Below are 144,179 nucleotides of genomic sequence, written 5' to 3' on the forward strand. Positions count from 1 at the left end.
CTCATGTGACAGTGATGAGACCCAAACTGTCACCGTTCCTTCAATTTATTTATCTATTATTATATCTGTTATATATCAGGGTATCAATTACAATACTTATGCATTGTATATGATATATTCTAATAATGCGCATTTATATAGATTACTTATAATCAATTCCATGGACAAACAATCAGCTTTCACATCAACTGTTAGCTGAATCTCAACCCCCACACGCAGCTTCGGAGGACACAATAAGCACGAGCATCCCGTGGACTTCTAACTTTTCTTCGTGGTCTTCATCACTTTTCTACTTGGCCAGGCTTTTCATACTCTTTTCTACTCTTTTCTACTCTTTGAGACTGAACCACGCAGAACAACGACTAATGCCTCGCAAGTCCGATAGTATAAGCTAAACGCCCTGCCTGTTACATATCATCAGCGGCTGGTCACCAGTTCTATCACTTCCGCCACAGCAGTTTCTCTTCTTATCTTCTTTTATTCCTTATTTTCTTCTTTACTTCTCTATTTAAGACAACTTTAGCACGTAGGAAATAATGACCAATCTCACCCATGTCTTAGGACAATATAAGCTTAGCGTCATACTTTCTACTGCCGGCACCGTATTTCTAATTAATTCATAAATCTCTGCCGCATAAGTTTCTCCTTTTTCTCTTAATTTGGAAAATTTAGACAGAACCGTGTCATCAAACTACACACCTATTGCCCGTTTTCTCCCCAATTTGGTACTTTTCAGCTTGACAGACATTGGAAAACACACACACAGTCCCGTTCAGGGCCTGAGTTTGACCCCAAGAGCAAAAATGCTCACCTTGTTTGCCGGCTGGGGTGAAAGTCAGTCTCTGGACCCCTGTCGTGTGTCCAAGTTGTCAAAAGCGATCCTGCCAACAACGCCACCTGTGGTTTCTGGGCTTCTTTTCTCTAAGGTGTCGGCGTGTAGTTTGATCATAAAAGGAATCTGCGGAGGCAAGGCTGGGTGGAGTGAAGAAGCAATCTTTATTAAAACAGAATCTAGCGCCTTGAGTCCGGGTCAGAAGCGGCCGTGTTCTGATATTATCAAATCTGTGGACAAACCAATGCCAAAAGCTTCTGCCCTCTGCTCCCTCAAAACCTCAGCCTTTGCTCTTAGGAGGTTTTCCAAGTGCCACCCCACTTCTCCTTCTCTGCACCGGCCTTTAGATCCCCTTTTCCAGTAAACACCCACTTCTTCTAATTGGTTATTTTGGCATATTATCCAATAGCCTAAAAGAGGAGTTGACCTGTTTCCCTACTCTTCTCCCCTAACTAGGGCTGGGTGATAAATCGGCAAAATCAATTAATTCGAGTTTTTGGTTTTGGACGATTGTAAAAAATGAAAATCGAGTTTTTATTTAACTTGCTCCGCCGCTGCTCCTCATGGGCTCCCGTAGTTCATAGTGGCTCCGCCCCCTGCATTGACTTTCCACTGAGAAACAAACACAACAACATGCAGTGAGCTCGTTCCTAACACGGCATGGTCTCGTTAGTAGTTTGGTTTTGTAGCGTCAGACCTCGAACAAACCACCGTCCGCTGCAAAGTTTGTTCAAAGGCTGTTGTTACTAAAGGCAGCGGACCGACATTTATTTCAGCCTCTCAAACAGACGCATGTATCACAGTGGGACACTTGTTACAACGAGAAGACCGCGGCAGCCCACAAATACCTGCTATAAAGCAACCAACATTAGCAGAATCATTTAATCATTGTGTCCCGTATAAGAGGAAAGGGTCCTGGTGGACAGTTGTTACGGATGCAGTAAAGTTGCATATCGCTAAAGATATGGTGCCCGTATTTACAGTGGAAACGCCAGAGTTTCATCCACATGCAGAAAATGTTCGACCCCCCAGGATTGTGCTACAAAGCCACAACGGGGCATGATGTCTCAAGCCAGAGGAAGTAGACAGGCTGCAGTGTTTACTATGCAATGCATGCAGATGTTTGATTTAGTTTACATATCTTCAGGGATATAAAATACTATTTGGAAACAAAAAGCACCTTTTGCAAAATAAAGTATTTAATAAAAGTTATGTTAACACTTTATCAATACCAATATGGAGACTGATCTGTTTTTAAAATAGCAAGCAATCTGACATGTTAAATATGTTTACAAAAGCATTTTTTATCAAAAAGGGACACATTCTTTTCAAAAGGATGCACTTTTATTTATTTTTTCAAATGAGTTTGAAGCTGCACTCTTTACAACAGCATGGCAAATTAAAATAAATGCAATGCTTTTAATAATTTCTTTGTAATTTGAAATTTGTTCTTGAGAAGGATAAAAAAAATCGCTTAAAATCGTAAATTGAGTTTGGTGTGAAAAAATCGGAGATTCAATTTTTAGGCCATATCGCCCAGCCCTACCCCTAACTCATCTGACCTGGCTGCGGTCAACTGTAGGTCTTGTCCCCAAAATGGGTTCACCATCCCTCTATGGGAACATAAACGTTTGGGCATCTCCCACCATTTGGCGGGGGCCAAATGGTTTTAGTACTTTATGATGGCCTGCCGTCTGCTAACCTTTAGCCTTCACCAGTTGAAAAACTACTTAAGGACCCTGGAGCTGTGAGCATCACTCTGTCTGCACTCCTTAACTCACATGAGGATAAACAATTAGTCATCATTCAATCTACACTAAGTAAATTCAAAAATCAGAATGTGTTGCCATCCAGATACCTCAGCTTCCAAAATCCACATTCCATTTTCTGACATTTGCCCTCTGTCACACTTGCTCGCCCTCTTGCATCCCTCTGCAGAAAGTAGTCCTGTGTATCTTCCACTTCTACTTTGTAAGGGATCTCACACTCTCTTGCAGCATCATATTTTTCACAATGTAACTTAAAGATGTTTTTACAACTTTTCTCTAGACCAGAATAACTAAGCAAACAATGTAGGCAAGACAGGATTGCATTTAGGATTCCTGCCTGACTTTGTTGCTTCTATGTTGCATTAAAAGCATCTATAGACTGTTTCTAATGATGCGCAATATATTGACCACACAGTGCAGCATGTTCTCTTTTTAAAAGTGGGCTGGCATGTTAAGCAACAGGGGTTGGACACAAATGCAGAAGAAAGGTGAGACAGCAATATGGCTTTATTTATTTATTAAAGAAACCTGAGGTGGCAGGAAGGCAGGGAAATATACTGCTAAGTTGGCGATGGGCAGGTTCACAAGAAAATATCTGGATAACAGAAACACAAGTACAATAAAGCTACAAGGAATTTACTGGCAGAACGCTACTTAGAATGAGCTGGTAAAGTACAACCTCTGGCAAAAAATTATGGAATCACCACTCTTCGAGGATTCTCATTCAATTGTTTAATTTTGTAGAAAAAAGCAAATCACAGACATGCCACTCAACTATTTTAGTCGGTCAAAATTGCTTTTGTTAGATCAAGCAGAGGAAAAAAATATGGAATCACTCAATTCTGAGAAAAATGTTATGGAATCATCCTGTAATCTGCAGTTCTAAAACAAACATGCATAATATTTAATCTACTAATTAGTCTAATTAGGAGAGCTGTTGCACTAAGCAGATTGACATGAATCATGGCTCCAACACAAGAGATGTTAGTTGAAACAAAGGAGAGGATTATAAAACTTCTTCAAGAAGGTAAATCATCACGGAATGTTCAAGAGATGTTGGCTGTCCTAGTCAGCTGTGTCTAAAATCTGGACCAAGTACAAAAAAATGGGAAGGTTGTAAAAGGGAAGCATAGTGGTAGACCAAGGAAGACATTAAAATGTCAAGATAGGAAAATGAAAGCAAAATGTCTTGAAAACTGAAAATGCACAACAAAACAAAGAGGAACAAGTGGGCTTAAACTGGAACAAATGTCTGTGACCGAACTGTAAGAAAATGCTTAATGGATATGGGATTGACATACAGAAAAGCCAAACGAAAGTCATCATAACACCTTAACAGAAAAAAACAGGTTACAGTGGACCAAAGAACAGCAATCATGGACTGTGGATGACTGGATGAAAGTGATATTCAGTAATGAATAAGGCACAGGGAGATGGTAGTCATTACATCTTCAATAAATGAAGAACTTTACATTGACATTTTGGACACTTTTCTTATTCCATCAATTGAAAGGATGTTTGTTGATGATGACATCATCTTTCAAGATGACAATGCATCTTGCAATAGAATCAGAATCAGAATTTCCTTTATTTGTCCTGCAAACAGGGAAATTTCTTCATCACAGCAGCCATAGGACAGGGTATTGTAATAAACAATAATAATAAGAATACACAATACAATAAAAAGTAAGAATTAAGAAATACAAAATAGAACTCTCATATACATTCTATATAGATAATCTTTTACACTGTTAAGAGTTTAATTGTAGCAGATATGGGTATGTGAAATCGACCAGTTAGTGCAAAAAACAGAAAAAATGTTCTTTTATGACACAACACACATGCTAGGTCTATTGGGAGCAGTGCTGGTTGTACAGTCTGACAGCAGCAGGAAGGAAGGACCTGCGATACCTCTCCTTCACACACGTGTATTAACCTAACGCTTGAATCCAATTGAAAATCTATGGTGGAATTTTAAGAAAATGGTCCATGACAAGGCTCCAAACCGCAAAGCTGATCTGGTAACGGCAAAAAGAGAAAGTTGGAGCCGGATTGATGACAATACTGTTTGTCAATAGTTAAGTCCATGCCTCAGAGAATTCAAGCTGTTATAACAGCCATAGGTGGTGCAACAAAGTACTACTGGTGTAGTGTTTTTTCATGATTCCATAATATTTTCCTCAGAATTAAGTGATTCCATATTGTTTCATCTGTTTAATCTAAAGGAAGCAGTTGTGACTGACTACAACAATTTCCACTCTTTCTTTCTTTATGTTTCTTAAAGCCAGATTGTTTGCATTGTCAATACATCTAGTTTTGTAGCATGTCTTTGATTTGGTTTTTTTTCTACAAAATTAAACAACTGAATGAATATCCTTTGTTGATGTTTCCAGAATTTTCGCCAGGACTGAAGAGAGAGTGTGGAGGCAGGTGAGAGTGGGCAGGGTGGACCAGTTAACTTCAGATTAGATGAAAAGTTTCAACAGTTGTGTGGATTGGTGGGGTAGTCAAGTGTTATAGATAGGAAGGACAGTCTGATAGCATCTGGTGCATACGGGGGGAGTTGTAGTGAAGGGCCATGAAGAAATATGTGGCTGGAGAAGAGTTACAGGGAGATTGACTGTGACAAAAAGTAAATCTAGTTTACCTAGCAGTTGATCTCCGTATCCCCCTGCACACAACTTAAATGATCACCAAGTCAGAGATCCTATAAAAACTGCTATAAAACAAAACAAAAGATAGAAAAAAGATGTTTCATTTTCAAATGATGAGAGCATTTTGCCTACAAAATGTTCAAAAGCATGGTTCACAGTTGCTTACAGATGCACATATTTTCCCATTAAGTTCCTTTTTATAGATAACAGATTTTGCATGGGAAGTAGTGTATGCCTTTTTAGGGCCACATTTTGTGTGTACAAAATGTTTATAAATGAGACACATGGACATTCAATAAGCTTGTTTTGTATATCCAATATTTATTTACTGCTAATTAAATAAGAGGGACTGCTTTCACCCAAAAGAGAAGGGGGCTTGACACAAGGGCAAAGTATCTCATCTATACACATAAACAGAAATGTGCCACAGATGTTACCTAGTCTCTGAAGTGCTTGTTTGTTGTTGGCACCTGACTCAATGTGGGTCAGACAACGTCACCACCAAAGCCTTGAATAAAGAGATGATATGAGTTTTGCAGACGGGAAACATGACAGGAAAGGGGAAAGTAAGATAGCATATTAGACTAGTAAGCTTTTATTTTTCTTATTCTTATCTTATCATCTTAAAATCTTTTAACTGTTACTGCAGTGCTACCACACATTCCATTAGATGATACAACTAGGCACTTTTACAAAAAAACTGAAAAACTGCTAAAGTTATTCTGATTAATTGTGTCAGATTAAGTCAGATGTTTCGTTTGATTTATTCCGTTCTTTGTGTTTCCTTGTAAATTACTTTCTATTTGAAATGTTAGCAAATATACTTTTTTTTGCCTAAAAAGGACATCATGAGCCTGTCCCACAGAGCCATTTTAAATGAGTTATTGAATCAATTAATATGACCTTTTTAATAGATTCAAGTATGTGTTCTTGGGCACAATCAATAATTATTCCCATGCTACTATACCCAAAATCACTGAAAAGATTTCAAGGGGACAACCCCCACCTACATTTTAAATGCCTTCTGTGCTCATGGATTAATGTGTCGGTATTTCTCCAAACTGGCAGGTGAAATGTGATATATTTCAATGCATTTAATCTTTTCATGTTAAATAATAATAAACTATATAGTCTGTGTACTGCTCACAAAAACCTTCCAGGACATCATAATGGGAGTGCATCTGTACATTGATGTAAAACAAAACATTGTGCTTACTGCTGTAAAGCTGCTGGTTTGTGTCCTATCCATGTTCATCAATTTTATCTTTTATCTTGTGCAAATGAGAGCATTTCATCATCCAAGACCTTGACTAAAAGAATCCACATGCTGTTTTCTCAGTTCAAATCCAGTACTGACAATCCCAGAGAAAAATGTTCCTAATCTGAATGTTGACTTCAAATAGTCAGAGAAATTCTGTAACTTTTCAAGTTTTGAACCAGTTGTGAACGTGGTGATGATAGAGGTTTTTTAAATGTCTTTTCAAAGAAAAATGCTCAGTGGGTTATGAAATCAAAAATAGGAAAATGTGTTATATTAGATGCCTCAGCTGGCAGATACAAATTCATTGTTCATATATTTTTATCACCTGTTGCACAGAACTGTCACTGGGATAATGAAATGGTCCCTTTACATTCATATCTTTCTGTGGACAGCTTAAGTCAAATAAAAAAAGTCATATTTTGATTCTAGACAGTTGCTGTGGAGATGCCGGTGCCACAGCACACTGAAACTAAAAACAAAACTATCCCATTTGCATTAATAAAAAATATTTGAACACAACTTGAATGCATATCTGTTGTTCTGTCTAAACTTCCAATCAGTAATCTAACTAAACCCTATGAAAGAAAGGAAACAACAACAACATATTGAAAAAATTGGACGATTAAGTGGGCTTTAATTTTGAAATTCCACATCAGAAGCACCTGACATTGTGTTCGTTGGATCAATTATTCACAGATTAATTCACATTAATTAAATTTAATTAAAAATTAATTACGTTGTAAAATGAATTAAGTAAATAATAAATGAATTAATTCTTTAAAGGGACAGTGTGTAACGATTTAAGTAATTTATTAACTCAAATCAACGTCTTCGTTCATAAGTAAGTCCTCATTGGTGTACAATTACCTCTGCCAACAATCTGACTTATCCTCCTGAGCGAAGAATTGCCTATCTGAATATACATAGCACGGGCAAGCTCTATGGAGGCCACCATGTCTTTCCGGTTTTAAAAAAACTACAGATTGCCGAGAGGGACACAAAGCACTAAGTGGTACTACGTAGTAAGGCTAAACGCGTTTTCGCTCAGAGCTAGCTTGACTGCGGAACTGAGAGGGAGCTCAGTAAGTTTTATATTTTTTATAGCCCTTATAACTAACTACATCTTTACCTCATTACTTGAATCAGTAGAAATACTCGACGCTGTTGGGAAAGAGTCAATATTTTGTAAATGAGTTTCTTGTCCGTCAGGGCCACCGTAGCTTCTGGAACGTCTCCAACGTCTTCAGAACGGGAGGGGTGAGCAAAGGAGTGTTGCAATGTAGAACCTCACAGCTAGATGGCACTAAAAACTTCATTAATCGATCAATTAATTAATCAATTAATTAAAAGACTGACTGACTAAATAAATGTGAAATTGCATTCATAGGTCAGTGCTTTTATTTTGAGTTGTGTTCTTGCTCCACATTACTGTAATATTTACTATACACAGGCACCACAAAATAACTGGGGGCAAGTTTGACCAGGGTTTTCAGAGCAGAGGCGGTATTGCAGTTTTACTGACACCATGTTAATACTTATATTTTGAGCAATAATAATAATCTTACAGTGGACTCAGACTTCTGGACTCCACTGTATATAGAGTTTGGGGAAGGCCCTTATCTTCCTGGCCCTCACAGCACAGCAGTTCCCTTGACCACCCAGTCTCCTCCTTGGGTATTGAAGTTCTTGGTATTTTTGCAGTACCCTCATTGATGCCCAGATTCTACGAGCACCCATAAAGAGCTGTTAACCACATACAACTATATGACTTTAATTTCCTTGAGTTTCGCTGACTGGAGTGCTCTTGGGTCTGAATGGGATAAATTCCTTGATGCCAGGTTTGAAATCCTAAAACGAGTAGAGTAGAGGGTGTTATAGGAGCAAATTAATCCCCAATGGTGTTGGAATGCAATGTTCTTGACTATAAAGTTATCATAACCAAGTAAAGCATCATTACCAGCCACAGCTTCATGTGTCCTATTAGGCCTCAGCTGGTGTTTTCTGATGCAGAGCACGATCAGAGCTACTGTTACAGGATGTGTGTGTGTGTGTGTGTGTGTATATGTGTGTGTGGGTGTGTGTGTGTGTGTGTTGGGGGGGGTAGTGTAGCTGAATTGATCAGAAACTGGCATCATACAAGCCATTAGCAGATGCAAATGAGGGCAGAGCTGGCAGACTGGTTTGTCTCACTCAGTCTTTAACACACACTCTCTCACACACACACGCACTAATACAGAGTCCAACATCTGGGCTGAGAACTGTTAGTGCCAAGTATCTGACAGAACAAACAGCATACTGAGGATTAAGATATTCTCTGAGTCTTACCAGGAGTGGAGCTGAAAACCAAGTTTGTTCTGAAAGTGGCACAAAAGGAAAGATCAGGGGCTAATTAAAATCTAAACATTTCATCCTCTGGGGAGCATTTAGCCAAATGTGACTGTTCAATGTGTCATTTCAAAACAAGTGTTTTGTCAAAAGAGGAAAAGAGAAAGGGAGAGACAGACAAGAAAGAGAAAACAACTTATTAAAACAATGACAAGAATACACTTAAAAAAGCAGAAGAATATTGTCTTACAATGTGTTTCAACATTCGGACAGCACTAAAAAATAGTGTTACAACTTTGAAAAAAAAAAAAAGCACAGACAAACGATTGTGAATATAATCATTTATTGACTCCAGTCCAAGAAATGTAAACGCAGGGTCTATCAAGGTATAAAATTCTTCTTAAATAAGCAATTGTTCTATTTCATATTCATGTAAATTCTTATCATTTCATGAAAATCCATAAAGACTTTTTTAAAAGTGACGACAATCCATCACCACAAACAACCAAACTCATCAAAGAGCTCAATAAGAGTTAGTAGAGTTATCAAAAGCTGTCCAGCAGTTTGCAACCTGACTTTGGCTTCGATGAGGGTGTTGCTCTTCAGTTGTTGTTTATTTTAAATTATTATTTCATCTCCTTTAAATTAAAAAAGAGAAGTGAAACAAGATAAGCGCTTGTTGTAAAGTTTGTACAGATGAAAAATCAGAGAAAGGTTTAAAGGCTTCGGCTGTTGTTTAAGCTGGTATAGTTGAAGTATTGCTGCTATTGCTCCCAATGTTCTGTTCCTGTTGCCGTTTCTGTCGCTGTTTGTTGTCATACGTCAGTTGTTTCTGTTTTGTTGTTGTTAATATTGCTGTGGTCACTCCTCATGTTGTTGCTGCCATTGCTTTGGAAAATTAGTTTAGTTTCCAAATGCTGATAGTTGTGTCCAGTATGATGTCATCCTGAAAATGGTTTCCTCAACAGAAAGGTTGAAGCACCCACTGAGTCTTCAGTCTCCTGGTGGTCTGTTTTTGGTTTGTTTGGATTAAGATGAAGATGATTATAAACCTGAGGCTGGTGAACACAGGGACTCTGGAGAGAGACAAACATGGAGATGTCATTGTGGTTGATTACAGTGTAGTTTAGCGAACACAGAACACATATTCACTCCATTTTTCACTCAGCTAACTGCCTGAGCATTTCTGTTGTAGTTTCAAAAAGTACATGAGCTGTCATCAAATAACAATAACTCTAGTTAATTGTCATGTTTCATCTTTATTTGAATAGCTCACTCTTGTACTTCCATCATCAGCTTCAGAAAAATGTGTTTAATTCCTTTTTACCACTTGCCACAGGGCAAGAGTTGCTCGATTTACAAGCCTGATGTGGCCTTTTACTTTCCCATGGACAATCAGTCAACCAACTTACTACCTTTTTCTTTCAATCATATCCCCTGGAGCTTGCTATGATGTCATTTAGATGGCTTTGTGAACATGTAAATTCAGTAACTATTATGATTTCATCCAAAGCACTTTTAGAAGTTCTTTTCCACGCAGGCACATCAGTCATCCAAAGGGAAATTCTGGTATTTCTTAGACCACTCAATCATTTGGCCTTCTTTCTATCCTGAGAAGTGGTTCAGTAACTGCAACTAGTCCTCATGGTTTAGAATAAGAATTAAAGCGATAATCAGGCCCTCACCAATTTGGTGTAGCTGCGAAGGTGTATGTTGGAGTTACAAGGACTTCCTGCTTCATGGCGAAGCATCGACTGCTACGCCCACCAGGCATAATAGCGGCAAAAGATTTTGATAAGTTTTGATAAGGGTATGGGTCCAGTGTGTTTTTTGTGCGTCTGGTCATGATACATATGCATACCAAATGTTGTGCATGTATGTGCATGTAGGAGGCAGGGCTTCAAGCTTGAAAACTTGTAACTTTCTGACTCAAATCCCTCTTAGTGAAAATGTCACAGTCAACAGAACAAACAGGCAAGGTTTCCTCCAGCATGCCAAGAAATCCTCTTTTTTTTGTGGTCCATGGAGATGTTTCCATTTTCATTGTGCCATTGTTAATCCCTTCTTTTCATTTTTGAACAGTTAATTATGCCATTCTTAATCCATTCTTGTTTCTGAATTCCTCCTTTCAATTTCTGTCCTCAATGTGATTTTTCATTTTTGTTAGAATGTAAATCCTACATAACGGCATTTTAAATTGTTCAGTTTATTTACATTTTGAATCCATTGTTCTTTTCATAAGTAATTTTGAGTCTTGGTTCTTTTTTAATCCTACCATGTGCCATTTTAACAACAATTTACAGTTAGAATTCCTCCAGTTGTGCAAATTGTAATCTATTAGATTTATCATTTATTGTATATATACATTGAGTATCACTTCTACGAATTTAAAAATGCCAGGCTTCTCCAAGTGAGACAGTGATCTGTCCAGAAGTTTTTTATCTGCAATTTGGCTCTCCTCTATCGTAATACTTAGGATCCCTCCTTCTCCCTATTTGGATTTATTCCATCTGTACTGAACCTATGCACCAATCTTCCCATTTTCATATTCAACCACTAGTTGTGCAATGGTGAACTCCTCAGTCTGCCATTTTCAACCCCATCCTGTTTCCAGTGTTGAGGAGACTTAAACTACATGTAGTTGAACTACATAGCTTAATAACAATTTGCTGTAACCTGAGGCTGAATGTTGACAAGACCAGAGAGATGGTGATCGACTTCAGGAGAAAGAAGATGCCTTCACAGCCACTAAAGATCAGGGGGGAGGTGGTGGAAGAGGTGGAGGACTAAAAATACCTGGGAGTTGTAATCGGCAACAGACTGGACTGGAAATCTAATACCGAAGCTGTATACAAGAAGGGGATGAGCAGACTCTATTTCCTGAGGAAGCTGAGATCCTTCAACATGTGCAGCAAGATGTTGGAAATCTTTCACCAGTCTGTTGTTGCAAGTGCCATTTTCTTTGCTGCTGTGTGTTGGGGCAGCAGCATCAGAGCCAGCGACACCAACAGACTTGATAAAATCATCAAGAAGGCTGGCTCTGTACTTGGTCTCTTGTTGGAGTCTTTTGAGACCGTGGTGGAGAGGAGAACACTGAACAAACTGTTATCCATCATGGACAATGATCAGCACCCTCTCCATCACACAGTAGACAGGCAGCTGAGCACCTTCTCTCACAGACTGCTGCAGCTCCGCTGTCAAAGGGACAGATATAGGAAATCTTTCCTGCCACACGCCATCACACTGTACAACAACAGCTAAAACTCTGGTCATAACACAAAGTCTCTACGCACTTTGGTTTGTACACTCTGTTCACCGCACCTTATATTTTATCTTGCACTACAGTTACTCTGCTTATTTATACACTTTTTATACATTTTGTACATTTTGGTATATTACTTTTTTCTATTGCTATTTAATATGTCTAGGTTGTTCCTCTTATTTCATTGTGTTGTTGTTGTCTCTGTGTGTAATGCTGCTGCTGCACCATAATTTCCCAGCTTGGGATCAATAAAGTCTATCTATCCATCTATCCATCTATCCATCTATCTATCTATCTATCTATCTATCTATCTATCTATCTATCTTGCTGGTAGTTAAACTACATTCATATTTCGTGCTGCGTCAAGTAATTCAACTACTTTTTGGGTCATTTTTTGTAGTTTAACTACTCAATTTACAAACTACAATTTTGGCAAATAACATGAAATATTTGTATATAAAAAATAACTATATGATATAAATTTCATTTTATTTTTCTTTGAAAAAAGGCATGATACCCCAAGCCAACACTGTGTTAGGCCTTGTGCCCTCAGGCACATGTCTCAAACAAAAAGACCAAGAGAGGCCTGTAGTTGAAGCCAGAAGCCAAACTACCAGGACCTCAGCCATGAGGAGCCGCAGGACAAAGAACAGGGCAAAAGGGCCCACAAGGTGTGAAAGCCGCGTCACAAGTTGACCTACCCCCAAGACGTTCACCCGGTTCCTATTGGCTGTGAGCCCGGAAGCTCTGCCAGGATCACAATGACGTCACTCCCACGTTAAAAGTTCACAGATCATTCCTGCCCTTCGTATTTCCCCAGGAGTTTATGTTGTGAAGAGATTTCCGTTTCACGCAACCGCTGCCATAAGGGTACAACTTTGAGAAACGTTTTTCACTTTGCTTCAGCTAACTTCGGTTCCCTCCTCACTGGACGAGACAGAGACTGTTTTTGTTTTACGTTCATTTTTGTTCGGACATTTGTCATTATTGTTTGGATCCAGGAAAGCTGCACAACCCAGCCATTTCCTCACCGCCTGCAGAAGGGAGAAATAATCTTCAGAAGGAGATGAAACCATCCCTTCCATCGAGTCCACACAACGCTGTGAACAGCCTGCTGTCAGTTTTTAGGACGCTAAAGCTGACCCTGCTCTCGCGGTCCCGAACGAGTTGGAGCTTCGAGTCAGACGGGCACCCACGCTACAGCAACAAGCAGGAACCAAGTAAGAGTCTTTTGTTTTGGCAGAAACAGATCGTTTATAGCGTGGTTTTCTTTGTTGTGCTTTTATTTTGCTGTGAAAAGACCACCAGGTCCGATTTATGGTTGCCTGTGCTGTGTGCTAACTGTGTTTGCTACGCTCGCTAGGAGCTCATTCAGGCTAATCCAGCCTGTACAGTCTTGCCGCCGTGTGTGACCACAATATGTCGTATTCCGGTTCGATCAGCGGATGATAAACAAACCTCAATTCTGCCACTCGAGGGAGAGACATGGTGCACCACATGGTCATTGTGTTTGTTTCTTTGTTGTCTGCTAAGCCCCCGCTTAGCTTCTTCCCTCTTTTACTAACACACACACACACACACACACTAGAGCTGTCCCAAATGATTATTTTTCAAACGATTAATCTAGTGATTATTTTTTCGATTAGTCGACTAATCTAACGATTAATTTAACGTTACATGACCAAACAAAAGTAACGTTGTAACTGTAACTGTCGTTGGTAACTTATATGAGGAAAAAAATACCGCAGTTGTAGGCGGAGCAGCATCTGTCCTCCCGCCTGTCCTACCAACTCTTCGTCTCATTTCTGCCCGAAAAACAGCGTTCATCACAGGCAAAAACCTTTAACTCACTCAAACGTAACTCTTTCACCTTCTAGGATGTTTAGGGGGCCGGGTTCTCAATCACTACACATTATAAACACCTGGGAAACACCCCGACGTCATCATCACGATGTGTACCGTCACGTCTCTTTAGGAGCCGCAGCGCAGCTTTCTGTGTGAATTACATGACGGTTCATCTTTATTCCAGCGGTGCTTTGCACTGTGTGAATGACCAACGGCGGAGAATTGACGAACCGCCGCTGCAGCGTTAATGCAGCGTCTCTGTGTAAGAGGGGCTATTCTCAGCCTCCGCAGGTACTACCACTTCCTGTTTGGGACGACGCGTCGACGCAAATTATTCATGTTGACGAATTTATGTCGTTGATTACGCCGACTATGTCGACGAATTTATGTCGTTGATTACGTCGACTATGTCAACGCGTTGTCCCAGCCCTAACACACACACTAACCGAGATACACGTAATCTTATGGGCGATCTGTTGTAAACTTATGGTTAATAACCCCGCTATAACATAAGAAGTGTGTCCAGCATATCCCCTTTATTGACTTTAAAGACAGACTCTTTTCGGTAGCATGGCTACCTTTTGGGGACTGTGGGTATTATCCCTTTAAAATCACGGCTCGTGTGACCAAACCGCACACGAGACCAAAGACGGCGCAACCGCTGCCTTTCTCAAACCTTGCACGCATGTGTAGTGATCACCTTTGGTCGATACAGTCACTGCCGCCACTTTTGAATTCCAGGTATATGAATCAGTGAATCTAAATTCATCACCTCAGAATCTACGTTCTCACGTGACACAAAGTCACGTCCAGTGTTTTCTGTAGTCTCTCCGACAAGACTTCCTAAGTCATGCCCACTACTTTGTAGTCCACCGAAGTGACTTCCCAAGCCACGCTCGTCCATCTTTGTAGTCTTTATTGGGGACTTCCTGCCACACACACACACACACACACACACACACGCCTCAACCCAGTTACATGTTTGGCTTGCTTATGTTTTGATGTTGCTAGCTGTTGAAGGAAACTGATGTTATTTAAAGAGGGGGTTTGTTTTGTGGAGAAAAGCTTTAATAAACACTGTTGACTAGGGCTGCACAAAAAATCGTAAAAAAAATCGCGATCTCGATTCACACATACACGTGATCTCATATCTACACATAGCGATTCTGAAGCATTTTATATCTCGAGCTGAATCACAAATGCTCCTATTTTCCTCCCGGATTTTTTGAAGCGTCCCCAAACGCAGCACTGCCGCTGCCTCCGCCCTCAACCTGTGGTAAAGCATCTTTACAAAACGTGATTCAGTGGCGGAAGCCCGCCTGCAGTTAAGTGTATGGAAGGAGTGAGTGAGAAGCCGTTTTTAGACGGGGCAGCAAGCCGCCAATCTGCCCGTCCTTTTGGCGGCTAGGTCCGCGGTTTTAGACAGAGGGCGGCAAATTGGGGGTCTGTTTTGGTCCGCCGATTTCCCGCCTCGGAGGGTAACCTTATTTCCGCCTCGCCTGCTAGATGAGCAACTGGACAGCCGCTGAGATCAGGAGATGCTAGCGTCTCCTGGATCTCTAGCTGTATGGTTGTGTTAGCTTGTTGTTGTAGCCACAATCTAGGAACGGTCGCTACTTTGAAATTAAAAGCCCCCCGCTAAGAACCCAGCTCTAAACTCCAATGGGGTGTAATGTAAAGCTCTTATTTTGAAGACAAATTCGTTGTCAACTGCTCACAGCCCAACGTCGGGCTTCACGTCACATGTTTACCTCAACCTCTGAGGCGGCTTTTGGAAAAGGAAGAAAATTATGCCTCCGTTTTAGAAAGCCGATCACAGCAGCTATAACATATCACCTAGCTTAAGATACGGCCCCAATAAACACTGTACAACATGAGGTATAAAAGGATGCCCTCTCATCTTGGGAGACTAATTTTTGTATTTTTTTATTTGTGTAAAAATAATTTCTCATCCAATGATAGAACTTGAAATGAACAAAAAAACATTGCTTTGGCAGAGGCATAGTAGTATCTGCCATACTATCATGTTTTTTTTTTGTTTTGTTCAAGTTCATCAGTGCAATAAACATAAATAAACATCGTGATTCACATTTTTTCCAGAATCGTGCAGCCCTACTGTTGACTTTAACTGAGCAGCATCTGTGATTATTTTGCACAATCCCATATTGTAATAGATGCTGGTTGAGATGGTCAGTGCCCGGATTCACGCCTTTCCTCTTATCTAATTATTGATATTTTCATAATATTTACAATTTGATTAATTTTCAGGCTTTGAGACTTAAAAGGTAAATCATTTGATTATTTATCCCTGATTTTAGGGTGGTTCCCCGTGTTCATTAATGATTCATAGTAACCTAGGTTTCATTTATCAACTATAATGATTTTAATTAATTAATAATATATTAATTACTAATCAATAATCAATATCGATTCCCAACAACTGCCTCTGATTGGCTTGCCCTGGCAGCACTCAAATGCTTCACAGAGTGGGCAGGTCTTTGTGCCAAAGAAGGCAGTGCTCATATGGCACAGGCACGTCATGGACGACCCTCCACTACCCCTGATGCGCCCCGAACGCACCAACCCAACCACGGCCATATTTGAGCATGTACATGTTGGATATAGATGCATCTACCGACATGACCTACGTGTTCACATGTGAGCCCTATAAGCTGAAAACAACAATAATTTTGACTTTTTTCGACTTTTTATTTCTTCAGGCATTTCTTCAGGCATGTGAATATTTTGTAGGCTTTTATATTTTGTTTCATATAACTACATTTCTCCAGGGGTAGAAATGTAGTTTGTTTAAACTACTGCCAGGCTGAACTTCATGTAGTTTTACAAGTTACGCTTGCAAAGTAGTTTCCCCAACACTGCCTGTTTCCATTTAATGCTTACATTGCACCATCTCAACAGCTTCTCTGTTTACAGTAACTAGTGCAGTGCCCGTAGGAAATATGTATTGCTATAGAAAAGTGGGAGGTAAAGTAGCTTTTTCATGGATGGCCAAATGACGCTGTGTTTGAAGGTGAGACGTCAGGGATATTTAGGTTTGTTGTAAAATCCGATATTCCAGGGTATAATTGGCCGTTTTTTATTATTTCTGATTTTGCCATAATATTTAACCTTAAAAACCATTTACCTTGCCTTGCTTGGTGTCATTATTTTCAGCACAACCTTACATGTGTGACTGTACAGTTATTTTTTCATTTTGACAAACTGTTATAACACACTGGACCTTAAATCACAAAAAAAACATAAAATCCAAGTAGATACAATTTAGATTTTTTACTGTGAAAACCACAAATATGTTTAACGAACTATTTGTATTACTTAAAATGCAAATATATAGATTGCTGTTTGCTAAAAAAAAATTGAAATTTACAAAGTTATACGTAGTGATATGTTTCCCCCAGCTCCTTCCTGCCTGCTGAACATTCAGCAGTCTCCTCTTTGTTTTGCCTCATTAAACAAAAAAAAAACCAACTCCACTACACACTAAACTAAACACTACATAACACACTAACAATACACTCCAAACACGCTTAATGTCACAAATCTCTCCACTCTCAAAACTCGCTATCTCTGACGCTGTCACCGTCATTGTCCCTCCGACAACTTTCCCCCGTTCCTAGACAACCAAATCAAGTAGTTTGCCATTTAACTTTGTCATTGGTTGGTGGGGTCATGAAGCAAACATTTCCTTGCTTTGTGAGAGAAGCCCGTTTTGACCGTTTCTTCCTGCACCAAACGCGCAGCAAACGTGACCGCAATGTTCGCGAAAAAGCATGGCAGACATTATTTATCATAAGTCCGGTTTTACTTGGCCTATCAACACGATTTAAAAACTGGTATATAGTTTGAAGGCAGCTCCAACACATACGTCAGAACCGAGACTCACGGAGGCTGCGGCTTGCTGCTACGTCAGAAGGCCAGCTCCACCCTGGGATGCCCTCTTGACTCAGTGCAGGTGGTGGGAGAGAGCAAGATGATGGACAAGCTACCATCACTGCTGATGCAGCAGTCCAACCCCTGCAGGTCACTCTCATAGCACTGGGCAGCTCCTTCAGCAACAGAATGATACACCCTAAGTGTGTGAAGGAGAGGTATCGCAGGTCCTTCCCTCCTGCTGCTGTCAGACTGTACAACCAGCACTGCTCCATGTAGACCTCACCCCGTACTCTACACTGTGCAATAAATCTGTACAAACTCATTTCATCACCCATATTTATTACCTATATTTAAAATCTGTATATAAATATTTGTTGCTCATTTTTGCACTATCCATGTAAATATGTACATTTGTCGATTCTATTCTATTTTTCTTTACTTTTTAATACTTTTTTGTCTATTTTTCTATTTCTCTGGAGGAGAATTCTGATTCTGATCTTAAATTGGTCACGTGACGCACTGGCACGTCTGTCGGCTCAGGAGGAGGTGGAGGAGGTGGTGGTGGTGGTGGTGGGGGGGGTGGGCAAGCAGCTAGCTACACAGAAACATCCACAGTTTGTTGTCCTTGCGTGTCCGGATCTCCTCAGACCCGAACAGACTCGGCCAGGACTCGTTCAGTCTCATGAATCCACAACAGTCAGTTTAAATGCACAGAACAGAACAGGACCGAAACGCCAGCAAAATCCCGGCCTACCTTGCGCCCTGCAGCTATAAATCTGCTTGTTTCTTAAGGTGGGGGGTGACGGTGGGCTCTGCAGTGATTGGCTCTGGTGCGCACGTTGCTACGGTATGCAGTGATTGGCCCTGGTGCGCACGTGACTATGGTGGCTATGGTTAGCAATGCTAGCGGAATTCGTAAAGCATTTCTGAAATTATTTATTCACGGTATCATTGTAGTCCAAACAAATGCGAAGTTATCACCTTTGAACCACGCAGCAGCCACGTTGAAACTCATACCAGTCAGTCTGATCCTGATCCGCAGAGATATTTTAGGAACACACACATACACACAGACAGACAGACAGACAGAGATTCCTTGCTTTTATAGAGAGATAACCCCTTCCTTTAAATTTCAATACTTCATTGAGTAATTTAAATCCCTTGTCCCTTGATAACTGTCTGATTAAATAGTTTGAATCTCCACTCTGGCCATCCTTTATGCTGCTTTCAGTCCCTCCTTCTTCCCATCTTGATTCACTCCATCTGTGCTGAATCCACCAGATTTTTCCTTATTCAGTCCCTCATGGTGCCATTTTGAGTCCCTCCCTCTTGCACTAGCAGAATGCAGGTGTTGTTAAATCCACCTGTTGGAGCCTTTTCATTCTTTGCATTAATTATTTGGAAAATGGTATATGGTAATGGTATAAAGTAATGCTACTGATGATGAATATGTATACTGAACATGAACTATTATTTATCATGATTGTTTTTTGTTACTCAGGTCCCTCCTCCGAGCCAGGCCATCCTCCTCCTCTGATAAGGGAGAGAGTACAGCTGGTTTGGATTTTTGTCTGCCCATTGTGTTGAAGGAGTGAGGAGTGAAACAGTTTATCAACCGCTAAATTACGTTTTTTATTTGCTCATTGTTTGAAGTCAACCCAGAGGATATTACTGTTTGTAAATAAATTCAAAACCTTTTTGTTGAAACTAGAAACATCTCCGCAAGTGCTTATTATTTAGTGAGTCGTAGACCTCCTCAGAAACTACTCTGACGATTTTTGAACTTTTTTGTGTGCAAGAGTAGCAATATCACCACCAAAAAGACTTTATGATAAATTCTTTGTTTCACTTTTTCACGGTTTAATTGTTTCACTGTTTGTGTCACAGGCATATTAATGTGTCTGTATCTCAATATCTCAAAACTTCCTTCAGTCTTTGAGCATTTCTGTGTTTCAGCCTGATAATCCTAGGCTCTGTCTTAATCACTCCCTAATAATTAGAAAATCCTGATAATCTGCTGCTTAATCAGGGCAATTCAGCTGACTGACAGCGTATGCACACGCGCACACACACAGACACACAGACACACACTCTCTCAGCAGTTATCAGCCTTGTGAATGACTTTGAAGCAGATAATTCTCTGTGTCTTAACATCCACTAATTACCAGCAGCTGAAAAATGCTGCAGGAGTCGGATTCAGCTCCTCTGGAAATAACACGATACACAGCTAATAAACACACACACACACACACACACACACACACACACACAAGGTGGCATATTTGTGTGTCTGTATCATCAACGGTCACAGGCTTTTCTCAGTCAGCAATGTGGATCCTTAGTCTCGATCAGATAAGAAGAACATCAGTCTACATTTATATAAAGACTGAGTCTGTGGCTCAGGGGTAGAGCTGGCATCATCTATCGTTATCGGAAGGTTGCTGGTTCGATTTCCCTGGTCTGCATTTTGTGGGGCAAGATGAATGCCAAACTGCTGCTGATGTGCTGGTCGGCACCTTGAATGGCAGCCAATGCCATCAGTGTAGAAATGTATGTATGAATTATTGTAAGTCGCTTTGGACAAAAGTGTCTGCTGAATGCCCTAAATGTAAATGTAAAAGAAGTGTACAACATTTACTAAAATCCTTGTCTTACTCAGAGTCAGATCACAACACTAATATCAGTTTAATCTCTGGACACAGAATAATTTAAGACCTACATTGAAGAGCTATAGAATAAAATGTAGGTCATAAGACTGAACATTTTTCATTTCTTATTCATTTTTAGCCACAAAATGTAGGGGGGACCACCATCCAGCAAACCCAGTGCTGATAACTGATGTTTTCACAAAACAGTATTCATGACTAAGTTTTGATTGCTGGTACTGGAGTGTTGTTTTGACAAATACCACTTCATATTAAAAAACACATTTTATTGATTATACGATTTTATGGTCAGGTTTCGATTTGACATTCCACACTGGGCAGAAATCAACACCCCCCATGGGCCTTCGCGATTCCCTTGGTCCGCACCAGTTCTAAGTCAGCTGCTAGGCACCATATGTATGTACATATATATATGTGTGTATGTATATACATACATACATACATATATACGTATATACATATACATGCACTTATGTATACATATACATATACATATATATGTATACATATATATATCAGGGTTTCCTGCAGGATAAAACTTTGGCCAGGGGGGTTGGTGGCCGAGAACCGGAAGGATAAAAGGCTGGTAACGCTGTTACTGTGATGATAAATGACACTTAAATATTGAATCTGTGTCTATAATAACTACACCCTGACATGTAAATGTGACATCTGTCTTGGTTTATTTAATTTAACTTAAAATTTGGACTGCATAATATATGAATCAGAAACAGAAATGCTTTACAGCAGCTCCCATTCAAAGTCAAGAATATGCAGAAAAATAATAGTCGTAATAAAAATGATAATAATAATAACAATAATAATAAATAATAATAATAATAATAATATTTATAATAGAAGTCTACTGCAACTGTACTTTTTTTTACCATTAAATTTTATTTTATACATTATCATATTTTAAAATGTTCTGTCATGGAGTACATCACTTCACTGCTAACAGAAAAGAAAGCAGCTCACTGCCAGTTGCAGCTTCTTATCGTGATCTGCAGTCTTTGTAAATTTTTTGTCATGATTGGTATTATTAGTACTTGGATTATCAAAAATCCCAGTGACATGTCAGGATGTGGTTATTATAGACAGATTCAATATTTAACTGTCATGTGTCATCACAGTAACAGCATTACATACATTAGCAGCTGTAAACACAAACACATTATAAAATACATCATGTGGTCCTCTTTAAACACTGGGTGGAGGTGTATATTTTGGTAAATAACCGCCGGTTCCAAATTAATGCTGAGTCTAATTTATTTAAAAAAAAAAAAAAAAAAACCATCAAGGAAGAAGACGTACGGAGCCCTACGGAGCCCTGGAGGTGACATGGATAGTTTGGAGGTGACATGGAAATTTTTTTTTTTTATCTCGCGAGTGCGACTTACTATCTCGCACGCGCCAGTTACTATCACGCACGTGCGACTTGCTGTCTCTCGAGAGAATGTGGTCTGTGTGAGAATGTCGTGGAAAATTGAAGGTATTTTAGTAAATGTAGGTTTTCTGTCACAACTTTCACATGAATATGATATGCACCTGCATCCATTGTTAATCGTTTGTCCTGATTGCCAGTTGTGACTGCTGCAACGTTATTTCATGAATTAATTATAACCAAACTACTATTACCTTGACAACTCCTCCATCATGGCTAGCCTAATAGCCATTAAAACAGCTATTAAAATGGCTATTAAAACACCTGGACACTCATCGTGGATCATCAAAATACCTGTTACATGTACCTCTTACCATTACACAATAACAATAAGCCACTTTATTAACTTTAATTAATTAATTAATTAATTAATTAATTAATCAATTAAAATTCTGAGATGGTCTCGATCCATGATAATAAGCCTGCATTTAACCGACTGCACTGTTTAATTACGTCAAAATGCACTTGAATTAATATCTCGCACGTGCGAGATACTAAGTCGCGCGCGCGAGATACAGTAAGACGCGCGCGCAAGATAGTAACTGGCGCGCGCGAGATAGTAAGTCGCACTCACGAGATAAAAAAAAAACATCCATGTCACCTCCAGGGCTCCGTAAAGACGGGACGACCACTGACACTGCACAACTTTTTTCTTCGCCTTTTTCGCGTATCGTGCTGCTTTCTGTCAGTCATCACACTGATGATCGCCATGGCTCCGGTGCAGCACACTTTCTGTCTTAAAATATGCAGAGGAAAACTCGGGAGAAGCAGCCGCTAGGTGTTTCTCTGCTGACCCCAAGAGAGTGAGAGATTGGCGAAAAAATAAAACAGAGCTTCAGCGTTTGTCCGAGGAGGACAGCAACAGGACCAGGCTGCCTGCTGGAGGGAGGAAGAAGGCTAGCGAGGAGCCTGAGATAAACATGCGGGGATGAGTTATCAGCAAACTGGCATGCCACAATTGAGTGTCCCGCAAAATGATCAGGGCGATGGAGAAACAAATGTACTCCACCGTGAGTGACAGCAGAGATGAGGAGTTTGCAGCGAGTGCTGGTTGGATAAATCGTTTCCTCCGCCACACCAACTTCACTAGCAGAAGACAAATATTGCCCAGAAGGATGCCAGGGAATTCACCGAGATGCTGGCGAAATTTGTGAAATTTTCATCCCGGATTTTTGTGCGGAGGGAATTAAATGCCTATCCCAAATAAACACCTGGTCTGTTAAAACCTATTGGTGGTTAATGGCGCCCCCCCCCCCAAAAAAAGCGGATTTGCATGATTCACGAGGGTCGCATTTTCATGTCGCAAAATCTGGATTTCCGGAAAAATCCGGAAAAATCACATGCCTGATTAGTTCTCAAGCGCTGCCGTGTCACTTGCATGCATTGCATCTTTTTTTTTTCCCCGACATTCTAGCCCGGGCGCTACAGATTTCAGGCCGGGCGGGGCGCCTGGCCAAATAAGGTCTGCAGGAAACCCTGTATATATATATGTGTGTATGTATATACATACATACATATATATATATACTAGGGCTGTCAAAGTTAACGCGTTAATTGCGCGTTAACGCAACTTCCTTTTAACGCCGTTAATTTTTTTAACGCGCGATTAACGTTCGGTATTAAAAAAAAAAGGAACGCGCATTGTTTGATTTATGGCTGTCAGTGGCACCTGTAGTCTTGATCTAGAGGGCGGCAGAAAAATAAGAAAGGGAATCAGAAGAAGAAGGAGCAGGGTTGGCATTCGGGGAAAACACGGTGGACTGAAAAGCGAAAGTGAAAGTTAATGGAGAAAGGACTTATGAACGGCAAATTCACTTTCAAAACACTGCCAGATGGTTCGGTCGATAGGACAAAAGTTATCTGCACGTACTGTCAACATGAAATGAGTTACCACTGAAGTACGTTGAGTCTCAGATATCATTTGCAAGCCAAACAAATGGCAGATGCAGAGAGTCCCCCTATATGTATGTATATGTATATATATATGTATGTATATGTATATATATATATATATATATATATATAATATGATAATATATATAATATATATATATATATTTAAAGGTATATTATATATATATATATATATATTTATATATATATATATCTATATATAATATTATAATATATATCTATTATATATATATATATCTATATATAATATATACACAGACAACATACATATAGATACATATATATACATACAATATATACACAATTTATATACATACATATATATATAGAACATATATAATACATACATACATATATATAGATACATACATATATTACATCATTATATATATATACATACATTATTATATACATATATAGATAACATACACATATATATATACATCATATATACAACAACATACATATATATACATCATATCACTACATATAGATATACATACATATATACAACACAGATAATAATACTTAGATATATATATTATATATATATATATAATACACACATATAATACACACATATAAATATATATAATTATATATATATATATTATATATATATATTTATATCTATATATATCTATATATATTATATATTATAATACACACCATATAATATATATTCTATCTTCTATTATATATATTATCTTCTATCTCTTATCTCTATATCTCCTCTCTCCACACCTATAATATACACACTATACTATATATATATATTAACTATATAATATCTCTATATTATATATAGATTAAATATATATATATATATATCTTATCTTTATTCTCTCCCCCACACACCACACATACACCTATATACTATATATATATATATATATGTGTATGTGTGTGTGTGTGTATATATATATATATATAATCTATATATATATATATATCTATCTATATATATATATCTTCTCTGTGTGTATCTCTTTCTCTCTATCTGTGTGTATTCTCTCTTCTCTCTTCTCTCTATATATCTATCTCTCTATTCTTCTGTGTTTGTCTCTCTCTATCTCCTATCTCTTATCTCTCTATCTCTGTTCTCTCTTCTCTCTTCTCTATCTCTATTCTCTGTCGTCTTCTCTCTCTCTCTCTCTCTCTTTTCTCTGTCTGTCTCTCTCTCTCTCTCTCTCTCTTCTTTCTCTCTGTCTGTCTGTCTCTCTCTCTAGTCTGTCCTCTTCTCCTCTCTCTCTCTCTCTCTCTCTCTCGCTACTTCTCTTCTTCTCTCTCTATCTCTCTGTATAATCTTCTCTATATCCTCTCTCTATACTATATTATATACACATTGTATATATACACACACATTATGCCAAATTCGCCATTATAATAGCAGTCCGCCATGGAACAAGCGCGCCTGCTTTTAAAGGGAATGTGACATGACGCTCTGATTGGTTTATTGCACATCAGCCCAGACCACATCTATGAGTAATGTAGCTACTACAGACCAACCCATTTTAGATTTGCGTCGGGCAAAAGAGTCATTTATCCCGCCGGCATAATAACAACAGCGCCTGAGATCCACCCACAAAGCTACTTGCGTTTTGCGCTTGATACCTGCGTTTCAGATCGTTAAGATAGAGCCCTTTATCTTCTGACATACTATATATATTAGTATTAGCCTATATGTTGCGCAGCAGCTGGGCAAAAATATCTGTTTGCAAATATATGTACGTTTAGAAACAGTGTCTTAATTACACAATGTCAGGTGTTTATGAAAAAGTACTAATATCAAAGGATACACTGAGAGCAGACCTTTGTTCCATAAATATTGACATTGGTACTCGTGTGAGTGGCCTACCTACTTTTGAAACTTTCAGTTGTTACGGCCCTTAGCCCATGGCTGTGTCCTGTGTGTTGCAGGTTGCAGGGGATGGCTGAATGGGAGCACCTGGGCCTGGCTCTGCAGCTGATTTAAGCCGGCTGGTTTAAGTCCTCTCTCTCTCTTTCCTCAGGATCGACACCCTGCTGCTGCTGCTCTTTTGTTTGTTCTGTTCTTTTCTGCACCGGACAACATGCACCCAACATTTGACACCACATACAAGCACCCTCTTACACCACTGATATACACTTCCACACTTCATGGTACATTTAATTTGTGTTTATAATCAATAAACATAACTCTTTTGTTTTCATCCCGCGTCAATTATCCATGTTTTGTTGCGGCCTCGGAGCCAGTCGTAACACAGTAAAACTGTTTCTTCAGTAAAGGCTCTCATCACTTCCACTACTAATTAAAACTGACAGAAACAGATTTAAACAACAAATTGATGGTGTTGGAGCCGTTTCCTTATATTGTTTTTATTTCTGCAGTGTAGAAGCAATGTGTTACTACCACCTTCTGTACCATGTCTCCAAGAAAGGGCAAAGAAAGAGAATAGAAGAAACCAAGTCAGCCATACAACCAAGATTAATAAAATATCAGTAAGCATCAACACCAGTTATGGCAGCAGGAAACAAACTGAGCAATCTGAGGCTTCTGCAAAGATTTGAGACACACGCACACACAGATACAGAGAGAGAGACTGGCTGGTCGCTACCCCCTCTCTCTGGTCCAGCTTTAAAAACCTATTAGTAATCACTCCTCGACTCTCAGCGGCTCTTTTCGCCCAAACGACTTTCATCCAGTCAATCTGCATAAATCTGCATTAATGACCGATTTTCCCTCCACAGAAAACACATGTGCTTTAAAAAGTGTCTCCTTATCTGTCAGCTTTTAGAGGAAACATTAGAGGGCAGAGACACACATACAATCAATCTGACAACAAACACATACAAATGCACAATTGCTGCCTCTCTTAACATCAGATATTTCATGGCAAATACACTACTACAGCAACACTTACAAAGGAAATATGAGTGTTGGACTCACTAAAAAAATGCTGATGCCGCAGTATAGGCTGTGTGCATCCTTACAATGTTGACCATTTTCAAATTCATGCAAATGAATCTAGTATCTAATGAATGTAATTTTTCCAACCTTCCATGGGGCTTTTGGTTTCTAAATCAATTTGCAAAGACCTGACATGTGCTTAACACAGCTAACGCATCATAGTGAAAATTATTTTGCTGACTTCAATGCAGAAGGCAGTTTGAGCATCACAACAGCATAGAAGGTGTACGCTTTTATGAGATGATCAGGGCTAGAACACCCAACACCAAATGATAATGGGTACATCCCATTACCTTTACTTGTTGTTTCCTGGCTCCTCGATCCTTGCTTGAACCAGAAGTTGTTCTTGTCTACCATCCTGCAGACCGTCTCACAGCTCTTATTTGTGCTCCAAGGAGCAATCTTTGAGGAGTGTTTAACAAGGAGACATGAGAGCAGCATTCACAAAAGTCTTTTTACTGAATGACATGCCCGGTTTGACATGTAATATAATTTCAAGTTTCCATTAAAGATTTGGCTTAATTTCTTTCCAGATTTCAAAAGACACTATAATCACATTTTGGGTTAGCAAATAATTATCTTCACAACCAGAATATCCATGAATACACAGGCAAAAAATTAAAAATACCAATTTGAATTAGATTTGCATTTTGTCCATAGTTAACTTGCGATTAATCGCAAATGGAGAAAGGACTTATGAACGGCAAACTCACTTTCAAAACACTGCCAGATGGTTCGGTCGATAGGACAAAAGTTATCTGCACGTACTGTCGACATGAAATGAGTACCATTTAAGTATGTTGAGTCTCAAATATCATTTGCAAGCCAAACACAGAGAGCCCAGCATGCGTGCATTAATGTAATCAAATGTCTCTTCAGTTGTCGACCATCATCAGAAATGGATGTTGCTTCAAGTGACGTTTCAGGGGAAAGGACATCTCAATTTTTTTTAAAACATATTTCTTCATTTCCTCTTTCCATTGTTTTCCTTGTACCTCTACACAAATCCTCATCGGGAGGGACTAAGACGTGTTGAAAAGACGCAAGTGAGATAAAAGATATTTACACTCTTTTCAAGCCAAAATCTTCACTGTAGCTATTAAGATTAAAGCATTAGCACACCCCATCTAAAGTGGGTGCAGGAGCTACACTGCTGTAAATAAACTTAAAAGGGTGTAAATAACTTCTTTTCAAAACCGTTTATGACCTCAGGGTTTCTGGAGACATGGATTATGTGGGAAAAACTGTATGGAGCCATGTTTGTTGGGCAAAGGGTTACCCTAACCCTTCGGTTGTTTTGTTTTGTTTTTTACATTTCAAAACATTCCCATCTGGGGCCAAAAGGTACTCAAGCAGTAAAAGGTACATGTTCAGTTTTTCTATATGTAAAGGTAAAATATTAGGGAACAGTGTATGTTTCATGTAGAACCAGCTAAGACTGAGTGTTGAACTTTGAATCTCTCAAAACCACTTGTCTGGTAACTCAGAGAGCACTTGTCCTTCGGCCTGCAGGTGCAAATCATCTCCGTAGTGCTTCAACTGAGGGAACTACCTTAAAACTCAGTATTTCCTCCAGATTGCCGTGGTTTTGCAGGATTTAGCAGCACACAGTTCAGCGAGCTCCGTGACAATCTTGGCACATATGCCCCGAGTGCACATGGCTTTTATTTATATGATAATAATAATGGATTGGATTCGTATGGATCTGACAGGGTTCCAGGTTCCATTCATTCACACACAGCCATACTGGTGGTGGCAAACTACGATAGTAGCCACAGCTGCCCTGGGGCAGACTGACGGAAGCGTGGCTGCCATTCAGTGCCTACAGGCCCTCCGACCACCACCTCAAACATATAGCAGTCATACACAATTGCTCGAGGTGGGTGAAGTGTCGAACGACCATGATGCAGTTGGCCGGGGGGGATCGGACCACCGACCCTCCAAACATAGGCCGACCCACTCTACCACCTGAGCCACAGTCGCTTTCCAATAATTTGTGTACTTAATCTCATCTATGTGCATGATAGGGGATATTCTGCCTTGTTTGACTATTTGGCAGTTGTTATGAGAAGTTTTCTTCTGGAAACTGCGGTAGAAAAATCTATAGCTGAAACTCTCTTAACAATACAGTGTGCATACAGTTGCACTGTCATGTTGTTGTTCCGTGGCCATGTTAAATAAACTACTTCGACATAAGTCATTGGTGGCTCTTCTTCATCTCTCCTGAATGGTCAAGCGAGCAGGAAATCAACAACAGAAATCTGTTGGAAAGACGCTTTAATATAAAAATGCTCAAGTAATTAAATATCAGAAAAAAGAGCTGGTCGATCAATCTCTGTGAGGGGGCCCAGAGTTTGTTTTTTCAGACCGAGTTTGGCTAGATTTAGGTAATAAAACTAAAGCTAAAGTTGTATATAGTTCAAAGGCAAACAGTTAACTGAGGTCAACTGGATTAAAGTTAGGCCACAGCGATTTCAGCGGCCACAAAACATTATCATTAGCACACGCTAAGATACATATGCGCGGGCTAGCTAACATTAGCGACCGCTCGCTAGCACATAATTGTAATTATGCACACACACACACACACACACACACACACACACACACACACACACACGCGTGCGCGCGTGTTGTTGGGCAAGTTACTTTCATAATGCAATATATTAAATTTTATTATGTGGCTCAAGGGAAATCTCCACTAACCCAACGCTACTGGGAGGCAAGAGAGGAGATTCTTGCTGAAAATCTACCAGGTACTGATAAAATAATTTGCCTATACCATAAGCATGTTTCTTGTCCTTAAAGTCTTAAAATACATTTTAGAAATAATATTATTAAAACTCATTAAATACTTGAATTGACAAGGTGTTTATTTCAGCAAAATCATTGTAGCAGAAATGTTCAAAGTTTAGGTCCAGATAATGTACCAACATTTCTGCCCATTGAACCCAATGAGGGCCTCCAGGTTCCTGCAAACGCCATGGCAAACAGCTTTAACATTATTTAACCTAAATGGCAAGTGCCTGACCAAGTGTCTGTGTTCCCTAATTTGGCCTGTTTATATTTTGAAAAATTGCAATTAACAATCCATCTAATATCAACACCATACATACATCTTGAGGTACGTTTAAGACATTTCTGTTTTTAACATACATCTCTGCAATTTTCATGTATGAACCATTGCCCTGTGCGGGTTGCCTTATATCTGTGGTGAATTCTTGTAATCGCAGAATCCTGGAGGGTCTGATGAAGGCAACTAGGCAGACCCACCTAAAGGTCAACAATTCTGAAATTGTGGAATTTACCACGGAAAGAGAAATAGAAATAATAAATGATAAAATAGATTTTTCAAGTTACATCTGGATGTCACAAGGATACACAAGAAAGCAGGTCCCACTGACTGAAAGATGGAACAATTTCTTCTCTCGAGAGCAGTCCAAATAAGCAAACATCTCTGTGGCTAATTAATGTTTAATGGGAAGTGAACTGCATATTATTCAAACCAAACATAACCCAAATGAAAAAGCATACTTTTGACACTGATGATCTGAATACTGGCTAGGTGGTCACTAACTTAGTGGGTAAATGTCAGCCAATGTGAAAACCTCATTCAGATATCTCATAAGCACAATCTGTGCACGAAAAGATTCATATATCTATTGTAAGATCTGAACATCCAAACCAAAAGAATAATTTCGTATTTATAAGCGAGCATAATAAAAAGATTATAAAATAATAAAAAAAAACATTTGAGCAATATAAAGTGTAAAAAAAGATGATTAAATAAAAGTTGAGGAATGTTTATAATAAATGTGCTTCGTATTGAAGTGTATATTTCATCAGGTTATTAGTGACACTTACAGTTCAACCTTGTCTTACTGGATTTAGCTGGTCATGTTAACCGGAGGCTAATCATTAGAACTGTAGCAACCCCATCAACGTCCATCACAGCAGGAAGAGTAAACAACATCACAACAGGCTCACATACCTCCTTTATATTGGGAGGAGTTTTATGCCAGACTTAGTCAGGGTTCAGTGTGTGTCTGTAGGAGAAAAATGTTTTAAACAATATGGTGAGGTTTTCATCTTAATTTGAGGTATATATTTCTATATATCTTTTTTTTTTCTTCTTCTTTTTTTTCTGAATGGTTTAATCCTGACAACCTGTACCAAACTATTATTTGGACTGATCAAGACTGGCGAATGGCTTTCAGCAGTAGAGCAACAGACATCATGAAAGATTGGCATTGTCGCAGCTGTTAATAGTTGGCCAAATAAAATCATGTTAATATGGTTTAGTTAACTCACGTTTAAGATTGGGGCCGGCAAACAGGTTTCAAGCATGTTCGAGCATACATGGATGATCTTACAACACTTACTACTACCAAGGCCTGAACCGTACGGTTGTTGAGAAAGCTTCAAGAGAATATCGAGCTGGCCCCGGATGAAAATCAATACAAGTAAGTCAGGAAGCATTTCCATCTTCAAGGGAAGCTGAGAGACCAACGTTTCTACATTGGGAATGAGGCTATTCCAACTGTCTCTGAAAAACCTGTGAAGAGCCTGGGTCAGTGGTTGGATGCCACCCTTAAAGACTCAGAGCAAGTAGATCAGATCAGGAAGGATGTAGTTAGTGGACTGAAGATCATTGACAGATCTGCACTTTCTGACAAGTTGAAGCTGTGGTGCATGCAGTTTGGACTACTTCCACGTCTCATGTTGCCACTTACCATTTATTAAGCGCAACTCTCTAAGATGGAAAAAGAGCCTAATCAGCTCATATGCAAGGAAGTGGCTTGGTCTTCCCAGGTGCCTCAGCAGTATAGGGCTCTATGGAAAATGAGTTTTAGAGCTACCCATCTCCAGTATCTCAGAGGAGCACAAGTGTGCCAAAGTCAGACTGGAGATGATGCTAATGGATTCCAGAGATCCATTTGTAGTCCAAGCTGCCCCCAGACCGACCCCCATCTTTAGCATCTAAGCAGGCAACGGCAGCCCTCAAGCACAGAGATATTGTGGGCCAAGCGCAGCAAGGAAGGAGCGGTCTTACACTCGGGGCACGTACACCTGCTCTTTACCAGAGACGCAAGCTTGTGGCGGAGGAGATATGCCGGCAAGAGGAGGCAACAAAGTGTGCCAAAGCGGTCGCTCAGGCCAAGCAAGGCCAATGGATGAATTGGGAGGGAGTGGAGAAGGGGAAGATGTCCTGGAAGATGTCCTGGAAAGAACTGTGGGAGATGGAGACATTCAGAGAAAGCTTTACCATTAAGGCTGCCTATGATGTCCTTTCATCCCCCAAAAATTTCAACCAGTGGTACGGAGAAGATCCCACATGCCCCCTATGCCAGACCCCAGCAACACTCAAGCACATCTTGGTGGGCTGAAAGACCAGTCTCACTCAAGGTCGTTACACCTGGAGGCACAACCAGGTGTTGCGGTGTCTTGCTATAGTGCTGGAAGGTCGACGGGAGAGCGTGAACGCACTCCCTCCTTCCTCATCCCATCGGCCGACAATGACATTCGTCCAGGAAGGGCCAAGCCAGACTCTCCACTTCAAGACCAGACGTTGGACGGCAAGGCGGGGCACGTGACTGGAAGTTGTTTGCAGACTTAGACCAGAGGCTTTGCGTTTCAGCTGAGATCGCATCAACCAATCTCAGACCAGACCACGTACTATGGTCGGCCTTACTCCAGTTTGTCTACATCATCGAAGTCACAGTGCCCTGGAAGTATGCAGTGGAGGAGGCCCTCGAGCGAAAAAAACTGAGATATGCCGAGCTGGCAGCCAATGCACAAGATCGAGGCTGGACAGCAAAGGTCCGACCGGTGGAAGTAGGCTGCAGAGGGTTGTGGCCTCATCTACAGCGAAGCTCCAACGGGAGATGGGAGTGCGAGGAAAGGCCCATAGGCCGGCAGTCCAAGGCCTCCCCGGGGCTGCGGAAAAGGGGAGTCAGTGGTTGATAAACCGGAGGATGCCATCTCTCACTCGACCATCCCACAGAATCTCTTAGCAGCTTGGCTTCAGTATGCAACTAGGGATATCAACATCTAGTCCTACGAAACAGAAATGTACTGATCACATTCATGCTCCCTAGTGAATGAGCACATTTAATTTACTGGCCCTATGACCTCTACGTAGCACTACAATCAGAACACACTGATTTCTACTGTTACATTAACTGACAAGAGCTGGACTTAATAAGAACTGGGCTCAGACTTAAACCAACACAACAACAAGAAATGTAGTTGATTATGGAGTCTTATCCTCAGGTCATCAAGTAATGATGCTTTGGGTTGATGTTGGACCCAAGAGACCAGCACCAGTATTTGATGTCCTAGACTCATCAATTAACTACCTTTCTCTAACATCACGTTTAAAGTTACGTAGCGTTGGTAAAGTTGAAATAAAATAATCCATCAGATGAGACTCTTCTACTGTCTCAAGCCTCCTTTGTGGAAAAAAAAGCCCAACAGATTCTGCAGCAAAAGCTTTTTACACTGAAAGCCATCTCTGGTCTCTTGTGCTGCCATGTTGCCACAGCGACCGTGACCTGGATAAGCTGCTCGGAAATAGGGGAATGATGGATGAATATGTTAACTTCTGAAAGTAAATGTTTTTTAATTTGTTTTTCTTTACAGGCTCTGCAGAGTGAAATATAACCAATAGCCAAACAAACTGTAATATAACACACACACACACTGAATTAACTATTAACACACGCTCTAACAACAAGCTCATAGCCCATCAATCACACACACAAACACACACACACACACAGTCTGCTGCATGGCTGACTTTCAATCAGACGCTGAGAATCCCATCAGCATTCACAACAGGTGTCAATACACACACACACACACACACACACACACACACTGACTGTTTCTGCTCCTGCATTTAAGACATTTAAAGCTGTGATCTGAGACGCTCCTCATGTTCAAACTGAAGGCCAGATATTGAGTCGTTTATATCAAGTCAGTTGTACTGTGGTAGTTCACAGGCCTGACTTCAGTAATGTGCACTTTTACTAATTTAGTAGTTCTCTACCTTCATACATCTGCAGTCTAGTAGTTTACTTGTTCATCAAGTCAGTACTTCTGTAGTAGGGATGGGAGGATATCAAATAATTAGTCAAAACACTGAGGATAACTTGATTGCAGTGAATTTCTATTGAATTGAAATATTCATGGATATCCTCACATGAGTCAGTACGTTTACATGACACTCAAGACAACCGAATTACAGGGTTAAAGCCGTTTCACACCAAGTGCGAATTTCCATGCGGATTATTCGCACGGAAATGTATAAATAATGATTTCATGGGTTATAATGGGAGCTTGCACACCGGGGCGGAACTTTCGTGTGGCAAAAAAAAAATCCGGAGCCACTTTGTCGTCTGCGGAATTCCGTCTGCGAAACTGTACGGTTGACCAATGAAATCGCTTGCTTTGTAGACGGGAAGTGACATCATACAACGCAAACGATTTATCTGATAAAATGAGCGAAAGTTTAATCATTCTGGTGTCCCAGCTAGAGCTTAGATCTGGCCCAAAAAATCAAGCCCGACCCGAGCCTGTGCACGTTGTGTCCGAGCCCGGCCCGGCTCATTAACTGTAATTATGAGCCCGATTTATTTTTTAATACGTGGGCTGTTATAATGACGTTCTCAACTACAATTCCATGTTGTTTGAACCACATAAATATGTTTAGAATTATCTTAATGAATAATGCAACACGTGCCGCACTTAATGCACTCGACAAAGCCGACATGTTATTATCACTGCCCATTATTTGTTTAAAATGGTTCCACAGCTCCGACTTACCTCTAAACTTGCTCAAGTTAATTCTCCTGTTTTTATTTTTTTCTTTACATCTTCAAGCTCCATGTTGCACTTAAGTTACACAATCAGTGATGCCGGTAACGCGTTACTCTAATCTTACCACTTTTTGCAGAAACTAATAATCTAACGCGTTAATATTTCCAAACCAGTAATCAGATTAAAGTTACTTATTCAAGTCCCTGTGCGTAACTATCATTTTTGTCAGTTTCCATAGTAAAAATATATATTTTCGCTTTCTTCTTGCGTCTCGGGGAGTGATGTCACGTGTGCGACAAGTCATGTTTTCAGCATGAGGATAACTCACGTGTAACACCACGCAGCGACACAAACACACACAACAATGGAGGGAGGAGAGAGATGCGCGTTTTCTAGCTGGAAATAAAGTCATTATTTTGAGTTTTAAAAAAAAACAACAACACACAAATGCTTGATCAAGGACCCAGCCAATTACTATTGTTATTAGCCGGCTCTGTAGGTGCTGAAGAGCTTGAGCACTCCTGTCAGATAATGAACCACGACTTTTTTTCGTTTGGTGCGAAATTAGAACACAAGAATGCGAACATTTCGCACCCGACTCAATGTGCATGCTTAACATGCAGAACATTGCTGCACAGATATCCCGCAAATCCGTGCCGCATTTTCGTATCGCACCGGTGTGAAACAGCTTTTAGTCTGACTATGAACGGACTTTTAAGATGCATGTATACACCTTAGTCTGACTAAAATCGGACCGGAACGGAGTTCTCATAGTCGAATTAAAGCACCCAGATTATTCAATTGATAGTCACATTACTCCTGCATGTATATGTTCCATCAGATCGGATCGGATTTTTCGTTCTGCGCAGGCGCAAGATTTTTTCCTAGGGGCCGTGAGCCGGAAGTAGACGGACGGCGGCGGCGGCGTCTTTCCTCTGAAATCTCCGCAAATAAGAGTGCCATTGTGCATCTAGTTTGAGTAATTATCATGTACACCATATACGAAATGTACAAAGATGTAGCTTCGTGTCGCTCTTCGAACGCCATCTTTCTGGAATGCAGAGGCAGTTTGTTGTTGCTGGTGACATAAAGAGGTCAGCCGGAGGTGGCTCTGTTACCACTAGTTGAAATGGGTACAGCGCCACCTATCGTACCGGGGTATGACATGCTCCGGTCAATAATCCGATTTTCTTACGTTCAGAAAATGTGATTATTTGGATGTGATGATGAAATGTTATTAAACTCAACATAGTTGAAAGTGCAAATCTGGTGGAACTGGTCAGCAAAATAATAAACTGCATATTGATCACACAGTTGACATGCCTCACCTTTACATGTTCAGGCCGCCTTCCCCTCCAGCAGCTCTCGAGTGTTTTCGGCGGCCCGCGCCAAACCATCAGCCATCAGAGCCTCCTCCAGACTCCTCCTGGCCTGGTATACTTTCAGCTCCTGTTCTCTGCACACAAACACAAAGATGGGAGAGAATCAATTAGTCCAAAGTCCACGATTTACTATTTACCCAAATATTTTGGATATAATACTGTAAATCAAAATATTATTGACAGAAACATCACACACAACTGTTTTCAATGGAAATGCACCTGAAATATTAGATCATCCTGAATGTAACAAATTGATCAGAAAATATAAATCCCACAAGCATCACAGACTTCAATAAACAGCCAGTAGCACCTGTATTGAAAAGTGGTAGTGAGTCATTGTGTGTCATTTATGTGTAAAAGTACAAGACAACAACCCTCAGACCCCAGATGAAAAAAAAATATTAAACCCTAACAATGACTCAGTTCTTTCAGGGTGTTTTCACACTTGGTCCCTTTCAGCCCTTCAAACGAACTCAGACCGATGACTCAGCATTTTTTGCGCATATGTGAACACAACAACCGTACCCAGACCCCTTTGAAACGAACCGTACTGTCTCGGTACGGTTCGCTAAAAGTCAGCGGTACAGTTCGCCTAATCTGCTTATTGTGAACACTAGGCGCATTGGGTTCTCTTCGCCTTTTTCACTGTATTGTACTGGGACTGAGGCCCCATCAAAGCTGAACTGGACCAGAAAGAGAACCCGGTCTGTGAGAAAATTACATAAGCCTTCTTTTGTTATCTTAAGTGTTTTAAGGACAGGAGGGGGAGAGAGACTGTCACACTGCCTGAGGTGTCAATGAGCCACAGGTGGGGGCACATCCCCACATTGGAATGTACACAAAGTTTAGATAAGATGACATTTACTGTCCCATCTGTTACATCAAAGGGTCACTGTCCTGGGAAGACAGGACACACCAAAATATCAAAGAGTCATTTATCTGTAAAGAAGATGTTTTATGACTGTTGTAAATGAAGGTAACCTCCTCTCTGTTCTGTACTTAAGGGATAACAATTTAGAGTTTGTCAGAGAACGCGTTTACGCCTTCTACTCCACGCTGCGTGTTATTAAATGACATCTGATTCATACGCTGAAGTCTGAAGTTCTTCGGAGACTTAGCAACTCTCTACCTCACAAAGGAGAATTTCCACAACAGGTCCTCTTTGTAATAAACTCACAATGTGAACACAAAAAGAACTGAGTTCTTTTTCTGTTGGTCCACTTTTTGATCCACTTACAGAGGACTGAGTTTGGTTCGCTTAAAGGGGACTATATGTGAAAACACCCTCAATCTTATTACTTTGAATGTAGTTCTTTCAAAATAACTCCATACAGTCTGTAAAACGTACCATTTAATTCAGGTCACTTAAATCTAAAATAAAATAAAATAATTTAAAAATCCTCTTGAAGGAAATAATTGGAAACGGGAAATTTTGTGGTGATCCACCCTGTAGTTTTTCAGATACATGTAGTTCCAATAAAATTAAATCCTACTGCTATATGATACTATGATCCTTTATCATAGTATGAAACTGAGTGTTAACAGGCAGTTTTCGCTAAAGTCAGCTTTGACCAATGGGTTTGATTGCAGGGCGGAACCAAGTCAGCATTAAAATAGCTGCCAGTGCTCATCTGTTCAGATACATTTTGTCCAGGAAAGAGAAGCTGTGAAATTACTGCTGGTGAGTACACTCTAAAAAATAATTCAAGGACCCAGTAAATTTGACAATAATATATAGGTATGCATGCTTGATAAAACTGCTGAATATTATTATGATGTGTATTTGATTTGGCTACATCCAAATTCATTAGTAGAACTCCAACAGGAACCTTTGTGTGAAATATACACATGTTAATTAAGTTTATTTCTTTGAAATAAATTACTAATTGACTGACATATTACATGGTTTAATTATATGTAATAATCACTGTATGTTTCAACAACATTTTTGAGAATACACTACAAACAGCAGTTAGTTTTAATAAGTGCAATTATTATAGAATTCAACTCAATTTTATTTGAGACACAACTTAACAACTTAAATAATCAAGTAATCAGAGGAACTGACTAAGTGACGTCATTCTTTAAGGGTTCTGGGACAGATCTGAAAAGGGTGATGGCTTGGCGGGCACAGCAGGGGATTGAATTTCAACCTGACTTGACGGTAAGTACTTTTGAACAAATGTATAATTTCTCATAAGTCTCCTTAGTTACAGAAGCCAGACATGAGCATGAAATATTAGTTGACATCATTTATATTACTATATAAGTACTTAGCTAGTAAATTTGCCTTGTTAGCATCTGAACAACTCAAGGTGTTAAAGTTAGTCATAGGCTTTTTTGAAACATCGTGTAGCCCGAACATACCGCCTACTTAACTGCAACATGTTGTTACACATTTTACAGTGGAGGCAGGTTTGGGGAATAAAACCTAAAACTTTTTGCCCTGCCAAGTTAGCCATAGCACCCATTAATAACTGTATCAAAGATGCTTCACAGATTAGCTTTGCAGGTTATAGAGCGCGTTAGAGTACTAAAGGCGCCGGGCTGGCCCGATCCCAACTCGACCCGACCCGCGGGTTTGAGTCCGGACTCAGAGTAGCGGTTGACGGTTTTATCACATTTATTCCAAATTTACTGTGAGAATATTGACTGTAGTTTCTTAACTTGCTGTGGCAACAGAGTTTTTTATTTTGATCTTGTTTTGAAAATGTTGTCCCTGTGTGACAGAATGAGTGTGGGAGCCACAGGAATGCACGTGTAAAGGAGAAAGATATAGGGAGGACAAGCAGCAAGGAGTAGCAGGCCACACTTGAATCCAGATCACCAAGGGAAAAAGAGAGCCTCACGGCATAATCTCCACCCTGTGAGTCACTAGCCGTTTTTAGACAGGGCACCAAGACACCAATTTGCCCGTCCTTTTAGCGGTTCGCTCCTGCGGTTTTAGACAGAGGCCGGCAAATTGGGGGTCTGTTTTTGTCCGCCGATTTGTCCGCCTCGGAGGGTACACTTATTTCCACCTCGCCTGCTATCTAAAAACGAGGTGGCAATGTGCCGGCCTCTGCGTGAGGTGGGCGGAGGTGTCGATGACCTGCACTGTTGTGCTACCCACAGCCAGGGAGTTAAAAACACAAGAAACAGCTGATCACAGCAGACAGTCCATCAATTGATCCGTAGACAATAAGATTAGCAACTAGACAGCTGCTGAGATCCAGGAGATGCTAGCGTCTCCTCGATCTCTGTAGCTGTTTGGTTGCGTGAGCTTGTTGTTGTGTCGGCAAGCAAAGGACGGTCGCTACTTTCAAATTAAAAGCCCCCCTCTAAGAACACAGTTTTAAACTCCAATGGGGTGTAAAGCTCTTATTTGAAGACAAATTTGTTGTCACGGTTCACAGCCTAACTCCGAGCTTCACATCACGTCACATGTTTACGCCTACCTCAGAGGCGGCTTTTGGAAAAAGAGGAATATTACACCTCCGTTTTAGAAAGACAGGCCTGCACATTGCCATCCTTGCCTTGGAGCAAATGTGACGCCTTTTCTATCTAAAAAGGGCTAGTGGTGCACCCCATTAAACCCACAGTAAGGTAAAATTGTGTGTGTGTAATGGCAGCGTAAGCTCTGCACATTTGTGGCATCATCAAAGGGGGGAATTCTTAAACACTATCGACTGACACATGAACATTTTGGTCGAGGACGTTTTCTGCCTTGTATTGAAACTGAAAATCAATGAGATATGATATCTTTTAAACGTAAAATTTGTGACTCGTGCTTTCCAAATACAAAAGATTATTTTCAACACATGAACTCTCATCTGAATAGACTAGAAACAATAGTGTGTGTGTTTGATGGTTGTGAGTTCAAAACAAACATATATGGCACTTATGCTACTCACAGAAATCTTACTCATGTGATGACTTAAAGACTGATGTGATTGTAAAACTTCCTATTTCTACCAGTGTTCAACAGAATGAAAGCCAGTTTTCAATCAATTGATGATGTGGAATTGGATAATACTGTCATTTTGGATTGCGTAGGACATACAAGTTCATTTGTGGAAGTAATTGGTTCTCTCTTGTTGAAGTAAGTAAGCATTTGTAATTTTTCTTTTTTTTTTTTTTTTTCAGGTCAACGCTGAGATCCATGGAATTACCACTGTAAAACTTGAGGCCAGATTCATGTTTCACAGCTTGCCATTTGTGGGACAAGTGTTGCAGTTGGCAAGAAAAGCAATACAAGATCATATGCCTTATGCAGCCTTTATTCCACCACAGTGTTTCTCAATATCCTCTAACCATGTGTCTTCTTCATATGCAACATACACTCTCGGCATTATTGCTCCTTATTATTTTACTTTCCTTTTACTCCTTCTGCCTACCACAGTTCTGTCTTCCATTCCCTTTTCCTCTGTTTCAGTGTGAGTATATTCTGAGTAGACTTTTAAAGAATACACTACATGGCAAACATGACTTCAAGGTTGCAGTGATCACTCCAGATAAAGGCTGAATGATATAATCAATTTAAATAGAAATTGCAATGTTTTACAAATTGCTTCATTAAATTTTGTTTCACTTTTCAGTGTAGTCAAATCTGTTAAAACTAGTGCAGTGCCCGTAAGAAAAGTGTATTCCTATAAAAAAAAGTGGGAGGTTAAGCAGCTTTTTCATGGATGGCCAAATGAGGCTGTGTTTGAAGGTGGGACGTCAGGGATATTTAGGTTTGTTGTGAAATCCGATATTCCAGGGTATAATTGGCTGTTTTTGACTATTTTTGATTTTGCCATTATATTTCACCTTAAAAGCTATTTACTTGGTGTCATTATTTTCAGCACAACCTCACATGTGTGACTGTGCAGTTCTTTTTTCATTTTGACATACTGTATTAACACAATGGACCTAAAATCACAAAAAAACATAAAATCCGAGTAGAAAAAGTTAGATTTTTTTACTGTGAAAACCACAAATATGTTTAACAAACCATTTTTTTTTTAAATTATAATGCAAATATAAATTGTTGTTTGCTAAATTTGCGCATACATTTAAAAAATGTACAAAGTTATATGTAACTATTTAGAATTTAAATGCAGGCAATGCTCAGGTCTGCCTGTGCTCCTTCCAGCTGAATAAAGAGCTGGACTGCCTGCTCCACATTCAGCTTCTCCTCATCATTCTGACTCATTAAACAAAAAACCGACTCCACTACACACTTAACACACTACACCAAACACTACATAACACACTAACTACACACTCCAAACACGTTAAATGTCACAAATCTCTCAACTCTCTCAACTCTCAATATCGCTGTCTACACACCGACCGTCGTTGCCTGTCAATCATCCGCCTAGGTCCCTCCCACAACTTCCTGTTCCTCAACAACCAAACTTGCTGCTTGGCCACTTTCGTGACAAAAGCCCGTTTTTACCGTTTCTTCCTGCACCAGACACAAAGCAAACGTGACAGCAATGTTTGCGAAAAAGCGTGGCGGACATTATTTACCCTAGGTCCGGTTTTGGACATGCCGATGCGTCCGGTCCGTCGCCTCGGGAGGTGGGCCGTGTAGCTAGCGGCTAGCGGCTAGCAGCTAGTTAGCGGCTAGCTACACATGAACATCCACAGATTCCGATTCCACTTTGTTGTCCGCGCGTCTCCGGATCTCCTCAGACCCGAACAGACTCGGTCCGGACTCGTTTAATCTCATTAATCCACAACAGTCAGTTTAGATGCACAGAACAGAACAGAACAGAACAGACGGGACCGAACCGCCGGCAAAATCCCGGTCCAGCTCGCGCCGCTGCAGGTATAAATCCGCTTCTTCAGGTATGTCGTGGGCTTGAGCTCTGCAGTGATTGGCTCTGGTGCGCACGTGGCCACATTGTGCAGTGATTGGCTCTGGTGCGCACGTGACTGTGGTTGCTCTGGTGGACAATGCTTGCGGAATTTGTAAAGCATTTATGAAATAATTTATTCACGGTATCATTGCAGTCCAAACAAATGCTTAGATGCACACCACTGAACCACGCAGCAGCCATGTTGAAAGTCTCAGGTCAGTGTGATCCTGATCCGCAGAGATATTTGACCAACACACACACACACACACACACACACACACACACACACACACACACACAGACAGACATTCCTTGTATTTATAGATAGATATTTAAAGTATAAGCGCAAAAATGTGCACTGAGGAGAGTGACTGCTGAATCTTGTCAGCAGTTTAAACACATTTTTCCTTAACAGAGTGGAATTCCCATAGAGGAAACCAAAGACGTTGTCATCCGATGTCTCCTTGATCACCTTGGCAAAGAGGTGGGTACCTTTAATCAAGGAGTTTAAGGTGAGTGCAATAGATGACTTTTAGTATTCTCCCTACAGTAATCTGTAAATCTGAAAGTGTTTCTGCTAAATACATAGTCAGCTATAACAACTATTAATTGGCACTTTAGGACTTTTTGTGTCTATTGGAGAGACTGCAACATTAGTCTTGTAGGTGAGTGCAACAGATGGTTTTCAGTATTCTCCCTACAGTAATCTGTAAATGTGAAAGTGTTTCTGCTAAATACATAGTCAGCTATAACAACTTTAGGACTTTTTGTGTCTATTGAAGAGACTGCAACATTAGTCTTGTAGTTTATATCCAAATAAGCTTGGATTTTGCAAAGCTAATATAGGGCCCTATAAAATCTGTTTTGTTTTATTTACCCAAGTTCCATTTTATTTTTTCCCAAATTCCGTTTTTTCCATTTAAATTTTTGGTAATTCCATTTTTTTTTCTCTTTTACTCTTACTATACTACAAAAAACGGTGTGTTTTAATGTAAATGACTAAAATTAGCAAAGATGACCAACAATATGAGAAATTATACTTATACGTATACGTGTATGTACTTATACGTTATGTCAAGTTATAATACTAAGCAGCTAGCAGTGAAAACACCAGCCCTCCCCGTGTCCTCTGAGCTCCCAGCCCACGCAGAGTCAGCTAAGAGGGCTGTGGCTAACGGGGCTAACTAGCTAACAGCAGCTACTGTTAGCAGCAGTTAACAGTCACTCTGGTATTATGTAAGGGATAATGTATAAAACAGCGAAGCGGATGGGGTCTGATTCGTCCTGAAGGGACTTATTTTCCCGATGATGACTGCCGTTCTATACATTATCCCGCTCATTACACGGTTACTTGCCAAGATGTAAAAAAACTTGACACAGTGTGTCTTTTTACAATTTATACCGTTCATAGTGTTTATCAGCAGAGAAATATAGTTCACCAAACCGACGGCATTTCTCTTCTTCCTCTTCGCTGCTTTCCTCTCTTTTTCTTTTCTTGACTGGTGATGAAAAGCCTTATGCCAAGAGCTGAAATCACTGTTTTTTCCAGTAATGATAAAGTTAATGTGAAACTCATCCATACTAGTGGCATAAGAGTAAGTTTTTTCCGATATGAAGTAGACTACAGGCTAGTGACCCAAGACGCTAGGGTGTTAAGTGACCGGACTAATTGCGGAGCAAAAGAAGAGCCGTGTAATAAATGCTGATAATATTAATCGGACAGGTGGCTCACTCTCACGCATTACATATTTAATTATTATTTCTCAGGTGTGCTTCTTTGCAAAACAACAGTTCATCTGACACAAACAAGTAATTCGGGAACTGCTCGGCTCTGTACTGAGGGGTTAATGTCGAGTTTCTCAGTTTTTCCGACGACAAAGACAGAGCCGGGTAGCCGCTTCGCCATGCTTACACTTGTTTTGACGGGGGAGGGGCTCAGGGGCCCTCCAGACAAAAGCGCTCTTTTGCGAAAAACGCACATGTATTGCATTGTTTTGGCCGACTGTCCACATGGATCCTAAAAACGCAGCGCCTGAAAACGCACCCTTTTTGAAAACGGGTGGAAAAATCCGAAAACGCAGCCCTCCCGTTTTCATGTGGACAGCGAATCCGCAGACTTTCCAAAACGATGACACCATCGCCCCTCCCCTCGACCTCTAGCCTCCAACCTCTGAACCCTGCGACGTCTCATAACAACAACAACAATGGCGGACTACATGCTTGTGTTTGTGCCACAGTTGAGTGTGAGTCGCAGCAGCAGTTCGACCTCATTATCCGTCCACACGAACGATTCTTGTTTCCTTGCACTAGCCATTTTCATCTTCTTCTTGTTGTGTTCGGTTTCTCCGTCTACTGTCTGTTTGTTTACAGCGCGCAAGCTTAATGCGCATGCTCCGTCTCTGAAACTTGGACAATCTATGGCTTTATTTCGTCAAACCACCTCCAGTCTGACTGATTGCATGATCTGATGTTTTTTTGATTGTACATTTACATTTTGCTTTAATTGGCATCCAATTTTCGAGTTTCGAGGCAGTTTCACCAGAAGTGCTTTTTTCCCCGAGGGTCGCAGGGTTACTGGGGCCAAATCCAGCGAACTGTATTGGGCGAAGGCCAGGGTACACCCTTGATGAGTCGCCAGCTCATCGCAGGACCCTTACTGATGGCAGCCGCACAAGGTGCCAACTGCACATCAGGAGCAATTTTGGGGTCCAGTATCTTGCTCAAGGATACTTCGACATGCAGCTTGGTTCCGCCCCAGTGTCTTGTCATATCTAAATGTGAAGCCAAATATGCCGTGGAAATGATTTTGCCCTTGTGTCACAGATTGTGATAGGCCCAGCTACGAGTCATCAATGTGTTTAGCGTGAAGATTACCCCTAGCATTAATATGCATATTTAATATGTATCTTTTTTTCATAGCCATTTGGCAAGAAGCATTTTAGTTCAGAGGCATTTGATGTTGGGTATCCTGAATTGCCTTTCCTGTAAAAGCTTCGAATGTGCTACTGTAGGTTGAGTTCAATGTAATGAGTTCAATGTAAGTTGGTGTAATACTTTTTGTATTTTTAAAAATCCCTATTGAAATGCACTTTTATGTATTAGCTATGTGTATATACTGAGAAAAAAATATTTTTTGTGGGAACATTTTTTTTAAATAAAGTTTAATGTTATGTGAGATCTTGGTCATATGTGTACATAGTACTGAGTATCCTCAAATCAAATACAGCATGTCGTAAATTTAGTTTAAAAAATCATTCAATACAACAGATTTTTTTTAGTAAGTCATTAGCAAATTTGCAATTATCTCCCACAAATGTTTTCAATTATATTTACCATTTCTTTTGTGATTTTTACATACTACTCTCTTCTTTTCTATATGGTTTACACAGTATTTCAGTTACATTTACTCAATTTATGTGGTATTTGTCAAATCATTCGACGTTATTAAAAATATTAGATTTACTCATTAATCTTGTTTTGTTTTAACAGATTTGAGAGCTTTCAAATCAACTCAATATGTTTGAGTGTAAAAATGTTTCACTAATTGAATCAAGTATTATGCAGTATTATTTTTTTTTGTGTAACAGTGAATTGTAGATCCACTGTTAGGCATTCTGTGAGGAAGGTTAGCTGTAATATTTAATCTTGTCTAGATACTTGTTGGGTAAATTGTTGTGAAACTGCTGAAACTGAGTGTTAACAGGCAGTTTCGCCAAAGTCAGCTGTGACCAATAGGCTTGATTGCAGGGCGGAGCTAAGCTGCATGAGGTAAATCTAGCATATATGGGCTAGTCAATACAGCCTCAGCTGCAGCGTCAGGACAACCGAACGAAGACTTAGGTAGTCTCTCTGCGGGAGTCCATCAAGGAAGTCAAAGGAAATCGCTGTCCAGCGCCGATTGTAGCCATAAATTCTACCCAATCCCAGTCAGGACATCAAACTGCAGAAGATTTTACCAGAGACACATTGCACATCAAAATCACATCATCCTGATGACCTTGCTCACTACCACCACCTCCTCTCTGACTTCACCTCAACGGTATCAGCAGTCAAATCTGCCTTTTACCTGTCAAAGATCAACTCCTCTGCCTCCAACCCCAGGAATCTATTCTCCTTATTCTATTCTCTCCTCACCCCTCCTACCCTTCCCCTTCCGTCCTCCCACACTTCTGATGACTTTGCAACTTACTTTACCAATAACGTAAAAGATATCAGCTCCTCATTTACTACTTTGCCACCCAGAAAGCACACCCTCAGACCCTCACCTCTGATGGCCTTAGCTGCTTCAGCCACTGTAAAGCCACTCCTAAAGAAACTCACCCTAGACTCAGCTGACATCCAAAACTACAGACCTGTATCTCTTCTTTCATTCCGCTCTTAAACCCTGGAGCATGCAGTCTGCAACAAACTGTCCTCGTATCTTTCAGAAAATTACCTGCTAATTCAGTCAGGCTTCAGGACTAGTCACTCCACTGAGATGGCCCTCCTGAAGCCGTTTTTTATACTGGGCAGCAGGCCGCCAATTTGGCCGTCTTTTGTACGGCTAGGTCTGCGGATTTCGACAGTGGGTGGTAAATTGGGGATCTGTTTTGGTCCGCCAATTTGCAGCCCCGTAGGGTACACTTATTTCCGCCTTGACTGCTATCTAAATCCAAGGCGTCAATGTGCCGGCAATTGCTTGAGATGGGCGGAGGTGTCTATGACCTGCACTGTTGTGCGACCCACAGCCAGGAAACAGCTGATCACAGCAGTCAGTCCATCACTTCATCCACGGACGTCAAGATAAGCAACTGGGCAGCCGCTGAGATCCAGGAGATGCTAGTGTCTCCTCGACCTCTGTAACTGTTTGGTTGTGTTAGCTTGTTGTTGTAGCGGCAAGCTACAAACAATCAGTACTAGCCCCCCGCTAAGAACCCAGTTCTAAACTCCTATGGGGTGCAATGTAAAGCTCTTATTTTGAAGACAAATTTGTTGTTACTGTTCGCTGCCCAACTTCGTGCCTACCCCGGTGACGGCTTTTGGAAAAGGAGGAATATTACACCTCCCGTTTAGAAAGATGAGGCGGCACATTGTCGCCCTTACATTGGAGCAAATGTGCCACCTTTTCTATCTAAAAAGGGCTAGTGACTGAGTCGCTTAGTGCCACCAGAGCCTCGTCCCACTCGTCAGTCCTCATTCTCCTCAACTCATCCTCTGCATTCGACAAAGTCAACCACTAAATCCTCCTCACCACTCTGGCTGAACTTAGCATTGCTGACTCTGTTATAACCTGGCTTACATCATACCAGACAAATCGCACCTTTCAGGTCACATGGAACAGTTCCTTGTCCAAACCCTACTCTCTGGAAACTGGTGTCTCTCAAGGCTCAGTGTTAGGACTGCTTCCATTTTCACTATACACTAGATCACTAGGCTCTGCAATCACATCACATGGATTCTCCTACCACTGTTATGCTGATGACACCCAACTGCTAATCCCTTTTCCCCCCATCCTCCTCCAACACCCACATTGCAATGCGCATCTCGAAATATTTGGCAGACATCTCCAATTGGACAGCTGCTCATCTTCTCAAACTCAACTTTAGTAACACTGAACTCCTCTTCATCCCAGGGAAAGACTGCCCTCCCATGGACCTGTCAGTCACTGTTGAGGATGTTACGGTATCGCCTTCGTCAACGGCGAGGAAGCTGGGCGTTACTGGTACTGACCTTAAAGGCCACCAATGGAACTGCACCCATCAACCTCCAAACACTGGTCAGACCACACGCCCCAGCGAGAGCCCATCGCCCATCTACATCAGCTGGCCGGCTGCCACCCCCATCACTGAGAGCAAACAAAGCCTGCTCAGCAAAGTTGACCCCACTTTGTGAAGTAAATGTGGGCTTATGAAAATACCTCTCATTTGGAAGAGAAATCTCTAGTTCCTAGGAATTATATATTCAGCTATCACATGAACCTAGTTGGGTGTCCACATAATTTCGGCCATGGGTGCATTTTGCTCTTTATGAAACTGTTGGTACTGACATTACTGATCAACATACAATAAACAGACAATAAAGAAATTATTTCATTGGCTAAAAGAGCATTTCTGCACATTGAGTGGCAGAGGAATACAAGCAGAGAAGATGTTGGGGGAAGGAGGGAGAGGAGAGAGAGGAGGGGAATGAGAGCGATTAAGGATGACAAGCACATTCAACTGGAGAGAGAGAGGAAGGAGTAGACAGAGAATTGGAAATTAATGGAGGGGAGAGATAAGAAAAGAAGGTAGAGGAGGAGATGAGGTAGGAAGGCTGGAGGGAGGGAGATAGGGAGGAGATATAACAGTTGAGGAGACAGAGAGGAGGAGGAGGGGGAAATGAATAAGAGAGAAAGGAAGGAGAAAGACAAGAATGCACCCTGGAAGAATGGAGCAATGAGAGAGGGAATGGGAAGAGAGGTGGATGTAGGGAAGATGACTGGAAATGTTAAAGGATGGAGAGATGGGTGGAAGAAAGTAAAAGAGGAAAGAAAATAACAGGTGTAAGGAAAAGACATTACTGAGGAAAGAAAGGACAGAGTCAAGGAGGAAAGGAATATATGTTAAATGAGGGCGATGGAAGTAATAGGAAAAGGGATGAAGGGAGGGAAGAAGGGAAGGAAAAACAGAATATGGATGGATGGAGGCAGTGAAAAAGAGGTAAAAGGTAAGAGGAGAGAAGAAATCCTGGAAGAGAAGAAAAGGATAGAAGGATAAGAAAGAGAGGGAGGGAGTACAAAAGGAGAGAAGCAAGTAGAAAGGGAAGGACAGTAAAGGAGGAGGAGGATGTAGTGATGTATTCCAGCCATTTTCTGTTGTAATGGCTTTGGCCAGCTGTTTCTGCTCAGTTTTCTACCGGACACACACACACGTGCACACACACACACACACACACACTCAGTCAGTGTGTGTCCCTGCAGTGCCCCCTGCTGTAAAGTTGCAGTACCTATGATTGACAGGGACTATCAGCTGTTAAACTTCAATTTCACTTTGTCCTTTGTGGAAACAAATATGGAGTCAAATGATGTAGGGAGTGTTCTATCTGGTCCTTCGTCACTAAAAACATCAGTTTCAGGCTGGTAATTTAATTTGCCACTATATATTCTGGTCCTACCTTGTTGTTTTTTGTTTTGTTCCTTCTCTTTTCTATGTATACTAGTGCATTGCCCGTAGGAAGCATGTATTCCTATAGAAAAGTGGGAGGTTAAGTAGCTTTTTCATGGATGGCCAAATGAGGCTGTGTTTGAAGGTGGGACGTCAGGGATATAATTGGCTGTTTTTGACTACTTTTGATTATACCATTATATTTCACCTTAAAAACTATTTACCTTGCCTTACTTGGTGTAATTATTTTTAGCACAACCTCACATATGTGACTGTACAGTTATTTTTTCATTTTAAGGTACTATATTAACACTATGGACCTAAAATCACAAAATAACATAAAATCAGGGGCGGCTGTAGCTCAGTGGGTTGAGCTGGTGGACCAGTGATCAGAAGGTCGCTGGTTCGAATCCCCGGCTCCCCTGGGGTGGGACTGAGCTACATGCCGAAGTATCCTTGAGCAAGATACTGAACCCCAGAATTGCTCCTGATGTGCAGTTGGCACCCTGTAGGGCAGCCACTGCCATCAGTAAGGGTCCTGCAATGAGCTGGCGACTCGTTCAGGGTGTACCCTGGCCTTCGCCCATAAGTCAAACTCGATTTGGCCCCAGTAAGCCCCGCAACCCCCCACGGGGGGATAAAAAGCGGCAACATCCCGCAACCCTGAAGGAAAAGCGGAAAAGAAAACGAACGAACATAAAATCAGAGTAGAAAAAGTTAGTTTTTTTACTGTGAAAACCACAAATATGTTTAATGAACCAATTGCATTAGTTATAATGCAAATATAAATTGTTGTTTACTAAATTGGTGCATACGTTTTTGAAATTTACAAAGTTATGTGTAACTATTTACATTTAAATGCAGGCAATGCCTCAGGCTCCTCAGCTCATTCCTGCCTGTTCCACATTCAGCCGTCTCCTCCTTGGTTTGCCTCACAACACGACTCCACTGCACACTAAACACACTACACCAAACACTACATAACACACTAACTATACACTCCAAACACACTATATGTCACAAATCTCTCAACTCTCAAAACTCGCTATCTCTGTCGCCGTCTCCAACACATCACTGCTGCTGTCAATCATCCGCCGATGTCCCTCCCACATCTTCCTGTTCCTCAACAACCAAACTTGCTGCTTGGACACTTTCGTGACAAAAGCACATTTTTACTGTTTCTTCTTGCACCAGACATAAAGCAAACGTAACGGCAATGTTCGCGAAAAAGCGTGTTGGACATTATTTACCCTAAATCCAGTTTTGGACGTGCCAGTGCATCCGCTCCGTCAACTCGGGAGGTGGGCCGTGTGGGTCGGTTAGCGGCTAGCAGCTAGCTACACACGAACATCCACAGATTCCGATCCCACTTTGTTGACCACACGTCTCCGGATCTCCTCAGACCCGAACAGACTTGGTCTGGACTTGTTTAATCTCATTACAATCCACAACAGTCAGTTTAGATGAACAGAACAGAACAGAATGGGACCGAACCGCCGGCAAAATCCCGGTCCAGCTCGCGCCACTGCAGGTATAATTCCGCTTGTGACAAAAGCACATTTTTACTGTTTCTTCCTGCACCAAACATAAAGCGACTCGGGCGGTGGGCCGTGCTACACACGAACATCCACAGATTCTGATCCCACTTTGTTGTCCGCGCATCTCCGGATCTCCTCAGACCCGAACAGACTTGGACTTGTTTAATCTCATTAATCCACAACAGTCAGTTTAGATGCACAGAACGGGAGCGAACCGCCGGCAATATACCGGTCCAGCTCGCGCCGCTGCAGGTATAAAGCACCCGTGCGACCGTCAAATCAGGAGGTGGGGGGTCGCGGTGGGCTCTGCAGTGATTGGCTCTGGTGCGCGTGTGGCCACGGTGTGCAGTGATCGGCTCTGGTGCGCACGTGACTGTAGTGGCTCCGGTGGACAATGCTCGTGGAATTTGTAAAGCATTTATGAAATAATTTATTAACGGTATCATTGCAGTCCAAACAAATGCGAAATAGCACACCCTTGAACCACGCAGCAGCCATGTTGAAACTCTCAGGTCAGTCTGATCCTGATCTGCAGAGATATTTGAGGAACACACACATACACACACAGACAGACAGACAGACAGAGGTTCCTTGTATTTATAGATAGATGTAAATACAATATAGCAAGGCTAAGTCCCTGCCCCTCTAGCTTCCCTCATTAGATGACGAGAGACACATTATTTTATTGATCCTGTCTGAAATGTGCCATGAACTACGCATATAATGTTTGTCAAGTCTCAGTTTGTTGTAAAGATGGTAAAGTCTTATTCAGTTTTGGGTGAGGCTATATCATCTTGTACAAAACACATCATTAAATACCAACATGACCATTACCATGGCAAGGAAAAAGTATGACAAATATGGAAAATCACAACTATGACAGCTGTGGCTCATGCGGTAGAGGCCGCCTGGCAATTGGAAGGTCAGAAGTCCGATTCCTGGCCCTTGCAGTCTACCTGTCAAAGTATCCTTGGGCAAGACACCCACCCCAAATTTCTCCTGGTGTGTGACTGCTGACTTGTTTTCAAAGCGCTTCGAGACTGGAAAAGCACTACATAGGTATAGTTCATTTAATTATCTCTAGCAAGTTTTAAAGATGTCAGGATTTTCCCAAATAATTAAATTGAACTGAACTGACTGACACTAAAAAGACCAGATGTCACCTTAAATCAGTGGGGCCCTGTTGTCCAACGTTCCTGACCAACTTCATCTTGATGTTATTGTGTTATCTGTTTTTTCCTTTCATCCTATTAGGTCACACTTGATAAAATCAATGGCTGCCTGAAAAAGGGGACTCAATCTTGAAGGCGATGGTGGATGTAAATGCAATCTGTAGCTAATGTGCAAGTCCTTTGACAGCAAGGTGCTACACAAGTCTGTTACAGCAGGTGAGCAAACATCATTGCTTATGAATGACTGAGCCCCATTCATTCCCAATTTATAGTACCAATGGAACAACTACAACTTTCCTAGTCTTTTGTTTTATGCCCTTTATCTTACCTTTTTATTATATTGTTTATTTTTTAACATTATTATAGTTTTTTGTATCATTACTGTCCTTTGGCTGCTGTGTTAAAGATATGTCCCCATTTGCGTGATAATAAAGGAATTCTGATCCTATTTCAGTGCCAACAATGGGCATATGAGCATCAGAACTAGACCACGGAGCAATAGAAGAAGGTGGCCTGGTCTGATTAATCACGTTTTCTTTTACACCACGTGGATGGCAGGGTGTGTGTGCGTCGCTTACCTGGGCAACACATGGCACCATGATGAACTATGGGAAGTAGGCAAACCAGCGAAGGCAGTGTGATGATTTGAGCACATATGCAAGTATGAGCACATCACACCTATTTTAGCTTCACTCCACTGGCTGCCCGTCCATTTTAGGATTCATTTTAAAATTCTTTTATTTGCTTTTAAAGCCTTGAATGGCCTTGCCCCACTGTACCTCTCTGAGCTGCTGCACCCCTACATGCCCAGCTGATCTCTCAGGTCAGCTGACCAGCTGCTCCTGACAGCTAGGCTTAAGCTCAGAGGGGACCGAGCGTTTGCCATAGAAGCTCCTAAGCTTTGGAATGGTCTGCCGCTGCACATTAGACAGGCCTCCTCTCTGTCTCATTTTAAAAGTCTTCTTAAAACCCACCTCTTTTCTTTGGCTTTTAACACCACGTAGAGTGTTGATTTTATGTGTTTTTATGTGATTGTATTTGTTTTATGTGTGCACATGCATATTTTCTTTTTTTTAATGTCTTTATTTATTTATTTATTTTATCTCTGTTTTATCCTTTTGTGCAGCACTTTGGAAACCTTGTGTTTGTTTAAACTCGTGCTATATAAATAAAGTGGATTGGATTGGATTGGATGATTTGGGAAATGTTCTGCCATCCATGTGGATGTTACTTTGACATGTACAACCTACCTAAGCATTGTTGCAGACCATATACACTCTTTCATGGAAACGGTATTGCCTGATGGCTGTGGCCTCTTTCAGCTGGATAATGCGCTGTGCCACAAAGCAAAAATGGTTCAGGAATGGTTTGAATAGCACAACTACAAGTTTGAGGTGTTGACTTGGCCTCCAAATTCCCCAGATCTCAATCCAATCAAGCATCTGTGGGATGTGCTGGACAAACCAGTCTGATCTATGGAGGCCCAACCTCACAGCATCTGCTGCTAACATCTTGGTGCTAGATGCCACAGCAAACCTTCAGGGGTCTAGTGGAGTCTACATCTCGACAGGTCAGGGCTGTTTTGGCAGCAAACACAATATTACGCGGATGGTCATTATGTTATGCCTGATAGGTGTATGTACAAAAATGTTATGTTGTTAATTTTTACGCAGCATCCCAACTTTTTTCTGATCAGTGTTTTATGCTGATCTTAAATTAAAATAAAAGTCATTTTAAGTTGGATATACAGAAGTCAACTTGGTTGACTGACCAATAATACTTGCAGATGCTAAAATTTGGGCTTGTTTTTTTTTAGTTTACTGTTGTTGCTGTCTTTTTGAGATTTTAAAATACTTTTCAGCCAAAAGACTCATGGGGCTGTGTGTTTCAAGCAATGTCCAGTATATTTAGTCACACCTCTGAGTATTCAACTATGTACCATTCAGTGTTAGGAAGACTCTGTCAACCCATACTGGACTGCTTCACATTAAAGAGACTAGGGAGACAATGCAAGGTTACAAGTGGTAACATATTGTAACAGTAGCACAAAGAGAGAAGAGTCTTAAAGTCAGGAATTATTAGTATATTGAATTGAATGTAGGTGCAGTTCATTGCAGAGATTAAATTTGTAAGAACATGTTTAAAAATGCAGGAATTATGAGCTTCAAAGATATGAGATGCAACATGAATATGAAAGCAACTGTACTAACTGAGATTTTACCTAATCATAGTGTACATTACAAATGTCCAATTCTGACAATAAGAGTGTCAATAAGGAAACAGATACCAACACTGCTGAATAAGATTTTAAAAAACAAATAGATTTCCCGTGATTAATAGCAGAAGAAAAACAGATTGTCATCATTGTCATCAAATGAGCACACTTAAAGTACTGTTTTACTGAAGAGGACCTAAGAACCTGATGATTCTATTCTGGAGTTATCCACCTTATTCCTGACTTCGTGAGTTTACCCATGGTTCATGGCGGTATTCGGTTATGCTCTTCCGGTTGAACTGGCTGACCTCGGTGTTTACGCTAACGTAGCTGTCATGCTCGCTCTAAAAACCGGCTTTTAACACAAAGAAAGCGACAGAATGGATAAAAATCGGAGGTGGATACACAGTACAGATGTTCTAATAAGTCGTGAGGACAGTTCTCACGGAGTGGGCAGATGACATGAAGCTTTAGCCCGGCATTAGCCCGACGTTAGCGATGTAGCTAACATCGGGCTAATGCTTATCTTATATTTTCTGAAGGTGTTGACGGCGGAGAATTAAGCAGTTACAAAAGCACAGAAGCATACAACTACCTGCACAGCAACAACATAGGGAATGTACTGTTCAAGAAACACAGCAATTTTATATTTCTGAAGGCAGCAGTAGCGCCCAGCCACAGCGTCAATCAAGCTAAACATTCAGCGTGGATAATGCTGAAGGAAAGTGGAGTCGTGGAGACAGGTGGCTGCTCGGACATTGCCGGGTTAGGGAAGTCATGCAGTCATGCAGCAGCTATACTGTGGAAGATAATCATAAACCCAAATATTTATTTTAGTGTCAAAGCTGTGAGCCGCGCTAGTATCCGTTCCTCCTTCCTCAGCATGGCGTGTAGGGCGCAGGGCACGGACAAGTTTGTCTAAGAGGTTGATGTACTACACAAGGCATTGCGGAAAAAACTTCAATTTTCATGAATTGTTGTGGCAACCAACAACAGCACATGTTGTACCTGAGCTCATTTTAAAAACAATTTAGCACGTATGACCTAACGCTAGTTGTTTAGGGCTAGCTTAGCGGCAGCGGCCATCATGCAGTTGCAAGGCAACCGGAAGCAGAAAACCGCCGGCGGAAGTAGTTATCTGTCATGGCAGCCCCCATAGGCTCCCGAGGAAACAGGTGGATATGGAGGGGATAAGTGGATTTGGAGAACTTTTTTACTAAGTATGTGTATCGTGTGTGTCACTCTACTCACTCACTCAGTTGTGCCTTTACATTAACATTAAACTATCCCAAAATGCTAATATTAGCATGGTAGCATGTCTTCAATCCTGATGTTAGAAGCATAGATAGATACCTTATATTTTTATGGTAAAAAGTTGATTGCAGTAACAGAATACACATCACTACCTGAAGTTATATGTTAGTTGACACCGCCATCTTGGATTTGCGCGGCTACCTGATTGGTCGAATGTGAAGCACGTGACGAAAACGTTACCACTCGGAACGAAAATATTGTTCCACTAAGCAAGAAAAAGTCCCGACTTTAAACACTAATTAAAAAAATACTGCAGGATGTCAAGAGGAGAACTTTTTTTTTCTCGGTCAAAACCAATATATCTTTTTGAAGAACCAAAAATCATTTAGTGCCCAGACATGGGAACAGGATGAAACGAAAAACAGGTTCACCTTATGGCCTATTAGTGTTGAAATAGTTACTGAAACAAATAACGCAATTAAAGCAACCACAGAGTGTGAAGACTGTGTCAATCACCGGATGTGTTCGTCAGTGATGGTGAAGGCCTTGCAGAGAGGCTGGGCAGTGTTCAGCCAGACGGTCGGGTTCTTCTCAGCAGCTACAGATGTCTGTCCGGTTATTGGAGAAGAGCTCATGTGCAGAGCGCTTGCGATGGCCAAGAGCAGAGTCTCATCATTGGAGTCTGGACCGACACCTGCACAGAGAGAGGTCAGAGGTCAGACATTAGGACTGGAGTATTGTGCATAATCAGGTTCTTGATGGTGACTCACTCTGCAGTCCCTTGGGTAGGTCAATGGTCCGCAGAACTTCTTCTGTAATGTCTGATGACCGCAGACCTTTCAACCGTCTCTCCCAAAACAGCTGCAGGGACACAGAAGACAGTGTGAAGAGAGTGTTGAGTGTCTGCTGTGGACTGCAAGATCTCAGTTTAGGTTTAGTTTTACTCCTAATTTCAACCTCCTTGTTTTCTGATCTTTTTCTGAAACGAGCAAATAACTTGCTGTTTTACATTAAGAGCTTTCCAACAACCTTATCACCAAGCTTCGCAACCAGGTGAAGAACTCGTTGGTTATAAATATTAATTGACATTAATACCTGTACATTTTATGCCCTTTATTGTTTCAGTGAACCACTGCTGTAGAGATGAACAGTAAAATTAAATACAACCACAACAACTTTACTGCTCAAGTCATAGACACATCCCAACAATAAAGACCAAATAAATACAACCAAAGCAGGCTGTACAAATTATGCTAAAGTGACTCTAAAGCTAATTTTACTTCTGTGTTGAAGGCTTACACTGTATATACTGCAACTACGTATAGACATGCTCTTAAACATCTGTTTGCATATTGATACATGTGCCTGATCCAAAACTCATTAGATCTGTCCATGTAAAGAACAGCAAAGTGTAATTTCACTGACTATGCTGCATCAGCAAGGCTCTTCAGCAGTACTGGAAAAGCTGTTATTATGCCTTACCATTATACATGGCTGTGGCTATTTAAGATTTATAAAAAATTGCTGTGTTGGTGTTTTTCCAACAACATAATTAATGTTGCTACAGGACAATTATCGTAATTGACCAAAAGACATGTCCACATAGAGAGCAGGTCATGATGGATGAATGGGTGAAGCACCATGTGGAATGTAGTTTTATGCTTGACTCTTTTGTAAGACCTGGTTGAATTCTTAATATTTACCATTTTTTCAGTTTTCTGTTGCAGTTAAGGCAAAAAGAATGCTTGGTTAGGTTGAGGAAAGGATGGCTTGGTTTGAAATGGTCCCTTTCACATTGTAAACCATGTGTAAGAAAGGCTAACTTCCCCCATAGGATTCTTTTTCCAGCCTTTTTGCTGAATTGCTTAAAAAAATTGCCATAAAAATCTGATTGTGCAGATCAGTGCCTCATTTATCATATCAAACTTCAAAAGGCTCATTGATAATGAATCTATAGATCTTATTTTGAATCAGTCTTCACAAGTCTTTGTGATAAAGTTTATTGAGACTGGTAAATTATTATATACTCTATAACAATCCACAGTCCATCAAATTAATTCAACTTCAATCATTTAAGGTGTATTGATGTGCATTCAATTGACTTTTTTTCAGATCACTGCAAAAATAAAAACACATTCAGGCTAATTGGCAAACAACCTAAATTTACAGTGTGTTACTACTACAAGTTGAAAGCTGTTGTAAGCATTGCTATCGTTATAGCAAATGTCCTGTCCATTTTGCAGTTAGCATCCCTTCACTCCTATCTACATCACTACATGAATCAGGAGCAGTAACCGCCAGACATAGCAGCAAATTCTCTGCTTTCTGCTGCAAGTATCAATGGACGGTAGGGCTGCGCAATATTGGAAAAAACTTACATTGCGATTTTTTTTAACCCTGCGATATATATTGCTTGTGGATAATTAACCTGCACTGATCTCACCTCTTATTGTCAATGTTGTGAGTATGGCTTCTTGTCTGTGTTTTAGAGAAATTCTCATTGTTATCTTTCATTGTTTGCTTTTATTGTGCTGGGACCTGAGTACATGTTTCGTTCTATCATTCGTGAATTGAATGACAATAAACAAAACTTTGAACCTTTTGAGCTCTCCATCTTAAAATGGAATATTCTAGCGTCATAATTAGATTAAGTAACTAACAATGAGTGATAAACAGGTTATTAAACGATTCAAATCTGTTTTTAGTTTTAGACGACAGAGTCGGACGCCTGGAGATTATTAGCGACACATCTACAAAAATATACCTGCATTTCAAAATGATAATCATATGAGCTCATTCATGCGTGCTTGCGCCCTCCCAGAACTCCCATTCCCCACGCTAGCTTACTTTCATTTTAAAAACTTGCGTCCCTCCTTCGGGTGCGGAATGTAATTTGTGCGACTGTCAGAAAACGGGTCGGATGAAGTTTTAAGTATGGCGGATGCGGGCGGGTGCGGGATTGCAAAGACCCGTGCAGGACTCTGCTGTGTGGTACCGAAGTAAATGCAAATTAGTTGTGTTAACGTTACCTCTCTTGTGGCACAGAACATCTGTTTGGTCAACATCATCCTTCTTGTAGCCGAAATAACTCCAGATAACTGACGTTGCTTTTCTTTTTGGCACCAAGTCTTCGTTTTCGCAATTTTCTCTTGTTGTTGCTCATTTTTCAATGTTGTTACCAGCGACTCACTCCATGTGCAGGGGCTGGTCTGCTTCGGCACACTGAATAAGAACTAATGTGATTGGTGGATTGCTCTGCATGCAGAGTGTGTGTCAGGTTCCTTTGATATTAGATAAATTCATTTGCGTCCTACATCGCAGGCTCTGCGATGTGACTATTGCACACACATACATCGCGATGGCGATGCGCAAACGATATATTGCGCAGCTCTAATGGACGGCAAATCTGCATATTACAAAAGACTGTCAACCTAAAGATTCACTTACTAGCTGTATGGATCTGTAATTTAAAATACATTTGAAGGAATTTAAGTGATGTATGCGTTTTTCTCATTTGATCAAACTTGATACTTAAAAAAAGTTTTTGAAAAAAACTTTAAAAAAGTAATATTCTACTACAACACTACACAACCCTGTATTACAGCATTTTGGTATATTATAATGAGAACCCTAACCCTTACCTTTTTTTCCCCCTTAAATCTTTGTCTCATCCTTCTATACAACATCCAAACCCTCTTCCTTTCTCACTTCTCATTTTCCTTCCAGTCATTCTACCCTCATCCCTTCTACTCTTTCTTGTTCTCCTCTGCCTGTCACCAAACCATCTTTCATCCCCTCTGCAGAACACTGACACCGTATGTGCGTGTGTGCCAGTGTGTTATGCTGCTTTTTCCTTGATGTCTCAGCACCATCTAGTGGCCACAGTCACCATGACAACTTGGGTTCTTCTATCTCTCTTAATTAATAGCCTGGCCTTTGCATTTCCATGATAAAACCACTATGTGTGCGTGCGTGCGTGTGTGTGTGTGTGTGTGTGTGTGTGTGCTCGTGCATGCATGCCGCATCAGCCTCTCACCTGTTTAGGCTGCTCGGTCCCTCTCTGCGGGTCTGTCTTCACCTTGTTGCCGGGGTGACTCGTAACCTTGGTAACAGGCTGTTTAAAGATGGATGCTGTCTGTCTGATTGGCAGAACTGTGTTTAGATCCGGCTTACCTCCCTGGATGAGAAGCAGATACAGAGTCAGAATTTGATGAACAGTGAACTGAACGTAACTGCAGACCATAAGCACAATTAAGCATTATTAAATGGAAGAGGGTAATGTTTCATGTTGAGTAATCGAAGGAACAAAGCTCATGTTTATTATGAATCATTGTAAATCCAATGGCAGGAATGCCAAGCACTAGGGCTGGGCGATATGGCCTAAAAATTGAATCTCCGATTTTTTCACACCAAACTTGATTTACGATTTTAAGCGATTTTTTTTTATCCTTCTCAAGAACAAATTTCAAATTACAAAGAAATTATTAAGAGCATTGCATTTATTTTAATGCTATGATTCTAAACAAATTTGCCATGCTGTTGTAAAGAGTGCAGATTCAAACTCATTTGAAAAAATAAATAAAAGTGCATCCATTTGAAAAGAATGTGTCCCTTTTTGATAAAAAATGCTTTTGTAAACATATTTAACATGTCAGATTGCTTGCTATTATAAAAACAGAACAGTCTCCATATTGGTATTGATAAAGTGTTAACATAACTTTTATTAAATACTTTATTTTGCAAAAGGTGCCTTTTGTTTCCAAATAGTATTTTATATCCCTGAAGATATGTAAACTAAATCAAACATCTGCATGCATTGCATAGTAAACACTGCATGTTGGTAGATGTACAGGACATCAGGTGTGTGCTGGCTGTCTTTTTAAAACATTTTTGGCCAGGAAGACGAGCCTGTCTACTTCCTCTGGCTTGAGACATCTTGCCCCGTTGTGGCTTTGTAGCACAAACCTGGGGGGTCGAACATTTTCTGCATGTGGATGAACCTCCGGCGTTTCCACTGTATACGGGCACCATATCTTTAGCAATATGCAACGTGACTGCATCCGTAACAACTGTCATCCAGGACCCTTTCTTCTCATACGGGACACAATGATTAAATGATTCTGCTAATGTTGGTTGCTTTATAGCAGGTATTTGTGGGCTGCCGCGGTCTTCTCGTAGTAACAAGTGTCCCACTGTGATACATGCGTTTGTTTGAGATGCTGAAATAAATGTCGGTCCGCTGCCTTTAGTAACAACAGCCTTTGAACAAACTTTGCAGCGGACGGTGGTTTGTTCGAGGCCCAACGCTACAAAACCAAACTACTAACGAGACCATGCCGTGTTAGGAACGAGCTCGCTGCATGTTGTTGTGTTTGTTTCTCAGTGGAAAGTCAATGCGGGGGGCGGAGCCACTATGAACTACGGGAGCCCATGAGGAGCGGCGGCGGAGCAAGTTAAATAAAAACTCGATTTTCATGTTTTACAATCGTCCTAAACCAAAAACTCAAATTAATCGATTTTGCCGATTTATCGCCCAGCCCTACCAAGCACAGCCTCTGATTGATCAACAGAAGCAGCCCAAGGCCTCATATATGCTAGTGGACGGCTAACAATAACAATAACCAGTCTCGACAAAGAAAATGGATAAACAATCACAGAGGAATTACAAAGCTGCTGAAAGGGAAACAGTCTACCTCAGGACATCATTAGCATAACGGCAGGGGCATAATGACAACATCTGTTACATACAACTGCCAGAGACATTTAATATGTCAATCACAGCATATTTTGATATGACATCGTTGAGAATGTGTTCGGGTGTTAATGCAATTTTGACATAGTGAATGTAATATTTTCTCTGAAGGCCTTTTAGTAAGGTGTAATATTACTTTTTTTTACTGCTAAAAGTGACAGATTAAAGTACCATGTTGACCAACACTAGTTGGGGTCTAGACCCGGATGGGAAGGAGGTCCAGTTAAAAACAATCTTGCATGGAGCAGCTCATAAGAACTGAAGAAATTAATTAGAACTAGTTAATTTTCGGGACTACAAACTGTGTTAAAAATTCTGAGCAACAAATATTAACTATTTCATTTAATCTGTGTCAACTGAAATTTAAACTAGCTCATTTGCAGTGTGAACGTGCACAACACTGCCTGCTCTGGTGAAGCTGGTGTGGGGAGGCGATTAATTTAGCTTAGTATAAAGACATGAAGCAGAGGGAAACAGCTGGCCTGACCCTCCACCTCCAAAGCTCAAAAACTAACCCCTTGTATCCTGTTTGTCTAATACAAGCACAAACAGAACAAGATTGTTGTGCAGTTATGTGTTGGAACTGTAACCCACTTCTAAACTTTGGACAGAGCCAGGCTACCTATTTCGCCCTGCATTCAGTCTATATGCTAAGTTAGGCTGATCATACCCTGACTTTTGCTCTGTACGTAAAGCACACACATTTAATAGGCATCTTTGACACCAGTTAGTTTGAGTGTTACAACCAATGTTCCCTCTAAGCTGCGTGCTCGCATAATCACACACTGCTCCCGCATACTAAGCGCACAGCAAATCTATGCAGTTGGAAATGTACGAAGATGCAATGGAAGGACACTGCTTTGCAAGAGCAAAAGATTGAGAAGTTGTGTTCCCAATACTTGAAGAATGAGAAGATGTTCAAGGAAGTGACCGTGTCAAGAGGTGAGGAGGACCTCATCAGCTGATGCTAGGAATACCGGTGAGATTACTCTTTTTATTCATAAGTGATCTGTGATCACTTGGATGCTCATTTTCCAGAGGATGAATTAAAGGAGTGGTCTGCATCTGACATCAAAGCATTGAGCTCAGACATCAGTTTTGAGTATGGATCAACAGATATTGCAGCACTGGCAAAGACGTATGAGGCCATTCTCCACCACCCACATTCTATGGAGGCCATTCACAATGCTGAATTCAAGAACATAGTGAAGCAAAAACTTAAAGTGAAACTCTTGCCAAAATGCAACCTAGGCTTTTTTTGTGAATGTATATGAGTCAAACACAGAGTGTACACAGAGTTTTCTAAAAAGATTGTTTTTGGATAACTCATGTAAACATGGAGGTGAGTTAAGGTGGACCGCTCCTAAAGCTTAGTTTCATATAAATGCACAGATAATTTGTTGTTTTGTCGTTACTACCGAATAACAATATTGACTTTGAAGTTGAAAAAGGATCCTCATATAAGAAACAGTACTGAAATAAAAAGCCAAAAAAGCCACGTGAGAAGTCACGTGAGATATCGCGAGGATAGTTGTTGCCGGAAGACAGTAGTGGTCCAAACTACTCTCCTCTCCTCAAAGTTACAATGCATTCTGACAACGATACTTCTCGGCTGCCATTTCACTTTAAACAAGGGTCAATCAGCACATTCTCAGATATGTTGGCTGCAGCACTTAGATGTAAGGAGCTAAAGGAGATCTCATTGCTTGTGAATATTTGTGCTACATTTTAAACATCCAGTGCAGATTGTGAAAGAGGCTTTAGTTTAATGAATCATATCAAAACAGCATCCAGAAATCGTCTCGAAGTGGCATTTGGACTAGCTGATGCGCATAAAGTCAAAGCAAGAAACAGACCATCAACATGGACAAAGTCCACAACCACTGGAGAAGTGAGAAGGACAGACGGGAAAAATTAGGTGAAATTTAAGTCACAGAAACAGATTTTGCTAAACAAAGAACAGCACTGTCAAATCAAGATTTGATAACATGAGTCAACAGGTTTTACACCAGCTTGAGGACATGCTGTCATTCAAGCATAAGGGGTGTGTTGAACTGAGCAGGGATGCATTATATTACTAATGATTTCAACCCAAAATCAACCTGAGCTTTTTGAGCTTTTTTGTTGCCAAATGCAAATCCAAAGAAATAAGCATTTCATTTCAATAAACATTGACAGACAACTCTGTGGCCTAAAATAAAAGTCCATATATAATCTTTCTGTAGGACAGCGTGGAGTCCTCCTAAATATCAACAGAGATTCACAGTAATAATTTCACATGTGACAAAACTTCCTATTGCTCCAAATATGATCACTCAGAAACGTTTTTGCATGTGAGGATTTATTTCCCATATTGAGAAGTGAGTTATATACAAGCCCTGATCACCTACCTTTTCCCCAGAGGATGAACGCTTTAGGTTTCAGTGATGCATGACCTTTCTGTTAACACCAGCCTCAGAACATACTGTGCATATTTAGAACCAATAATGGATAAGACTATGAATAACTAAATCATCAACACGTCCCTTGTTCTGTTCGACATTTTCATATAGTGGCTGTAATGAACACTGCATCATTAAATAATTTCCCAGTCTGGGATCATTAAAGTAATTCTATCTATCTATTAGGGATGCACATGGTTAACCGCTTAACCGTTAACCGATAACAGAAACTTTGACCGATTAATACTATCGGTTAAATTTTTTTTTAGCTACTTGTCAATCAACTCATGGGAGCGTGTCGACTGATGCCACACGTGCAACACGTGCCTTGCCTTTACGTGCTTTCCGCCACAGCCCACTTCACAGCAAAAATGAAGCGAGCAAAAAGGAGTTCTGTGTGGGACAATTTTGACCGAAAAGGAGATGAGGTTATTTGCAAATTTTGCGGTACAGCACTGAAATATTCAAGCAGTACCAGTACAATGCAGTACCACTTGCTTTGAATGGGTCACAGACACTCAATAGAGCATTTAAATCTTATCGGTTAAGTAAGGGATAATGTATAGAACGGCGGTCATTATCGGGAAAATAAGTCCCGACAGGACGAACCGGACTTATTTTCGCCGCTCGCAGATCACCTGTTGCCCAGTTGCGCTAATGCGTAGGGATACAGAGGCTCTACGGCTGAGAAAATGTAGTGCCAAAAGAAAGGGCGGTCTGACGGCGATGTAAAGTGGTGTGAATTTTTTTCTATACAATGTACAGTTGAACTGTAAATTTTTTTAAGTGAGCCTTGTTTTAGGTGCTTAAAATTCGCTTTACATCTGGGCACCGTTCACTGCAGTACAAAGCTGAGAGTCTGGGCTGGAGCGGATCTCTACTTCTCCAAACTGAGGCTGCACTTATCGGTGATTACGGTAGGGAAGAGATCGACTATAGACATGTACCTTATATGACCCCACTTCAAAAAACACAAACTATCCCTTTAAGAATGAGACAACCAGTGTTGTGCCTGAACGCGTTCAGTGAACAATTGTTCATGAACATGTTCATATTTTGGGCGAACGTGATCTGAACGTACGTATTTCTGCCTGATGAACGTTATTATGAACGCATTCATTCTGGCGTTTGTGAACGCCGCTCTCTCACAGTTTAACTTTGTTCAAGAGAGTGCCAGATTTCCACAGAGCATTCCAGGCGAATACCCGGCTAAAACAGACCGTAAACAGGCCTTAATATGTTGCAGAGAAAACACCCAATCTGGCAACACCAGCCACCACAGAGTCGCATCGGCACATGCATCATCAAAATGCGAAGCATGTAGACAAAAACAAATGAAGACAGCAGCACTACCTCTGACTCTGCCTCCACCATTAATACGGCATCTTCGTTGATTTCTTAAAACAATTTTATGAAAAGGTCAGTTTGAAAAATCTGACCTTTTTGTGTAAACTTTGCCTGTCGGGTTTCAAGAAGCAACTCCATACAACGTCAACAGCAAGCCTGAAACGGCACATTAAACTACAGCAACCGGCTAGCCTTTCAAGGTATGTGTGAGTAAATAAAAAATCAAAAGACACTGCAACAGCGAGTCAAAACAGATCCTCTACCACCCAAATCCAGTGTTGGGGGGACTTAAACTACATGTAGTTGAACTACATAACTTAACTTCAATTTGCTGTAACTTGCTGGTAGTTAAAATACATTCATATTTTGTGCCGCGTCTAGTGTTTCAACTATTTTTGGGGTCATTTTTTGTAGTTTAACTATTCAATTTACAAAAGTACAATTTTGGCCAATAACATGAAATACTTTTTTATTTAAAAAAAAAGAGCTATGTAATATCAATTTTTTTTTTTTTTTTAATGACAAGGAGGATGAGGTGGACACCTTTGTGAAGTCACCAGATGAGTTCCCACAAAATGCTTTCAAATCTCTACCAAAAATGCAGTGTTGGGGAGACTTAAACTACATGTAGTTGAACTACATAGCTTAACTATAATTTGCTGTAACTCGCTTGTTGAACTGCATTCATATTTTGTGCTGCGTCAAGTAATTAAACTACTTATTGGGTCATTTTTTGTAGTTTAACTACTCAATTAACAAACTACAATTTTGGCCAATAATATTAAAAAAAAAGTCCTATATAATATATTTCAAGATATATAATATATATATATTTTTTTCTTTGAAAAAAGGCATGAATCATTTTGTGACGTGCTAAGCCAACACTACCTCTGATTGGCTTGCCCTGGCAGCACTAAAATGATTCACAGAGTGGGTGGGTCTTTGATGGGTGCACAACAAGACTGGCAGAAGTTCAGCAGTCGTTGGGCAGGGTTTCATGTACACATCACTCTCTTCCTCTTTAGTGATTATTTGCCCTGACCTGCTGATCTGTGAACCTTTTGCAGGAAGAGCTGTGTTAATCTGATGATCTTATAACATACAACACAACCACAACAAAGCCACAGCTGTCCCCCACAGATGTGATCCATCAGTGTTACCTTGGCCAAACTAAGCGGGTCGTGTCGGAGTCTCTGTTTGTTCTTCTGCATTTTCCCAGGCATCATCTTCCCCGTTCGGAAGTCGAAACATCCCAAATCCACTGTGTTTCCAAGGTAACGGGACAACTGAGGCTTACTCCTGAACTTCTTCCCTGAAGGACTGAAGGAAAGAGGCATAGCAGTCAGACAGATAAAGGTAGTGCGATTAAAGATGTTATCATCTTAATTTTGGATGTCCAAAACCCATAATGTACAGGTTTTTAACTGTTAGAAATGTAAATTTCTTCATGGATTTTGAGACTAGTCTAATCTACAGTGGAAATATTCTGACTTTGAGACAGAAGTAGATAGGGCTTTTTAGGCCTCAAGGATACACACAATTCTCTTTTTTATGATAAACACTATGTAAACAGACCTTCATTAAGAGCTCCACTGGGTATCTTTTAAAATTTGACCCTGATACAGACCCGTAGGATCAGCCTAGGAAACCTCTAGTTCTGAACAGAAGACATGATGGTTAGTTCAACATTTCTTGAATAACGCTAAGGTAAGGTTTGCATATGGTCTGCCCGCCGTCATAGCTAAATTAAATATAAGGCTATAGCCTGAAGCCAGTTAAAGCTTGGGGCGACTGTAGCTCAGGACAGAGCGAGTCGCCTAGTAATCAGAAGGTCGCTGGTTCAAATCCTTGCTGCACGTCAAAATGTCCCTGAGCAAGATCCTGAACCCCAAATTGTTTCGATGAGCAGTTGGCACCTTGCATGGCAGCCTCTGCCATGTGTGTGTGTGTGTGTGAGAGAGAGAGAGAGAGAGAGAGAGAGAGAGAGAGAGAGAGAGAGAGAGAGAGAGAGAGAGAGAGAGAGAGAGAGAATAGGTGAATCTGACAAGTGTTGTAAAGCAGTTTTGAGTGGTCATTTTACAGGAAAAAAAAGTTTTAGAAATACAAAATCTCACACTTATATAATCACACTTGCTGGACAACAAACAGAGACACGAGGACGCATGTTCAAACCGCATCTATACAGTCATGGTATCACATCTGAAACTAGCAGCAACTGTCAAACACTTCCTCTTTCAATGCTCTATACTAAAACATGCACACATTTGTAATTCAGGACTTTGTGAAGAACTACATTAACATAAAATGATACAGTACATTCTCTTGCCCCTAATCTAACCAAAGGCTGAATTCTAACCTGCTTCTGAAGCCATGACCAAAACAACTAAGCTTAGGCCTTAAATAGCCATTTGAAGGGATGAGGAATAGACAAATCACTTTCTGAAATTCTTCTATTTCAAATAAAGTGTAATTGGTTCCCAGAAAATATCAGCAGTGACTGAAATGTAGCTCGGCTAAAAATGAAATGTCTGTAATTTAGTTCCTGATAAACAACATGAGTTTGTAAAGATGGCCACAGCTGGGTGTTGCTACTCTTCCAGTAAGTCGACCTGCTGACTGATGTCTTTACTGGAACTGATGAGTCACATTACACAGCAGACTGAAAGTAAAGGCAAGTGCCAGCTCTGAACTGCTGATCTCCTTCATGTTACACGTTCAGGATGTGACAGGGCTCAGATGTTTCTGACTCTGGGCTGTTAATCTGATTGAGCCGTGCCTCCTCTGCTGATCAACAGGAAGTGAACGCAGCCCTTGAAAGCAGTCAACAACTTTGCAGTGTCACAGCCTCACCTCAGACCTGCACTAGGAGTGACATCATTGATCTAATGATCTAATGCAGCACTAGTTAGCGAACAGTCAGGAAAATTAATGTATTCTAAGTTTCATTAAACAAATGTATTGTGGAGGAAACAAGCAAAAATGTGATAAAAAACACTAACACTGCAACTTACTCATTACTGATTTTTTTATTATCATTACTTTCATAAAGGAGTACTCCAGTAATTAAGCTCTGCACTCCCACAGTGTTTTGGGGACTTGTGAGAGATCGAAAAAAATGTCCCAATCGTAGCATTACAAGCAGAGGAGATCCTAACTTTAAGTCTGTAGCAGGAGTACATTGTTTTGTTTTTAATGTAAGTGCGAAGTATGATTGCTTGTAATGTTACAATATTCATGTATTTATATCTTGTTAAAAAAAATACAATTTCGATATAGGTTGGGCAAAATTTTGGAACACTAACACCTGACAGTTTACCTGCACCACAAAGTACATCCTCCAAAATGCAAGACAATACAGTTGAATCAACACCTTTCAAAAGGTTTCAACACAAAACTAGACAATTAAAAGCATTATAAAAGAATGGATTAGACTGCATTTGTTGAAGAACATGGCAACTCAGTAAACATAATAAAGTATGCTTGTATATTCAAAAAGAATAAAAAGAAACATACAATAAAACACTTCAGCTAAAAGTGATAATACTACAATTTGCCTGCATTTACAGGAACTATTCGATGTATTTGCATTTGTACCTGAGTTTCATGGTTTAATGGTTTAATGGCTGATAAAACAGTTGTATCTGTGGGTAAAATATGAGTGACATGCAATTTTAGCTGCGACACATGGGGGACATACACTAAGTCCCAACACACTAAGTAGCATTAACATGACATGCTAGATGGTTTATTACACAGGACCATCTAAAAGTTGTCCTTGGAATCAGTTTGAAAAAGGGCAGCAATTTTCATAAAAACTTGGCGTGTGATTGGATGAATCATCTATTACCATCTATCACAGGCTATCTTCAACCAACAAGATCAACAGTAAAAGAGTGCTACCACCAGAAGAACCAGTTGGTAAATTAAACTTGTACTGAAGTGAGTCAAGAAAATAGAGAAAACCTGTTTTCTAGAAAAGCCTCTTGTACTGTTCTTTGCTCTTCTTCAATAAAATAATAAATAGTTATGATATAATTAATACTTTAGTAGCAGCTACGCTAACCTGTAGAATAGCCACCACTGTTGTTTTCATTTAAACAGTTGCTTCTCATACTGGTTGTCAAACCTAAACCTAGCCGGTAGCTGCCAGCAGTTCCTCATAAGACAATGATTGGTCCAAACCAACGTGATTTGGCCAGAAGCATATAGCTTAATAGCATACATCTAACAAGGAAAATCTGGATACAACATCAGAAGCAGAGCTCAGTTCATTCCTATGCAAGCTGCTCAGTGAAGCATGAAGCCCAAAAGAAAAGACTTCCTGAATGTCAAATTACCCAGACCTTCCGTATTGTGGAGCCCATAGAGCGGGCGCACTAGAGACTCCCACCAGCGGTGGAGAGGTTAACCTCTGGTTTAGCCCTCCACTTGATACTTGATTAGAAATAAAGCAATTTTGATGGTGTAGCTCTTCTAGACTTTCCGGATGTTATGGGACTTGTTGGCTCAAATTCTGAAACTGAAATGACTAATTTTGTGGGGGTGTTGTGACAGTAATTAAAAAAAATAATAATACATAACTACTATTTACAGCCACTTACTTCACAATAAAAGCTCAGGGTAAAAGGTATGTTGGTGTGAGTGTGTATCAAGTGACACCATATAAAATGGAATGCAAGGCCTGGCACTGTTCCTGGAGGCATGATGGGCTTGTCAGGATGGATTTATGAGATTATTTTATCTCGCAAATAAAGGTAACCAACATGATAGGAATGGCATGTCATCGATATATGCTGGTGCATGGGTATCCAAGAACACACAGTCTAGGGGTGGCATATGGCAATGGATCTGCATCAGAAAAACCATTCAGAGGACCAGATATGACTTTCAAACAGTAGTCGTTCAAAATCCAGGACGAAGAGGTACCATTTAGGTGGGCCTGTGGGATATAGGTTCTACCGAAGACGAACCAAAGCAAAAAAGGGATATATAGATCAGCCTTAATAGTGATTTTCCTCTTTATTCTAGCATCTCTTTCGAGAAATAAGGTGGCAGTGTGCTCCAACTGCATTTCTTAATTAAATGCTGCAATAAACTCTCCAATAATATTATAACACAACTGTTGCAACAATGTCAAACCTTGACTTGTGGTACTGCAATTGTCTAAAAATCTGCACTTAAGTCCAGGGCCAAAGGGTTAGAAGGCCCTCCTGTGACTCAGGGCCCGGGCGGCTGACCTAGTGTCCTATAGTGTCAGTTTTGTTTTAGAGATGCTGGAGGGCGAAGATCTCAGACAGTCGCATCTGAGTTAACTTCATGGCAAAATTCCCACCTTAAAAGGGCGGTGTTTGAGAGACTACTGACCGTCAATTAAAGAGCATGAAGGCAGCGATGAGCAAGACCCATGCACGCATTTCATTACAAGTGACATGAAGTCTCTCTGTTTGAGTATTTTTTCCAATTAATGTCAATAGTGTGAATGTAATATTGTAATAATATTAAGATTTATTCTAAATTAGCTGGAAACTTATATTCGTCATTGTTGTGTTGCATTGGGTGTGACAGCTTTCGATTTAGATGGCTAAGGCACATCCTGGCACACTTTGATTTCAGTGGCTGACATTATCAGCCACTTTTTGACTTAAGTTACACATTTTTTGGCCAATTAAAAAATGTAGAGATCTTTCCTCATGACCTTACGACTTATTATCCCAGCTACGGCCCTGAATTAAGGGCAGCGTCAGTAAACAGCTTGTTGACAAGTAGAGACCGTGTGTTAACTTCTACAGGAATATGGATCTAAAGGTATGGAACATTACAGGGTCGTTAGTAAACATGATAACATCTGGACTGGACAGACACCGTGTTGATCTGCACAGGGACACTGTCAGCACCAGCACAGAGACATGACACTGTGTGCGCTACATTGTAACTCCTCACAGTAACTGACACACTCTCACTGCAGACTCGTGTTCAGACCTGACGATGACAGTCAGAGTCAAGAGCTGTTCCCACACATGCACTGATCGAACACCGGTTTACTGTGGGACCGGACTGACCAGTGACTGATCGATGAGTGTGACGGAGTACCTGTAGTAGTAGACGTCGCTTTTTCCAGCGCTCAGTCCGGACTTCCTGATCACTTCTTCCTTCTTCCAGCCGGGCGGCAGAGCGGGACAGTCCGTCCTCTTCCTCTCCATCATCACACACTTATCGGTCCCGCGATTAAGCTGCGATCGAGTCGATCGATCCCTCGGTAAACACCGATGAGGACCGTCCTAACAACAGTGTGGTAGTAAAACCAGCGGAGCAGCAGCCCGAACGGACTGACGTCACGGACGTTACGTTAACGGCGGCTCTTCCTTCCTCCCTCCCTCCCTCCGCCCGACTGTTTATGCTGGATATTTCGGGTTAAATAAGAATTTAAAAAGTGTCCCGATTAAGACTGTGAGGTGGGATGACCCGGGTTGACCCTTCTAATCTGGATTAAATTCAATTTCCCTCTGGAGAGGACTAACGGCTCATCTGGTCCAACTGAACTGGACCAACGGTAAACTGTGACGTCTGCAGTACATCTCTCTCTCTCTCTCTCTCTCTCTCTCTCTCTCATACACACACACACACACACACACGCGCGCGCGCGCGCGCGCAGAGAGGGAGAGACAGAGAGAGAGAGAGAGAGAGAGAGAGAGAGAGATCGTCTATTATGGAGGAGTAACCACTCAGTTAGTTTAAAAGAAACCCACCCTTTTACGGAACCAAGAGTAGGCCTGTTCGACGCAGCATTATGAAAACAGGCTATAACAAATATCTTCCAAACAGAGACCTAAATGAATACCTCTCATTTGAGAGCTGTCTGATTTAAATCTGCCAAAAATTAGGCAAGCACAATATTTAAAATGTAACAAGTAAAAATAAAAAGATGAATTAAATAAAGCAGAAATTGCCAGTCATTTAATTCGTGACACAAACATTACAAAAATTAATATTGAAACAACAACATGTTATATTAATTTGCATGAAAACAATGTACATAGGCTAATGTATTAATGGAACATAAAGTAGCCTACTTAATAAAATAATCTTGACTTTTCAGCTCAGCAAACCAGGTAGTTTGGTACCAACATCACATGTAGGGTTGCCTCTCATGGTGAGACTGCTCGGATAGGAGGCACCCTTGGAATTGATGTTTGCATTTCTGTGCCTGGACTTTGAGGCAGAGTGATCACTCTGCTTTTTTGCCTTGTCTCTCTATGCCAACACTGACGTCACAGCTCTGGGTTAAAGGGGCCTGCAGCAGCAAAGAGCACTGACAGCAAACCCTGAACTTTGTAATCGGCTTTTACACAACATTTAAATCTGCTCCCCAATATATAGACATAAATAAATATAAATACAAGTAGAATGGCCTTCACTAGAGTGCATACCTCTCCCAAAGTCCTCTTCAATTCAAAAGCCTTGTCTAATATCAAAATATAGCCAACTTAAATGTGCTCAGTTTGGATTTTTATTTTGGTCCAATTAAATTGTACTCACCAATAGATACCAGTCGTCCTAAATACACCTGATTTTTGTTATCAAAATCCCTGAGAAATTGATGAAAATGACTAGAAACACAATGTTATAGTGAGAGTGAGAAAAAGTTAATGGATCTGGTCCTTTATCTGGATCTTTGCTAAAAGTTAATGGGGTGTATTCTGGGCCAAAATCCATCCTCCATCCACATTATGTGGAAATCTGTTCAATAGTTTAGTTTTGTGTAATCCTCCAACCAACAAACAGAAAGGTGTAAACATACCCGTCTTAGCTATGCTACAACAGGCAACCAAGCAATGTAATAAAGGCTTGGGCAGTAAGAAATCCCCTAGTGTGTTCAAGTGGATGCAGGAGAAAGGCTACTGTTTTTTTCCAAAACATCTGCTCGACTGAAGAAGCTGTTAATCTGAAGAGGCATGGAGATTGTCAAAAAGGGTCCTTCAGATATGTTCTGAGAGGGAAAAGACACAGATAACAAGGTTTGGTTGGACAGGGGATTAGACAAAAGATATGGGAGTGCATGAACACTTGTGATTCCCATGTTGAAATTAGAAAAAAAGATATAGATGTAGATACAGATATAAATGTAAATAGCCTGTTGAACTGCATGAATGCTGATGGGTTAGAATGGGCTGAACAGGTGACATCAACCCAAACAGTAATTGCTCTATACACACACACTGACAAGCATAGACAAGCACAGTTAGTAATCATCAGAACCTGCTTTATAACTCTTGTTCACCAAGTCAAGAACAGCTAGTCAAGGGGAAAATATCACATTCATGTGGGTCATAGCACATTCAGGTATCCTTTGCAACAAAAAAAGAGACCAAGTGGCAAAAAAACAATCATGAAAAGCAAATGTTGAAACGTATGTTAGACTTCAAAATCAGAGGGCAGAAGCATAGTGTGGAGGAAAATAAATCAACAGTAGCAACAATAGAAGGATAATGGACAAATGGATGACCTCTTAACTAAAATAACATAAAAGTGGTAAAAAGCAAGGGAATTAACAGGAAAGAACCAAGGTGACTGAGAATCGGATCCCGCTACCATAACAGTACAATTTTCATTAAGTGAAAACTTCATACAGTTCATTGAGATGCATAAGCCATAAGCCATGAACAGGCCTCCATCTCCATGACTTTCTAAGTAAAAGGTCATAATCTGAAGTAGATCCCAGTGATTTGTGAGGGGGCTGATGAATCTTTGGACATGTGTTCTTCTCTTGCACTCAGTCCAAAGGCTTCTGGTCTGATTTACATACCTGTCACTCAAGATTAATGATATCTCGACTTTTGACTTCTCATGTATCCTCTTTAAATGGATACTTTAGATTAATCTGCATCTGATTTGGTTAATATGATTGTTCAGAATCAGAATTTCTTTATTTGTCCAGCAAACGCGGAAATTTCTTTGCCAGAGCAGCCAAAAGACAGTAATATTACAATAAACAATAATAATAGTAAAAAGTAAACAATATGATAAAAAGGTAAAAAATAGAATAGACTCATATATACATAAACATAATGTTGTACAATATGAACATGTAATTACAGTGTGGCAGTGTGTTGTTATTTACAAATGATGGGTAAATATCATATCCACTGTAGTAAGTTTTGTAAATTACTTCAAGTGGTTTTTCTCCTCACTGAAAAAAGATTAGCAAAATTGCAAGACAGATGTATAGTGACATATCTAGCCTGTTCTATGTTTTGATTCTTGCCAGTTTGCCTTAGCCTTGTGATTCTGAAATAATACCATCTTTTTCTTCCTTTTGAATTCTATTTTCTATCTATCATTTTCCTTTCATTTACACCTAAATTTGTACTGGACTGTATTGGTGTTTCTTTACCTACGAGTCTTCTCTATGTTTTTCTTGTCAATAAAATAAATCGTTTCTCTCCACTGATGCAAACGTCTGGCTGTTGCCTGATGTTACAGCTGATTGGTTAAAGGGATATTCCGGTGTAAGTTTAATCCATGGTCTAACACACCGTGAAACTGTGTTAGACTCCCTCTCGAGAGATAAAGTTTGCTGACCGCTAGCTAACGTAGTTTTAGCATCCTCAGAAACGACCGCACGACAACAAGACATTGCAGTAAATGGGTCCAAATATAAAACCGCCATCAAAAAGCCACAAATAATGCTCAGAACAGGACCAAACTTCAGCAACATTAGAAATAGGGTTCCAGCACATATTTCGAGGCATCAAACATTTGATATAGTTGCCGTATTTGTCGGAATAGATTAAGAAATCCCACCCCCAGAGTTCCGCAGCGCAATGATGATCATTACTGCGGGACTCTACTGCACTCGGTAATCGACTCACAGGGCTTCCCCACAACAAGGAAAGCTTCTCGGGTGGTGGGATTTGTTAATCTATTCCTTTTTGATGGTGGTTTTATATTTGTACCCATTTACTGCAATGTATTGTTGTCGTGCGGTCGTTTCTAAGGATGCTAAAACTACGTTAGCTAGCGGTCAGCAAACTTTATCTCTCGAGACGGAGTCTAACACAGTTTCATGGTGTGTTAGACCATGGATTAAATTTACACCGGAATATCCCTTTAAGATGTTGACTCAACTATATGACGTTTTATAGACACTTTTTATCTTTGATGAATTTGAGAGATTTTGATCTTATTTGACTGACTTTAAAGGTTTAGGCTATTCTGTGAACAGAAGACATGCTGTGAGGCAGGTGTGGATACTAAATAGCCCAAATTCATATCATAAACAACACAATAAATCAATCTTGTCTTCAATCTTGGCCCATAAAATAAATAATTAACTTTAAAACTTGTGATAAGTGATATGTGAAGATTAAGATGTGAAGATCAATAATTAATATATCACAATCAGAATCAATTGTCCTTTATTGTTCCACGAACAGGAAAATTTGTTTGCCATAGCAGCCAAAGGACAAAATATTACTTAAAAAACAATAACAACAGCAAAAAATAAACAATATAATTAAAAAGGTAAGTATGTATATATATTTTTTGTAGTCTGAAAATAACAGGCCTACAAAAGATGAATTATAACCAGCAGCAAACTGGTATGAAACTGATTCATGTGAAATTGAGGTTGATGCATAAACAGACATCACATATCGTCTTTGTAAAGTTTTAACAGGCTGTGGTGCCATAATTTAAAAATCCTTAAGAAAATATGATTAATGTGTCTGATAACATTGATCAGTCAGTTGGACTCAACTCTAACAGGATGTGTGTGTCTGTGACTTCCTGTACAGACTGCGTGCTGCCGGAAAACTGTCCGTCCTGATCGCAGCTTTGTGTCTCCGCCCCATTCTGCTGCCGCCTTGTGTCGTTTCCCTCTTCCTAGGGAAATGTGCCTTATTTAATCAGAGTCACATACAGCAAATATGATATTTTCAATATAAATGTTATATATATATGTATATATATATATATATACAATTTATATACTTTTTTTTATATTTTAATGCCATTTCAACTAAATCCTGCATTCCCTTCAGAATATGTTCCCCACTGTAACAGTTAGACCATGGACAGAGGTGTTTACAAGAGGTTCATAAAACTGACCCTGCGAAAACTCCTGAGGTTCAAAAAGTCCATATAGTGTAATAACTTATTTTGCGAGTCACTTAGGCCTCCTGTTAATTAGTAGATTTTTTAATGGTGGTCGTGACGGCTCTGGTCAACAGTATATCTCTCTGCAGCCTCCGGGTCTGCAGGCATACCATCCTCGCACTGGCGGAAACCATCTGGGGTAAACTGATTCCAGACCAGCTAAGTGTATTAGCATTACCCAGGAGCCTTGCATGTTTTGTCTTAACCGCAGTTTGTGTGTGCAGAAGGCTGGACACGAAACATATTGAAAAGGAGACATTCTGGAGTACATGTGTAAGTATGTTGTTACAGACTGACAGGTTAGGGTCGGAACACTTGAGTCGAGTTCCTGTTTTTAGTCTGGTTTTGCTGCTAAGTTGAATGTTTACGTCAGTATAGTTGCAGAGTTAACAACTTTTTTAGATTTGATATGTTAAGTCAAATCGTTAAACGTTTTATATACACACATCTATAAACGTTGTACATTTCTTGCGGAACCGTTTCGTAAAAAGCCTACTGACTTTATCGTGTTGTGTGGTTGTTATGTCGTTGTTGTTTAGCTAGCTGATGGCTAGGCTAAATTATCAAACTGACGTCAAGCAGTTTTCCTAAGGTAAAAACAACTTGAGCTCGTCATTGAATGGCTTTTCCTAGAAGACAGGAAAAGTAAACGGGCCATGGCATGTAACACACTGACATGTATTTTTGAAGGGTTGTCAAGTCATGGTCAGGTGGGTTGAAATGTATGTGTCTCAATATCAACTTTAAATCCAAAATATGGATGGGAAATCTGAGAAAGCTTTTCATTCATATGCTCGTCCATCAGACTGTCTGGCCTGATGAGGAATGTCAGTTGAAGGATCACAAAATTTGATACCAACCCATAGACCTATAAAGTCAATCACTACAATAGCCTATCTTTGCTTGGGTTTTAAGTTATGTTTATCTTATGTTTTAGCTATTTATAACTGCTACTTGTGAAAAAAAGCATATAGAAAGCCTTACCTGAATTTAGATATGAAACACATGCTGTGCCACGGTGAATATTTAACACTCCTCTCCAGCATCACATCAGCTTATTCTTCGTAATTTAATAGTTTATATCTTTACACTTTGCTTATTGTTATTTTTGATTTATCAGCATGGAGTCCAGCGGCTTGGTTGGCAACTCTGTGTCTCCAGAGTCAACAGCGACCTCCCTGCTGTCAAGCTCAGGTCACCTGAGGAGCAGCCGACTGGCTTCTAAACACAACAACACCTTCAGATACAGAAACAAGGTTCATTTTGACTTTTACTGTTTCTACTGAGAGATTTGTTTTTAACTGCAGTGATGAGGCACTATGAAGGAAACCTGCCTTTCTTTATCTGCTGTCCTGTAGTGGCAACTGAGCCTATTTTGGCAGCCATTTTGTGCCATCCCAAGGTCCCACAACAGTCATGTCACTTTTTTTGTAGACTAACAAGAAAAGAAGCTCCACAGAATTTTAAATGGAAGTTCTGCATTGGATTTGATGAAGAAAATGAGCATAGTAACGAAAAATGGTGGTGTTAAAAACTTCCTTAAATGTATGAATGATTTCAGTGCTTAAGCGAGAAAAAAATCACCACCATTTATTGACTGATTGCTTGATTAATTGATTGATTGCAGAATTATGACTCAGCCTCAGCAGCGCTGGACGCCTACATCACAGACTTTGAAAGCAACTGTCAGAGCAGCATGTTGTTGACAGGAAGCCTCGCTCTGCCGCGGAGTCAACCCAGAGTGAGCATGCTCAGAAACAAAGATGGTAGGTCACCATACTGAGATAAGTCACGTCCAAATGATTTACTCTCATATCTAATCCAGTAGGATCCTGTTAAATCACTGCAGGTCTTGGTTCTGTGTTATTATACCTCAACAGTGTTTTTTCCCTGCGGATAGTTCTTAGGGAACGTTTGACCGACAGGGAGCTTGACTTCCTGAACCTACCTGTCAGCTCCCTCCATCACAGTTGCAATCGAGACAGACTGTCCATGACGACGGACGAGCTGCTGTCTATCCCTTATGATGGCTCAATGCCTGTCACTCACACCTCCGCCTTTATTCAAGGTTTTTAAACACATCACTCCAACCACCACTTTCATAGCAGATTTTCAAATGCATCTTGTTGGTATGAGCAATTTTGCTGTTTTTCAGACATTGTCAAGTTTAATGATGAATGGGTTGATAGAATAAACAACTGAAGGATGAATCAATATTAACACTATTGAGTAGTTACAGTCTTTATGTCAGTCTGCGTGTCTAAGTTCCTCTGACTCGTCTTGTTTATAATCCAGGGCTCATGTCCCAGTCCGGAGCTTACAAGCCCTGTCCCTCCTCCTCCAGAGCATCACACAGTAGTTGGGACAAACTCAGCAGCAGCCATGCTGCCCCCCGACTGAACCATCATCACCCTCATCCTCATCCAGCTGGGACCCCCAGCAGCTCCAGGTCAATGCCTTTTGCTATTTACAATGCTTTCAGATAGATCTCTGTCCTGTCATGTAGAAGGTCATTACTCATTACTTTCTCCTCGTCTCCAGGTGCAGAAGAAAAGCAGGGGCAGCCATGTTGAAACCAGAAGATGACATCTCCTCAGTCAGCTTCTACAGGGTAACTTTCATCCACATTTTAGTGCGGTCTACAAAGGAACAATGCAGTTACTACATACAGTCTGCATTCAAAATAGAGTCATGACATGACACTACTCATTACTCATATTACACTACTCATTACTACTACAAATTAGTTAGGTATATTGGGATATTTTAGCATTTCAGTAATACATTCAGTAGGACTTTTATTTACTTTTAATTGGTATTGCATGCAAATCTGCACCCATATCCAAATCTCTTACTAATTTTGAGTAATGTGTATCTGACTTTCTGACATCTGTTCTTCTATATATAAAGTATGTTTTTCTTTCTACATGATTGAATAAGAGAGCTAAAGCATTTCATGATAGAGAATGAAACAAAAAGGCTAAAATTCAGCTAAAGCTGAGCATACTGAGGACCTACTTTTTTTTAGTCAAGAGAAATGCAATCCTTGAAGGTACAGTGTGGAGGATTCAGCGGGGATCTATTGACAGAAATGGTACATAATGTAGGGCTGGGCGATTAATTGAATTTCACTTTCGATTTCGATTTTGGCTTCCCCCGATCATGAAAACAAGATAATCGTAATAAAACGATCATTCTGCTGCACGCCGTGTCTTGTGAGGTAAATGCAGCGAACCCTTCCATCTCCACCTGTGCACTCCGCTCCGCCCTAAAACTTTTGCTTTCAGCCACGCCGGTGCGTATTGCCAGTGCGTGTTTGGAAAAAATGTCTAGAAGAAGACGGCAGAAGTTGGCAGAAAGGCAGCCTTTCGTCGGGAAGAAAGGTAAAGCGAATTCTGTGTTGTGGAAACACTTAGGTTTCGAGGAGTCTGACTAGGAACAAACGAAGATATTGTGCAAGGTATGTCACACGACCGTGTCTGCACCTCAAGGGAACACGACCAATTTATTTAATCATTTAAAGTCATAACTCAAAAATGAAAAGCTCTTCAACTCCTACTACCGCCACACAGTCCTCAATTAAGGACACACTATGTGTGTTACCATCACGTCACCATTTCAGCAGAATTGCTCTGCCTGACCTTTATGACGAATGTCGCAGAAAAGTTGCAAGAGAAGTGTCAACAGCATTATATTTTGCCACCACAACGGACCTGTCGAGCCGCACCGGGATAGTGTTAATTTTTTATTTTTACACATTATTTAATTCAGTTTATTGATATATTTTTTTCTCTTATTTATTTGCATTTTTCTTGTTTTTCAGTTCAAACTTATCGTGTTAAAAAGAAATACCAGATTTCAGAGTTCAATAAGTGCTTGTTCTCAAATCAATGAATAATCGTCTTTAATAATCGTGATTACAATATCAATCAAAATATTCGTGATTATGTTTTTTGCCATAATCGAGCAGCCCTAACATAATGTTTATACTTATGTATTCATTAACGTAAATTCACATGCAATTAAGAATCGTACTTCATTACCTAAAAAAGAGGCTTCTATTAGTTTGGTTTGTTTATTATGCTTTCTGAAATTGTTTTTGTGGTACATTGCAACTGTTTAACAAATACAAACCACAACATTACAACAATTACAATCAGATAAACATTTAACAACAAAGTGCTTCACATCACATCACATCACCATCAACAAAACAATGGTTTCTTATGTCACTTTTTAACTTGGATTCCCACTCAAGAAGATGTTAAGATGGTAAAGAAATGCCTGCTACAGTACAGCACTTAGTGCCCAGTAGTGGCCAACCTCTACACGGAAGAAGATGAGAGCACTGGACTGTACAGTACCCATTGAAGAAGACTGATACTTCAGTATTGAGGTGTAAAGAAAACCTACACACACAGATCAGTACTTGCTGTTCGACCCTTATCACCCACTGGAGCACAAGCTAGGGGTCATCAGAACACTAAACCATCGGGCTGAGGTCGTGCCCACTAAGTCAGAGAGAAAGGAGAAGGAACAGACGCACATCAGGGGAGCACTTAAAACCTGTGGCTACCAAAACTGGACCTTTTGTCAAAACCGCCAAAAGACCCAGAGCAGGAGGAGACGAGAAAACGTAAAACATTGTCATTCCCAATGCCGCAGGAAGATTTGAGAAACTCGGGAGGATCTTTAATAAACATCATATCTCCGGTTCACTTTAAACCTACCAACACTGAGGCAGAAACTTGTCCATCCTAAGGACAAAACACCCAGGCATGACAAAACAACCTCTCCATAAATGAATGGCACAGCACAAGGAGGGTCAACTTCTCAGGTCAAGACTCGGCTGTCCACTTACATCTGAGGGAGAAAAATAATTCCTTTGAGGACAAAAATGTAAACATCTCGGCCAGAGAAGACCGATGGTTTAAAAGACGAGTAAAGGAATCCATCTGTGTCAAAATACATCTTTGAACAGAGGAGGTGGCCTAAAACAATACTTATCACCCACCTACAGTGCTTTACTGAGTTTTCTACCTAGACAGCTAAACAACCATTCAAACTTGGGCTCACCTAGCCTTAGCAACCCCGATGAAGGCCGGTTGGACCAACGACCCACCAATGGCCCTAATGACTCTGAAACTCAGAGCTCACATTTGTCGACTCTTTGAGAACAAACTCACACACAGTGGTTAAAAGTTCTGTAACTCTCCTTCAGTTAGTTAGAACTGAAGAAGCTAGGATGAGAAGTGAAACGTCTTCAAGAATCTGAAACAAGTCCAGTTGACCCCGATACAGCACCTTGATTTACCATGACCTGGATGGCTGAAAACCTTCATCAGGCAATTCATTCTCAATGGAGTGAATCAGCATCTAGTTCTGGTATAAATCCATGCCCAGAATGGACAACCCAAACACTGGCTCGAGAGAGGGCCTTTTGCACTTTCGGCAACTTAGGGGGCAGGATAAAACGAGAGGCTTTCGGTTGATTAGATTTGAACTTCGATATTTATAGTACTCTAACAGATAAAACTTGGCTAAACACAGAATCACTTGATTCCTTTAAGCTTAAGGACTGTAGATAATGATTAAACTAAAGTTAATTTTCAACAAGCTAGGTAAAATGCATCAGAAAGAACACATTAACATTCAGGGCATTTAGCAGACGCCTCTGTCCATAGCGACCTACAGTAATAGCAGTGGCTGCCATGCAAGGTGCCAACCAGCACATCAGGGGTAGTTAGGGGTTAAGTATCTTGCCCAAGGATACATTGAAATGCAAACCAGGGGAACTGAACCAGCAATCTTCCGTTAACAAGAGCCTGGCTCAACCCCTGAGCCACAGCCGCCCTTTAATTTCTCTGAGCATCCTGTGAATATTATCTAAAGACAGAGCAAAGTTGCTGCACTTTTTAGGTGTTGTATGTGGTCTGTAGCAACAGTTTTATGAGTACAATAATTAGGCCTTACTTGAAAACATCACAATTACAGTTTACCATCCAACCTTAAAAATGCAAACCCTTTCTAATCTTCACTGCTTCTTAAATGCTTCACTCTTCCTTTTAAGGACAGTGTAGTTAACCTCATTATTTCCTTCTCCATCAGTCTGCACACGGGGCAGCGAGGTCAGAATGGGCATCCCTCCACATCCCTCACTGGCTCACTAGCAACAAGAGTGGCATGGACTGTCCTGGGATCACCAGCGTGCCAGACCTGAAGGATCCAGCCTGGATCCAACGCTTTGACCTCAGCGAGCTGCCACAACCCACAGAGTCAGAGCTGTGGGAAGACCACGGCACCAAAACTAGTAGGGTCCAAAGTTATGGCATTTCATAATACATAATTGCATGACCCACCTTGAAACTAACTCCACCAAGCATTGCAGTACCACTGCATCATGTCTTTGGGAATAGTATTTGAAAATGCAAGACATGATCATCCAATGTGTTCAGCAAGCAATCAACTGAAAGCAAGATATTATTATGAATTATTATAAAGAATGCCTGTGATATATATATTTTTCTAAATGAACCATAATAATAACTTTACAATAATAATATATGTAAATGAAGTCTGATGTGGAATATGCTCTACTTGCTTTTTTGGAAAGTTTATATGTTGCTCTTGCAGGTATTCTTCCACCTGCAGCTCCCAGACCTGGAGCTCCATCCTGGGTTGCAGAGCTGGAGGATGATGATCCTGATCAGACATCCTCACAAGTGAGAGAAGTGAAATAAGCTTATCAGTTAACAAAATTGAAAAAAGGTAGTCTCCATTTTAGCTGTTATGGAGCCTCCAACTGCATGTCACTGTCTTGTAAATGGACTCCCATGTATCTGTGATTGTATGAGTGGAACAGAAACTACTTTGTCTCACACAACATTCATGAAGTTTGGTTTTACAATGAATTTATTATAGGTCCTCTGAATGATGACCACATCTGAAAAAATATATATACAGTAACTCTAATATTTAACCACTCCTCTTGATTGGTGAAGTTTAACAACATTTTTGGACTTTCCTGCACAGACTTGTTTCTTTAGCACTTAACATATTTTTGTCAGGACTTTGGGAAGGCCATCCCAAAACCTAAATTCTGGCCTGATTGAGCCATTCCTTTACCACTTCTGATGTGTGTTTAGGATCATTTTCCTGTTGGAACACCCAACTGCACCCAAGAGCCAGTCTTTTGCTGATGATTTTAGGTTTTCCTGAAGAAGTTGGAGATAATCTTTCTTCTTCATTTTTCTATTTGCTTTATTTAGAGCAGCAGTCAGCCCCAAAGCATAATACTTCCAGCACCATGACAGTAGGTATGGTGTTTTTGGGATTAAAGGCCTCACCTTATCTCCTCCAAACATATTGCTGCTCATTGTGGCCAAACAACTCAGTTTTTGTTTCATGTGACCAGAGAGTTTTCTCTAGAACGTGCTTTCTGTCTCCATGTGATCAGCAGCAAACTTCAGTCAAGCTTTAAGGTGCTGTGTTTGGAGCAAGGGCTTCTTCCTTACACGGTAGCTTCTCAGTTCATGTTGATATAAAACACACATGACTATGGACACTGACACCTGTCTTCCAGCAGCTTCTAAATCATTTTTGTATTGGTTTTTGGTTTACTCTTGACCAGGGTTGAAATTTCGTCATTTTAGGGGCAAGGCCATTTGGCCTTCACTTTTCTTCTTTTTTAGGGGCACCAAGGCCACATGACAGGGCACAAAGGCTATTGAGTAAAATTTGATGATTTTTCTTTCAGATTGATACCACAACATCCTTATTTATAATAAGACATGGATTATGTATTAAAACTAGGGCCGGGACTTTAACGCGTTAATTACGATTAATTAATTACACAAAAATTAACGCGTTAAAAAAATTTACGCATTTTAATCGCACTTATTTTTGCACCGCGGAACGTTTCTCACTGGAAGAGTTTCAGGGGTACCGATTATACTGGAGCACCAACTAACGTTCATGACTTCAGACAACAACAATGAACGAAGAAGCAGATGAGACTGCTTTGGTCGGCCCCGTGGATGGGAAATTTTGTTTTCAAAAGCGGACGGATGGCAGCGTAGATAAGAGCATGCTATTGCTGCACTTTATGGCAAAAATTGCACTGGTCGGGGCAGCGTTTAGCTCAGTGGGTAACGTTAGAGCGCGCGTGTCCCATGTGCCGAGGCTCTGCAGCGGACACAGGTTCGACTCCCGGCCTGGGTCCGTTTGCTGCGTGTCACCCCTCCCTCTCTCTCTCCCTGTTTCCTGTCATATCTTCAGCTGTTCTGTCAATAAAGCCATAAAAAGCCAAAAAAATATTTAAAAATTGCACAGGTCTGTTGGTCTTGAAAAAACAAAAACAATGTTTTGTTGCTTAAGCTTCTGTATTCAGTCATTATTCAATGGTATACTAAAATCCATGTGAAAAAAATTGCTTCTCATTGTTCTCAGGTCAAATATTTATATGCAATTAAAATGCGATTAATTTCGATTAATTAATTACAAAGCCTCTGATTAATTCGATTAATTTTTTTAATCGAGTCCCGGCCCTAATTAAAACATTTTTAATACCAATTTCAAGTTAATATATATATTTTTTTTAATACAAAATTTTGGTGACACTACACTGAATATTAGTGAAGGTATTGAATATTTCTTCCAATAGAAATTCCCCAGAATTATGCGAAAGCACATTTCTTCCCAACAAATTGTAGAATAACCAGCAGGAGCCCATTGATGTGTGGAGTAATTTTGATGACACTACAGTGAATAATAGTAAAGTTATTGTATATTATTTGTAATGTCTCTTTTCGGTGTTGCACTTTGTAGACGGTCCCTGCGCCCTTGTCTCGCAGACGGCTGATCATACAGACCAGTGGCATTGTCCAGCCGCTCGTTTTGATGAAAATATGGTTGTAGCTCGTTGTCTACCTTACTACGGTAGTTAAGAGTTGTTGTTTGTGTTTTAACAATGTTTCGCTTATGAGTTATTGATCCGGGTGGTTAGAATCTGTTTCCAACTTTACTGAACTAAATCCTACCACATAAGTCAGTTATGTATCATATCAAAACCGGCCGAGCTAGCTTGCTGTCCTGTAAGTGTTGTTCTTGTTCTTCCGTTTTGCTGCTGCTGTTTGAGAGGCTTTCATGTGAGATCATCGATGTGATGATGAGACTCCACCTGTGCGAACCGCGAACTCACTTAAGTTACTGTGAGTGTCTACTGTGCTCCTGGTGGCTGTAATTCAAGGCGAGCCCTCTACGCTGACCGGGGCAGGGGCACAAAGGCCACTGTGGCCGTACGATGATTATTTTTTCACAGGACATAAAGGCCAGAGAGTGGGGCAATGTAAAATTCCCACCCTGCTCTTGACCATCCTGACCAGTTTTCTCTCAGTAGCAGGTGATAGGTTGTTGATCATGGTAGTGACACAATTGTGCCATGAGCTTTATACTTATTGTTAGTCTTGGGACCTGTAACTGTTGTAAGTGGCTCCAAGTGACTGTCCTGACTTGTTCAAATCAGTAATGTTCTCTTTCAGATTAATGCTGCGCTCCTTGGACTTTCCCATTGTAGTGTGTGTGGTTGAGTCGAATGGCTGTATTAAACAAGCCCTCTTAAAATTCAGCCCAGAAAAGTCACCAGCTGTTATCAATCAGAATCACTCAGAAGTTAAGAGGCCATGCTACAGAGAACATTTGATTGGAGCCACTATGAACTACGGGAGCTCATGAGAAGCGGCGGCGGAGCAAGTTAAATAAAAACCTCGATTTTCATTTTTTTAAATCGTCCTAAACCAAAAACTCGAATTAATCGATTTTGCCGATTTATTGGCCAGCCCTACGTTTGACCATGCCTATAAGTATGGGACTTCAGTCTCCTAACAGGTGATGACTCCATCAGCTGAAGAAGACTTGGATGTAGTTTAATACTCTGAAAAAGCTAGGAAGTGGACCTTTGAGTAGATGTTAGTGATAATTTGACTGTGTGTTTTTCATGTGTTTCTGTGTGTTATAAGGTTGCCAGTCAGCTGACTCTAAGAGATCTGAGGCTTCAGTTTGCTGAACAGATGTCTCTGCTTGCTGCTGAGAAAAAAAGCTCTGACATGGAAGCTATCTTCAGGGGTAAAAATGCGAAATGATTATTTAACACTCAATATTCGTTTCAAACAGACTCATGTTTTTGCTGTTTGTGCTTTCCTCCTGTCAGACAACAGAATTGAGTCTCTGATCCAGAAGGCAGATCAGGTGTTGAACTCTCTGTCTCAGAGTTCTGTAAGGGCATACAGTGATGCAGATGAATCCAGGGCTCAACCCAAGAAACAAGGTTTCTCATTAATTTTTTTCTTGTATACACTATAATGGTGACATAGGTAGTCGCTGACATGACATAAAACCAAAATCAGGTGTGTGGAACCAGGAGCGTTCTTCCCCAGAAGAACATGTTAAAGATTGAATACTATTGGAATGTATTAAGATTAGAATACAACAAGAAAATATTTAGTTTAAATAAACAATATGTTTCAGAGGAGAGAGAACACACATCATGCCTTTCTTTCATGTGACAGTTTGTATTTAGTAATAAGATGCTGTAGAAATTCTCTGTTAAAGGGTAGAAGTCCTGCATTTAAAGTGTTATTTTAGTAAAAATTACAAAAGTATTGACCTCAAAATATACTTAACTAAAGTAAATATAGTCATTATGGTGAATGGCCCATATTGGAATAATATATATTAACCTATATGAATGGATTATCCTGATAATTTGTAAAGGTGGAACTGATATCAATTAATGTATATTTTATGTTTCTTTAAATACTGCTGGGTACTGCTGGAATGTGAATTCCCTCCTGGGAGCCTATACACCCTAGTGTTCAACATTAGTCCTTTTCAAGGCAGGAATATTGCACCGTCATTTTGCCTCACCGCCTGTATGAAAGTTTCAGAAGTGGAATGGGGGGACAGATTCATTCCACCTCTGATCCCAAAGCAGAAGTAGTAACAGAGCTGCAACATAGGCAAATCATCAGTGTGTAAGGTAAGTCGGCAGGACAGAACAGGCTTGTGACAGTCTGATGATGTTCCCAGTCTGACAACTAAACAGGCCCTTCAAGAGATATCGCTCTGATAAAAGAGGGATGTCCCGCACTTCAACCCACTAAAGCAACGATATAAGACCAAACAACATTATGTTGTCATAATACAGATATGTTGACTTTCTGAACATTTTGTTCATGTATGCACTCGGTCGGGGCTCCTTTTGCACAAATAAATGCATCAGTGCATGTTGCTTTGATAGCACCCTTCAGCTCGCCTGTATTGTTGGGTACTGTGTCTCCCTTCCTCTTGACAAGAAGAAGGTCAGGTCTGCTGAGTTGGCTAGCCCTGTAATACAGAAGGCAGCTGCAAAAGGAGCCTTGACCTCATACTGAGTGTGAAATGAACAAACTTTTCAAAAGGTCGACATTTCTCTATTAGAAGTCCTTTTTTCATTGGTCTTTTGTAATAATTTTGATTTTCATGGGCTGTAAGCCATAATCATCAAAATTAAACAATATTTCACATTATGAATCTATGGTATATAAAGGGTTAATTTTTTTATAAGTTACAGGGGGAAAAAAAGTTTTGAGATGCACCTGTTTATATAATAAAAATGTATTTTGCAGTACCTTACCTTGTTTATTTCCCACTATTGATCAAACTTCAGTTTGCTCAAATTGAACATTTGCTGGCATTCACTTCCACTGTGTCACCCAATCAAAGCAAACTATCAAAGGAGAAAAGAAATCAGTCACTGTCCTGCCTCCTATTGTCAAAAGTCAATTGCTGCAGCAAGGAGAAATGCTTCATGCAAGCAAGAGAGAATTAGAACTCCACACCCCTCACAACCGGGTGCACACGGATCAGATATGCACCCTCACTAGGTTTCTGCTCACAGATAGTATTCTGTGTGCTTAAATACAGGAATCCTTATTGCGAGGACAGCTTTCTGCTTGCTTAAGTTCTGGCAGTAGTATATTTACTGTGAACACAGTAAATGGTGTAGCATTGATACTATCTGCGGGTTAAATCTGATGTTGAAGTATCTGATAATGGGAGCATTTACAGCAGGTCTACACTCTCACAAGTTTAGCACACTTGCCAGGGTAAGAGTTTGGTTAGAATAAAATTCCTTTTATTGTCACTGTAAACTCAGCTTACAATGAAATCACAGATGCATCTCAGTTATTGCAATGCAATATAGCATAACATAAACATAGGGGTAGGTTAGTAACAGTGAAACCATCACTGCATCACAAAAGATTATAACATTTTCTCCCCATGGTGTCATCTTGCTCTCATTGAATAACGTGTTGTTGTTGTTGTTGTAGACATCGCTCCTGATTGTGTTGGTAAAGCTGTCAGTCCACAGAACACAGAGGAGCTCCTGCTATTTCCATCCTCACACTGTCATCCAAGCACTCTGTAAGACTTTACACTCCATTTATCAATATTTGTGATTCACCAGAGCTAAACACACAGCATGATTATGTGACGGTATGTTGTCTGCAGGGAGTCATCAGCAGCAGGAGGCGTTACAGAGGCTCTGACTGACAGAGGAGCTCAGGTAGGTGGCGTTAGTTTGTCCCTTTTGACAGCTCACCTTTTACTAATCCACCACAGTACCTTTATTGTAAACTTTGATCAGGGCTGAAGATATGCTGGAAAGAAGGTCCCAGTCTCTCCGCTCTGGACTGTCAAACTACCCCATTGTCTACTCTCATGTACTAACACATCCTAAGCAGTGCCCAAATTTGATACATGTTAAGTTACAACTTTTTGAGTCCTTTTAGTGGAAATGGCCTATTTGTCACCACCTCTTGGAGAGTTTGAAATTTCTTCCCTACATTAGATATGACTTTAAACAAAAGAACGGACAGATCGAGGATCGCAGAGCCTCCTTATGTTGACTATACCTCCTAGGCTCAGCACTGTGGTCTCCATGGAAACAGCATCTTTAGGCATCCTGGTCCAGTTGAGGCTCTGAAACAGATGTTGTTCAGACTGCAGGCGGTGGAGACAGAGCTTCACCGACAACAACAGACATCGTTAGCTCCAACAATCACTGACAGGCTACAGACAGGGACTCCCATGAAGCAGGTATGAACAGACACACTCTCAGGTCATTAGGCAGAAAAGAAGTCTCTCCAAAAAGAGAATCTGTTTCTGGACAAAATAAGACTTGTGTTTGAGATTAAACAAATACTAAATCAGGTTTATCTCATCCATTCATCATTGATAAAGAATTTCTGGAAAGACTTCAGGACTCTGCTGTTAACATTTAAATGTGTAGTTAAGAACACACCTTGGATTGTTACAAGTTTTGTAGAAGGGAATGTTGACAGGTCTCAGGTAAAGAGGAGTTGTTTTTGTGTTGCAGAGGCCTGAAGCTGAAGCAGAGCTGGAAAGTTTTGCTAGTGGACCGTCACTTCAGAGGTAACTGCACTAGACACATTCAAATCTTGTGAAATGTAGATGTTTTTAACAGAACTGTCTGCATTCATTCATATGAATAGTTTAGTGTGATTTAAAATTAATTAGTTTTGATTAATATTTCCATTCTCAGAGCTATGCGTCACCTGAGTCATCTGAAGTCACTGGTGGATGAACCCAGCAAGGAAAACAGAGAGGAAGAGGAGAAGAAATACGAAGATGAAGGACACTACTCCTCTTCATCTGCTGATGGACTCAGCACTCAGGATTCAGCAAGGACCCTCCTGAAACTGAATACCTGTTGATTAGGGCGAGGAACTTGGGTGTCAGTATGACAGTCTATGTCACGCTGGTCACATTGGCTGCATGAGCAGTGCCTGTGTGTGGCTTTACATTTTGCTTTTCAATTTGGCATACATGTTAACAGGTCAGCGCAGCCACACTGACGACATGACTAGCACAGACTAGTGCAGCACCATCATACCAGCGATACACTGCTGCTTTAATGTCTTTATCTGTGGAATATGTCACAGACATGAAGAGAATACACACAACGGGTGAAGGGCAGTTTGTTTCAGTGTCAGTGTTCCCCCTCTCAATGCTTTGTCGACATCGGCTGCTTGTGTTGAGCCTGGTAGCTGAGCTGCTGTGGCTCACTCGTGTTTGTGTGTTCACACAGGCAGCGTTCCTTTATCTCCTGCCTGCCCAACCTGTTTACATGGAGTTGTGGACTTTGATAATTATTAATAAATATATGACGTGGTTTTCCTTTAGCCCCGTTGAAAGAGTGAGAAAGCTGAAGGGGGAAAGAGAAGGACAGAGAAAAGAAGGCTTTGTATTCTCTTCCAGTTTAACATGTTCTAAAGACACAGACATTAAACATTTTGTAAAATGCTGGTATAATGTCAGTATGACTGTCTACAGGTGGTTTTCAGGTCTATTTTGGCCGATAACTGTGTGTGCTGCAATAAGAATTAAAAAGCGCCAGTGCAGCTTGAGTCTATGTTGTCCATTTGAAGAGCAGCCTGCCGGGAGGATGGTTAAATAGTGCTAATGCTAAGTCACTGACTATATCCCATTTACATTTCTATTTCTACAAATGTTCAATAAAAACTATGCAACATGGAACCAGTCACCTCTGGAGTTGTTTGAAGATCGAAGGAGCAGTTTCCCCTGCTTCCAGTTATCGTGCTAAGCTAAACTGTCCAGGACCTTTCTTAATTACCCTCCAAGATTCAAGATTCAAAGGTTTTATTTGTCACATACTCATACAGGATGCGCAGTGAAATGTTTTTGATATGTACTATACTTCTGTGCTCAGTTTAAGTAAAATAAAATACAATAGAATGTAATAAATGTAATAAAAAAAATTTGTTCAGAAGACGATGAGAGCAGCGTCCGGGTGTCTGTTCTTTGATCCAATTGTCACATCGTGTAACACCGACAGAGCTTTGTCGGTGTCTGCCCGTGGTGGGATGTATACAGCCGGGAAAACGACCGAGGTGAACTCCCGAGGAAGGAAAAAAGGGCGGCACACTAAATCTTCAGATGCTCCAAGTGGGGCGAGCAGGAACTCGAGAGGACTCTGGTCTCCTTTGGACTACACCAGCCGTTGTTCATCACGAAACAGACTCCTCCACCTCCCGTTCCACCGGACTCCTCTGCTCCGTCCATGCGGAAGACAGAGAAGTTTTCGGCTGGAGCAACCGCTGTGTCCGGCACGAGGGAAGCCAGCCATGACAGACAGAAGATGCCACAGTCGCCCATGTCCCGCTGGAACTCCATCCTGGCTCTGAAGTCGTCCAACTTACTTTCTAGAGATTGGACGTTTGCGAGCAGGACGCTGGACAAAGGTGGTCGACAGGCCGGAGACCGTAGTCTGCTCCATACACAGCCGCGGCGACCCCCGTGCCTCCGTCCACGCCTCCATCGGGTCTCGCCGCTGTTGTTGTTATTGTCGTCGTCCCTCAATATTTCCACAGGCCACGACAGAGAGTCGGACAAAAGGTCAGAAAAACTGCTTGTTTGCAGCATTCTGATACGAAAAAGTGCGTCTCGATCATATTTTAACATGCCGACCCTAAAAAAACAACAAATGGTCCTAAAAAAGTACAAAATAAGTTAAAGAAACGCACGGTAGTACAGGACCTACGGAAGCCCTAAACGGCCATGCATCCATACCTTTTATTTCCTCCGTTTTCCCGTGATAATGAGATAATTTCCTCCGTTTTCCCGAGGTAACGAGATAATTTTCTCGAGATAACGAAACTTTGTTTTCCCGAGATAACGATATAAGGTGTGTGTGTGTGTGTGTGTGTGTGTGTGTGTGTGAATGAGTCAGTCAGTTAGTGTAACGACCTTTAATGTGAATTGTTAATAAGAACATCTTGTTTTCATTTAGTTAACTGATATTCTTTGAAGCCAGGTTATTATTTCATTAATTATATTAGACACTAAATGCGGGACTTTTATTTTGAAAGCGTCTCGCTGTGAACCGAGAACATCTGTGTTTATGTGAATCGTCTGTGTGCGTGTTTGAAGTGTGCCTGCATGATTTTTGCTGAACGTGATGAAATGATCTACTGTGCACCTGGCTGATAAAGGGTACACGCTCTTACGGTGTGTGTGTTATCTCGGGGAAACAAAGTTTCGTTATCACGAGATCTCGAGAAAATTACTCCGTTATCTCGGGAAAACGGAGGAAATTAACTCGTTATCACGGGTGAAAACTGAGGAAATAAAATATATGAATGCATGGCCGTTTAGGGCTTCCGTACAGGAGCAGTCACGGTGGCGTCAGAACTCAGTCGCGCCACCATAGTATCAACATCTGACTGTGTGGATAACAGAAAACAAGATAATTTGTTTTAATGTGGAAATGATGCTTTTTAAATGTCGAGAATGAAGCTTTACAACATCCCAGTGATGTTGAGGACAAAGCGTCATTGAACATACTTCTAGCATTTGCTCAACTGTTGAGACTATTGGTTGCTATGGCGCTGTACTAGGTGCCAGCCTGTTGCAGCAGCTCCCGTGGGTTTTACAAGTTTTTTTTAGTTTGTTTTGAAGTTCTGTTTTGATTTTGGTTGTGAATTTTTGGTAATTTTTGGCAACCCTTCTCCAGAGTCCGAGAGAAGACGGACACTTTCCTTTTTTTTCTTTTTTTAAAAAAACAACAACAAACTTTTGTGGCATTTTGCATTTTGTATGATGTTTCTGCTAGCCGTAGCAACGGAGGGTCAGGAGCGCATCATTGAGCGCATTGTTTACACGTACGACCTGCTGATTGCGCTGTGTGAACCTGCACTGCTGCCCGGAGCGAGGCCTGAGGTCCCGAAGTAGCTGCGGAGGAGACGTTGGGGTTGCAGAGCCGGAGTGAAATGGAGGGTGAAGAAGAGGAGACATAGACCGGCTGTACCAGCGATCGTCATGGGGAACGTGAGGTCTCTGGGGAATAAGACGGACGAGCTCGCTTCACTGATAAAAACTCAAAGGGAATATCGTGAGTGCAGTTCATGATTTCCTTTTTAATCCTCCTGCTTGTGGAGGAAGAGGAGAAGCGGCTCTGGATTATCTCCGGCTGAGAGGACCGTGGAGAGGTAAACCTCTTATTGAACCCACAGTAATGTTATCAATATTATAATTATTAGCTAGCTAACAGCTTGGGGTCATTAACATACCGATACATTACGTTAATGCTGACATATAAACTGCTGATCGCCACATATGGTTTTAATTTATATTTTAAAGGCATTGTATTTAAAATGTTTGGTAGAAAGTTCTGTTAGTTGTAATTTATTATGATTATTATTATTATAATTAGAGTATGAAATTATAATTCTTGCCTCTTTCTTAAACCATTCTTAGTGACATGGCAGCCGTGGATGGAGTCAGAACTGCAGACCCAGTTGATGGATGATGTGGTGGACAGAGGAGACTGGACCCCCAAACACCCTGAGTACCGACCCAGATGATGTCCCACTGACACCATCCAGCCCAGCAGCACTGCAGGGACTCCTGCTCAGCCTTGTTACTCTACATCATCTGTAACTGTTTTATTATTGTTTTTAATAATAATTGTTTTTGTTAATAGTTAATAATAATCTGTAAATACTTATTTATGCTGTAATTTTGTAAATAGTTGTAAATGTTAAGACCTTAATAATACATTCAATCCCTTGTTGTCCCTGAAAAGTAGCACACAACAGTAGCACTGCTAGACCCTCTGCAATTTGCTTACCAGCCCCACTTGGGAGTTGATGACACTGTCATCTACCTGCTGCAACGAGCCCATTCGCACCTGGATGGTGGAGGAGGCACTGTGAGAATCACATTCTTTGATTTCTCTAGTGCTTTTAACACCATTCAGCCACTGCTACTGGGGGAGAAGCTGCGGGTGATGGGTGTAGACGACACAATGATCTCCTGGATTACTGACTACCTGACAGGCAGGCCACAGTTTGTCCGTATGGGCAGTGTTCTGTCTGATGTGGTGGATAGTGATACAGGAGCTCCACAGGGGACTGTACTGTCTCCTTTCCTGTTCACCTTATACACCACTGACTTTCAGTACAACACCGGGTCGTGTCACCTGCAGAAGTTTTCTGACGACTCGGCTGTTGTTGCGTGTATAAGTGAGGGACAGGAGGAGGAGTACAGGGCACTGGTAGACAACTTTGTGGAGTGGACTGGACAGAATCACCTGCGGCTGAACATCAGCAAGACCAGAGAGATGGTGATAGATTTCAGGAAGAAAAGGAGGTCGGCTTTCCAACCACTGTACATTTTTGGAAAGGATGTGGAGGCAGTCGCAGATTACAAGTACCTGGGTGTTACCATCAACCACAGACTGGACTGGAGATCTAACACTGAAGCTGTTTACAAGAAGGGGATGAGCAGACTTTACTTCCTGAGGAAGCTGAGATCCTTCAACGTGTGCAGCAAGATGTTGGAGATCTTTTATCAGTCTGTGGGCAGTGTACTTTTCTTTGCTTTGGTTTGTTGGGGAAGCAGCATCGGAGCCAGCGACACCAACAGACTCAACAAACTGATCAGGAAGGCTGGCTCTGTGATTGGCTGCAAACAGGACACTCTGGAGGCTGTGGTGGAGAGGAGGACACTGAACAAACTGTTATCCATCATGGATAATCCTCTCCACCCTCTCCAACTCAGACAGCGGAGCACCTTCTCCTGAAGGCTGCTTCAGCTTTGCTGTCGTAGCAATAGATACAGGAAATCTTTCCTGCCACAATCCATCGTTTTGTTGTATATATTATTATTGTTTATAGTATATTTAGCATATTTAGTTGTTGTATATATTATTATTGTTTATAGTATACTGTGCACTATATACGTAAATGTATATATTGCCTTCTATTTATGTTATGTACAGAATGTTTTATTTGCGGCCCCACTGCTGCTGTAACAAAATAATTTCCCAGTCTGGGATCATTAAAGTAATTCTATCTATCTATCTGGTATACAGATATGTGAACTTGCCATTATGAAATGAGGATAATATGTGTAATGAATAATGTCCTACATGCTAAACTTCATGTAAACATATAACATGCATAGTGCAGCCACATTAAAAAGCTTGCATTGGCATTTCAACATGCGAATGTTATATATTAAAATGCTAAATGAACTTGTTAAATCCTTGTCAAAAAAAGAAAACTTTTGTATTAATTGTGTAAAGTGTTGGGGGGTTTACTTTTAAAATGTATTCCCCTACAGATTACTGATTACATGTCCTAAAATGTAATGTAATGTACTTAAGTAATGTATTCTAAATACTTTTGTATTACTTTTAGCTTACTCCAAAATTGTCTCGCTGAGCATGTTAATCTGGAACACTGAATTAAGTTAACACATGTTTTAGAGAACGATCTATTTACTGTTTTCAGAGAAAAAGTTATGCAAGTACACAAAACACAAATGTTGTAAATTTTGTCTTGCAACTGATGCTATTTAAAGAAAAATGAAATCCATTCAATTTCCTTTACCTTTATTAATCTCCACTGCTCAGAAATTAGGAGTGCAACATGGCTGCTTTAACAAGTAGCTGTATAACAAAGCAAAAACATGCAGTGACAAGTGATCCCTAACTCCTATGGTGGGCTATAATCTGCTGTTGTGCATACTGTATGAATCCCATGGAGTTTTCTGGTTATCGACCCTTTCATGCTCTGGAACGCTTTGTCGATGCGCTGCATCAGAGTCTTCCTGCACATGGGCGTTTTCCCACCACTGATTCTTTCTATCAGCTTACGGAAGTCTGCATCCTTATGAGAGGGGTTGTGCACTGCCAATTATAAAGCCAAAAATCAGCACATTAACTTTGCTCTGGGTAGCGGTGGCAGCTGCTGTGGTGAGCTTTGCTTGTTTCTGATGAGGTCCAAAAGTTTTACTGGTGGTTAGGGTTGGGCGGTATGAGCAAAATCTTATATCACGGTATGAGTCATTTCATATCACGGTAACGGTTTATATCGCGGTATGTTTTTTCTCCCCTGTAAATTCAATTAATGGCTTAAAATAATCATACTGTTGCATTTGATCATTTTCCTCTTTTATTTTTATTTGCTCACAGCAGCATAACATTATTTTAAAGAAAATGTGCGAACGCTCGTTCACGTCAGTCGGGGGATTGGACGGACGGACGGTCATCAACTCCGTCACCCGGGGGACGGACGGACGCTCGTTGCCGTTAGCCGGGAGCTAACCGGGGGACGGACGGACGGTCATCAACTCCGTCACCCGGGGGACGGACGGACGCTCGTAGCCATTAGCCGGGAGCTAACCGGGGGACGGACGGACGCTCGTCACCGTCACGCGCGGAGTATACCATCTGGGGAGAATCCTGCTTAGGCGGGAGGCAAAAATGCTTGGGCGCCGCGCCTAAGCCGTATAATGGCAGGGAAAACCCTGGATTGTTATCACCCCGGTAAAGCTGTTTCTTCTTCGTCGTGCTCATGCAACCGCGCCGAGCAGTCTGCTGCAGTGCCTGCAGTGCCCCGTGTGTTGAGGCAGTGTAACTACAGTGACTTAGAGAGATGCCGCAGACATCTGCTCTTTCTCCGGTATAAACGGTATTGCTAAATCTCTACCGGTGGACACTTTTATACCGTCACACGGTATAATACCGTCATACCGCCCAACCCTACTGGTGGTACAGCTGCATTTGTCGTAATTGTTGTTAAAATGTTCCTCTTCCTATTGTATTGCATGTCATATTGATTTGAAGTCCTGGAACTAAAACAAAAAAGGGTCATAACATATAAAAACAATAATAACTAGAACTGCAAGCAGCCAAGCCCCCCCGCGTGACTCGGACCCCGCGCACCGCAGAGCCCACCGAATTTGGCCCCAAAGGATGCCGGGCTCGGGGCAAAAGACACAGGCCAACGTCTGAGCCGTGGTATTCACTGTAATGGGAAGTGCACTGGAAGTGCAAAAGGCTGAATGTGTGCCTATTTGGATTTATTTAATGAGCCACGCCCACATTGACCAGTCATGACCACCTTCAAGATATGGCCTCAGGATGGCCCTACATCATACCGACCAAATTTCGTAAAAATCTGCGTAGCCGTTCAGGAGATATAAAGTTCTTATCCTTTTAGCGCCCCCTAGTGGCCAAAATTCGCCAAATTTGGCTCATCCCTTCCCAGTCTCATGGCAACCAAGGATGTCAAATTTGGTGTTAAAGGAGTCATCACCCGGAAATCGCAATTTCTCTCGTTAAATCATGCATATTGGTGTTGGACCTCTGTTGAAACTTGCCTGAAAAGCTGGAGTTTGAAAGTGGCTTATTTTTTTCGCTTTGGCTCTTTTTCCGAACAGGAATAGCGCACAATAGTGCGCGTTCCTAAAGCACGAGATCTTGACTCTGCTCCTGTGGTGACGTTACCACAGGAGGCTACTTGCATAAGCATCGGCTCACAGCCGTCCTCAGCCAGAGTGAGCACGCCGAATCTGCTTATTTCTCTGTCATTTTCACGCCATACATCGTCACCGCCAGCATTAAAACTCAGGTCTTACATGTAAAACACGAGTGTGAAAAGTAAGAAGGAAAAAACAAAGAATTTACCATTCAGAGACGTCCTGCTGTAAACGTGTCTCTTCCACCGTCTCTGCCTCTTCACTCTCCCATTCGGGTTCCGACTCCGGCTCGTACATAAATGCCTGAATTCCGTAAGGTTCGTCATTTAGTGTGTGCGCCATGACAGGGGGCTGTTTATGTTTTGGAGTCTGTGTGTGCATGCAGGCTCGCCCCCCATTCCGGCTCTGTCCTTCCTGCGGCCAATCAACACGCGCCTCATTACATATTAATACAATGCACATCCGGACCGGTCAAAACCTCGCGCATAATCTCGCGTGAGAAAGTCGCGATATGAAAAAGTTCTATGTTTGATTTTTTTTTTTGATTTTTTTTCTAATAAGTTTTAAGAATTGATCCAAAGCGATCCAAGAGGGACTGGATATGTAAAAAACCAGGTGATGACTCCTTAAAAAGCGGAAATCTCAACATTACAGCTAGAATCCCTAATACTTTTGGGATGTGCATCAATATTTGTACTTTACACTAATAATCAAAAGCCTACTGAAAATGTCAAGAATAGGATTCATACATTTATTTTTTTCTTTAATTTTAAAGTTCCTCATTTTAAATTATAAAGACAATTATAGACTGTTGGGGTATATCTGTTGAGCAGTTTTGGATAACCTAAAATTAACACACCTGTGTAGTTTTACAGTGGATATGTGCATTGTTTCTTATTTGCAATTATAGACTGTTCCAATAAAGCCGCTCGTTTCAAATGAAATTTAACATCAGAGGATTTTTTTTTTTTTTTACAAAATGTTTACTTGTCAAGTAAGCCATCAGAAGGAGTATCATTTATACATTTTCATAAGAAAATTTTGTTGACCGCACAATCATCTAATTGTCAATCGTCAGATTCACTTGACCAGATGTTTATCACTCCATCAGTCCCTGCTGACATAACAGTCTCCCCGCTGTGGTCGAAGGTCACACTTTGCACGACATCACTATGTCCAGACAGGCTGCTGACCATGCAGGAGTCCACCTCCACCACTCTGACCAGACCGTCACTACTGGCAACAGCTAGCATCTTCCCTGATGGGCTAAATGACATCTGGTTGGCGGCCAGCGGCCCGGCATCCACTGTGGCCATAGCCAACACAGGCTTCCGGATGTCCCACAGGTTTATGATACCTCGGGAGTCACATGAGGCCATGGTGTTGCCTGCCGGGCTGAAGACAGTGTGGTTGCAAGGGTGCTGGTGTCCATGGAAGGTAGCAGTACAGACACCGAGCCTCGCATCCCACATGGCGAGGGCTTTATCAGCTGAGCAGGTGAGGAGGAGGTTGGTGAAGGGCAGGAAAGAGACGCTGTTGACAGAGGCGGTGTGACGACGTAGTGTGAGGTGGCAGCGCTGGCTGTTCAGGTCCCACAGCTTGGCCGTAGTGTCAGCAGAGCAGGAGGCCAGAAAGTGGCCAGAGGAGTGGAAGGAGCAGCCCCAGGTGGGCTGGCTGTGACCGCACAGTGTCAACACACAGCAGCCGTGAAAGAAATCCCAGAGACACACCTGCAGGAAGAACGATGTAGAGTCAATCACAGGACGATAACAGAAGAGCAGAAACCCTCAAACACACTTTATATTGGGTTTACTTGAAAGGTCCAATATTTTGCACACTTTTAGGTTCATACTTATATTTTGGGTGTCTACTGTAATGGCCAGCTTTGGCCAGTGGTGGCGCACTGAGTAGATTATGGTTATATATATGAGAAGAGAAGAAGAGAATAAAAAGTTATCCAGTTGCACCCTGACAGTTGTGTCCTTGAATACAGTTTATAGAGGAACAATACATGGTGTCAGAAGCTTATAACTCAAGACAGAAAGAGTCTAGAGCAGGGGCGTTGCCAGACACTTTTTACCGGGGCACGTGCCCCGGTAAACATGCGCTGTGCCCCCCTGTAAAATTTGACAGCTCCTGTGACAGGTGAAAGCAGGAGAAGATGCAGGTGGACAGTCAAGTCAGAGTGAGTAAGTGGAGGAGAGAGACAGACGAGAGAGAGGCAAAAGACATGAGGGACCATCACTTCATCACACTGAGGGAACAGATTCCACAGAAACAGATTTATCTGTTGAGGAGGACACTGGTCAGACGCAAGACCATTCAGATACATAGTGCATTTGTCTGTTTGGCATTAATATAGTGAGGATGTGTTTGATTGTGTGTGTGTGTGTGTGTGTGTGTGTGTGTAAAGCTGCAGGCCTAGCAACGCCCCTGGTCTAGAGGCACAGATAACTAGTTAGAGCAGTTAAATGGTGTGGAGAGTGAGAACGGTTGACCTGTGGAGGAAGAGAAAGAGCGGGTCGACGAAAGCTAACAACAAGCTAGCGACAGGCAAAAAGCACACAGCATGGACTACATATTTACCATCACACCACCGGCACCATTCGACTTCGAGCCAAGCTCGTGGCCCGCATGCATAAAAAGGCACTTCAGGCTTGCTTCTGGTTTGAAAGAAAAAGACGGTGCACAGGCGCGTCGTTAGACCTGGGAATGCGGGGCTGTAGCCCCGGATGTTTTGGGAATAGTCCCGGATCTCTGTGCCTTTAAAAAAAAATGTGTTAATTATTCTAATTTTAACGTATAATTTTACCCTCTGTGGTAAATCAAATAGGAATTTTGGTCATGGGTGTAGTCTGGTTGTGTAGTCTCTGTTAAATGACGATTTTTTTTTCATCCTACTATCAATGCCGTGCTTGGTGTTACTGTTAAAAATGCACTTCCAATAAAGTGAGTATTTGCAGAACTGGTTGTCATTTTTATGTTGAGGTGGCAGGGGTGTTGTCGGCAGCTGCTGAATGTAACTAATAAAGATACTTGTAATCTAACTTAGTTACTTTTAAAAAACAAGTAACCAGTAAAGTAACTAAGTTACTTTTTAAAGGAGTAATCAGTAAGCAGATTACTTTTTAACTGGTAACTGAGGCAACAGTGTCTGTTGGGCTAAAGCCCAGATGTTTTGCACTTGTAGTGATGTCCCTGACGGCGCATACCAGGTTAATTCTCTCACCCTACTGGAAAAAACAGCATAGACCAGCACCAAAACGCAACATATGCTGGTTTTGCTAATGACTGGTCTATGTTGGTTTTTCCAGCAGGGTATTTACATAGTTCATTGCAGTTGGCGGAAGAGAAACAAAATGACTATGAGGAGGTAAAACAGGCTTTTCATGGACACTTTGTAGGAATGTCATTTATGAACAAGCCAAGTTTAAATAACGATGTCAGGAAGTCGGCGAATCTGCAGAGAACTTTATCATTGCCGTGCGCATGCTAGCTGAACATTGCAAATATGGCCTGTCACGTGAGGAAATGATCCCAAATAGGATTGTTGTTGGCATACGTGATGCCAAACTGTCTGAAAAACTGCAGCTCAACCCAAACTTGGATTGAGCTACAGCAATAGTTCATGTGAGGCAGCACAAGGAGGTGAAAAAGCAACAAGCTGTTCTGTGGTCAGCCGATTTACCAGGACAAATATATAGTGTCGCATAACAATAAGAGACAGGCTCATAGAAAGAAATCTTATCAACGTGTAAACCATTGTCAGCCTCAGCCTACCTCAACCAAGTCAAAACAGCGTGGGGAGTGTGGCAAAACCCCAAAGTATTCATGGACTGAGTGCCCAGCAAAAGACGATGAGAGCAGAAAATGTCAAAAGAGGGCACACTTTGCGGCTGTGTGCAGCTAAGCTCAGAAGTTAGAATCCATTGAAGAGGATGAGGCAGCAGCTTATCTAGGAGCTGTTGACTACACACAGTCGTCTACATGGACTGAAATACTTAACATAAATGGCAGTGTGTCTGTGACTGATATCCAAGAAACACAATACGTAGTCTATGGCCTCTCTGCGATCAGGACTTGTAGCCATTCCTCTCCGGACCGAAGTCAAAGAGGAACTGGACCGAATGGAGAAGATGGGGGTCATAGCCCGTGTTGAAGATCCAACTGAAAGGTGCGCAGGCATGGTCCCTATTGTGAAAACATCAGGGAAAACACGGATTTGCGTGGACTTAACCCATCTGAATAAGAGCATTATCAAAGAGAGGCACATCTTACCAGCAGTGGATGAGATGCTAGCCAAGCTAGAAGGAGCCAGAGTCTTCACAAAGCTTGATGTGACATCAGGCTTCTGGCAGGTACCACTCAATAAAGACTCAATGCTGTTGACCACATTCATCACACTAGAGGGCCACTGCTACTTCAAGAGGTTGCCCTTTGGTATATCATCAGTACCGGAACACTTCCAAAAGAGGTTTTCTCAGCTGATTGACGGCATTGATGGAGTCCTGTGCCATGCTGGCGATGTCCTTGTCACAGGAAGAGATTGGACTGAACACGATGAATGGCTGCACAGAGTGCTATAGAAGTTCACAGAAGCTGGGCTCATGCCTGAGCCAAAGGATGTGGCGGCCGTTCGCCGTTTCATGGGCATGGTAAACTTTGTTGGCAAATTCTCACCACGCCCATCCGTGACCTGATAAAGACTGGGGGTGGGCAGATCGATCCAAATATCGTTAGAATCGATACCAAGGTGAGTATTGGTATCAGATCGATACCAGCGTGATGAGATCGGTATTTTTGTTGTAGTTTCTCTTCTATAAGTTCAGCAAATCACTAGTTTTTCTTTCAACAAAAACCTCAACAATATCCAGGTAGCAATTTCTAGAAGTGAAAGTTATTTCCAGCATTAATTAATGTTGTTAGTGTAACTGGTAGTCAGCGATGTAACATTAGCAGAGTGCTTAAACTATTATCATATATTCAGACAGTTGAAATTAATTTTTACTGGAACTCAAAAATATATGCTTATATTTAGATATAAACCTACCTCATACCTGAAGTATGAATATGGCAAATAATAATAACCCTTTTGTAGCTGTTGAAGGAACATTAGTATTCCTATTTAGGCTACATGCAAATAGGTTATAGATTTAATTATGTTAATTGTTATTTTCTTTTTGGCTAAAATGTTTGTCCTGTGTTTTATTATTATTATAATCATGATCAACTCATTAAAGGCAAAGTACAAAATCATTCAATGATCAGTAATTTTCAAAGAAAAAGTATCAGTATCGGTATCGGCAATACTGGCTCTGTAATTACTTGGTATCGGATCGATACCAAAATTTGCAGTATCGCCCACCCCTATTAAAGACAGAGAACAGCTGGACATGGGGAGCTCCCCTACAGATAGGGTTCCTGGGGATAAAGAAAGAGCAAGGGTCAGAGACTGTGTTAGCCCAGCCCAGCCCAGCCCAGCCCAGCCCAGCCCAGCTCAAGTCACAAAACCATTGTATCAGTGGATGCCTCTTCATATGGACTAGGACATTTACATTTACATTTCAGAATCAGAATCAGAATATACTTTAATAATCCCAGGGGAAAATTATTTTTGTTACAAGCTCCAGATATACAAACAACATGTATTATACAAACAACATCTATTAAGAGCAAAATATAAATATAAATATAAACATGAATATAAACATATATCTATATCTATATCTATATCTATACATATACACATATATATATATATATATATATATATATATATATATATATATATATATATATATATACATAGACATACATATATATTTATATAAAAGATCAAATATACAGTTAAATAATGTGCAAGAAAGTGCAAAAAAGAAATGAGTCAGGTTACAGAAGTAGGGGTGTCTGACTCTCTTAGGGAGGCGTTATAAACACCACAGGCAGAAATGATTTCCTGTGGTGCTCAGTGGTGCACCTGGGTGAGAGGAGTCTTCCGCTGAATGTGCTCATCTGCTGGGCCAGTGTGTCATAGAGAGGGTGTGTGACATCATCTAAGATGGACCGAAGCTTTGACAGCATCCTCCACTCTACTCCACAGTCGTCAGAGTGTCCAGCTCCTCCCCCACGACATCACCAGCCCTCCTGATCAGTTAAGTCTGTTGTTATCTGCGACCTTCAGCCCACTGCCCCAGCATGTGACAGCGAAGAAGATCGCACTGGCCACAACAGACTCGTAGAACATCCTCAGTATTGTCCAGCAGATGTTAAAGAACCTCAGCCTCCTTAGAAAAAAGAGTCGGCTTTGGCCCTTTTTGCAGACTGCCTCTGTGTTTCTTGTCCAGTCCAGCTTTTTGTTAAAGTACACCCCCAGGTATCTGTATTCCTCAACAGTGTCCACAGGGACCCCCTGGATGAAAACAGGGGTCACTGGTGTTTTTACCCTCCTCAGATCCACTATGAGCTCCTTTGTCTTTGTAACGTTGAGCTGCAGATGATTCCGTTCACTCCAAGTGACAAAGTTGTCCACAACAGTCCTGTATTCGTTCTCATCACCCTTCTCGATGCAGCCGACTATTGCTGAGTCATCAGAACATTTCTGAAGGTGGCAGGACTGAGTACAATAGTTGAAGTCAGAGGTGAATAGGGTGAAGAGGAAGGGAGAGAAGACAGTCCCCTGTGGGGCCCCAGTGTTGCTGACCACCCTGTCAGACACACAGTTCTGTAGGCGTACGTCCTGTGGTCTGCCCATCAGGTGATCAACAATCCAGGACACAATGGGGGCCTCAACCTGCATGGCAGCCATCTTCTCACCCAGTAGAGCTGGACGGATGGTGTTGAAAGCACTGGAGAAGTCAAAGAACATGACTGTCACAGTGCTCGCCGGCTTGTCCAGAAGAGTGTAGACTCTGTTCAGCAGGTAGATGATGCCGTCCTCAGCTCCCAGGCGGGGCTGGTAGGCGAACTGTAGTGGATCAGTGAAGGGCCTGACCATAGGCCTTAGCTGCTCCAGGACGAGCCTCTCCAGGGTCTTCATGATGTGGGACGTCAGGTCCACCGGTCTGTAGTCCTGAGGGCCGCTGGGACGCGGCGTCTTTGGCACAGGAACGAGGCAGGACGTCTTCCACAGCACAGGGACCCTCTGGAGGTGCAGGCTCAGGTTGAATACTTGACTAAGTACTCCACACAGCTGGGGGGCACAGGCTTTAAGCACCCTGGGAAGAACCGTCCACCGTCGGGACCTGCAGCTTTGCCGGAGAGGAGTCTCGTCAGCTGTCTTCTCACCAGGTCAGGCGTGGAGAACACTGTAGAGGTGACAGTTGGGGTGAGAGGTGGGGTCCTCAGGTTGTGGAGGACATGATGTAGAGCAGGGGGGAGGGGTGGAGTACTTGGGTGTGAATTGAGGTGGAGGGGGGCAGACAAGGGGTCTATAAGGAGGAGGAGGGGGAGTTAAAGTGGCAGTTGTTGTTGGGCAGCCAGCAGCAGAGTCTTGTGGGAGAGGGGCCGCAGTATCAAACCTATTGAAAAATAAGTTCAGTTCATTCCCCCGGTCCACACAGCTATCTAACCCCATATTACCAGTCTTTTGGAACCCGGTGGTTCTCATGTCACTCCACACATCCCTCATGTTGTTTCGCTTGAGTTTATTCTCCAGCTTTCTCTTGTAATTGTCTTTAGCCTCCCTGATGTTAAGTTTGAGTACCCCCTGCACTCTCCTCAGCTCATCACTACTGCCATCTCTGAACACCCTCTTCTTCTCATTCAGGATGACCTTAATGTCCTTAGTGATCCAAGGTTTATTATAAGCGTAACAGGTTACAGTCTGAGCAGGGGCATTGCAGTCCACACAGAAGTTTATGTAGACCGTGATGCACCCTGTGAGCCCAACAGTCAGTGCATTTACATGCACAGCTTAGTCAGATTACAGCCATAGTTCGACTATGCTACTCAATCAGACAACTGCAATTATCCGAGTATACATGCTGGTGAGAAAATCGTATTATTGGGCCGGAGCATGTCATACCCCGGTACGCTAGGTGGCGCTGTACCCATTTCAACTAGTGGTAACAGAAACACCTCCAGCTGACCTCTTTACGTCACCAGCTGCCTCGGCATTCAAGAAAGATGGCGTACGAAGAGCGAGACGAAGCTACATCTTTGTACATTTCGTATATGGTGTACATGATAATTACACAAACTAGGTGCACAATGGAGCTCTTTCTTGCGGTGATTTCGGAGGAAAGACGCCGCTGCCACCGTCTGTCTACTTCCGGCTCACGGACCCGGGGAAAAATCTTGCGCCTGCGCAGAACTCAAAATCCGATCCGATCCGCTGGAACGTATACATGCAGGAGTAATGCGACTATCAATCGAATAATCTGGGTGCTTTAATTCGATTATGAGAAATCCGATCCGGTCCGATTTTAGTCAGACTAAGGTGTATACATGCATCTTAGAAATCCGTTCATAGTAGGGCTGCACGATTCTGGAAAAAATGTGAATCACGATTTTTTTTGCTTAGAATTGAGATCAAGGTCAAGGTCAAGGTAAACTTTATTATCCCACAAGTGGGAAACTCATGTGGTCACCATTGCACATTACAAACAACAACAGGACAGACCAAATAACAAGATCACGATTCTCTGGCACGATTTTTTTCACAAAATGTTTATTGCACTGATGAACTTGAACAAAACAAAAAGAAAACATGATAGTATGGCAGATACTACTATGCCTCTGCCAAAGCAATGTTTTTTTGTTCATTTCAAGTCCTATCATTGGATGAGAAATTATTTTTACACAAATAAAAAAAAATAATAATTAGTCTCCCAAGATGAGAGGGCATCCTTTTATACCTCATGTTGTACAGTGTTTATTGGGGCCGTATCTTAAGCTAGGTGATATGTGATAGCTGCTGTGATCGGCTTTCTAAAACGGAGGCATAATTTTCTTCCTTTTCCAAAAGCCGCCTCAGAGGTAGAGGTAAACATGTGACGTGACGAGCCCGACGTTGGGCTGTGAGCAGTTGACAACGAATTTGTCTTCAAAATAAGAGCTTTATATCTTAGCGGGGGGGCTTTTAATTTCAAAGTAGCGACCGTTCCTAGATTGTGGCTACAACAACAAGCTAACACAACCATACAGCTAGAGATCCAGGAGACGCTAGCATCTCCTGATCTCAGCGGCTGTCCAGTTGCTCATCTAACAGGCGAGGCGGAAATAAGTGTACCCTCCGGCGGGAAATCGGCAGACCAAAACAGACCCCCAGTTTGCCGCCCTCTGTCTAAAACCGCGGACCTAGCCGCCAAAAGGATGGGCAGATTGGCGGCTTGCTGCCCCGTCTAAAAACGGCTTCTCACTCACTCCTTCCATACACTTAACTGCAGGCGGGCTTCCGCCACTGAATCACGTGTTGTACAGCCGCTTTACCACAGGTTGAGGGCGGAGGCAGCGGCAGTGCTGCATTTGGGGGCGCTTCAAAAAATCCGGGAGGAAAATAGGAGCATTTGTGATTCAGCTTGAGATATAAAATGCTTCAGAATCGCTGTGTGCAGATATGAGATCACGTGTATGTGTGAATCGAGATCGCGATTTTTTAACGATTTTTTGTGCAGCCCTACATCATAGTCAGACTAACACAGTAATTCGGTTTTCTTGAGAGTCATGTAAACGCACTGAATGTCTCCCGGAGTGGAAACCATCCACGGAGACGTTCTGGTCTGAAATGTCACTGTGCAGCCATGTCTCAGTAAAACACATCAGACTTCACTCCCGGTACTCCGTGTGGCTCCGCGTTAGCGCCGTTAGCTCGTCCATATTGTTGCTAAGAGACCGTACATTTCCCATAACAACAGAGGGGAGACGCGGCTTAAATCTTCTCCTTTCCATAAGCCTGTCCCATCTCGACCCTCCTCTCATCAGTTCAGATGGTATGTCAGCTGGTCTGGCCACAATGCCAGCTGGCATTAGCATGATCAGCTGTTCTTCGGAGCAAACAAAAACAGCGTGTCCCGGTGGAAGCTGCATTTTAAAAACTTGTTTCAAAAACAGTACGAAAAAAGCACAACAACTCTCTAAACGGCAAACTCGTTAGAGAGGGCAGGACTTCACAGAGTAACAGTGAAGAAACAAGAACGAACAAAAAGGGGAAAAAAAAAAGGTTCAAGTTCAAAAAAGCAAATTCAAAGGCTGGAGCAACGTAGCAGGCAGCCTGCAGCTTTCGCGCACTCACACTAATTACTTAATTCACTAATTTAATTTACATTTAGGGCATTTAGCAGTTGCTTTTGTCCAAAGCAACTTAAAATAAGTAAATTTTTCACAAGAAAAAAATCTTGTGACGAATGTACTTTTGGTACATTTGTCACAAGCACAAACCTCAGACAACACCCGCAGACCTCTCAGTCGTTACATTGCAAATGGCTAGCCTGAACACAGACAAGATGTGCATCACATGTCGCTGCCCTACTGGCCCGAAAAGTCAGCCCTGCATGAAGGAGGAGGACTGCTCATGAAAGGTGAGGCACTCATAATCCCTGAAAGCATGAGACATGAAATTCTACAGAGACTTCACCAGGGACATCAAGCACACATCTGGAATCACATTAGCAAGATTTAAAGCTGTGTTTGTTAGGTATGGATGCCCAGAAGTGCTTGTCGCGGACATATTCTTCTGTCATGAATTCGCTCAGTTTGCGCAAGATTATGACTTAACGCACGTGACAAGCAGCCCCCGTTATCCCCGCAGCAATGGAGAGGCTGAACGGGCCATCAGAACTATGAAGTCCCTCTTAGAGAAAGAGGGAGCTCTGTTGGCCTACAGGGCCACTCCATTGGTGCATGGGAGCTCCCCAGCACAACTGCTGATGGGAGGAGAATCAGAACACCAGTGCCAGTGTCACCGGAGCAGCTACAACCACAGTGGCATGGTCTTGAGAGAGTCAGAGAAAAGCCACAGCGCTGAAACTGCAGCAGCAACAAACATTCAACCGGAGACACAGTACTCAAACCCTGCCATCTCTTCAGACTGGACAGCAGGTGTGGATCAAACCCACACGCACCAGAGGGACAGTTATGGATCTTGCACCTACACCATGCTCATATGAGGTGGAGACTCCAGATGGAGGAAGGCTGCGACGCAACTGTTCACACCTCAGGGAAGTACCAGTGCCTGACTACGGCTCTTGAGAGACTGGACATTTGAACATTGAACACCCATATGCACCATGGAGGACAAGAAAGAAAAACATTTTAAAAGATGTTAAAAAGAGAAAGAAAAAGTCACAATTTTCTGTTTAAAAAGTTAAATGTTTATAAGAAAAGCCATGTTCTGATTTTTTCTGAATCTAGCAGGTAATCTTATGAAAATGTTACAAAGTGGCTACAGTGAAATATAATGTATTCTGTTAGCTTCTCAGTTTACACTTACTATTGAATGTATTTAATTGTCTTGAGGTTCTGCCAAAACAGTAATGGCTGGTTATGGCCTGTGGTGGTGCACTGAATAGATTATGGTTGGATGTATGAGAAGAGAAGAGAATAAAAAGTTCTATCTAGTTGCACCCTGACAGTTCTGTCCTTGAATACAGCATATGAACAATATATCTACTATAAAATGTCTACATGCTTTAATGCTCATAAAGCTCGTTTTGCTTTTGCTTTTCTGTCTGCTTGTCCGCTTTAGTGCCTGTCTCTTTAAAGGTGGGTCCTCTATTTTTAGTGTGTTTGAGGTTTTTATATCATTCTGTAGTTTCACACTTGTGTCTTTTGTATTGAAATCTGAAAATTAAAATTTTCATCTAAAGAATTCTATTTGATCAAGCCCTTCTGAAATTTTTCTACATGATATGACAGGTTTCTGGATAATGATGTTGCTATATGTAAACCCCACAGTGCGCTTTATAGAGTGGTGTAGGGATGACAGATTTTTGAAAGATAACACTTTACTGTTAACTGTTAGTATCGTCCTGGTTCACTCATCAAAAAGCCTATGGGATTTTTAGTTGGATTTTGGATTACGGGCGAAAATGAACACTGTGACAAACAAGTTTATGGTACTTAAGCATTACATCAGTAAAATAATCTTCACAAATGAACACCACTTTTGTTATTTTTGAAGCATAATTAAAAGCTAGAAATAAACAGCTAGTATTACGCTATAAACAGACTACATTGTGGTCACATGACTGAAAAGTCACCACCACTAAGCGTCTCACACAATAACTATGTGCGTTTCTCATAAATTGATAAATCTACAAGTTGTAAACTTATAGTTGGGATAGTTTGAAACTAAAGTCGGCCTGTAAAGTGAGTCTAAATTAGCCACTTCTTTGCAACTGCTGTTTTTAAGACACCTAAGCACTTTATAATTCAATTGTAGGACATTTAATGATATATTTTCTGTCCAAGAACAAAATGTGTAAATATCTTAAGCATGACAACCACAGACCTTATTCCAGGCACTGAAATGACTACCAAATCCTGGACTGTGCAGTACATATTGAAGACAAAAGAAGACTCAGTACTGAGGTGTACAGAAAACCTACACACACAGATCAGTACTTGCTGTTCAACTCTCATCACCCACTGGAGCACGTGCTGGGGGTCATCAGAACACTTAACCATTGGGCTGAGAACATACCCACTAAGTCAGAGGGTAAGGAGAAGGAACAGACACACATCAGGGTAGCACTTCAAACCTGTGGCTACCAACACTGGAACTTTGTCAAAGGCGAGACGAGAAAATGTAATACATCATCATTCCCTATGTTGCAGGAAGATCTGAGAAACTCAGGAGGATCTTTAATAAACATTAAATCCCAGTTCACTTTAAACCTTACAACACACTGAGGCAGAAACTTGTCCATGGTAAGGACAGAACACTCAGACATAAACAAAGTAATGTAGTTTATGCGGTTCAATGCAGCCAAGACTGCACAGATTTGTACGCACAAAACAATAATAAACCAAAGGCACAACACAGGAGGGTCAACTCCTCAGGTCAGGACAAAAATAATTCCTTTGAGAACAACAATGTCAACAATGTCTTGTCCAAAGTAGACTGATGGTTTGAAAGAGGAGTAAAGAAATCCATCTATATCAAACTGGAACGTCCGTCTTTGAACAGAGGTGACCTAAAACAATAATTATCACCCACCTACAATTCTGTAGTGAGTTATCTCCCCAGACAGCTTAACAACCATTCACACGTGCGCTCACCTAGCCTTAGCGACCCACATGAAGGCTGGTTGGACCAACAACCCACAAGTAGCCCTAACGACTCTGAAACTCAGAGCTCACACGCATCCTTAACAACTATGTAAGGACATTTGCACACAGAGTTAAAAAGCCTGCGACCTAACAGGCAGGAGAGTAAAGGTGGACCGCTCTTCAAGCCTTCCTATAAGGTCGCACTCGGGGATTGACACTTTTGTCTGCCACGATGGCGGCGCGCCGGAGATGCTACTGCTAAATGGAGTTGTCCAAAAACCTTCTTTTTAATGAATCTGTGTACACAAACAATGTTCTCAATGCTCGTGTTCATGTGTAGAGACCCTGGTGATACTACGAGCAAAGTTTCATGTTGTGTCGAGCCTTCTTAGTGGTTTAAAAATAGCAATTTTGATGCTAGCTTAAAAGTGCCCGTAACACTACATTGAAGTACAGTACAATAGTAAAATACTACAGTAAATCTTAAAAGTGCCTCTTTTGTCGTAGTTATGCTTTTACACAAAGGTTTGACTCATATTCTATCACAAATAAAGCCTTGGTTGCTTTCTGGTGAGAGTTTTACTTTGTATGACTCTGAGGTGCCGGTCTGAGTTTGTTTGAACATGGTGGGGATGTTGTTAAACTGCAGATACAAAGTCAGGCACTTGGGGGCATGGCTGAGGGCAGTGACTGTGTAGATGTGACATCACAACCTTACTCAAGACCTGCAAGGTCATATGAAAGCACAGTTTCTGAATACAGAAAGTGTACAGGTCTAAATGGGCTGAGCATTCTGACATTAAGCACCTGCCTTAGGATTAAAAAAAAAGACACAGAAATCTCACTTTCTGTAGTATGAGATGAACTTACCATGGTGTCTCCACTGGTTGTTGCCAGTTTTGATCCATCAGGGTGAAAACTGCAGCCAGACAGCCAATCAGAGTGACCCACACCTGTCAGAACCATCTGACCAATCTGCCAACACACATTACATGACATCAGCCAGAGTGTGTCTTTCCTTCAGCTTCTCTTTCATAAAAAATATTTTATTTTAATGACCTGCCTCTTTATTTCTAATTTCCTAACATTGAGTTATGTCTGGCCTCAACCATTAAATGTTGATTTGTCATATCATGTATGTCCTCCTGCTTCATCTCAGTATTATACCATGTGATGTGTAAGTTATCCGATTTTTTCTCATCACAGTTTGTCTTGAATCACCACTAAAAATATTTCATTCTTGTGTCTCATAAATCTAATTTCACTGGTCATTTTATCGCACATCATGTAATCTTTTCTGTCAACAAAAAACTACTGCACCTTTTTGTTCATTTGTTTGTCTTGCGTTATCTCAGCCACAGTGACATCATCACATATTTCATATAATTGCATGTCTCTCATGGATTCAAATACAAGAACACCTTCCTCTTACCTTTTCTTCATTGGCTGGCAGTGCCCACAGCCTCCAGCTGCAGTCATCGCTGGCGGAGGCGAGGATCTGTTTTCGTGGATGGAGGTCGATGCAACTGATAGGTAGCTTGTGGGCATTGATGGAGCAGGACAAACTTAAAGAATTCGGGTTTTTCCATTTTTCAAAATTCACCTGAGCCAGTTGAGAGTTTATCAGTGTGCTGCAAACAGAGAAGTCTTTGTCCTTTGGGTGTCTGGTTGTGGTTCTTTTTGGTAATGATTTATCTATGCTGTCGCTCCTTTTGATGCTTCTCTCTTTCTTGAGTTGGGATTTTTCCTGATTCAGCCTAGCTTCTGTGGTATTTTTAACTTTGTCCTTTTTCATACTGATGAGCATTTTATGCCTCAGAGCTGCTTGATATTCGTCTTTCAGCTGCTTCAGCGCTGGCTCATAGGACTGCAGGTGTATCTTCAGTCGTTTGAAGTCCTCAATCAACCTGTTTTTCTCTTCAGCAACTTGTCTGTACTGTAGGCGGTGGAAATCCCTCTCCCTCTGCATCCTCAGCAAGCTGTTCCCTGTCACCAGCACATCCGGTCTGATCAGCTCCGTCTCTCTGTGGACAGTTTCAAGCTCATTCTGGAGGAGCTGTCTGTGTGTGAGAGCGTCAGGAAAGGGGAACATGCCTGCTGCTGCCACACTTTCTGACATGAGTTTCTGAGCTGAATTGTACCACTCTGACTCAAAGCTGTTCAGAGTGCGGCTCAGGCTTGTTCTCCAGAGGAAGTTCCTCAGGAAGTCGTCTACTGCCTCTGGGATTATGAGGATGGTTTGTTGTTTGGATGGTCCAGGTTTTCCTCTGGTTGCAGTAGAGGAGGTAGCCTCCGTCATTTTCTCCTCAAGGTCTTTCTCCTCAATACTCCTCCCCTCCTTCTCAGAGAAAAACTCCTTGTTTCCCCCATCTGCTCTTTCTTTTCTCCTTGCTGACATTTTACTCTTCTCTGCTTCTGAGCTTCCTGTTTACTTGTGACCATGGTAACTGTGGCCCAAGCTGAGACGTACCTGCACTTTGTTTACCCTGGTACCATAGCAACTCTATATCACTGCTTTGTTTTAGACTTTCTGATCTGACGTGTTTTGTAAATGAATATTATAATATTAATCATATATGTATACATTTAATATTAATATTATAAATATTATTAAATATATCTAATCTTTTGAATATTTCATTGCTGGTCATCATCTTTTCTTTCAGTGCTTGTTTTCTTTTTAAATCTGCGTTAAAGCACCTATAATTGTACACAATTACACTTTGTATTTTCCTGTTTTGTTATTTGGTTTGTTCATCTTTCATTATCATCATTTTTAATAGTGGTACATATATACATATATATCTGTACACACATATACATATTTATATATGTATATATATATATATATATATATACATATATATATATATATATGTACACACACACTAATACACAGAAGTCTAAAACTAAATTCCCACGGAGACCCTACCCACGCACACGCACACATACAATAGTATGTTTTTGGCAGATTCAAAACAAATATGCACTCCAATATATGCATAATAGTCACTACAACACTCACCCTAATGTCACACGGACATTTTCAGGCCATGACCCATCTGTGGAGGTATTGACCCACCAAATATTTTGAAGCAAAATATGAAATAGACTGTCATTACCATTTTAAAAAAAGGGTATATTATTGACAGTATGGCAAATGGTCAATACAGTATATTGCTGTTTTCAGTCTTCAAACAGACTGATGATCAAATGAAATAATACTGTAGACAAGACAGGTGAAGATCACACATACTTTAGTGAGACTGAAACATCTTTACACACAACTTCAACTTCTTTCTACATGCAAATTATGATAGTCAAAATAAAGTGCTGTAAATATATGACCTAGCCCCCTGCTGTGACCCACTTACAGGTCTGGACCCCACAGTTTGTAAATGCTGCCTTAGAAGGTCAGCATGCTGCGCATCAAAGCACTGGATTCTGCTACCTTGTCAATAATGCCATCGCTGTCAAGAACCAGTGTTTTTTTTTTTACATAGGCATTTGGCCGCGTCATCCTCCGGCGACTTTCTTTTTTTCTCTCTGTCCCTCTCGGCACTATGCTCGGCACCGCCTTTTCTCTTTATTTTACCCGGGTCGGGGTCCATCATCTAATCGTCGAAGCCTCGTGTCCTCTCCCGGTCCGCTCACCACACACACACACACACACACACACACACACACACCGCAGCAGGTACCAGACACACGTCACACACCCCTTCCTCCACATGCTGTCTGTGTGGTTGATACGGACTGTTTGGGCGGGTGTTAATCGAAACAAACCAATCGTCTTGTCCTCCTCGCATGCTGCTGGCCTGAGTGGCCTCTGATTGGCCTGGCCTGCCTCTCTGACTAAGAAAAAAAAGGTCAGATAGTCGCGACGCCTGTTAAAAAAAAAAAAAAAGAGAGAGAGAGAGAGAGACAGACAGAGAGAGAGAGAGAGAGAGAGAGAGGCGCAGGCCAGCCGGCCAATCATAGGCCGGCGCTTCGGACATCTCTTTGTTTTTGTCAGTAACAAAATATTTTTCCAGAGAGAGAAAAAATGTCCTCTCTTATTCTTGTCAAACAGTTACAGTCGGATCTAAGAGTAAATATAATAAAAAAACAAGACACGATTGTTTGGGGTTTTAAAACTGAAATTAACATTTAATTGTGTAGATACTCTTTAATTTTGTATTTATGTAGTCTATTTTAAAAAAAGTTCATGTATAAAAAGATAAAACATGGATCTTTTTAAGTAAAAGAAAATCTTGACATTTATCAGTTCATGGCATTTGGTTGTCATCACGTTCACATGTTGACCGCCAGAGGGCGCTCAGGGGTCACACTGGCTGTCGACGTCACACGAAGTCTTCACATGACTGTCAGTGGACGAACACAACAGGAAGAGAGTGTTTGTCTTTGTTGTGGTGAGTATTTGATATTTTATTACATTCAGAACGTGCGTAGAACAGACTTTGTGCTCCTGGTGTTTAATAACGTTGATTTTGTTCTCCTTGGTTGAAGGTTTTCTTTCTCTGCGGTACGTGATGTTTTGCAAGAAGTAACCGAATTTCACTCAAATTTTGGTGAATTGAAGATAATCTTGATTAAAACCGTGTTACGTAGAGATTAAGCCAAAATTTAACAACATTTTTGCATAAACGTGGTCCGTATGTTAACTCGGCAAGTATCTAACCCCTAAAGAGTTGTTGAAAGTACCCAGAATTAAAGAAAATATGACCAGTTCGTCGTTCATTATGCGAAACTTTAAATGCGTCCAATTTTATGCGACGTTTCAACGGAGCTTGGCGTGAAGGTTTTTTAGCACCCGGAAGAGAAAGAAATCAAAACTGCTCCTTGCAGATCGTTGAATTCAGACACACAGCATTTTATTCAGATTAAACAGTTACAACTTCATAAATTGCAGCTCAAGGTTTGGCTCATGCTAATGTATCTTACTGTAGAGTCTGTGCGTTAGCTAAGGGTCCCGACATGTGTGCTCAGTAAACTGTAGGGAGCATTTAAACAGTGTGATAGTGACCATTACATCTGTTAATGAAGCTTCTCAGAGACCTTACTTTAGATAATAAAATACTGTTATTGTGATTGGATTTTATCCCATAACAGGAAAATTCACTTGTTACAACAGCTCAAGATGCATCAAGTACAGGAAGAAGAGTCAGATTAATACGTTTAAAGTTCAATAGAAAATAAATAGAAAAAACTAAAATATTTACATAAAAACAACACAATAGCACAAACAATGTCATGATGTTTTGGTGATAATTATTTGTGGATTATGGTATTTGCAATGTAACTGACCAATGGGCAATGTTTATAAGATAAATGAACATCTATATTCCGATGGAATCATCATCCTTTTTTCTGTTACAAATGGCAATGTTTTTCTATTTGTTGTTCGGAATAAATTTAAGATATTTTTGCAAATGAGGTAAAGGAGTTCATCAGTGATGCAGCTGAACCAAGTGGCCTGCACAAACAGTTAGTTCTTTATAAATCATAAATCTTGACTCATTCCTTCCACAGCAGGCCCTGGCTGTGTGTTACATTGCACAGATATAACTCAGTAAGTTCCATGCAGTGATGTTTACTGACATGTTGGGGCAGATTATTAGATGAGTCTTTTAGATCAGTAGATGCGCTGACAAGATTCATCTTAACTGGTGCTGGCTTAGGAAAAGTTAAATTTGTTCTATTAAGATAGGATAAGACAAGATAAGATGTTCCTTTATTGATCCCCCTTGGGAGAAACCCACAGGTAACGCAGCAGTACAGAGGGAGATAAGTAGCAGCACAAGCTTGTGCTTTCTAGAGGGGTTCTCTTAAGGTTAATACATATTTTTCCAAAATGTAAATCTTTTCACATAACCACAACATTTGGGATTATCCTTCACACAAACTCAATTTCAACAGAATCCTAAAAAAATAAAAATAAAACCATTTTGAGAACAAGGGAAGAAATCTTTCAAGAGCATTAAGAACTAAGTCTCAGTGTCAGTTACTGCATGGAAATATAGAGAGATCAAGCTTGCATTTGTAAACTACTCCTTTAAAATCTGAAGATAATCTGATGATCTGAAGATTTTCACCGGAAAAATGTTGAAAGTGTACTAATTGTGCTGACTCTTTATTCATACAGAGAATAAAAAGCAAATAGCAAATCAAGATTACTTGACGAGAGGGACGCATTGAACACTGCTGGTATGTTGCTCTTCATGTGGGTTGTGATGTGAAAAGATCAAAACTAACTTCCTCCTGATGAGATTCAATTGAGTTTAGTATGAGTATCTTGGCTCAGGGGCTAACTGTTGCAGTTAAGATACATATGCACATTTCTTTTAAAAAGAAAGCACAGCCCATCACACACATCTTAATGATCAGAACATTTCATTTCATCATTTCATTTCACCTGCAGATGCAGCGGCCAGTAGCTTTATCAAACGTTGCTACAATTTTTGTTTTGTTTAAACAAACAGGTATTGCCTATGACAGAAATACATTTATCAGTGTTGGAGAAGAAAGCACAGGTTTTGAAAGCATTGTGGAGTTTACAAATCCATTTCATTATGCAAGCCTGTGCTAAATAATGACAAATAAATCACCCTGAACAGGAAATTGTACTGTTATACTGTAATATACACTGTGTCATATTTTGCCTCACAGAGGTCACCATGGGGTCCGCAGTGGAGAGGACAGAGGAACACGTGAGAGAATATCTGATCTACCGAGGCTTTACTAGCACTTTGAAACATCTGGACAGTGACATCAAAGCTGACAAGGAGAAAGGCTTCAGGGTACGAAGTGGTGAAATGGATGGATATGTTTTGTTTGACTGACTTTTTCAGCAGTTATTTATTCTAACCAGAGAAAGGGATGTTGTTTCACAGAACAGATGAATTTTGGGTCTGTGTTTAATTAACAGCATCTTCTTTGTGCAGGTGGATAAGATCATTGACCAACTGCAGCAGTTTGTCCAGAACTTCGACCTGTTTGGTTTGAAGGAGTACTGGCTTTACCTGGATAGACGTCTGTTCTGCAGGCTGGAGGATGTCTACAGATCCACAGTCAACAAACTGAGAACCAGTCTGTACAGATACTACATCATCAACACCGTCCAGGTGACATCCCATAGAGAAAGCACACACACCAGCCTGTATGATTCTGAAACAGACCAGAAGTTAAAGTCTCCTCTTTCATTCATCTAGAGAGGAAACCTTGAGAAGACTCAGGAGTTTTTCCAGAAGCAGGCATTGGAGCTGCAGGGCCAGGCTGAGTGGCGTGATTGGTTCATCCTGCCATTTATACCGGCCCCTGAGCAGAACCCCACCTTCTCTCCGTACTTTTCCCGTCAGTGGGCTGACACCTTCCTGGTTTCATTGCACAACTTCCTGTCTGTCCTCTTCCAGTGTATGCATATCCTTCAGCTCAATCCACAGCTGTGTTGTTACAAGTATATAGATTCATGTCTGTCCCAGGTTGTGATGTATGTCTGAAACTTAAGATGGGGTCACACTGATGCACTAGCCCTTTTCACACAGAGACATGGTATTATTGCTGCGGCAGCGGTTCTCCAATTCTCTGCCGTTGTTTGTTCACACAGAGCCAAGCATCCACTTTAAAGACAAACCACTGTGTAATTCACACAGCAAGCTGGCGCTGCAGCTCCTAAAGAGGCGTGACGGTACGCGTCATGATGATGACGTCTGTGTGTTTTCATGGCGTTTCCCCGGAGTCTATCTGTCAATCTAAACATGAACCTGCTGACTGTTAATATTCATATGGATGCTGGTATGTGTGCGGTGATCAAGATCCTGACCAACCAAACACTTTGGGAAGTGACAAAGTTAAGTTTTTCACTCTAAATTACATAATAACATAATCACCATCAGTAAACAGGACACTGTCTGGCTCTGACACTCGCGAGGAGGGAGGCTGTTTTCTGGGGAAAAGTTCACTGAAGTCTCGGTCTGGAGGGCTGACTGTCACGGCCATTTTTTCTGCACAAACACTTGGTGAGTTTAAGTTTTTTGCTGGTGTTTTTCAGGCAGAAATGTGATGAAGAGTCGGTATGACAGGGGGGAGCACAGACACTTCTCCATGTACAGACACTTCTCCATGTACATCTGCGGTATTTTTTCCCGCATATAAGTTGCCAAAGACAGTTACATTTACAAGGTTACTGTTGTGTGGTCCTGTAAAATTGCTTTTTGGACATTTCTATATATTTAGTTGAGTGAAGGACCTGTGTAGTTATCAGACTGTCCAATCGACACGCCCTCGCTTTGCGATGCCGTCTCATCCATTCACACTGGTTTGGTTTGCCAATACTGCGCCCCTGATACTATACTATATATAGTCTAACCTTAACCCTAAGCCTAAACATAAGCCTAACCCTACCCTAACCCCTAACCCCTTTTTCCATTTTGCTTTTGTTTTTTTTCTTAAACTAATCTTTTTCTTTTACCCTTTTGTTTCTTTGAGGTGTCCCTTTATGATTTCAGGTTTTAAATAAGAGAGTAGTAAAGTTGGACCTGAGCCTGTGCTGTATTTGGCCTCTTTGTGCCTCCATACACCTATTTCCCCATCACCTAACCCAAACCCTAAGTATAGGGTTATACTATACTCCAGAGGCGGATCAGTGCCGGAGCAAAATTTCTCCCCTTGCAGCCTCTGAGACTTTCACAGGGAGGAGGATGTGGAGAATCCCTGCATCCAAACGACAGTGTGAATGAGGCTACTGTGTCTGTGTCATTTAAACTCTGGGTTTGCTAGTTTCAAGTCCTTAACAGGGTTTTACCCCAGCCAGTCTTGCTGAGTTTTGATGCAGAAGTTCAGAAGGCAACCAGCCTGACAGAAGAGAATGAACAGCTCCGCCAGCTGGTGAGACGAAAAACCATTTACTTGCTAATACATTTAGAAGAATGCTTATTTTAATCTTTTTGTAATGGACTAAAAGATAAGTGCAAACTTTATGTCGCAAGCAATGCCTTTTAAGTGCTTAATCCCAGCACTTTCCAGTGAGCTGCAAAAGATTTCTGCCTGAGAAAAATATATACGGCCACGAGATTCAAAAGCCACATACTCCAGCAACAGCCTTGTGCTTTGGTTTGACAACAGTTAGCAGGAGTCTGGCCTGTTCAATAAAATGTTTCAAAGAGTGGCAGGAGTTCACCTCGGCAGCTGATCTCATCAAGACTCAATGCATTACTGGTACGAGGGCGGTTCACAACAAGAAGATCCATGGTTTGAATTCTGCTGGGGCAGGGCATTTTTGTGCAGATTTTGCATGTCCTCCCCGTGCTTATGTGGTGTCCGGGTACTCTGGTTTACCTCCACCATAAAAACATGCACACAAGGTTGATTCTTAAGTCAGTGCCCTTGAGCAAGGCACTGGCTACGATCTGGAGTTGGTCCCTTTTTGCGAATGTTTACCACTGCTCCCTTGAGATGGGTTAAATGCAGAGTACCAGCTTCACTGTGTTCACTGTGTACTATACTACATTGCATAATATGTGATCAAATTAAGATTACTAAACCATTGTGTTTCCATGGTATGGCACAACTGGTGAGCACTTCTCTCTTGTGCCTGATCACATTTTTATAGACTGGACTACTGGAATATAAAAGTTAATATTCTCAACGTTCAACAGTTTCGGTGCTGCAGCTCTCATGTCACATGGCCCAAGCGGGCAGGTAGGACCATCACAGCAGGTGATAGTATTTGCATGTGTTAGGTTTTATTGCACTTTAAATGTAGACTGTGTACGGGAATTCAAAACATATCTTCAATAGTTGTTGTCTAGCTTAAAAAATCATGTGAAGAAAAGAAAAATCGAAACAAAGGAGCAGCTTCATCCAGATGTCTGAGCCCCTATGTCTAAGGCTGAGCCCAGCCAAACTACAGAAGAAACTCATAACCGCTGTATGACCATAGGTGAGGGTCAGCACCTAGTAGATCAATTTGTAAATGAAAGAATTGCACTCCAGCTCAGCCCGTTTTCACCATAATGGTCCAATACAACGCCTGCATTACTGCTGAGGCCATGACCATCTGCCTGTCAGTCTCACGTTTCATTTACCCTCACTTGTGAACATGACACAGAGATACTTGAACTCCTTTACTAAGACAGAAATTGATTCCCAACATGATATTTGCAAATCAGCTGGAAATCACAGTCAAATGAAGTCGCCAGAAAAACCATTATACGAAGAGTAGAGAAGCAACTCTGAGGTCACCAAACTGCCAGTTACGGGAGGATAAAAAGTCCCACATTAAATAAAGAAAACCCTTCCTCAGGTTTGGAAACATCTCATTATTTAGCAGAAAAGCTCCATTTTATTCTCCTCATTTGATTTAAAGGCTTAATAATTTTGTGAGAAGTTCCACCATTACTTACTTGAGAGTCTTATTTGTGACATATGTAATCAAATTAAGTTAAGGAACAATCCAGCCTCCTCACCTGATTTAGATCAAAACGCACATTATGACATTAAGCAGTCAAGTTTTAAATATTTAATTTGAAGACGTCTGAGGTTAAATCATTTTAATAGTTTTGTCTCAAAAGTTTTGTTAAATAGTTATCATTTTTCTTGTTGTTATATCTGACCCATCTGTGTCGTTTTATGTTCTCCAGGTGTTTGCTCTGCAGACAGAGAGTCGGGACCAGAGAGATAGAGATGAGATGGTCCACCATAAGCTGCCGGTGTACGTCCAGAACATGGACCGCCTTGGAGACACTGAGCTGTGAGACACTAACATCACTATCTTTACTGACGACTGACTACAACTAAGATGGTTGCCATTCTTTTTTTAATGTTCATTGTGTTGACTTTTGATTTAAAAGACGGTCGACAGCATAATGCTTTCAGCCAAAGTTAAAAGGAGTCAATACTTTCCATAAATGGCTAATCTCACTGATGCAGGGGTTTTAATTTAGATTAATTCCGATATACTACAACCTCTGGACATCAGAGAAGAAATCAGAAATTCCTTTATTAGGTTAATAGGTATGAACTACATTCTGGTTTCATATCAGTTTAAGTACTTGAATAGAAAAAAAAACCTGTACCATTCTTGCAGATGACAGCCATCTTAAATCCTCTTTCTTTAGGTCTTTTGAAGGTCTTATATTATAGAATATAATTTCTGTCCTTTGCAGTTTTGTGTTTTCATCCTGATGGGTTTTCTTTCGTACAACCAAGCACAGGACACGTGCAATGTTTCTGATTTTAGCACTTTAGCATGTTAGCTTGTTGTTCAATTTCACCTCAATGCACCGACTGACTGATTTGTATTTACTGGTATTTTTAAAGAATATTTTTCTCTGAATCTATGTTGATTGTATAGAATAGAATCCTTTGCTGAAATTTACAACGTCTAACTTCCAGCTCAATCAAGGGTGTTTAAGTTATTTGCTAATGTGACTTAAAAGTTACAATTATGATTTGAGTCCTGGGATTTATCTCTGAATTCTGAGGATAAAGGCAACAAGGTAATTTATGTCAATTACACAACACAGGGTTGCATAACGAAGTGAAATTTGTAGTTCCTTCATGCTACACAAACATAAAATACATCAAATATCCATACAATTTTGAGTCTGATTTTCTGAGTAATGCCAGAGAAGTCAGATGTTTGGGACTAAACTAAGAATTCTCACTCAATTCTATAATTAAATGAATATATTTGCAATTTTTCTTTAATGTTTACTGTCCATTGCACATACAGCTGTATTATGAGAGGAAAACATGAGGAGGGAGGAATGTGAGGAAGTCTTTGTTACAAGCTGTCAACGTGCAGAGTCACTTTTAGAATACTTTTAAAGCAGCTTGAACAGCTGAGTTATTTTGTGCTCATAAAATATCTATATACATATATACATATTTATTAAGCTGTTACTTATTTTATTGTTAATGATACAGTATGGTATTTTTCACTGTGCTGTGCTGTGTGCTGTGATGCAGTTGACGTTGCCAAATAAACAATTCACCAGATGAATTGTTGTTTCTTGTCAGTACAGTCAATTATTTTTGAAATTTCATTTTCCAAACGGTACGCTCTAAAGTACATTCAGTACACTCTAAAATGAATGCTACTAATAAAACACATAATGTGATGTCTAACTCGAAATTTTAAGTTGAAGCGATTTAAAGGGACATAGTGAATAGTGACTGACACAAGCACAAGTCGTTTTTCCTTCTGCAGCAAAGACCAAAATGGTATTTGTCAACAAATATACAGTATAAGAGTCTGACTGAATTATCAGTTAGCAGATCTTTGTTCTTTCACTGCAAATTCAATTTTTCCTATGGTTGCTGCACAGCGTCCCATGGTTGTAATCAGATAACGCTTCTTGGTAAGTGCCTCTTCTTGTTTTGGTTGCGCATCAACAGACTTTTTTGTGGGGAAAATTAATTCTGGTGGACAGGCTTAAAAGTGAAGCTTATAGGGAACTAAACTATATGTGGATGTTTCCACAGCCATTACACTGTACAATTTGTACATACTGCAGAATGATAAGTAGAAGCAAAAAGTTGTCTATTGCGACGCCATTTAAGTGAACTGATAACCTCCAACACATCACTGAGGTAAGTGACACCTGTTACTTGCTGATCGTGCTGTATGGAAAACGACTTGTGCCATGCTTTATCCCAGCCTCTGACAATACGGACTTTCAGCAGTGACGGTTGGGAGGTTTGGCTACAGCATTAAAGAAGACAAAAAGAAGCTCCATACTACACATGTGTGATTCTATGATGACACTCCCTGACATTGTAATCCAACAATCTACTATGTGAGAGCTCCTGGTATGCCATAACCAGGAGAATGTCAAACGTATTCAAAGGTAGTTGTAGAAAAAGCATTTGTAAGGGTTACATGTTGCATAGTGTTGTTTGTTTTTCAAATGTTTGGCGGACGCCGAAGCTGTCCCTCTACCCTCCCTGCTTAAAGTCACTTGTAGCTGCATGGTCGGCTACAGCAGAGGCAACTGAACTGTATAAAAACTTGACACACAAGGTTTGAAAAGAAACATTTGAAATACTGCTGCTTGTTAAAGTAACAAACACATCCCTGACTTTTACACTCCTCCTTTAGCCCTTTTACTACAGCAAGGAAAAAATAAAACCATCACTGTATTTCCACAGCATTTCATAATATTTATATTTAACATATTCTTTTACTGGACCCTTACTGATGGTGACTCATTCAGGGTGTATCCTGACCTTCGCCCATGAGTAAAACTGGATTTGGCCCCAGTAAGCCCCCCAACCCCTCAGGGGGATAAAAAAGCGGCAACATCCCGCAACCCTCACGGAAAAAGCGGAAAAGAAAACTAAATGAAATATTCTTTTACTGTTTTCCTCTTGTCCCTCTGACATATTTGTCTTAAATGTTGTTCTCTAATATTTCAAATGTAAAAATGTTTTTATAAGATTTCCCCTAAAAAGAAACACTAAAGACTCTCACACCAGTATTTAAACAGCAAATTGTGATTGAGCTCATCAGGGTGAATGAAATATTATGCAATGACTTAAATTGTGGTAGACAAATGCACAAATTTGCAAAGGTGACCAACAGACAACTTTCATGAGAGACCTCTACTAACTTGAGTAGCTATTGTGACTGAATAGCACAAGCGTATTCCTGGCTAGCAGGCACATTAGCAGGTAACTAACATTAGATTACTTACAAGTGACTGTCTCTGAAGGAAAAAAAGATTAACTTTGCTGTACACCTCACACTTTCAGGTGTCACTTAACAGTAACAAGGTCAGAGATAATATAAAGATCAAACATTTTTTTTTTGCATTTGGCTGAGGTGGAAAAGACGTTGTACAGTCAAAATCAAAATGAGACTCAGTGCAGTGGAAACAGACCTAGCAGATACATTTACATGGCGTAAATGTTCACTGATGCTTCTGATGCACTGAAGAGATGAAAATAGCAGTAAGGAGAAATGAAATGAAAAAATGAGAAGACGTGTTAATGGATAGAACTAGGAAAATGTCTTTGCATGCTCTGAAATTTTGACTTAATAGGTTGGATCCAGTTGTTCTCATTCAGTGTTGTTTAACTTCCTCACTCTTTGCTGTCTCTGCCCTCTTAGGGACTTAGTGTCGAGCCAGCGTGCTGTTAGCACTGGCACCACTCCATCCAGAAACTTCTTCTCTACATTCCTACCGCAGGGGAGACGCACCCCTGTGAAACCGCCTCAGATCACCGCTGGAACCTCGCCAGGCCAGGTAGCAGTGGGCAGAAAGGACCCACCAACCATTCCGGTGAGAGAGTGGCAAGTGTTGGAGTTTAAACTTTTGATTGAAAGTAGGAAATCGAGTATCTTTCCAAGCAGGTCATGGCAGCTGTGAGTTCAGCTGCTGCACAATATAGGTCCACTAGTTTCTCCTCCAAGGAAATGCAACTTCTTGTGACTAATAAAGATTCACGTTTTAACTACAACTCTCAAGAGATCCTCTATTGTCTTATTCTTCATCTGAGTTGAGATTTTGAAAAGTACTATCCCTTCAGAACCCTGTAGGTACTCAAGTTCTGGCTTTGATCATGTCCCAGTGACAAAATTGGAAGACATCAGCATTGTGAGTGGTTCTGATGTGTGATCATTTTATGTGTTCAAATTCAATTTGTCCTTTCTAGCCTTCAAAGTCAAAGGAGGCAGTCCAACCCAAGGAGGTGAAGCCAGTTTCCAGCCAGGCTTCAACCAGTGAACCTGCAACCTCCCAGTCCCAACAGGCAACAACCCAGTCAACAAACCAGCCGACAAACCAAAGACACAAGAGAATCCAGGATCATGAGAAGGAGAGGAAAGAGCTGTTCTCCAAACCACCATCACAGGTACCTGGGGGGTGGTACTGGGGGAAGTTAAACATGAGGTCACACCTGTTGGGCACATCTTATAAAATCCAGTGTGTCAGTCAGTTTTAATAAATCTCATTTTAACGAATCTACACTTCGGGTAGTGTAAGAAAAGAAGATAATACATATTTAGCATTCAGGTATAAAGTTATAAGTATAGCCAGGTGATGATTAGCTTAGCTTGGAATAAAGACTGGAAGCAAAATGAAATAGTTTCCCTTGCTCTCTCCAGGGTTAAAACATACACTTATCGTTACCAATTAACACTTTGTCTTGTTTGCTTGACTGGTACACAGACAGATGTGTAAAATTGACAAGTGGTGGTCTTCAACACAGAGCTGAATGCTGGAACTATTTATGGAAGAACAACATCTGGGCATGAATTCAATGCTGGGAGTCCATGCTAAGAATACACTCCCTTTGATAAACTGTTTTAACCTATTGTCGGATTGTGGCTGGGCTAGACAACTTGCGAACTCTAATTATGGTGCATCCCATTTATCTCTCAAGACGAAAGTTGGTGAATGGAGTGACGTAATACCAAAGTTGACTGCAGCCCAATACAGCAAGTGGTAAAAACTGTTCTAGCCAGTTAAGTTATTAGCTATTGTAGCAGTACCAGTGGATAACATTGCATTATGTGGTAAACACCACAGCAACAAGTCCAAATAATAATAATAATAATAATAATAATAATAATAATAATAATAATAATAATAATAATAATAATAATAATAATAATAATAATGATAATAAAGTTTCACAGTACTGTGTATAAGAAGGCTAATAAACTGAGAGCTGAGCAGCCATCTTGGATTTTGAGGTTGGGGTTGGTGAACTGCGGACATCCAACTTCAGGGGATATTCCAGTTAAAACTGCTGAGAAAAATGGAATGGACCATTGGGTACAAGGCAGCTCTTTTGGCGAGTAGGTTTGGCTGGCCAGTAGGCATGTTACCAGCTAGCTAGCTACTGGATCGCTCGCCAACCACTGTAGCTCTTTACCCAGCTCTAGGGTAGTCATTTCAAACCAATCTTCCATTACCACCTGTTTCTCAAGGACGCATAAAGAAATGTTTTGCTTGGACTGAGTGCTTATTATAGTACACATAGCCAGGAGGAGCTATTCTGTTCAAATGGACTGTTTATGTTTGAAGTGTGGTTGTTGGCATTGCTTACTGGGACTGGACGTTGAATGCTTACACATTGATAACATCTGTTTATGTGTTTTCTTCAGACACTTGAGAAAAAGGGGGAGGCGGCAGAAGTAGAGCCCGCTGCCGAGACCTCCAGTGACACTCCTGAGTCCCCCTCTTCAAATAACAAGAGCTGTGGAGGAGAATCAGAGGGTGGAGGTCTGTCAGCAGAACAGCCTTTTATCAAACTCAGCCAGGAAGAATATGGAGAACACCACTCCTCCATCATGCACTGCAGGTCTGCTCAAAGTGGAGAAAGATGGACATTTATGAGTCTGTTTGGTTCTTGAAAAAAGTAACTGATTGGACATTTTTTCTCTCTCCCTCATCTGTTTTCCAGGGTTGACTGTTCTGGTCGTCGGGTTGCCAGTTTGGATGTAGACGGGGTCATCAAGGTGAGTCTGCATCATTTATCTTTTTTGTGTATTCATTAGAAAGCCTTATTCCTACTCCTTCTCCTCTTCCTCTTCCACAGGTATGGTCCTTCAACCCAATCATGCAGACCAAAGCCACCATTATGTCAAAGTCTCCTCTGCTGTCTCTGGAATGGGCCACCAAACCTGACAGACTGGTATGAATATGTGGTCATCCTCAAATGAACGGGGCATAGACATTTTACCAGCATTAATCAGGTTTCTGTTAATACTTAAACATAGAGCATTTAAATGGTTACATTCAGTCATCAATAATTAACTCATAACTGTCCTCAGAATAAATACAATAATCCTGTGAGAATTCCTACAATTTATGATATAGTTTGCTTGGTAGTATTCAGTCTCTCAACTGTTAACATAAAAGTGTGTGTGTGTGTGTGTGTGTGTGTGTGTGTGTGGTCAGTTGTTACTAGGCAGCGGTGTTGGCACAGTGCGACTGTATGATACGGACGCCAAGAAAAACCTCTATGAGATGAACATTGATGAAACTCATCCACGGTAAATCTGTGTGTCTGTCTGATGTACAGTGGTCAGTAAATGTAGCTACTATATGTAGAGCTGCTAGAACAGTTAGAAAAACTCATAACAACAGTTCAACATTTTGGGAATGTATTTTCTTTCTATCTGAGAGTGTGATGAGAAGATGTGTGAGGGACAAAGCTGGAGTCAGAGCATTGCCAGCCTAGCTTACATAATGTCTATGAGCAGGGGAAACACCTAGCCGGCCTCTTTTCAAAGTTAAAAAGTAAACCTAAACCTCAAAGGCCAGCCAGATTAGGAGGCTGTATCCTGCTAATGTAAATCACACAGCAGATCTGCAAGGATGTTATTAGCTGGAGGGACAATTTGTGCCAAATATCAGCAACAAGTTTTAAAGTTATATTATGTTAAAATATTACTTTGGTTAAAGTCAAGTAAAGTACTATGTACTTAAGAACTTGATGGGAGAAAGTCTTTTCCAGCACAAAGTGGCCAAACTCTCCCATCATCAACACAAGATCGTGGTGAAAGAGTAATGCAAGTTTGGACAGAAATGAATGTTGTACAGTTCTGCATAAGCTTATTAAAAAGATGGTCACGGTCAATGAGGGCTGTAATAAAAGCTAAAGGAGGTTCAATTAGATAATAGTGTGAAACTGTTTTTTGGAAGGGCAGTGTATTACTTTATTACTAAAATAAACTGGAAACACTACACGAGATGTGCAATGTGTCACATTGCAGTGAATAATATTTGCTGTTGAAGTACAAATTCTGATAAAAAGTCCCCCCTGTGCCTTTCAGTATCTTGTCTCTAGCCTGCAGTCCCAGCGGTTCGTCATTTGTCTGTTCAGCTGCAGCTGTCAGTCGTTCTGGGAGCTCTGATTCTGTTCCTCGACTTCCTTTCCCTGTGTCTGGACAACTGCTGCTCTGGGACACCAAGACTGTCAAACAACAGGTAATTAACCAGCCAGTTAATTCAGAGTTCATTTCACTCCTATAGCAGGAATGTAAAACTCACTATGGACCGGTTCAGAAAGTATCTAATCAATCTGTTTTCAAAATGTATCAAAATTGATGCAGCAGAACCAGAAATTATCTTCTCTACTCCACACATTCTTCGTCACGGTCAAAATCTGGTGCTCATATTACCCACACTGCAACTGGACAGCTGACGGTTATATCAGAAAATTCCTTCATCTGTGGTGTCATCAATGTTCTGTTTGTATCTCAGCTCCAGTTCTCTTTAGAACCTGAACCAGTAGCCATTAACTGCACAGCCTTCAACCACAATGGAAATCTGCTGGTGACTGGAGCTGCTGATGGAGTCATCAGACTGTTTGGTCAGTGTTCATCATGAGTATTTTCAGTGTATAATCTTCTGTAGACTATTCAGATCTCATAAATAATGACAGATGACTGTAATTGCTACCAGACCCTGAGGGCTTCTTTCAAAATATGTATTTTCCTGGGCCCGTATTCACAAAGACTTTTATCTTAACGTTAGGAGTACTCCTAAATCGGACTAAAAGTTTTTATGTAGGAGTCGTTTCTTAAAAGTAATTCACAAAGCCGCTGAGACCTACTTTTAGTTATGAAAACAGTGAACTCCTAAACTAGAAGTAACTCTCTGTTGCTATGGATGACGTCATTTTATAAGGACGCACTTAGAGGCGGTGACAACGGTGATTGGTTGTTGAGTGACAGGGCAGCCCATTGAAAAGTCATTTAGGCTACGCAATGCATGAAGTGAAAATAAGGAAGCTGCCTACAAGCCCATGACAAAGCCTATGAAAAGGTATTGGATAAAGAAATGTATTTGAGGAGAATTAAGTGCCCCCCCCCCCCCCCAAAAAAAAAAAAAAAAAAATACAGATTAGAAGATTGCGATGAAAAGCTGCGTCAAACCACTCTCTATTAAAATTTGGGAATTGTGTGTTGATCCGGGCCATTTCCCAACAATGTCCAGTATATTGCAACGTGCGTCAAAGACAATTTGTGTATTGATGGAATGCAACTTTTTCCGATTGACAAAAGCCCTATTCGCACGGGACTAGTATAACCTGGGGACCTCCAGTAATTTGTAATAATTGCGGAGGTCGTCTGTGATCTTAATCCCGTGCAAATCTGCCATGTCCTTAATTTGTAAAGAGTAACGCACCGCAAATTACCTATCATATTTCACCAAACACGGAGGTCATGTGAAAATATTACTCCCATGCGAATCGGCATCTATGTGATTTGGGGTGGTTTTTCTTAAGGTTTTTGGTGTTTTCCACGCCTTTTTCTGCCTTTTTCCCAGTTGAGAATTATGGAGGCTGCGTTGGGAATTTTGAATGAAAGTTTTGACAGCATTTTGGGTGCAAATTCAGGAGGCTCATCAGAAGAGTGAAATCTCGAAAGATGATTAGATGGATTACATGCATGGCAGCATGCGGTAAGGAGCATTTTTCCATCTTTCAACAGGCTCACCAGTTATTATATTAAAAATATCCATATCTAACCGTTGTGCTGCTCCAACAAGGGCTCCGGTGCGATCGACCCGGGGGATAATGTCAGTAAATTCGAGTTAAAACACAGACTTCGCTTATCCTGTGTGAATGCGCCGCACGAAACACAGACGTGGTGGGATCATTTCTAAATCACTTGATTTAAGCTGCATTTTCCCCGTAGCCAAATACCGGAGCTTTGCCAAACATTTGAACTCCGGCGTTATTGGATTGTTTCGGTTGGTTGGGGACATTAGTGCGTCCCTCACCAACGCAACCACAACTTCAATCCCTTCACGGTCCATCAGACATTGTTTTAATAATTCCCTGTCATTTAGCGTCTCCAAAACATTTGGCTGTGACCAGGTCTAGTGAGTTAGGAGTCCTCTGGACTACTTCTAAGGTCTCCCAGACTTAGGTGCTACTTTTAGGCTTAAAATGTTTTGTGAATAACTCTTATTTAAAAAAATTAGGAGTCCTAAAGTTACAACTGACACGCCCATTATTTTTAGGAGTTGCTCCTAAATTCGCCTGTTAGGAGCTACTTTTAGCCTTAAGATTCTTTGTGAATACGGGCCCTGATTGAGTAAATATACTGCCTTCTGTATTTTCTGCTGTAGACATGCAGCGCTATGAGAGCGCTATGAGCTGGAGAGCTCATGATGGGGAAGTTTACAGTGTGGAGTTCAGCTACGATGAAAACACTGTCTTCAGCATCGGTGAAGATGGAAAGGTGTGTATGTGTGTGTTCATTTTGTGAAAAACTCATCATGGTGACAGGATGAAGATAGCACTGTTGAGTTTGTGTGTGTGTGTGTGTGTGTGTGTGTGTGTGTGTGTGTGTGTGTGTGTGTGTTATGTGTTCAGTTCATCCAGTGGAACATCCATCGGTGTGGGGTGAAGCAGTCAGAGCAGGTTTTACCTCAGGACGCCACCGGGCCCTTCGTCCTGTCAGGGTACAGTGGATACAAACAGGTAAGTAGTGTAGCTTTACCCCTTGCAGCAAACCATGATGCTACAAGAGTTACAAGGAATAAGGTCTAAAAAACTGACACCTTGGTGTCTAAATCTTCTTCAGGTTCAGGTTCCTCGAGGTCGACTCTTCGCCTTTGACTCTGAAGGACAACATGTTCTTACCTGTTCCAGCACCGGAGGACTCGTATACAGAGTAAATACGCCTTCATTTAACATTATTTTTTCTTTTACATTTTAGGGCATTTATCAGACGCTTTTGTCCAAAGCGACTTACAGTAATTTATACATACATTCACACTGATGGTGGTGGATGCCATGCAAGGTGCCGATCGGCATATCAGGAGCAGTTTGTGGTTCAGTATCTTCCCCAAGGACACTTCGACATGCAGACCAGGGGAATCAAACCAGCGACCTTTCGATAACAAGATGCTAGCTCTACCCCTGAGCCATCTTCACCCTCATGTATATACCTGTAACTTAAATTCTTGAAATGCTCTTTAAAATGTGTTTATATTTTTTTTAATTAATAGTGTAATGTATTTTTTGATGTTGATGATTTGTTTCAATTTATGTTTAATCATTTTTAATTTGTCGTTATTTTTGTTGTTACATTTATATTAACACTTTTTGTCTGGTTTTAATGCAGTTTGATTTTCCCTCAGCTCTTCTTTAAAGACAAGTAAAGGAATAATCAGTCTTTTTAAAGTTGTAGCTGTTTTTAAAAAAACGAAACCTCTTGAATAGTTCTATCATTTTGAATCTTTAAATTTGTGTAAGACCTTTTGTTGTTCTGTTTCCCTTTTGTAGGGTAAAATTAATATTTTCCATCTACATCATGTTAAAAAGCTTGATTTGTTAACGTGTTCCCCCTTTCACCTCCACTTCTTCCAGCTGACCAGTGGGGAGCAGGCTCTGGATAGCGTGCTGTCACTGGGTGGGCACAAAGCACCGGTGGTTACGGTTGACTGGTGCTCGGCGGTGGACTGCGGCACCTGCCTGACTGCCTCCATGGACGGGAAGATCAAACTGAGCACACTTCTGGCACAGAAGTCCTGACTGAAGACACTTTAGGGGTCAGGTCATCCAGGTTTACAATAAACTGATTCAGTGTGTTCAATCACTGAATCATCAATCAATCATCACCTGTTATAAATTCATATTAACATTAAAATTCCACTGAAAGTAAATCTAGAAGCATGGTTATTTCTTAAAGCTGCATTTGTTCATTTTGCTAGGCCTCTTGGGGCAGATGAACTCCAGACTCACAGCCCTGTTGTGGCTCCATATTACCAACATATTACTATTAATGAGACAAACTAGGGCAGGGTGGGCTGTGTACAGTGGCCTTTTCAGTGCAGGAACCTGAAGTCCTTTTCATTTTGTATTTTGAATTTTTTTTTACTCTATTTGAAAACAAATTTAAGAGCTAGCCAGATCAATATCTTTACAGGAGGCGGTTGTGCTTCTGTGCTTTTATTACGAAAAAGTTTCTTGTTGCTGCTTGAACAAAGATAGTGATTACATTTTGTTCCAAACTTTAGCAGTTAAACTTTAAGCTGCCACCACATCAACATGCCACAACCTTTGTTAGCCCAGTCTGGTCTGGCAAGAGAAAACTCACACCACAACCTGAAATGATAATACATAAACATAACCTTTATTGAAATTCAAGTTCATTAAAACTATGACTAGAAACCCTGATTTAAAATGGCCCTACAGACGTCAACACAAAAAGCCAATTTAAAACACCCTTAACCCGTGGTCCACACTGCCTGCTTGTTTCTGGTGTGACAGCTGAACTGCAGAGGATCACCAGCTATGTGTGTGTGCACACAGGCAGTGCTGCCTACCATATCTTTATGCTGTGATGATTATCAATAAATATGATGACCCAATTTTTAGCGGGAGCTGTCTGGCTTTCACTGCCGGGGACCGATACTGTTTTCCGGGTGGAAGTTGCTTGGACAGAAGGGTGACGAAACTTTTCCACATTTAATTCAGCATTTTTTCCTCATATATTTCCTCATAGTATCCAAAGACACTGCCTGCTACCACTTTGCGTTGTTTGGTCCTGTAACCTTGCTTTATGGGTTGAAGTCTCTATTTTAATTTGGGCAGTATTCAGGATAAGGATATGTTCAGTTGTCCAACTGTGAACACTGTCAAAATGTCACATCCCTGTTCCACGCTGCAGGCTTGTCCTTACACACAGTCGTTGATTCGCCTCTGTTGCAGCTCTGTTACTACCTCAGCTGGTGGATCAGGTGGGAAAAGAAACTGTCTCCCCAGTCCGCCTCTGTAACTTTCATATAGACAGATGGGTGGAATTATGGTACAATATTCATGGCTTGAAACGGTGATGTGAATGGGGCTCAAGGCGGTGCAGAGGTGAGCCTTCATTGCACCGCTATTGCAGAAACTCTCTCTGAAAAGGGTTGCTGGACAACAGGCGAACCTATGGGGGCAAACATCCTTACGTTCACTTTTGGTTCTGTCTGCCCTCATAGGTTCGCTTTAGCTGCCGTCCTGATATCTGGTCAATATCGTGCAAAAAAATCACGTTATTTTTCCTACTGACAACACTCAGTAACCTCGATCAACAGGGACATGGGTCTCCTTTAATGTCTCAGCTGTTCTGAAGTCTCTACCGCGTCCATCAGTCGGCAGCAGTGGCTGCTCTCCGCCACAGGAGGCGGGGCGCCCTGTGCTGGAATTCCTTCCAGCGAAGAAGAAGCAGGGGCAATGAACACACAGCTAGCAGCGAAGAGAAGAACATGTACGACATGTAATTATTGTAGCTCGGTAATCCTGGTGTAACACACAACGATTCCACGAAAAGAGTTCAAAATAAATCCAGGCGGAGGTGAATTCAAACGACATATTGTGTTACTACCAGAAAGAACATGCTGTCGTTGTTGTGACTTGAAGACGAGGGGAGCTAGCCAGCTACACCGTTAGCTTGTTTACAGTTCGGTTCTGTTTCGGTTTTGTGTTTAATGTCACTGGGCTCCGGTACCGCGTGCAGACATGGAGAGCCTGTACAAGCGGAAAATGTTCGCATCGATGCGGAAAACCAAAGTGGACGCATCGAAGAAGCGGCAGATCGGCCTACCCGCCTCCATCCTGGACGACAGTGACGAAGGCTCCTTCTCCTCCTCTTCCTCCGGATCCCAATCCGACTTCCAGAGCTCCCCGGAGGAGGACAGCGAACAGGAGGACCGGGACCGGAGCGATTCCGGGGCGACTTCAAGCGACGACAGCCGCTCGGTGACGCGCAGAAAGCGCTCGTTCCTCGGGGGCGATGACAGTTCCTCGTCCTCCAGTGCCGAGGAAGACGATGACGAGTCAGAGGACAGGAGCCAGCCGAAGAGGATGGTTCAGCCCAGGAAGCGGAGCAGGCTGCAGCGGCAGGACGAGTCGGACTCGGACCATGCTGAGGAGAAGCAGAGAGAGGAGGCGGAGAAGGCGAAGAGGAGGCAGAGACACAACAAGCTTCTGGCTCTTTCCCGGAGGATGAAAGCCCGGGTCCCGAGCCGGAGGAGGAGCCGCCTGAAGCAGGTACACCTTTGGGGTTTGTGGTTCAACAGGCGCTGTGTTATAATCTCGACATATTACGTCCATTAAAGTCCAGTTTGTTTGTTCACTGACCAGTTCAAATTAAAGTATGTGATATGTGTTTACTCTCAGGGTGGGAGTGATGTGGAAGAATCTAAAGAAGCTGAGGATGAGGCCGCTGGTGATGGAGGCGGAGGAGAAAACGGCAGCAAGAAAGAGGCTTCAGAAAGTGATGAAGGAGGCAGAAAAGAGGAGAAGGACGAAGAAGAAAAAGTAGAACCACGCCACGGAGGAAAGCGAATAGTTTAAATGTGAAGAATAAAAAAGTTTTTTTCTCCTACAGCATTTAAAACAAAGACACTAAGAACCGTAGCTTTGACATTTTTCCATTGTCATATCTGTTGCTATAGAAACAGACATTGATGACATGCAACAAGAGGTACATATCTGTGGGACAGACATGTTGACCCATTACAACGTGCACTTTTTTTTAAGGAAGTGGAGCCTAAAGTGGGAAACAGCCTTGGTGTGATGCTGAGATCATAAAGTGGCTCATGGATGCATTGCTACTGGTTCAGTGTCATATAATCATTGTTAATGATCCACCCTGCTCATCTAATGACATCAGTCAAGTCACTTTTATTTATTTATCAAAGTCACTGCTCCTAGATGTTGATCGCAGATAGATGTCATGTCACTCATGTTCATCTGTCAGGTGCACCTTCTTCACTTTCAGTGTGTCTTTTGTTAATATTACTGCTTGAGAAAGAAGAGTGTGGAGCTTCATCACTGTCACATGACATGGGCCTGGCTGAAATATCACTACAAACAATGACACACGGATATAAATGGGTTCCTAATCCTGACCAAGTATTATTGTGGAAATAAGAACTTGATGTGAAGTAAAATAGTAAGTCAAGAATATAACAATAAGTTCCAAATAGTACAAAAAACCCCAGTCTCCTGTTGGAGGGTCCTATGCACTAAATTTAACTACAACAGCAAGCTCCGGACCCAGACATTGTTGCTTTACACTCAGTTGTAATAGTGGAACTGAGGTGTGTGTAATGAAGAAATCTGTTCAAAAAAAGAGACAGGCTTTCTATGTGTGAGCTGGCCCGAATAAACCCAAAACCCCAGTGAGACCTAATGGTACCAGGACAGAGCTCCTCAACACACACTGCTTGCCCAGGCTTTCTTCTTCGTTCCCATAAAAAAGGGGCATTTCGTATGTCATTTGACAAAAGGCAGGAATGCTGCAGAACATTACTGTCTAAATCGGGTAACCAGTAGATTTATTGCAGGACTCTGCGCGCTACAGTTGATTTCTAACATGACAACTGCACATCTTTCGCTCTTAAAGCAGATATTTAACAATCATACTCAAGAATTACTTTTAGGTCTGGCACTATCTAATAAAGGACATGTGGTAGCATCATCACATAGCTTTTTGCCAAATCAAGGTGAAATAATTTAATTGACTGAATATTATCTGAGATGAATACCAACTGCCTATAATCTTTTTGTAATCGTTTCTTATTCATTGAAATATACCAGCAGTATAAAACCGACTTCAGATAAACAGGACCAGACATGAAAACACAACTAAATGGTAATTTCACATGTGAAGGAATATTCTTATGTTATTGTAGCCTGTGTAAATGGTCAGGGAGCAAGTACACATCCTTGTTCATGAATGTAACAATGCAGCTCAACACGTTTGCAAATACATAGACTAAAACATATTCCCTCAGCTGAGAAACAGTATGACTGGTTACTTCAGATTAATGAGAAAGCTGACCAAATGTCTGCTTATTGTTTTTACCCTGTAAACTGAGAAGCGGTTACAGAGAGTAGATGGATGGTTAAAGGAGCTGATGAGTGAAAGGCACTATTAAGACGATTCAAGCCGAAACCCTGGACATAAGCTTGTCTGGACCTGGTCAGGTCTGTAGCATCAATGATCCTGGTGTTCTAGGCAGGCTAACAGAGAGGCACCTTCATGACACAGCAGCATTAATTATGATGTTAGAAACAACACAAACACTTGGTGTTGTGTTTAAGACATTTTCATTATTTTCTATCATAACTAAAATAGCAAATTAAACAAATATATTTGACCACTTAATTGACAATGAGATGCCTTTGTTAGAGGCCAAGGTTATCAACCAAACAGTCCAAAAATGATCACTTTCAATAATCCATAGCACAGAAAGACTGTGAGCATTTCACATTTGTTTTTGTTTTTCCTCCTGAAAATGAACCATTGGGACTGAGCGCCAGAAGCATTCGTTTGAGTTAAGTTCTGATAAACATAGACAATAAGTTGGGATGTTCATTCTGGATCTTTAGGAACAGTAAAAGGTAAAGAAAATATAAAGATTAAGGGTCCACTTACTACCTTTTCTGGTGCCTTCAGCTGCACCTCACACTCCTGAATGAATGGAGCTGCTCTACTTATAGTTTTGTTGTTAAGAGAGGGTCTCTGCATTATATGTGAGTGTCCACTGACTCCTGGTTGATGACATTTGAGTCTTTCCTAGTCAGGCTGCTATTTTCAATGTTGATGGATCTGTTGATTATTTTAATTAATGGATTAGTTGTTTGGTCTGGAAAATGTCAGAAAATGTTGAAGAATAATGAGTATTGTTTCCCAAAGCCCAATATAATGTCCTCAAATGACTTGTTTGGTCCTCAGCCCAAAGATATTCAGTTATCTGTCATAGAAGAGGAAGGACACCAGAAAATATTCACATTTGAGACGCTGAAATTTTGACTATTAAAAAACTACTCAACTGATCTATTAATTTTATAAACTGCTGGTGATTAAGTTGACGATGAGTAATTTAATTATGACAGCTCAATTAGTGCTAGATTTGCTTTCACAGACACATCATTGACCAGAAGCCAGTTGACTAAAAGTTTACAGCTCAGTCTTGTGATGACACCCGAGCCAGTTCCATTTGGTAAAAGACAACTTTGAGCTGCAGTTGACAACTCAAAATATTACCAAAGATTGTGTGTTTAATAGCAAAAAACATAAATAACTCTCGGAGTAAAGCCACTGAGTTGATAAATATCCAGTAAAATGTTATCACAGCTATTAAAGAAGACAGGACTATTTAAATAAGATTTGTATGTGAAGTTTGAATATGTCATCTGAGCTTCTGGACATTTCACCAAAATATAGAAGTATAATTACTGTTCACTTTTTGCCCTCGCTGTAAGCATTTCATTCAACTTGGTCTGTCATGTCTGTAGATGGTAACATTAATATAACTGGAGAAGGAATACAGTTTTTGTTGTACTGTATATAGAATTCATTTGGGAATCCAACCCAAACACTTTCTTTGTACTCTTTTTTTTGGGGGGGCCTTTTATCGGCTTTATTGTTAGTACAGGTATGACAGGAAACGGGATGAGAGAGAGGGGGAGAGACACGCAGCAAAGGACACCCTGGCCGGGACTTGAACCCGGGGCCACCGCAGCGAGGACAAAGCCTCTGCACATGGGACGCCCCCTCTGCCAACTGAGCCAAACGGCGCCCCTTCTTTGTACTTTTTAATTATTTTTTTTTCTCTTCAAACTGTCACAGTGCTGCATTCATGTCTTAATGAATAAATTGGACACATTATGTCCCGAATCAAAAGTTTGCACTTTTTTTCTTCTTTGTTGTCATTTGTTACTGTATAATGCCTCTTAAATCAACCTGCCCTGTTACATACAACTCTATTAATAAAGGTTTTATTCACCTACAACTTTTGTGTTGGTTGTCCCAGCTTAACCTTGGTAATGTTACTAGTGTTAACTACATTTACCATGAAGATAAAAGGTACATTTTTGTGTGATTTTTAAACATTTTGCTTGAAAAAAATAAAAATAAAATGTTTAGAGTCCTTGAGTCCTGCCACATATTAGACAATAGAGTATTGAAGATGAGTTCAGGAGTCTCCCGGTCTGGGGAACAAAGCTGCTCTGTAATCTGGTGGTACAGCAGCAGATACTTCTGAGGAAAGTAGGGTGAACAGACTGTGGCTGGGATGATGTCTATTGGTATCTTTCGGCCGTTTATATATATCTTATATACTTTAAGGATGTCACTGATGCTCTGTAGATGGTACCAGTGATGTTCTGGTGGTTTTAAACACCTGCCCTCTTCCTGTCTTGGGCTGTGATGAGAAGTCGACTAAAACCTTGCTCCAATATTAAGCCTTTATGGATAGAGAGCCTTTTCAGTCCTTTTTGAACCTTGGTGGCGATGTGTGACCAAAGTAAATTCATAGTGATGGTAATTCCATCCATAGGCGGCCTTACCTACGTTTCAACCGTTTCAATTTAAACGGGCCCCGGCAGCCGAGGGTATAGCTGCGCCGATCCCGTTGGTGCTCCGGTGCTCGAGCACCCACTGACAACGTAACTGAGAAGCTCGTGCGCAAGGTATCGGCTGCTGTCACCGCTGTGCCGGTACAGGAAAATACTGGCCTGCAGATGTTGAGCTACATCTACACCAACAACCTGCTGGACCTGTACCCAAACCTCAGCCAGTCCTTCCAGAAAAACACAGAGTTTTTTTGTGATTGTTGCGGGCAAAAATCCTTGATTATGCGGCACGTTTTCTTAAAAAATGCGATGGAATATGCAGGATATTTATGCAATTTTATGCGATGAAATTGCGGGAACTTGCAAAAATGCGGGAACTTGCAAAAATTGCTGTTTAATAATAAAAAGAGAAAAAAAAGTGATTCCCCCAACACCCTGTTCTCACTAGGCTACTACTATATTGTAAAGAGTCATTTCTTATTACTTCCTATGATAAGCAGCATACTACATCACAGAAAGCGCTGGGAATATTTAAGTTCTTTTATTTCAGACCTTAATAAATACATATGGCTCAAACTTACAAAACATTGATGAGTCAAACAAGTTCTGTAGCTTAACAAAAGGAATATGAACTTCTGTAAAAATGAATAATGAAAATCAAAAAAAAAAAAAAATGTGTCTCCTGTTTTACAGAGGTAGCTAAAACAGACATCTTCTGTTAAAATACACCAAGTGCAATCTCTTACTGTACCATACATTTACATACTACTAATATACTTACAACTGTAAGGTTTTTGAAACTAGTATGATTTTTTTGTTGGCAAATGAGAATGATTTGCGGGCTTTATCATCATAGACATAAAGAGTAGACGCCGCATGGGCTGCTGGGGCGCAAGAAATGCGGCCGCCATCTTGGACCGGTCATTCTACTCACAGTTGAGCAGCAGAAGCAACGAGATGCTAGAGCACTGTGCTGCATATTCCTGTTCTAATCGGCGGACGATCGAAAACAGGGCTCGAGGGATTACTTTCACAAGTAGGATTGAACATTACTGTCGGTTGTATTTCGTGAATCGAATATTACTGTACTGTATTTATGTCCACCAGGGGCGCTGCGAGGGATTTTGGGCCCCATGAAAAGAAACAGTACTGGGCCCCTGCATAGCCGGCCATAAGGCCATAAATTTGTTATGCTGTTTACATAAAACTGTGCATTTTAATGATATTTTTGACTATAATTTGTGTGAAAAGAACAACATGACAGTTCCTTAGTAGGGGAAGCACTGAACACTCAGAATACAATGGAATTTAGATTCATGTCTGCAAGTCTGCAACTTTAATGGTTAAAATATATATTATACATATATATATACATATACATGTATATATATGTGTATATGTATAAATAAAATAAAATCAGAGAATGTATATGTATATATATACATATACATCATATATATATATATATATGTATATATATATATATATATATATATATATATATATATATATATATATCAGCATTTTATGCAGCGAAATTGCGGCGTATTTGAAAAAAATGCGCCCCAGCATAAATATGCGGACTTTGGCTGATTATGCATTGAATTATGCGATCGCATAATCGCGTTTTTCTGGGACTGCTCAGCATCGCCCTCCGACTGATGTTGACAGTCCCCGTGACTGCAGCAAGCGGAGAGAGGAGTTTCTCTCGCTTGAAATTAATTGAAACACACCTGAGGTCAACAATGCTGCAGGAGCCGCTGTCAGCCCTCAAGATCACTCGACAGAGATGACATAATTAGAGCATTCTCAGCACTGAAAAACAGTAAGGGCGGATTTCTGTAAAGGACGAGTCTGTCTGTAGCCTGTCTGTTCTTTTCCTGCACGCTGTCCGTGGTGCTAAAATAATGCGGAGCACGTTGCGCTTACTAGGCTACTTTTGTTGTCAATTTTCAAGTTCATGATTGTTATAATTGTGGATTGTAATAAGATACCTGTTCGTGTCTTAAAATGCACATAAATATGAAAAATGCATTTGCATTTATTGAAAACCAACTTCAGTCCTCGTTCCCCCCCCCTGCTCATTCCTGGTTTCTTGCCCTATAGAGATTTTAACACTTGGTCACAATGTATCGTTTTAAGACCATGCACGTCCCTGGAAGGCATGATGAGTTTAGGCAACTGCATCCTTTCAGGTTTCAATGCATCAGAGACGCATGGGCGCAAACATATCGGTAATTAAATGTTTTATGGGATAGGGCCTCATATGTAGTATGTATAGTATCTTTTCTTGATAGATTTCTCGGATCTATCTGTCTGTCAGAAAACAATTCGCTGCCATGATTTGGTTGTTTATCGATTTTTTACTGACCAATGATCCAGTTAAATGGTGACTAGAAGAGGAGATGAAAGCCACCTTTGACTGTATCATGTGAAACCCTGAGACGATTCTTTCCCCTGGTGGACGCTGTACAAAGGGGCCAATGACATTCCAAAACATAGGTCACGTGACCCGAGCTTAGCCGCCATCATTGTTTGTGGCAGTGAAGCCTGCGTGGAGAGTGAGGAAAAGCACCAGCGGAGCTTCGTACTGTATCAGCCCCAGTTTCAGCCAGTGTTCCCGGGGAGCAGCCATGGTTCAGACGTGCTCAGCTTACGGCTGTAAGAACCGGTACCACAAAGACAAAGACATTTCCTTCCACAAGTAAGTCCGATGAAACTCTCTCTCTCTCTCTGTGTGTGTGTGTGTGTGTGTGTGTGAGTGTGAGAGAGAGAGTTAGCGTTAGCTTTCCAGACACGATGGATAAGTACTAACTTACAGTACCAGCTTGCGTTTATGAATCTGCACATTAAAGCTTCATTGTTCATCTTTAACAGAGCATGGATGGAAGAATTTGACATACGACTTTTGTTGCGATATTATATTTTGCTGGTGATATCGCAGAAACCTCACCAAGCACCATTTTACTCTGACAAGTTAACCTAACGTTACCGTAACTTAATTACTCTACTTTAGATTTTCATATGCCAAATTTACCATGTCACAATCCATGCTCGTAAAATCACTTAGTGGTACATTCTTCAACGTGTATGTCTCAACCAGGAATAGGAGAATAACAACTCGATTGATTCTGATTAGTTAGATGCTAGTTTGAAGTGTTCTTTGCTGGAACAGGGTGAACATGCAGAGACCCTGCAGGTGTGCCCATGAAGGACGAGTTGAACCACACTCATGTGTATGCTATCATAATATTAATCATTTTCAATTCAAGTGAATTTATTCAGTTTAATCTGGCAGTCTGCAGCCTGCTGATTTGTTTAGGTGACTGTCTCTATTTCCTGCCAATCCCAGCAAGTTAAACAAGGCCCTGAAATCCAGGTTACAGTTGATAGGTGAATCTGCTGTTAATGTCAAGTTTCATTGAACAGCTCTGTGTGCAGGACCAGATGTCATCTTGAGTATTTTCCAAGAAAGGGGTTCTGACAAGGACTAGGCTGTAGCTAACAATGTTGACATAAAGTTTACTTTCTAAATAACATGGATTAATTATTGATCATTAGACAAGGAACTGATTATGATGAAATAAATCCAGCCAAGGAACAAATCCGGAGGTGATCAGATCAGGGTTAATTTAGCTGTTTGTTATTTTGTTGTTTAACTATTGTTCTTCCCAGGTTTCCATTGGCACGTCCAGATATTTGTTGTAAATGGGTGGCGGCGATGAGGAGGAACAACTTTAAACCCACTAAGTACAGCAACATTTGCTCGCAGCACTTCACCAAAGACTGCTTTAAGAGTGAGTGCAACAACCGAGTGCTGAAGGAGAACGCTGTGCCGTCACTCTTCACCTTCAACCTCACCATCAAGGTGAAGCAGCACAGAACATGTTCATCCATACACAGTCCACACGCATTTGATCCAGACCAAGGAAAATACTAAACTTCTAAATTGTAATTCATGAGCCAGTGGCACCAGCTCTTCATAAGACCAAATTTAAAGTGAAACTCGCGCCAAAATGCAACTTGGGCTTTTTTTTGCGAATGTATATGAGTCAAACCTTCGTGTAAAAGCATAATTACGAAGAAAGAGGCACTTTTAAGATTTACCGTATTTTCGTTTTCGGGTCAAACTCATTTTCAATGGGAGTGCATGGGGCAAATTAGCAATAGCATAAAAATTGCTATTTTTAAAACGGTAAGAAGGCTTGACACAACATGAAACTTTGCTTGTAGTATCACCAGGGTCTCTACACATGAACACGAGCATTGAGAACATAGTTTGTGTACACAGAGTTTACTAAAAAAGGAAGTTTTTGCTTTAAAGCTCCCAAAATGTTTTGTGGACTATGAAATTTCCACATGGGGATGAGTGGATGATGAGGGAATTTTAACTTGATTTTAACTTGGATGAACTTTAAATAACAAATGAAAAATGCTTTGGACTTTGTCGTCACCTGCTATTGAACCTGACTGCAACTGGTTCTGATTCTAAAATGTACAGTGCAATACAGGACATTATAAACTAAGGCTAAGTTAATGCTAAAACATGTTATTGTTCATTAAATAGTAGATGTGATCAGCATGTAAAATGACAATGTTATACATCATACTGACTGATTTGCTACATATATTTTGTTTGTTTGCCAAGATCATAGGATAGTAACCTAGAGTAAAGTGCTGCTTGCTATAGTAGTTTCTATTGTGTCCTCCTTTTTTCCTCTTGTACATTATGCAATGTGGTTGGCCGTAATTTATTTATCTTGCTATCATACTTGATTGAATGTCCTTTGGCGGCTGCTGGACGATTGCTTTAAATATATATAAATTAATAATGTGGAAATTAAAAAGAACGAAGAAAAAATCTGAACAATTATACATTTGTCTAAATTAAAATTAATAAATAGAAATCTCCACTTGAATTCATGCTCTCACATAATGAAATCTTATGTCTAGAAGAAGTGTAGTTAACGTTGTGTAGTTAACGTTGCGTGTTTTTCCTTATTGTTGACTCTCATCTTATTTATGCTTTGTGATGCAATTTTTCTGGAAAAAAAATTCACTGCAAATATCAAATCTGATGGCATACAATCATCTTCCCATAACATTGTCTGAAATCACATGAAGACCATTTACATTCCCCCCCCCCCTCATCACAAAGTGACACACTTAGAAACTTTACTGTGAAATGGTTTGAGTTACAGATCAAAAACCAAGCTTGAGGACAGCTTAGTTTTTACGAGAATTATACTATACCATCCTCTGGCCTTTATTTCAAATTAAGAGCATACTGTTATCAAAGACTTACTGAGATGAACAAACTAATCCTTTGTGGATGAGTTTTAATCAGAAAATTAAAATTACGTCTCATTAACTTGATGTTATCTTGGGTCACCTCAGAAAGCAGCATCAGAACTCTTGTGTGTTTTGACAGTCAGAGTCCCTGGAGGATCCCTTCCCC

At 41.0% G+C, this 144,179-nt stretch overlaps 6 protein-coding genes across 13 annotated transcripts in view; 4 read left to right on the plus strand and 2 right to left on the minus strand.

Moving 5' to 3' along the window:
* Positions 1–9,167: 9,167 nt before the first annotated feature.
* Positions 9,168–71,270, minus strand: mbd2 (methyl-CpG binding domain protein 2). Of its 3 annotated transcripts, none has more exons than XR_003986254.1 (8): positions 70,778–71,270; positions 65,848–66,007; positions 59,184–59,324; positions 55,918–56,008; positions 55,664–55,841; positions 35,966–36,093; positions 25,729–25,924; positions 9,168–9,917 (listed from the first exon to the last, which is right to left on the minus strand). XR_003986254.1 is itself a non-coding variant. In XM_030436432.1 (7 exons), exons 1-6 carry the CDS (start codon positions 70,888–70,890, stop codon positions 35,976–35,978), a joined length of 801 nt encoding a protein of 266 aa, XP_030292292.1. In that variant the 5' UTR covers positions 70,891–71,270; the 3' UTR covers positions 9,168–9,917; positions 35,966–35,975. The 3 variants fall into 3 exon arrangements, 1 of the variants encoding a protein (XP_030292292.1); XR_003986255.1 differs by lacking the exon at positions 25,729–25,924 and adding an exon at positions 27,110–27,218; XM_030436432.1 differs by lacking the exon at positions 25,729–25,924.
* A 4,267-nt stretch (positions 71,271–75,537) lies between these two features.
* Positions 75,538–90,700, plus strand: c12h18orf54 (chromosome 12 C18orf54 homolog). Of its 2 annotated transcripts, XM_030436011.1 has the most exons (16): positions 75,538–75,980; positions 76,066–76,114; positions 76,962–77,097; positions 77,469–77,607; positions 77,742–77,909; positions 78,137–78,290; positions 78,383–78,452; positions 81,950–82,151; positions 82,475–82,563; positions 85,858–85,963; positions 86,049–86,165; positions 88,210–88,303; positions 88,391–88,445; positions 88,802–88,978; positions 89,259–89,314; positions 89,445–90,700. In XM_030436011.1, exons 1-16 carry the CDS (start codon positions 75,887–75,889, stop codon positions 89,614–89,616), a joined length of 1,878 nt encoding a protein of 625 aa, XP_030291871.1. In that variant the 5' UTR covers positions 75,538–75,886; the 3' UTR covers positions 89,617–90,700. The 2 variants fall into 2 exon arrangements, with proteins under 2 accessions (XP_030291871.1, XP_030291872.1); XM_030436012.1 differs by lacking the exon at positions 76,066–76,114 and having other exon boundaries at positions 75,540–75,980; positions 89,445–89,780.
* A 7,421-nt stretch (positions 90,701–98,121) lies between these two features.
* Positions 98,122–112,856, minus strand: spag16 (sperm associated antigen 16). Of its 2 annotated transcripts, XM_030434943.1 has the most exons (3): positions 111,831–112,855; positions 111,269–111,373; positions 98,122–98,919 (listed from the first exon to the last, which is right to left on the minus strand). In XM_030434943.1, exons 1-3 carry the CDS (start codon positions 112,794–112,796, stop codon positions 98,257–98,259), a joined length of 1,734 nt encoding a protein of 577 aa, XP_030290803.1. In that variant the 5' UTR covers positions 112,797–112,855; the 3' UTR covers positions 98,122–98,256. The 2 variants fall into 2 exon arrangements, with proteins under 2 accessions (XP_030290803.1, XP_030290804.1); XM_030434944.1 differs by lacking the exon at positions 111,269–111,373 and having other exon boundaries at positions 111,831–112,856.
* A 1,842-nt stretch (positions 112,857–114,698) lies between these two features.
* Positions 114,699–132,037, plus strand: wdr91 (WD repeat domain 91). Of its 2 annotated transcripts, XM_030435143.1 has the most exons (19): positions 114,704–114,810; positions 116,544–116,605; positions 117,068–117,198; positions 117,343–117,522; positions 117,610–117,817; positions 119,202–119,284; positions 121,039–121,148; positions 124,512–124,683; positions 125,057–125,254; positions 126,513–126,709; positions 126,812–126,866; positions 126,947–127,042; positions 127,309–127,403; positions 128,187–128,340; positions 128,617–128,725; positions 130,492–130,604; positions 130,739–130,846; positions 130,950–131,039; positions 131,738–132,037. In XM_030435143.1, the coding sequence occupies exons 3-19, from the start codon at positions 117,076–117,078 to the stop codon at positions 131,900–131,902; spliced, it is 2,256 nt and encodes a 751-aa protein (XP_030291003.1). In that variant the 5' UTR covers positions 114,704–114,810; positions 116,544–116,605; positions 117,068–117,075; the 3' UTR covers positions 131,903–132,037. The 2 variants fall into 2 exon arrangements, with proteins under 2 accessions (XP_030291002.1, XP_030291003.1); XM_030435142.1 differs by lacking the exon at positions 116,544–116,605 and having other exon boundaries at positions 114,699–114,810.
* Positions 132,038–133,512: 1,475 nt separating this feature from the next.
* ccdc82 (coiled-coil domain containing 82) lies at positions 133,513–138,050 on the plus strand. Its single transcript, XM_030435144.1, has 2 exons — positions 133,513–134,404; positions 134,534–138,050. The coding sequence occupies exons 1-2, from the start codon at positions 133,874–133,876 to the stop codon at positions 134,708–134,710; spliced, it is 708 nt and encodes a 235-aa protein (XP_030291004.1). The 5' UTR covers positions 133,513–133,873; the 3' UTR covers positions 134,711–138,050.
* Positions 138,051–139,617: 1,567 nt separating this feature from the next.
* The window catches only part of thap1 (THAP domain containing, apoptosis associated protein 1), a 5,871-nt gene continuing 1,309 nt past the window's right edge, over positions 139,618–144,179 (plus strand). The window contains exons 1-4 of one of the 3 annotated variants that reach the window (XM_030436816.1): positions 139,618–139,757; positions 141,266–141,425; positions 142,397–142,589; positions 144,153–144,179. The exon at positions 144,153–144,179 is cut by the window's right edge and continues 1,309 nt beyond it. In XM_030436816.1, coding sequence (XP_030292676.1) covers positions 139,679–139,757; positions 141,266–141,425; positions 142,397–142,589; positions 144,153–144,179 — 459 coding nt within the window. In that variant the 5' untranslated portion in view covers positions 139,618–139,678. Of the gene's footprint in view, positions 139,758–140,363; positions 140,547–141,103; positions 141,426–142,396; positions 142,590–144,152 lie in introns of those variants that run through there. The other 2 variants (XM_030436817.1, XM_030436818.1) reach the window with 2 other exon arrangements.

The sequence above is a fragment of the Sparus aurata genome, chromosome 12 (assembly GCF_900880675.1).
Source record: "Sparus aurata chromosome 12, fSpaAur1.1, whole genome shotgun sequence".
Taxonomy (NCBI): Eukaryota; Metazoa; Chordata; class Actinopteri; order Spariformes; family Sparidae; genus Sparus; species Sparus aurata.

Coding starts and splice junctions, on each gene's coding strand:
- mbd2 (XM_030436432.1), bottom strand. CDS start 70,890: ATGATGGAGAGGAAGAGGACGGACTGTCCCGCTCTGCCGCCCGGCTGG. Junction 55,842..55,917: donor CCTACCCAAGGGACTGCAGA/GTGAGTCACCAT, acceptor CTCTCTGTGCAG/GTGTCGGTCCAGACTCCAAT. Junction 36,094..55,663: donor ATCACTGACGAACACATCCG/GTGATTGACACA, acceptor GTTTGTGTGCAG/AGAACAGGAGCTGAAAGTAT.
- c12h18orf54 (XM_030436011.1), top strand. CDS start 75,887: ATGGTGGTCGTGACGGCTCTGGTCAACAGTATATCTCTCTGCAGCCTC. Junction 77,910..78,136: donor CACCTCCGCCTTTATTCAAG/GTTTTTAAACAC, acceptor TTTATAATCCAG/GGCTCATGTCCCAGTCCGGA. Junction 88,304..88,390: donor CACTGTCATCCAAGCACTCT/GTAAGACTTTAC, acceptor TGTTGTCTGCAG/GGAGTCATCAGCAGCAGGAG.
- spag16 (XM_030434943.1), bottom strand. CDS start 112,796: ATGTCAGCAAGGAGAAAAGAAAGAGCAGATGGGGGAAACAAGGAGTTT. Junction 111,374..111,830: donor TGCCAGCCAATGAAGAAAAG/GTAAGAGGAAGG, acceptor GTGTGTTGGCAG/ATTGGTCAGATGGTTCTGAC. Junction 98,920..111,268: donor CAACCAGTGGAGACACCATG/GTAAGTTCATCT, acceptor TTCTTCCTGCAG/GTGTGTCTCTGGGATTTCTT.
- wdr91 (XM_030435142.1), top strand. CDS start 114,759: ATGACTGTCAGTGGACGAACACAACAGGAAGAGAGTGTTTGTCTTTGT. Junction 121,149..124,511: donor CGCCTTGGAGACACTGAGCT/GTGAGACACTAA, acceptor CTGCCCTCTTAG/GGACTTAGTGTCGAGCCAGC. Junction 130,847..130,949: donor GGTACAGTGGATACAAACAG/GTAAGTAGTGTA, acceptor AATCTTCTTCAG/GTTCAGGTTCCTCGAGGTCG.
- ccdc82 (XM_030435144.1), top strand. CDS start 133,874: ATGGAGAGCCTGTACAAGCGGAAAATGTTCGCATCGATGCGGAAAACC. Junction 134,405..134,533: donor GGAGGAGCCGCCTGAAGCAG/GTACACCTTTGG, acceptor GTTTACTCTCAG/GGTGGGAGTGATGTGGAAGA.